We start from the raw sequence: 120,000 nt of genomic DNA on the forward strand, positions 1-120,000 counted from the left end.
CTTGCAGCGTTTGAGAGAAGAGGACAGCATACTTATCCAGGATCATTTCCCATTTTATTTTATATCACAGCAGATACGATTCTACATCAAAGATACGATTCTATATCGAAGGCTGGATGATTCCAGTGGAACACTCAGAGCTGTTTTAACGTAACGCTTGGTACTAAAATTGCAGACTGAGATCAAGCCCACCTTTATCGAACATCTCACAGCAGCAGGCAACCTCAGTACAGCTGCACCAGTGTTTATGTAATCACAATTAGTACCATGTGAAAGGCAAGAGCTGTTCCAGGATGAGCGGTGTTACTGTGGGACGCTGAAAACATATGAGCTGGGCTCCACCAGGACAGAGTGAGAAGTCCTGGTGTTTGGAGTGCATGGGGGCATGGTTTGTCTTGGAGGGATGCTTTTCTGTAGGCGTTTGTCTACACATTCAACCTGGCTGCTTATGCGCACATCTCTCTATATCTGCTGCAGAGACTTTTTAATTTCCAAATGTTTGTACAGTGCTTTGAATGTAAATAAGGCTGTTTGTGTATTTGTAGTATTTGTGTATTGGGGTGGGCTTTATGATGCTGCCTTTATTGATTGTGTGTGTGTGTGTGTGTGTGTGTGTGTGTGTGCGTGTGTGTGTGTGTGTGTGTGTGTGTGTGTGTGTGTGTGTGTGTGTGTGTGTGTGTGTGTGTGTGTGCAGCATGGGAGCCTGAAACTGTGTGCAACGGAGAGGCAGTGAGTCCATTTGTGTGTGTGCATTGCTTGTGCATAGTGTGTGGGTGTGTGCAATGTGTGCAGTGTACAGTGTGTGCAGTGTGCAGTGTGTGTTCGGGGACTTGTTCTCTTCACTCACACATTGCTGTTATGGACAGAAGATGAAGGCCATGAGTTGCTAAGCAACAGTCAACGTGATGAAAAACAGAACAGTATCAAGAGTGAAGCGTTCATCGTTTCTATCGAGAGTGCTTGGCCTTAGGCTGCAGATTTCACATGGTTTTACATTTCTCTCAGTAAAAAATCAGCACAGGTACAAGAGCCTGTCATACATGGAGACTTTGTCATGTTCATGCTACATACTGCAGACCAATTTAACATATTTGACATAATTCTCAGTGTATAAGGAAAGTTATAAAAGCACAAACTTGTAATATTTCTTTATATAAAATGAAAGTCTTCGTGATCATAAAAAGTTCTATTTAAATCTAATTTCTCTGTGTTATTTTACCAGTACAAACAGTTATTTTTACTTTATTTGAAGTGTTAGGATGTATTTTTCTAATGGTTATGCCTGAACTATCTCCATGCACCTGTATTTCTGTAAAAAGAACCAGGTCCCACATTTGGAGAGTTATATAAATGTAATGTTTATATAACAGGCCCACCTGTGTAATCATCTTTTTCTAGGAGATTTATTACATTTTGTATTGTGTGTCTCCTTTTTCAAAGGTCTAAGGTTTCAAACCAAAGGAAAACATAACTTCTAAGGATTTCTATCTTCACAATATTGTGTTTTTCCCCTGCTGTGAGTTTTCATCTACTGAAATTATTCCGTTTTCTCTGTGCAGGTCTCAGAATAACAGAAGGAGTGTTTGGGTAAGTTCACCAAAAGGTTGCTGAATTCATGTCATATAATTTTTGCTTGTGTTGTACAATTCTATTTTAGGTACCACACACATGTGCGCATATGCACACACACGCACACCTCTGTTTTCCCAAATGATGATTGTTCTCGAGGTTCATACATGTAGGTGTTTTATTGCTAGTGAATAATTGCTATAGTCATATCTCTATGCACCATTATTACAGTGTAACAGCCAAGACATTAAACAAATATTAGTGACTCATCCTGCTTGTATTTTCATCCTGGTTGAATAATCATCCTGGTTGAATTTTCTGAGTTAAATCAATATCTACAATGAGCTTAAAGCCTTGGGCAAGAACCACTACACAAGAACCACAAATGTCTGGCTGACTTTTTTTGGTACCGCAAGGACACAAGATAGTAAACAAAATTACAAGGCCTTCACAAGTAATGAACATGTCTGGTATTTCCTTTTAGCATTTTACAGCTAGTCTGGGGGTTGTAACCTGGGGGGTGTAAGGGCAGTGTGTGCCAGTGTCTCTGCAGACAGAGGAGGAGGGTTGTCTGGGTGGTGCCAGCATGAGCAATGGCTAGCAGGGAGGACATCAGAGCAGCACAAAAGCGGGGAAAGGCTTTGCTCATTCACGCTGCATAATGAATGAATAGCAAACACTAACCAGCACAGACGTGACAAACACAGGGGAGGGCAGGTGTGAGCGCCCCCTGCTGTTCCTCACCAAGAGTGTTAACTGTTTATGCACATACACACATGCGTTCCACCACCCATCCCTCTCGCTCACTCACAGACATACACACACATACATACATAAACAGAGGTGAAAGAAATGCTACATTTTAACCTTGTATCACTAGCAAAACAATCTAGAGTGAATGTTTTAAATATAACAAATATAAATATAAAATAAATTATGAATTACAAAAATACACTTTAAACCAACTGTGCAATGCAAAACATTTCATACATTTGCAAATCCTTTAATATTTGGGATAGAATAGGAAGCTTTATTGAGTGAGTGCTGCAGTTTTTGGCATTAAAACAATCATGGAAAGTTGCCATTAAATTGCTGATAAAGACTGTTTAAAAATAGTTGGTTTAAACCTACTCCCTTAAAAAACAATGAAAGAATAATACAACACACACACACACACACACACACACACACACACACACACACACACACACACACACACACACACACACAAAACCATTATATAACACGAGGGCTGTATACAACGCTGCCGAATTCTCACGCGGTTGCCGTTGCCGCGCCTGTACTTTTTATATTCGCTCCTCCCATCGCCGACCTGCTGCGCGCTCTCAAAAGAGCAAAAGAAACACGCACTTCTTCATTTAGGAGACGGATTGCGCATCGAGCCACAGGAAAGGACTAAGATTAATGTACTGTGTTGCTAATTCAATACCGCGATTATTGTGGATCAAAGCACTCGGAAAAGGACTAACTGGTCGCTTTGCGCTCATTGGCATTGGATATATCGTTGCTGGCTCGGAAACAATCAACAGGTTAGTGAGCTTTGGCTACGTAATCTGTAGGGAGACTGCGTAATATGTGTTTTGATATTATGAACGATTACAGCGCAAAGCTTCTATACGTACACTGTGTTATTCTTGAAGCAATATAAAAATCCCCCAACATCACAGACTATTTGAAATTGTTGCATTCAAATAATAGGATGGCGGCAGTTTAGGTAAATCAAAACATTGGGATGAGATACCTACAACGTACAATCTAACTGATTTTTACAACTTAATTTTAGAAATGCATAATGTAATTGATGCTTTGATCGGGATGTGTGTGGTTAACATTTTGGTGGTCGCTGATCTAATTTCGGGGGACCGCCCGCCTAGTGACGACTGGGCATGAGTCATTTCTGAGACCCAGTGAAATTGTGAGAAATACCCGAATTCTTTCCCAATTAAAAACCGAAATATAAAATACTGGTGACAAAGATTAACAAAGATTTGACAGTTTAAGAAACAAAAAAAAAGATAATCATCTTATTATTATTTAAGACCTTTCTTTGGCACACCTTATTTTAGTTTAAAGTTCACTCTTTTAAAATGTGACATCAGGGATTCGAATCTGATTTTCAGATTGTTATCGGACATGTTCTTGATTCATTCCCAGATTCCAATGTGCGACCTCAGCATGGACCAGGTGATCCCCTTGTCTTCGGGCTATCGCTGCTTGAAGGTAAGGGCTGAGCCCATTCCTGTATCAAAACATGTAAACAGGAACAGTTTTAGCCCCGGTTTAGCCTTATACGTTGGACCTAACAGATACATGTTTTCTGCATGAACACCTCACTGACACTTCAAGACGAGTTTAGAAAAATCAGGTGTGAAACTGAACCCCAAGCCACGACTTTCTCCCTTAAACTTTGCTCCACGGCTAATTTATGATACAGTGATGGCTGCGTTTTAATTCTTGCTATTTTAACATAAGAATTAGCGACTAATCTAAGTACAGAGAATCCGGTGTGGTAAGTGTAAATTTGAAATTATTCTTCAGCTGCCATAACACCTATCAGTTAATGGACGTATCCTACAGAAAATCTAGCTTGTCGTAGGTAATATTTGGCTTTGTATTTATCTGTGCCCTCGCACAGGTTTAATGATATTATACATCTTACATGCAACCTGTATTTAAATATCTGTGTCGGAGCTCATCTAACCTCATAAGATTGAACCTGATTTGAAGAGCGTATAATTGCTGCTCTCCGATTGGAAGAGAACTCGATTCATGTAGCGCGGCCGACTCCCACGCGCAGCATTGCTAAATCGGAACAGGAAGGTCCAAATATGGTCATGTGCCGGAGTTGGCTGAAGGTTCACGTTGGTATCCAGAGTTTGAACAATGCAGTCAGTTCTGAGAGAAGGCGTGCCCTCTGGGTTTTACCCGCTGCTGTATATTACCAGTACGAGTCTCAATAGCCAGGTTGAAGTTTAATGATTCATTGTCTGGGTTTTATTAGCTTAATTACTGTACTTATCAATTAGATCTTAGTGAACAATACATTCTTAATGTCTTCTTTCCTCTAGTTAGATATAAAATGGCTTTTTCATGTGTTCTTCACAATAATTAGAATATTTTTTTTACTTACCTATTATAATTAAAATACTTATTTACTTTTATTTTACAGAGGCAGGCAGCTTTTGAACTGTTTGAAGACCCTATGTCTCTGTTCTCTGGGATTTATCCATCAGTGGAGGAGGAGCAGGCAGCTCAAGAGGTCCCATCAGGTCTGGAGTGTGTTTCACAAGGTGAGACCTTAGTATAAACCAAGAGAAACAACTATGTCTTAATTTTTTATTAGAATTTCAACCCCACTAAGAAGTTATAAAGAACAGGAAGAACCACGACAAAGCAAAAGATAATGCGGTTTTAACAGAAACACTGACCCCATTAACAATAACCTCAACAATGCATTTCAGACCAATGCAAAAGAATTACTGAGTTACTCATTCAGCAGTGTTGTGGTGTGTGTGTGTGTGTGTGTGTGTGTGTGTGTGTGTGTGTGTGTGTCTCAGAACTGGGACCATGCTCCGTGCCTCTGCTCACTCCTTGCAGCAAAGCAGTAATGAGCCAAGCTCTGAAGGACAGCTTTAATGGCTTCTCGAAAGTTCAGCGTATCTGTGGCATCTCCAATAGTGAGTTTCCGTCAGCCTACTGAAATGCTGCATTCGTAATGTATATGTGAAGCATTTATACTGGATTTAATTGAATTTTAATAGGTGGTGATGGTAACATTACATTCAAACATTGGTTCTCCAGACCCACGGAAGTGGAGTAAGCAGCATGTCCAGCAGTGGCTGCACTGGGCCTCCAGTGAGTTCAGCCTCACCAACGTAAACTTCTTCAAGTTCGACATGAGTGGGCAGGAACTGTGTGACCTGGGGAAGGAGGGCTTCCTAGACCTGGCCCCAGATTTTGTGGGCGATATCCTCTGGGAGCACCTGGAGCAGATGATGAGAGGTTAGAAGCGTCTTTCCCTGCCGCCCAGCAGTTTTGAGAAGTTCCCCTGGCAACCTTGTCACTTTTGTCTTCTCACAGCCTGTCAGGAGAGCAGTGAGGTCACAGCATCCTCCCGCCCAGCTCCAACTGCCTCAACCTGGATGAGCAACAACTCTGTCGGTAGGACTTCTTTCAAATAACTTCTGTAAAGCAGTATAAATGCAGTGAGTTTTACCAATGATAAATTGACTTCCATACTCTGGGAGTCATTTTGTACACACCTCTGAACACTGGTGGTTATTTTAGAAGATGAATACTTTTCAGGTATGTGTGGAGAAGTCATAGCATAAGTGTGTGTGTGTTTGTCCCAAAGGTTTCGGCTTGGAGGACACGCAGTGTGCGCTCCGGGTGTCTGAGGGCAGCGCTAGTCTTCTGAGGGAATTGTTTGCGACTCCAGAGGAACCCACCCACATGCTCTCTGACCGAGACTTCTCAGTGTTCCCTAAACCTCAGCTGAGTACAGTGAATGTCGGTTACATCAGCCAGGAGTACTCGGAAAGCAAAGCAGCTCCACGCCTCACCGCACCCTGTGAGTACCTCTGTCTTCAGTTTTGCCTCAAGCCAATGTTTGCTTAGTAAAAATGTAATTTCCTCAGGTGTCCTGCCAGTCCAACAATTATGATAATGACAATGACTGTATCATACTATAAACCTACCAGATTATTACAATCAACGCATATATAAATAATAAGCATCATCCCCGCTCTGATTTTAAATAAACTAATGTCTGGTTGTTTTGTGCTGTAGTCTCATCTCATGAGCAGGCCTCTGTGGAGAGTGTGGACAGTGCCGAAGGTGCTGGTGTCCTACGCTCCTGGGGCAGTCAGTCGTCTCTTGCCGACGCCCAACGCGTGCCATCACACGACAGCTTCGATGATGAGTACAGTACGGCAACACTGGGCCTGGGCAAGCAGGGGGTCTCCTTCAAGGACTACGTCCAGGAGCAGAGCGAACCGCTGGAGCAGGGCATGCCTGTCATCCCTGCGGCAGTGCTTGCTGGATTCACAGGTGGGTGAAAAAAAACATCAGAGACTTTCTCTAACGTCAACAGGCTTTTTCACTGCTGGCACACTGAAAAAGTGCCTGAGCGCAGGGGAGGTTAGACAGCGCCAGTCAGAGCAGAGGGTAACGAAATGTCTGCCTGCCATCCAGGGAGTGGCCCCATCCAGTTGTGGCAGTTCCTCCTAGAGCTCCTGACCGACACTAGCTGCCAGAGTATCATCAGCTGGACTGGTGACGGCTGGGAGTTCAAACTTTTCGACCCTGATGAGGTAAGAGGGCTGGGGTGGAAAACGACAAATACCAACAAAGACGAATCAAAAGCATCGATGCAGCAGCTCACGAGCCTGCCACGAGATCTCAAACGTGGCTCCATGTCGCTCCGCAGGTGGCACGGCGTTGGGGCCGACGCAAGAACAAGCCCAAGATGAACTACGAGAAGCTGAGCCGTGGCCTGCGCTACTACTACGACAAGAACATCATCCACAAGACTATGGGCAAGCGCTACGTGTACCGGTTCGTCTGCGACCTGCAGAATCTGCTGGGCTACGCTGCCGAGGAGTTGCACGGCATGTTGGGAGTGCAGCCCGACACAGAGGACTGAGGGCGGTGCGTTGCCTGTGTGAGGGGGAGCACACACCACGGAGAGGGGGGGGCAGCCCACTGTCACCGTACAGGCCTTTCTCAAAGGACTGCGGCCATGTCTGCGGTTGCACTTGAAGACTCCGCTCTGGCTCACGGAGCAGAGCCTCACTTCTCTTTTTCCAGAGCCAGAAAATCGCACCTCCGGCCATTTCCCGCAACTGTGCTTTGGCGAGACGGACGTGCCGAAAACTCCTGAGTGTCCAGGATGAGCTGAAATCAACTGTCAATCAATCTTTAAGCTACACCGATTCTGAATACGTTTCATGTGCTATCTTTGGGAATGATCTTTCTAAACATGTATTATCATTATTGTCGCTTAAATAATCAGAACTGGGCATAAAAAGGTAGGGCAGGAGTATGTTTACACCCAAAGTTACCTCTACTGAGTGCTTCTTTGTAAGGAGTTTTTTTATATGCTGGTAGAGATAGCTCAGAGAGTGCCTGTGTAAGACGGTGTATTGAGACCACTATTTAATGCCAAGTGCTGTTGCCTTTGTTAAGTGCTTTAAACTCAGTGCTGATGTGCCAGGCATGCTACCAGGGACAGCCAGCACTGTGCCACATATGGTCACATGACCATAGCTTTTACTGCCGGTCCCGCTTGTGGGCTTGTCAGCTTGTTTGCCATCTGACTCTGAGCTGCATTCTCTTGGATTGTAAATAAAATGTATAATTGATCAGATCAATGTTATGGTCATAGCTGCTGTGCTGAGACATGCTTGATGCCTGCGTCATTGACTGGAGGACAACACGAACCTTCCAATTTCAGTATTTTATTACAGAGGATAGTTTTTGTGTGCATTGATTCTGCATTAGTTAACTGCATCTCATTAGAATATAAGATGCGCTTATAAGATTGGTATTAGATTTTGAAACAACAGCAAAGATTTGCCTCAGTTTTAAAGAGTTAATGTTTAAACTGCAGTGTCAATTTTATTTATCTTTTTACATGTCTCAATTTATTTAGCTCTATTTATATAAATTAAAAGCCATACAGGCCCTCAGAGGATGCTACAGATATTTGATAGCTGGAATAGAAACGCTTTATTTTCTACTTTGTGTGGCTGGTTATGCGTACAGGGCATTTTGATAACTAGACTTGTGTTTGTTACACCAACTTGCTGCTCTTAGCACTAAGCAGCATCTCAGTTATTGAAGATGATGAAGATACTATATACTGTCTACTCTGCAAGTGAGTAAAATATGTAAATTAAAACAAATTATGAATTTGATGTAATTCATAAAAATGAAAAAGATGTTATTGACATGTTATAAAAGGGAGCCTAGTCCCAACAAATTGTGTGATCTGTAAAATTCATATGAATGCTATGTAGTGAAAAGCAAAACAAGGTTATGTTACAGCTGTAACAAGCATTGTGAAACTGCTTAGATCTGTGTTTAATGTTAAACTCATTCTTGTTCCATGTGTTTATAAAAACTATTTTTCTACTTTAATTACTTTTCTTGTGTTGTTATCATCTGTAATTGTATTGCAATCACTGGTGGATTGTTTTTGAAACTTTTTTTTGTACAAATTCACTACTGAACACTGCCTTTTTAAAAATATAATGAGGGCCAGAAAGAAGCAGCATAACTGTGACCCCCAAAACAGCTCCTTAAAGGCTGCTTAAGAGAAAGACTCACCAAATTATATTTGTGTGTGCAAATGTCAGAGAATGTGTGTCTCACAGGTGAGTTATGGCTCACTAATGAGGCAGGTCCATGGTGGTTTCACTGTGGTGTCAGAAATAATGGAAACAGCACTTCAGAACTACGTGGGAATGTTTGAGTGACCAAACTGTGCTGCAGTTTCCATCTGTCAAGTTTTTGTGTGGTTACTATGGAAACACACTACTTGACAATTTTCCACAACATGTCTGTTCTTTGCTCATCGTTGTTTACACATTAGTATTTTTGTACATGTTGCTTGTTGTACATATTAGTGACAATTTCGCCACTCAAAACTGGTCATGCGTCAAGTATGACATCTTTGTATCTGTGGTGAAATAAATCTCTTTTCCCCTAAATGTGTGTCTGGTCTTCAGCTGCAAACCTACCAACTCCAGTCAGAACCGCTTTAATCTAGCTGGAGTAGATCTGCCTTGTCTACTGAGATGCTTCTCCTATGCAGAATACATATGGGGGATTCTGTGACAAAGACGTTCAGAGCGACGTTTGGCGGCCAGTGCCCAAACCGCTTGCAGAGAATTTGACACCACCTCCCCCACACATACACATGCACACAGCACGCAAAGGCAGCCAAGCACCCTGGTGGGGAGGGAAGAAAAACTGGAAGACGTCAACACTGCACCGGCACGTGACCGGTGGGGTAAGAGAGTGGCAGAGGTATGTGCCGTGCTCAGTGTTTGAAATGTCTGACTTTATCCTCGTGCTATACTAGTACAGCAAATCCCATAACACACAAAAACATGTTCCGTAAATGACACACCTCACATTAAACAGTGGAGGAAATGTTTTCAGAGCGTAACAAAATCATAGTCGTTGCTGAAAATGAAAGCAATAAAATGTCTGCTACTCTGTTCTGTCACTGTTATCTCTACTGCAAAAGTATGAATTGTATAGGCCATGCTTAGGTGAGTATTACTCATGTAACTAGATTAAAGCACTTTGGTGTTAGAGTAGCTTTATAAGGCGTAGGCTGGTAGTGTATGTTGTAATCACTTTTTGCTTAAGTCATGTTAAACGCGAAGCAGATGCATATAACTATGCTGTGCAGACACTGAAGACCTTTCAACATCCTCCTTTCAGTGGGGGAGAGTAACTAAGTACATGTAATTCATTATTGTATTTGACAACCTTTATCAGTTACCCATGCTGTATTGAAGTTAAAAACAAATATCTCCACTACATTTTAAAGTTTAAAATATTCATAAGAATATGAAACACTTCATATGCTATGTACCTTTTACTGTGCTTTTGTTGTTTGTCTTAATAATACAGTATATTCACAACAGTTTTAATTTTAATTTACACAGGGTTTGGGTTTTGGACACAAAAGCAACTGCTTTTGTACTTTAACTCAATCAGAATCACCAAGGATGTGTATACTTTCACTCAAGGATTCATATTTACCTTGTCGCTGCTTTTTAACTGGTATATTGTCCATGGACCACACAAAGAGTGTATACAGGACTCACCTGAATGGTAATGTTTAAAACAAATACACAAATAGATTCACATAAATAAAAAGTTCATTCTTTATTTCTCTCTCTCTCTGACACACGCACAACCCTCCTCACTATTCTCCTCAAGCATAATTATGTATGTAAGAAAATAAGGGTTGAATAAAGTCCAAGTCTGTTCAGGTGAAGAACAAAACCAGGAAAACACGTTACATTGGATGTGCTGTTGCCTGTGAGCGGTGCTAAACCTGTTTTTGTTTTTGTTTTCTGCCCTCACCACCACTACACATAACCTTTATAGTCCACGAAAGACAACATCTTATGGTTCTTCAAAAAAGTTCAAGCGGTAAGCTTGCCTAAACAAATGAATTTGAATAGGATGAAAGCGCAGTGAAACAACATGCTAATGGATGATTGAAAAAGCCCACCTATCTGGGAATTCTAGGCTTTCCTGTAGTCCTCATAAAGTGTCCGAATGTTAGGTGTGATCTTTATTCAGCACACACCAGCAACTGTACTGTATTGACACTGTGAATTGCTTTTAGCTGTCATGAGTCCAATGGGTCACAGAATGTATCACATATGTATGCATATACAAAACAAAAGAAAAAAACACAAGCAGGATCTAGCAGGCAACTGCTCATGGTCTCTTCATCAGGTTGTCTATATCAAAATGCAAAATAGCACCAGGGTGTTTCTGGTAATATTTCTCACATATAAAATGTTCATATCAGCTGCTGAGTGCCATCAAACCTACATCACTCATACACTTTAAACTCATACTGACTGAGCTACATAAAGGTAATACCTTCTTAATATGATACATCTTAATCCTGCTACATTCTGACCCTTAGAAAAAATTACACAGTACAGTAATAATTTGATGATTCGTGCAGGCAGTAACAAACAAACCTGACATTTCTGAAATTTTTTAAAAGTGGCCTCAAAGGCATTGTTTATTTATTTATTTTTTTAATTTATATTTGATAAACTGGTCAAGAAGTAAGTGCTCTCATTGCAACAGAGAACCTGATACTGCCAAGGAGTTCTGTGTGCGTGTGTGTGTGTGTGTGTGTGTGTGTGTGTCTGTGTGTTACAACAAGATCACCCAGGCCATCTGAATCACAGGAACGCCCTCAGAGCAGTCTCATGGTGTAAGGCACAAGATATCACACATTAACACTACCCCCCCCCCCCCCCCAACACAAATGCACATGCACACACACACAGACACAGACTCTCTCTCTCTCTCTCTCTTTCTATCTATCTCACTCCATCTCCTCTTCTCTCCTCTCTCTCTCTCTCTCTCTCTCTCTCTCTATCTCTCTCTCTCTCACACACACACACACACACGCACACAAACACACACACACACACACCAGAGAATGTGTAAAAGGCTTCTAATGAGTCAGCGGGAACATTTGCTTGGCGTATTCAAGAATACAAAAGCACTTCGGGTCTCAAGTGTATCAAGCAATGTTAAACACTACTTTGAATCTTTTTTTTTTTTGGAGCGCAGTGCTCGCATAAAAGATGACTAGTGTTACAGTAACTCATACAGACTTTAAACTATCTGGTTTAACTTAATTAGACTAGATTAAACTAAACTCTAGGTGCTCATTTTCAGTACATGGATTATTGGCCTAATTTGCAATGTTAGTAATGATTGTTTTTCCTTGTCAAGGAACAAGCTTTAAGAGTAAACGTCTGATACATTTCTTTGTTGCGAATAATTTAACATTTTAATTTATTGGGTATTAATTTTAAGATTGGGTATTGTTTATAAAATGGCTTCATCTTCTTTAATAAAATGCCAATTTTTGTTTCAGAAATCAGTTTTCCATAAAATCTCTCTTTAATGCTGTTACAGACACAGCTGACACAGAACAGCAATCTCTGAAACAACAATTACTTATATGACTCATAAAGCCATACAAAACAAGCTAAGAAATGAACCAACGCTCACAAGAATGCAATAAAGGTAGAATGGAAAAGTTGGTTCAGTGCCGGTCAGTGGCTGGCTCAGTTCACTGGTATTTATCTAGTGTGCTACACAATAAACAGTATCATGGCTATCTCTGCATCATACTGTTTTATTAAACTGTGACCAACGTTTTTCGTAAACACGCAAAATGATAATGGCTCTCCTGGGTCATTTAATGTGGCTCAGGCAAAGGTTAGTAGTTTAAGCATAATAAGACAAGGGTAAAATGTTTTGATATAATTCTATTATATTCTACTGCATAATTCTATAGGGCAGAGTAGAAACATTTTGTAGGTATACAATTAGATATATGTAGGTGAGTTAGCTAGCTTGTTCCCATTTACAGTTGGTCTCAGTGCTTATCGGTTACTGAGACCGCAGGACCAACGTAGCAAATTACCATCAACCCAGCTGAGACATTAACATATAAATTAAAGGAACAAGTGGCCATGTGCTTACAACCTGACAGTGACAAATGGGGCAGAGGATACCAACAGATAGGACTAATAGTGTGGTCAGGGAGTGTGTGTACTAGATAAGAGAGGGAGTGTGTGTACTAGGTAAGAGAGGGAGTGTGTGTACTAGGTAAGAAGGAGTGTGTGTACTAGGTAAGAGAGGGAGTGTGTGTACTAGGTAAGAAGGAGTGTGTGTACTAGGTAAGATAGGGAGTGTGTGTACTAGGTAAGAGAGGGAGTATGTGTACTAGGCAAGAGAAGGAGTGTGTGTACTAGGTAAGAGAGGGAGTGTGTGTACTAGATAAGAAGGAGTGTATGTACTAGGTAAGAGAGGGCGTGTATGTACTAGATAAGAAGGAGTGTATGTACTAGATAAGAAGGAGTGTATGCACTGCATAAAAGAGGCAGTGTATGTACTAGGCAAGAGAGAGAATGACTGTACAAGGTAGGAGAGAGTGTATATACTAGGAAATAGTGTAGTTACTAGGTTATAGTGATTGTAATTACTAGGTAAGAGGGAGTATATGTACTAGGTAAGAGTTCCTAATAAAGTGGCAGTGAGTGTGAATCGGAATACTTCAAAATGTTCAAAATTACAATTACAAAATCATCTAGAATAAATGAATGTAAAAAAGGTCAAATCTTGGAGCATGGTTGTGAATGTTCTTACATTTCATTTCTCTTACGTTTGTACTGCAGAGCCCCACAGACCTTACAGCTCCAAGAAAACGATTGAGAGCCTTTGTTATCTGGTTTCCTGCATGAATGTTCCTAAAATGTTATCTGAGCCACATGTTGATCTTGAAGTCATTGTAATGGATAAAAACCGACTGATTTAACACACTCTGTGATTTCCATTGCCATGCTGCTATGTCCACCTCTCCTCCACTCCTCTTGTTTAATGGTAGTGTTCTCTTCTGTTGTGCAGGATGTCACAGTCCTGTCCATCTACACCTGTGCTTCCATTATCTGACCAGTCACATGATATGGGGGATGGAGTTGGCCGATGAGATCTTCCAACACGATGCTCGTCCAACTTACTCTGACTGGGAATTGCTTGATTTGTGATTCCTTGTGATTTTTTGGTAAATGGCTTGGATTACAATTCACTTGGACTAAGACTGCCCTTTGGATGTTGATGTCTACACTTATTATAGCATATTTGTAAATAGCCACCTATGATACAGCATTCATTTTATATGTATGTTTAAACTGGTAGCAGCCCAGTGGGTCCATTTCTGTTGGGTTGGGATTATTTGTTATGGGCTTGAGCTAGCGAAGGAGTTAGATTAGTGGCTTGTCATTTTTGTTTTGTCTTTGTTTTAGGTTAGATGGGTCTGCGTAAGCTAGTTTTGTTGATTATTTTTGGCTTGAGTCAGACCTGAAGTTAAGTTACTATGGAGATTCAGACTGTTTCAGGCACCCTTATTTTTAAATAGATGTTTCATTCACTGCACCACTACGTTTGTTTGCTTATACTTTCTTACTGTTACAGCTTTGCCCTGTATGAGGTCATAAGCTTTTAATAGAGATTTCACTGTAATTCTCAAGGGTTCAACCCTTTTCTCAAAAATTTCTCTGTTGTGTAAACCGTATACCTCAGCCCACCGTGCTTAGCTCCTCAGGGATTCGATGGGCCATGCATTCCATCTGCAAGCTGTTACCTGTGTGCGAGCCAGCAGTGCAGTCATGCACGTCACTGCAGTGGTTCCTCCCCCTGACTAAGCCAGAGAGTATGCAGGGCTGGCCTGTGAACAGAGTCAGTGCAGCTCACTCTCTTGGTCACAAACACCACTGGGCATGGGAGGCCTGACAATGCAAAAAAAACCACATAGAAACTACAAAAAAAACAAAACAAGCTACTCTCTTTCTGTCATATTAGAAGAATTTCTTTAATGAATGAATACCAAATGAGGAGTTGCCCAGAGTCATGTCTATCGAAAGATAAACTCTTTTTAATGTAGCACATTTTGGTTAAAAGTACAAAGTGGCGTAATGACACCTCTGCATGTTTCCATACTGGAATAATGATGCTTCAGACTTCAAAAAGAGGAGCTGAAAAGTACTTCTACACTATTTGAAAACAATTTCTAACTCTATTGGAAGACAGATACTCTGGCTTTACGAGCTCTGTAAACCATGCTACATACCATGCTACTTATCTTCTGTATTTAAAAATGTGTGTGATAATGTCGACAAGAGTTCATTGTGAGAATCTGTACTTAGACAATCTCAGAACATTTTTTGAGGTTTCTTGAGTTGTTGTTTTTTTAATCTCCAAGCGGACAACAATTCTTCTTCCTCAAAAGAGAAAATAAAGCAACTCTGTCAGACAGCATTCTTTAATGTAAATCTGGTCCTGACATTAACCTAGTCTGTAGCAACAGGATGTCATGGAAACCATTTGAGGTTTTCAATAAGGTGGCAGCCTGTGAGCTGTGAGAAAATCTGTGTGACTAGGTAAAACATCTTGAACCACAGGAGGTAGTAGTACACATACGGACCGTCATGGCTGAGAAAAAAAAAAGAAAAAGAAAAGAAAAGGTTTTTGAGATTTGAAGCATCAGGACTCACTACCTACAAGCAAACTCCCACACACATCTGTAGGTACTTTACTTCACTGTACGTATCATTTCACAGGAGCACAGAAAGAGCTCCTTGATTACGTCTACAGCCAAAAAAACATCTGCGATGAAGGATGGAAAAGTGTAACAGCATGTGCTGAAACAAAGCCAGCCAGGGGCTGGCCTGTACAGGTTCTCCCTGAAGGCCTGGCCTCGGTATGGCGCCTGAAGCTGGCAACAGAGTGGTGCTGCCCCCATGCCAGCTTCACCCACGCAAGTGTGGACTTGTGGGAGGGTCATTATCACACGTCTGATCAAAGCAGATTTGTTTAATGTGGCAACTGCCCTTAGGGCAGAGGTGCAAAAAGACTGCAAGACAAAGAGGCAAATGTTTAACCCAGCCAAACAGTCTATTTCCGCGAAAGTGTTCCGCCCATCCTCCCTTTACCGTAAGACAGCCCGCCTTTCTTAGGCGTGGGAGGAAACACATTGCTCCCAGCAGGTAAACAGGTATCAAGGTGTTGAGGACCATATATATAGGGATTTCTCAGCTAAAAGGACGTTTGTGATTCAGCTCCCTCCTCTGACAAATTCACAGAGATAAGGGTGGGTTTCCTGTCTATGTCTATGTAACTGGATGTATTATATTACATAGAAACACACAGTAGAGTCATTCAAATGGTAATATGATCCTAACACACTCTTAAGTGTTATCATCTCTTAATACCCGATGTTGACTCAATTACTCTTCTCTGCATGATCTTCCTTTAGAGAAAAATATTTTCAAACTATAAACAATATCAAATTAGCTCAGTAGAGCAGCTTCAATGCTAAAGTGTGTCTCCAGAGATGATCTTTATTTTTTAGAAAAAGAAAAAAGAAAATAAACAACAACAACAAAAATATTACTTCAATGGTAGCCAAGAGATGCATCAGACATCTTTCATATCTGATAAACATTATTTTGCCATTATCTTATTTCACCATGAAGAAGGGCCTTATGTTAGGCATTTACTTTCTATGCCTCATATCCATTGATAATTAGTGGATATCACTGCACTTGTATTTGGTCACATTGGCTTACAAACCTTGAGGACGTTTTGCAGGATAGAGTTATAAAATGAGTTATTTCCGATTCCTGTATGACGTAAAGAAGCCAAGAGAGTAGAACTAAGGTTCTCCAATATCACTTAACTTATAGTACAGCCTTTGAGGGTCAGCAGTCATGGTTGTACTGTAATCTATGAAGAAAAACCTGCACTTAAGATGGAGTGTCCAGACACCAGCAAATATGAAAGCACCTGAATGGATGCACAATCAGACTGCTACCTTGACAGATGTCCTGGGGCTGTAAGTGAATTGCCTAGTAGAACGCTACACATGTGTTGCTGGCAAGCCACTCGCTTTTACAACCACCAATGTAAACAACGGCTTGTATTCAACCACATTACATTTGATTTCTTGGCCTATGGTACAACAATCAATTTAAGCACACAGACACATCAGACAGCTGGAGAGACATGTTAGAACATCAGGAAAGATGGCCTGTAACATGACATGAATTTATACTAGTGACAAAGGTATCACCTGGTCCCATAGTCTACCATGCTTGGAACCAATGTACCTCATTTTTATATCCACCAGATGCATGCAGATTTATGCAGACATGTATACCCTGGCCTTGCTGGCAGAAAATGCTGCTGTTAAAGTGGTCTGCTCATAGCTAAGGCCAACCAGACGTCACGTTTCACTATCAGGACATCAACACCAACCGAAGGTCGAGCAAGTCTCCTTGGAACTTGTGCTAAATATCACAACCGAGCTAAAAGTCACTACCAGAAGACCATTGTGTTAGGCACTTCCTCAGTCAAAGCATGACAGCAAAAAAAAGTAGATGCACTGCAAACCACAAACTATGACCACTCAACATTTATGCAATCTCAGACATACGTTTCTCCCTTAAGATCTGGGGAGATCTACCATTGCAATGCAGCTCCTGTACAGCGTGTTCTGTATGTTCAGTATGCTTATGACTTACAGATGCCCAATGACGCACATACAGCCTTTCACTGAGTCAATTTGAACCCAAGCCATAAATAAATCATAGACCTCTGTGCATTCTCCATATGAATACTGACTGACTGAATACACAAAGTGGATGTGTGGGTTAATATTTGATGTATGAGATAAAGCGATGTTAATGAGTTTCAGGGATAGTATTCTACAACATTAAACCCATACTTGACGCACCTGTCTTTATGGTTTACATTGTAATCTAGTCCTTTAACTGCCAGACAGACCATAAAAGATTACTCCACGCTTATGGGCTGTTCACACACATCGAAACTGGTATAGTTAACTACAAATGTTATCATTAATAATGCTCAAAACATTGAGTCTTTTAGTTCATCCACGCCTATAGATCTAAATATGGCCCTGTTTTTCCCACCAACTAAAGCAACATGAGCCAATAATCCTTACCACACTCAAGATTAGGCTTGCCCTGTGATTACCAGAGCACTTCATCTTACCCAACAATTTTTATTACGAGGTGATAACCAAAACCGCTTAAAGAAATAGCCCTTCTAAAGTGCTTTGCATAATTCCTGGAAGCCATAGTGTGAAGGACGGCAGAAGTCCTGAGTTAGCAGAAACATCACTGATGCATGAAGCTTTTACCAATTAAGGGAAGAAAAACAGACCTAAGGGGCAGGGTTTGGCTGAGAGACTGTGCCTGTTCTGATTGCATCACAGCAGGGACTTTCCCGCACACACATCATCTCATTGCAAATGTTTACATTTACATTGTCAGTTGAAACCAGTTATTTAATACTCTATGTGCTGAACATGTCTAAAGACTAAAAACTTGGATTATATCTTTTTCTATTCTCATCCATATCACTTTTACATGCAGTCTTGCCTGAAATCAATACAAATAAGAAAGACAAACATCAACATTGGAGTTTTCCCTAATCCAACCCTAAAAGCAAGTCTATTCAAAATATCACTATCACTGTAAACACTGTACTTAGTTTAAATTACCTTAGCATGGAAGTTTGCAACACAAAGTGTTCTTTTCACGAATTTTCATCATTTCATGATGAACAGGATTGCATTAATTTAAGGGGATTGGTTGCCCGAGAAGTGCAATAAGCACATTCCTCTTCCTGAACTGAGGACTGGCTAGAAGCGCATTCTCTCTTCTGATTAGAGGCTGTGGGAGTTTTGCAATCATCAGCATTAACACACAAACTAAAAGAACAGTGTGAATACACACTGTTCCGGACAAGCTTTTATGTGAAGAATCACATTGAATTTTCAATCAGATTTCATTCAGCAGGACCAGCTGAGGCCTTTATTTGCGGACAGCTTCCAGTGGGAGACCTAATAGCGCTCCATAGCACTTTAAACATTAGCAGATTGATTATGAACTATAACAGCTTTTTTTTTTTTCTGTGTAGATCTTTGAACATATAATTTGAAAACTTGTATGGTTAATCCAGTGAATTGAAATAAATACCTGGATTCATCATCATAGGTGTAGCTGGTTCAAAGCCAGCAGTGTACCTCTAATAGGAAAATATTATTTTTACCAGTGGGAATTTGTACCGGCTCCCAACAGAGCTACAAATGGCAGACCATTAGGGCCAAGCCCCTGCATGAATAAAGCTTTAAACCTTCCAAACACACCATGTCAATTCAGAAGCCTCAAAAGGCCCATAAAGGCAAAGACACATTCCACAGATTTGCATTTTAGTATATATGCGAATCCACGTCAAAAACAAACAAATAAAATAATTTTGAGATTTCTCAATTTTATTTTAGTTTTGTGATGCTTCTGTTGATGTGTCTTAAGATATTATACTCATCTTTTCCCTTATTATACCAATATAGTATATAACACTCATAAGATATTATACACTAAATGTTAAGTATTCTGTCGAGTAAACGCACACCATTAAAGAAGCCCTTCTTAATAGGTTCAATCATAAGATCAATCTCATCAAACTAGAACTTCTATGGTTTTAATTTTAAAGAGTTTGTTTACACACAGCCTCATTAAGCCATTACCTCTCATTACAGTCTTACTAGGATACCATAAAAGCTTTATTAATCAAGCCTCTGTGTCTGTAATTAGGAGTCATCCTCAGTAAACTGTAAAAACAAACAAACAAAATAACCACAACAACAAACAAACAAACAAAAAAACCCCACAATATTTAAAGATATTAAATTATTCCTGGGCACATTACAGGATCCTGAATAAATGTAACATTAAAGCTTGTTTATCATATGCTTTAAATCCAGAAAACCCGTCCGAAGAACCACAGCCATAAAATGATCTAGAACTGAACAGTCAGCGGTAACAAGGCTACATGCACATGGCTGCATGTTGGAAAACTGCTATATAACAGCTTTCCATGCAGGGTACTGGGAAAATGGAAAGAGTGAGGCTCAAAAAGGCCCGTAATTCAAAATAGAAGCAAAAAGCAAAAGCCTAATAGCGCCACCTGCTGTCCAGAAATAAACTTTCACCAAGTCTTAAAAACAATTGTCACATAGGACAGCACATCTTTATTAGCCATAAAAATATTTTACAATGCAAATGGACAAAAAACGATATACAATTCATTTCCCCTGAGGTCTTTTCACTATGTGTAGATGTTGCTTTGAGAGTCATTAATCCTGGTTAATCTCTGCAGTATTTCTGTACTGGGAGAAGCTTCCAGCTGAGACATGAGGGAGAGAAAGATTAATCCTCATCATTACTCTAATAAAACTCAAGAACAAAGTGAATAACCCACATTCATTAAACATATTAAAAAACAAACCTTCACCGAAGCACTGAGAGACGAGAGGATGGGTTTATAGGTTTCCATGGTCACCGAGTCCGGGTGAATGACATCAGTGAAGCACTGGAAGAGCACAGCTGGGATGCGATGCACCTGACAGTGACTCAGCACTAGGGGTCCCCCCCCCCAAGACAAACACAGGAGCCTTGGTCAGCCTCAGAGGTTTGTGTACAAATGAACTGGGAAAACTCTGGGCTTGTCTGTCCAATAGAACATAAGATCTCACTTCCACTACCTCGTTTGCCTCGGCAAAGCCCCAAGGCAGGGGCATACAAATTATTTTTCGTGACTTCCTGCAACCATAACTACACATCAGATGTAAACTGCAAGGTTTTATATGTTGGCAAAAGAAACTGGTACTTGCTAGAAGTAAAAACTCTGCACCACTACAGAACAGATTATGTCAAGTGGACGTTGGGGGGAGAGCAAGGACTTACTAGTTAAAATTGAGGCAGAAGCCTCCAAGTCTGACACGCTGTATGGAACATCAGTGTTTTATATTCCTTCTGTTGGGCACTGTAATTATCGCAGGGGGGGGGGGGGGGGGCAGTACCTGCTGCAGGCAAGCCAGTGATGATATTAGGCAGCTCCAGCAGGGGGCAGGGCAGGGTGCCCACGTGCATGCTGGTCTTCAGCGCACGCAGGAACGGTGCGCCACTACTCGTCATGTAGTCGGGAGATTTATACTCAGCCAGGGGGCAGTCGGAGAGCACAGTCACGCTCAGACCTCGCTTCTGCACGCTGCCCAACACCTGCAGCAGAGGGGCCACCGTCAGGTGTTGAATGGTCACACATAATCTGGATTATGATGCAAGATCACAAACACCAATAAATGTCAGTTTGCCGTGTGTACAGTAATATGACCTACCCATTCTGGTGATGGATACAGTTTGACATTTTGGGTTATGGAACCACATTTGTTTTATACATTTGCATACATAGATTACATATTTGCATATAACTACTAATTAACAACCTAAGTACATATCATTTTAGAGAGAGCGAGAGCGAGAGAGAGGGATTCAAAATTGTAGAGACGTGCACAAGGTTTCCAGAGAAACAGGATCCTTCAGACAGAGGTCCTCCATTTGCTGATTCTCCCTAACTGAAATGGGGAAGATGCAAACTGATGCAATTGAGTGCAAATTTAGCAATGAGACTGGGAAAAAAAAGACCATCACTCATGCTTACTCAACACTATTTATCCCTTACTCCTGAGTAAAAATGACTATGGCTTCTTTTTTTAAATTTTTTTTATTCTGTGTCTCTCACCCTTTCAGCCCACTGGAACAGCTGGTCTTCGGCAACATAACCTGTACACTGGCAGATAAGAACCTGTGGCAAGCAGAATACAGGTTTCAGTCTGATTCTCTACCTGGGGAGAATCCCTGTAGCCAAGGGTTAGACATATTTAGACCGTCATGTATAACGACACTATCCAGCATGTGAACCCCGGGTCAAGTATGAGTGCAGGGCAGTCACTCACTGAGGGACAGCTGTCCTGCTGGTAGAGAACACAGCCTGGCTCCCCAGGCAGAGGGGCTGTGTCTGGCCGTTTGGAGCCATGGCTCCTTTCGTTCCACAGCGCCACCCACCCCACCTGAGCCCAGTCCGCAGCACTCAGCACATGTGCTGAAATAAAACCTAACCCAGGAGATACAGAGACACAACAATCGCCTCACTACAACCGACAAGACAGAACAAGGACTTCTTGGAGTGCACTGTTAGTACTGTAAGGTCTTATTCGTTATCTGCTGAAAAAAAGTGAGTGAGCATGTACCTCAATGTTAAAGACAGTTCAAAGTCTGTCCGGGACACCTAAATGTGAGTAGGGATTTACCTGCAGCATTGTGTCCCACTGCTATGATCAAATGAATACGGTTCAGATTTTCAGAGCTCTCTAATGCTTTTGAAACCACTTGGCACCACCTGACATGAACCTCCCTGTTAAACAGAAACAGAGTTGTCTCCCAAAATTCAACAAACTAGATACATATATACACACACACACACACACACACACATATATACATACATATATACATACATATATATATATATATATATATATACATACATATATACATACATATATATATATATATATATATATATATACATACATATATATATATATATATATATATATATATATATACACATACATATATACATATATATACATACATATATACATACATATATACATACATATACATATATATATATATATATATATATATATGTGTGTGTGTGTGTGTGCGCGCAACTTGGAACACCAACAGCATAATTTAATCATGTGGCATGTGTAGTTCAAGTGATCAAAAAGATCAGCCGTTCCATCTGCTTAGGTTTTTTTTTCCTTGTACTCAGACGGCCTTCTCTAGTTGAATATAATCTCATGTAATTCTGCTTGTATGTAACATTATCCGACACTTAATCTTGATGAGAAACCAAAGGATCTCAATTAAAGGCACAATGTTCTCAACTGTCGTCTCGTTTTAGGTTTCTGTTCGATTAAAGACCATGTATACGCACACAGGAGAAAGTAAGAAAAGTTATTTCTGACCAAACGGGCACCGGGATGAAGAAGAGAACAGGAATTGCTTAAATGAAACAGAAAGCAACACATAAGTGTGCATCGTCATTGAATGGTGGTAGGTAGCAGCAGCAGGGTTCACCGAGTCCTGAGAACATGGCTAGCAGCGTAGCTAACTAGCCAAGCCGAAATTTATGCACAAACAACTTGACTAACATTAGCATGCACTATTTGTTACGCTGTGTGACTTATATAAACAAACAAACTGAAATTTACACTGCTACCATGTTAGACAGCTAGGTTATGTTACGTTAGCTATCTTAGCTAACTACGTGTGGATAGCACCTGAAAAGACAGCTAGCTAAGCTAACGCTAGCTATCTTACCGCTTCTCTTCTATTTCTCGCCGAATTTGTACATCGTCTTCGTTCTCTTCCTCCGTGTTGTCATAATCATCTTCTTCTACTGCTCTGGAATACACTGATATAACCTCTCCAAAGAACGTTGCCATAGTTGCACAGCCACACTCGTCCAAATGTGTTCGGACGTAGCTAACGGAGGGTAAATGACAACGAGTCACATGGGTTTCGCGAGAGCCTAGGGCCCCTCGTACTTTTATGCAGACAAAAAGGAAGTTCACAGCTCACATCAGTGTAAAATTCTATGCGTTTCATGAAATATGCGAAATCGTGATCGTTTTCATTTTTGGTGATTAGACTTGTAATTTTTATTAGTATGTTGTTGTAACTAATTTGAGTTTAAAATAGGTATTTTCTGATTAACCGCTTGTTGATGGACATACTGAACCAGTATTGCAGAACTCTTCGGCAGTTAATGAGCTGAAAGGTAATCCAAAAGTAATGGAATGGAATCGGGTTACTCTTAGTAATTATTTGAATTAGATTCGAGATATTTTTTAGGTAATCGGTAATCTTAGATGTTTTCTCTGCATAATGCATGCCAATAAATTGACCCTTCTGAAACAGATTATCAACTTTTCCAGGACCACAGGATGTTTTTTGACATGGTTGTTTAACAAATGAGAAGCTACTCACTGCATCAGTTAGGGTTAAATAACTTGTTGCTAGCTGAAACATAATCACCCATGCAGTAATTATCCAATGGGAGGCTCTTGCCTGTTTGCTGTAGTTAAATCCATGTGATGACCCTTTTTTTTTGGCCAGGCAGTGTATGTTTGTTAGCCAGTTTGCATACTGTCACAACCACTCCATTGACCATGCAGTTGCACATCTGCTTCACATCACAATGACCCACCAGGACAAAGGGAGGGGTAATTATGTTAAAATGCTGTTTGTTGACTACAGTTCAGCATTTAACACTATTATCCCCTCCAGACTCACCACCAAGTTGGAAGATTTGGGACTGCATCCATACCTGTGTGTATAGATCTCCAACTTCCTAACGGGTAGACCACAATCAGTACAGGTGGGCAACTGTGTCTCATCCAACCTCACCCACAGCAGTGGAGCCCCGCAGGGTTGTGTCCTAAGGCCCCTGCTCTACTCACTGTACACCTACGACTGCCCAGCCACTTCCAGCTCTACCACCATCGTCGAGTATGCTGATGATACCGTCGTCATGGGCCTGATCATGGACAATGACAAGAGGGCCTACCTGGAGGGGATTTAAACACCTGGAGAACTGGTGCCAGGAAAATAATCTCCTCCTAAACATCAGCAAGACAAAGAAGCTGATTGTGGACTGCAGCAAGATCCAGGAGCGGCACTATCAACCTGTTAAGATCAACAGAACCATGGTGGAAAGAGTAGACAATTTCAGGTACCTTAGGTTTCACATCTCGCAGGACCTGTCCTGGTCCCGCCACACCAACTACCTGGCAAAGAAGGCTCGTCAGTGTCTTTACCACCTCAAACACCTAAGAGATTTCAGTCTGCCCTCCAAGGTGCTACAGAACTTCTACACCTGCACTATTGAGAGTGTCCTCGTGGGGAACATCACATGCTGGTTTGGGAACAGCACCAAGCAGGATAGACAAGCTCTCCAGAGGGTGGTGTGTTCAGCAGAATGCATCACCCATATGGAACTTCCTGACCTGCAGACCATCTATTACAAGTGGTGCTGGACCAAGGCCAGGATGATTGTGAAGGACCCCTCCCATCCAAACAATAGGCTTTTCTCTCTGTTGAGGTCAGGGAAGTGTTTTCGTTCCCTGAAGACTAACAGAGAGAGGTTGAGGAGGAGCTTCTTCTCACAGGCCATTCAGGCTCTGAACCAGGGCAACTGATGGGAGTACTCTTCATTCACATTCACTGGATTCCCCCACTGGACTGGACCATTGTTCACTATAACATCATACACATTCTTACCCATATTTTGCTATTTGCGCTGTGCCATATTGCATACCTTTCACCCTGAGCTGGATAATTGTATAATTGTACACTTGTATATATTCATGTTTATTCATTCCCTTTAGATTCATTTATTTATCTGGACATATTTATTCATCTACATTCACATTTATCTATTTTTTTCCCCCATACAAATTATTTTTAGATCTTAGACTTTATTTTTCTTCCTTTACACGTACACTGTAGAATCTATTTCAGTCTAACCTTACATTTCTCTTATCTATATATTTTTTCTGTATCTCTCCTCGGTTTACGGGCAGAGCAGTTATCAAAGGCATTTCACTGCCAGTTATACTGTGTATGACTATGTATGACAAATAACCTTTGATTTGATTTGATTTTGATTTGAGATATACTATATATAGCCAAAATACGTGGATGTCCCTCCTAATTACTGAATTTCAGTTGTTTCATACTGCTTGCAAACAGGTGTTTAAAATCAAGCACATGTACATGCAGTCTTCATAGACAAACATAATGTCAGTCTGTGAAATTTATGCCCTACTAGGTCGCACCCCCCCCCCCCCCAACAGTACATTCTATCACTGTGAAACTGAAGTATCTAGAAGCAAAAAAAGCCCATCCAAGAAGGGCTATACCATGTAAATTCAGAGAGGGGGCTGCAGAGAGCTGAAGCATGGAGTATATGAAAACTGTCTATCCTCTGTTCTCATGGCTCCCTGTCCCTGAACGCATTCAGTTTAAAATCCTCCACCTTACATTCAAAGCTCTGCACGGTCTTCACACCTCCCACCTACCTGAACTCCTACACTCTTAGTGTCCCACCCATACATTTCGGTCCTCTGATGCAGGTCTCCTTTCCATCCCCAAGTATAGATTTGTCTCTGTAGGAGGCAGATCCTTTAGTGTCATGGCCCCAAAATTATGGAACACTTTACCTCAATCTCTCTATCTCTGCTCTTCTTGTTCTTCTTTCAAATCGCAACTTAAAACATACCTCTTTTCTCAACCTTTTTCATAAATTCTCTTCCTATTTGTATTTGTTAATTAATTGTGTATTGATTGTGGCAATTATTGTCATTTTTTCTCTACATCTTTGTCGTGGTAAAGCGACCTTTGAGTTTGTGAAAGGCGCTATATAAGTAAACATTATTATTATTATTATTATTATTATTATTATTATTATGACAGAGTTCCAAGCGGCCTCTGGAACCACCAACAGCACAAGAAACTATGACCAGGACCTTCATGAAATGGGTTTCCATGGTTGTCCAGCCACACACAAACTTATGATTACTATGCACGTTGCTAGGCATCGGCTGGCATATTATAAAACACACTGCTACTGAGCTCTGGAGCAGTGGAAACAGGTCTCACACATCAGTATATGGTAGTCTGGTGGACAGACCTGGATTTGGTAGATGCTAGGAGAATGCTACCTACTGGAATTCATAATGCCAACAGTAAAGTTTGTTGGGAGAAGAAACTTTAGCCTGCACAAAGCTAGGGGGTTGGGTGGGTGGTCTGGTGAGAGTCATTCCATGTTACTCACATGTTTTTGGAATGGTATATTCAACAAGCTCATGGGTACGATGTTCGGATCCCAGTAGATATTCTGTTATATTTGTGCATCACAGTTAGAATGATTTTGTGGTGAATTGGTCAGATATCTTTTATTATTGCAAAAAATATATATGCTCTGTATATAATGTGTTGGAGAACTTATTTCCAAAATCCCTAATTCCCCATTTAGGAAGGACACACCGTGCTTGACTGAACAAAGGTTATTTATTAAAGCATTTGTATTGGGGAGCCGAGCTGTGAGATCACACAACAAACAGTTCTTCTCTGCAGCACACACATTGCACACTTTATTTAGTCTTTCTCATACTGATGTCACCAGATTTTAGTTCCCCTTTTCCCTCAGACAGTTACAGTTTTCAAGAAATCAGGTCACATCCATTCTAGTGCTATTCACTCACAGACCCTATCAATTTTTTATATCTTGATGGTACTATTCTAATACACTAGCCATGTCATATTAATTTTATTTCTTGTTATGCAGTCAAGTAAATTATACATGTGAACTCTGTATGAACCTGTTAACGATGTGAAGCTAAGATAGCAATCAATAAAATTAAAAGTTTTATGACAAATGTGAGATGTGATGCCTATTTTATTTTTTTTTACTAAATTTTAAAGGCTAATAGGGCAACACAGCTTGTCAGCTTTTAAGAATGGCATACCTCTTTATTAAACATTATTCATCACTACATTATATTACAATGTAGTAGCTCATCGTCTACGGTTGAAACTCGTGTTGTCTTTCATGCCTCCCCCTGGTGTGAAGAAACACGGCCGCTCACTTCGTAGGCTACACTCAAGCGGAGATCTCTTGAGTGTACAGACAGACGTTCCGGTTAGGTGTTGTAAACACAGGACTTGTAAAGGGCTTTTCTATTTATGTTCTCAAAAGGATGGAGCCGAGACTCTTCGATACTGCCTGTCACAGTGTTTTATTTCGCTGCCTCGTGTTATGTGTCGTCGTTGGTGAGTTAAATGTGTAAGACCTAACTAACGAAAAGATTACACCCTCGATAACTCCACGCTAACTAACCAGATAGCAGCTCGAAATGGGGCTCGTTGAGCGATGCTAATCAGCCAAAGTGCTAGCCAGTTAGTGCCTCGTTTCGGAGTGCGGTGTTGGATAGCCAACGTTAGCCAGCTAGCTTGCATGTTGGATAATGATTGTTTGGTCTAGATGGTTAAGTTACGTGGCGATGTAATACTATTAACCTTTGATTTGCATAATATAAATGTAATTAATTGTCCAAATAAGTGAGAAAGATTAAAGCTAAAAGCCAGCCAGCTTGCTAATGATCTAACCTAGCTATATTTTAACCACCTGCGTTGGCTATGTGTAAGTTAATTAGCTAGAATAGCTATGTTGTCTAGGTAGTTATCTAGTTTCTTTCACCATTTACTGGTTCTATATTGCTTTAGTGTGAAAAGAAACCAAAACCGTCACCCAGAAATTAGATGAGCATGATATTGGCTATTAGCACTAGCTAGTTCATAAAACGTTAGCTATCTTAGCTAACGCTGACTATCTCTCCGAAGGTACTTAACATAGTTATTTAATGAGACTCATTTCTCATTGTATTGCTAATTGTTCAGTTAGCATTGACTTTCGTGTTGAATAAAAGATGCTTGGCTGAACAACAAGAACGAATATTAATGTTTATTTGGCGACGGCAGATAACTTGTTAGCCTCTTGTTTGACAATCTCCCCATAAGTCTGAGTTTCCGTTTGGGTGTAGCCTGATGATTAGCTATGTAGCTAGGGTTAGCACGCTAATATCCTTATAATATCTTTTAGCTAGCTGTCCGAGTTTGTCTTAAACTTTGTAATTGTAATTACTTTGAGAGGTCGATAACCGAATGATATGATTGTTATTTTGTACAAATTACTCGAATAGTTACTTGTGAACCAAAGAACATATCCTCTATTCTGTAGTACTCCTGATCGCTAAGCGATTAGCAATGCGTCCGTGACATCTATATTGTGTAACAGCCCGTGAACAAGGATTAATCTTCAGCTATGTAACATATAGTTACTTCATTACGTTTCTTCTACAGGTATGTACCCAGCTGCTACTATAGAAGTGTATACCAAGCCAGAAGTGTTTGTAGAAAATGGAACGACTGGGACACTTAAGTGTACTTTCAAATCCACTGAGGTGATCAGTAGTCAAGCATCGGTGTCCTGGTCCTTCATCCCAGAGGGGTCCCCAGAATCTACTGGTGTAGCTGTAAGGTTTATCTTTATTTCCACCATCAGCCACGAATTTGTATGATGTTGATATAAGAATTGTAAATGGGGAGATATAGGATGAAATTGTGAAGTGTCAAGCTGTTAGAAACTGGCTCCAAATCGCAGTTAACCCAAATAAATTGTGTTGTTGTTTTTGTGTAATTTCCTTGTAGCACTTGTAGTATATATGTTATATAAACAAACACCATATAATTTAGAAACACCACATGGTGTATGTTTAGCCCCTTTGTTGCCTTGCACGATTTGTGTTCTCCATCCTCTGGCACGTCATAAATGGCCAAGTTCTGACCATAGCATTGCTTTCGCCTGGATATTTGGATGGTGGCCCACTTTCATACCTACAGTGACACTGGCAGATAAAAAAAAAAAAAACCCTGGTCACTGCTGTGTCTGAAAAACAGGTCAATATCCACAACCATGCCACTACCAGAGCATGGGTTAATGCTGTAGTAAATGCTGTTAGGAATGGTCAGGTTAGAGTTAAAGCTGTGCTGAGCCACCCATGGTTTGCCACTCATATAATAGTCGTCCTGTGTTCAGAAACTGACCAATGCTGTTTGGGAGAGTGGCTGATGAATTGTGAATGGCAACCGATGGGTACAGTCTGTAACTGCACCTATAAAAAAGGGGCCACTGATGTTTTGTGTGTGTGCATAGATATATAGCATTACAACCCTTTTTTGTACACAGTGCTCTTAATTTAGGGTCTCACATGTATTTTCCTTCAAAAGCTTACGTTAATTTGTCCATTTAGATTTGGTTCACCCTGAAGAAAGAGGATTAGAAAATGCTGTCTTTGCAGAAATTAACTATAGAAGTTATGCTAGTAATGTTATCGCCATTGAAGTGTATAGCCACTCGAAATGAAAAGCCATTCATGCTGATGCGTTGAAGGTGCTGAACAAAGCAATCACTAGTCTTCATTTTGTTTCTCCAATTTAAAGCTGTTGCTGGAAATGCAATAGATAGCTTGTGATGGCTGATGTACGTATGGCCTGTAGTTTAGTAGTGGCATTAATAAGCTTTCACATGCCACGTCTTGAGCAGTTACATGCAGCAGCATTGTGGTAGCAGAATTAATTTTTTATTTATTTTTCTTCATGACGGGCGTGTAATAGGGAGCGGCTGTCTACATGCTTGTTCCTGTGAGTTGGTCAGTGCAGCATTTGTTTTGCAGATCTTCTACTACTCGGGTGGGAAAGCTTTCCCAGACAACCCTCAGTTCAAGGCCCGTGTAGAATGGGCAGGGGACCTGAACCACAAGGATGGCTCTATCCGGGTCACTCGAATGAATTTCATGGACAATGGAACGTACTCCTGTGATGTGAAGAACCCTCCCGATATAAGTGGCAAACCTTCACTGACTAAACTCAGGGTTGTAATGAAAGGTAAGCAAAGTAGGTGATCAGCTAGACAAGCCTGCTGCAGTAGGGTTGAAGATGAGCAGAGAGACAGTCTCCTGCCGCACTGCACATGAGCTGGCAGATCTTGTGGGTTATACAAATGTAGCATTTCTTTGAAGAACTAAAATTGCATTTTGCATGTGAGCATCATGTCTACTCACAGTAAATTAATTTTAAGAGCCCGCGTTGTGTATTAACTGCAGTTTGTGGGCACATGTTTTTCATCTGAAATTCTGGCTGAGGTGGCTAAGCTCTGTCAGCGATCGGTCTGCACAGTGCCGCGGTAAGGCGAACAAATGTATTGAAAGGTTCTCCTGTGGTTCTCAGTTGCCGGCTTTTCACGTTGAAGATGTTGGTATTGTTCTCTGCAGAAGCTCTCCCTCCGACGAGCCCAGCAGTGATTGTGGGCGCAGTCATCGGTGCCATCATTGGAGTCGTCATCATCGCTGTTGTTGCGTACCTTTTACTAAGATTAATGCAGCCCCCCCGTGACTACGAAGGGTAAGCTATACAAAGTTCACTTCCTCTGGTTTTAAACAGCTTGCGTTTATTGCAAGTTAATAAGTAGGCATCATTTGAGAGGGAGTTTCAGGTTCCATACTGTTATATTTTAACAGACGCGAGACATGTTTGGGTGAAGCGCACTATGCACAGACACACAACTTCCTTTACAATAATGATTTGTGAATTTGGACAGTCCTGTGAAACATCTGTGTTACTTAAACACATAACATGTACCTCTGGACTAATTCTCCCTGATGTCACACTGACATGACTAACTCTTGCACTTAGTAGCAGGGTGTGAAGCATGGATTACTGCACCAGATGGCACTACTGTGCTAACTCTCCCAAAAAACAACCTAACTTGTTGAATTTTTGTTGTTGTTTTTGTTTTCAGTAAAACCAGTGTCCAGTGTTGTCTTCAGTAAAATTTTTCTCAATACATTTGCATGTTTTTCGGTGTCTTAAGTTCACTTTGCCTCTTTTGTTTAAAATTCATGCTTTTAAAAGCAAGACATGGCAATACACTAGTCCTCATGTATTTCCATGTGGATAACTGCTTTAATAAACCTTGCTACGCTGCCCTGGCAGTACTCAGTAAACCAAGGGCATGTTTTGATCTGGAAATTGACTTCTGTTCTATGCCTTATGGAAGTCTATGAGAAGTCATTTTTGAGACATTTTAACACTGCATCATGCAAAATATATTTTTTTGAGAAAAATGCACAAATCTTTCTTTAATATCCAAAGAACAAACAGGTGTGACTAACAGTTTCCTGAACTTACCACAAATGTACTAAACTAGTTTGATCACGTGGGATCAGATTTGGTGTCTTTTTAATTTGTGATGTTTGTGCCTGTTGCATTTAGTATACCACTCACGGTGTTAATGCCCCTTCCTAATAAAATGTTATTTCATAGCTGACTAGTCTTTAGAGTAATATAACATCTGCTCATACACTCAGTATGAGGAGTTTCATCCTCTCAGGCTGAATGTGAGCTGTCTTCATGCTTTTGTCCAACATCTTGCAGTGTGTAGCATCTCTCTCTCTCTGCTCACTATTCACTAACAACTCATCTTCACGCTGTCTGATGAGCGCCAAGTTCTCTTCTTTCACTCCTTGCATCCAAATACATGCACTAACAATTGTGTGAGCATAACATAACAGTGAGTAGTTGAGAAACAGAAGTACAGCTGTGCTTAGCGTGCCACACACTGCTGCAGCTGGCAGACCAGGTTAGGTGCTGCACCAGAGCATTTAGAAAAGCAGTAGGCTTTCAGGCTGTCCCTAGTAAAACTGAATAATGATTGTTAGTCTTAACACCATGTCATCGGTTTGTTATTGGACAAATAGTTGAAGTAAGCAAATGAAAAAGTAGAAAACTTTCAGTACCTACAAGCACTTCAGTACTTAAGAATGTTCTGATCATGCTGAATTGCTGGAAGCTTCTGCCTAATGCTTTCTGTTAATGGTTTGTTCCTCATTCATATTTGTCATCAGCGAAAAGTCCATATTGCTCTTTGTCATGTTTTTTTCATCACATTTGTCCCTGTCCCCATCTTTCTCTTTTCATTGGGGTATGTGTATGTTTGTCTGCACGGGCCCTTGTCTATACATCATCGTTGCCTGGTTGTCACGCACACACGAAAATGACTCTGGCTGAAACCTGGCTGCCGCAGCTGCACCTCCCTAGAGAGTGTAAGCACGCGAGCGGCTCGGCCGGGGAAGAAAGCCGAGTCCAGCACGGAGGGCTCACGCTGTAGCAGCCCCTCTGCCCCGGTACAGGTATGAGCGAGAGTGGTCTAGCAGAGGAGGGTGTGAGCATGTGTGGGTGTCTTGGTGTGGGACTGGGTTTGTGAGCGGGTGGACCTGGGTGTGGCTGTGTCGTCATGTGTGAGTGAAACTGTATGGGTTGGGGTGTTTATCAATATCAAAGCGTATTACAGAACCCTGCCACAGGAGCCATTAACACACAGGCGCAAATAATAACTATCATTTGTCACAAGCATGTAGCTCTGTCTGCAATATAAACAAACTATTCTGAATATATTGGCTGTGTTTCACATCACAAAATATTCTATTAGATTTTGTTTATTTTGGTGCAGTCCACGTGTTTGTGTATGTGAGTTCATGTGCACGGCTCTCACAGTACCCTGTGTGCCGTGTATGTGCCCTAGTTTGACAGAGGTCTTCCATTTTGTTGTCCGTCATAGTTTTGTTTTCGCTTACAGAGACTGGTTGCGACTTGTCAATGGTGAGGTCTAATAACATTCTTATGTTGTCAGAGTAGCAGGAGCAAAGCAACTCAAGCTTTCATACGTCTTGTAGTCTTCCAGAATTCTGTAGTATCAGATTTATTGTGATGCACTGTACATTTAAAGTATTCTTCCATACATCTCTTACACGTGTATGTTATAAACCCCATATATATTTAGCAGTTTGTACTTCCTAAATCAGTGTGGCATAATTGACAGACAACCGACTGACTACTTACTAGAGAACGTTTTTGTTGTTCTGCTGATCAACCTTCTTCTTTACTGCCTGTTCCTCAGGGCCCGGTGATATATGCCCAGCTGGATCATTCTGGCAGCAAGAATCTGAACTCCTTTCACAAGATGGAGCCTGTGGTGTACGCTGACATCCGAAAGAACTAGAGCGAGCACAGAAAGTGTAGCGCCCCATTTTCTGCTCCAAAACTCTGTTTTGAAATGGTTTTTATAGGTCTTTATGAATGAGCAACAGTGTCACATGTTAACCGCATCACATATATGCAGAGGCTTCAAAATAACTTCGCATAGCATAACTGCAAACTAATACCAGAGAATGGATTATTTATATATATATATATATATATATATATATATATATATATATATATATATATATATATATAAATAAAAACACACCCCTAAATGTACAGTTACTGGTTCTATACCCCTTGCTATTAGCTTCCCACATGTCTGCATAAGTGTATGTAGCTGACCATGCTGGCTACCTCCTCCCCTACCAGATCCCAGAAATGAGGGTACCAAAAATTCTGGGACTTTGTTCCATTTCCCGCCACTGTGCTTTAACCCACTGAACAAAAAAAACAAAAACCCTAAAGCTGCCACATTGTGACATGGCTAAATGTATGTGTTGTAAATGTCTTTTCTGATTGAGTAGTTTACTGACTGAATGCTGAGAGTGGTCACCCTAGACTAGTCTGTATGATACTGGCTTCAGTAGATAACATCTCAGACCACAGTAGAAATCAAAACGAAATGATCTTGTGTCTAAATTATGTGTAAATTGTACAGATAAATGTCTTTGTGCTGCATGGATTTTAAATAATCTACAACTACAAATGGCAACTTCATGTATTTTTTCACTTGTTTTGAGTTTGTTAGATAGCATTATGAGCCAGTTTTCTACACCCAGATTAAGCTTAGTCTTAAATTGATAGGTATTTGAAATGGGAGGGGGACTCTGTCTACATTGTAATGGTGTCTTAAGACTTCTGGCCCTAAGTGTATCTTGACTCAACAGCCTTACTGTACTATAAAAATGGAAAACTTTTGAGTATGTTGATTTTGCAAGTACTAGTCCAATGTATTGTGTGTATGTCTGAATTTGCAAATAATGTCAGGGTGTTTTTTTTTTTGTTTTGTTTTTTTTTTTTTAAACACTAGTGATATTCCAAGGCTATTACTTAGGAATAGTCTTAAACATTCCTTGGATCTGTTTTTCCTATTCTAGTTAAGTCTTAATTGTTGCCTTTTGCACATTATTGGGTCATACTGAAATGTTGAGACATTCTTTCTTTTCATGTTTCTTTTTAGGAAGACCAGACAAAATTTAAATTAATGGTGAGCGAACCAAAATCTGTGATGAATGATCACTTGCATTCCTAACATTGATGATGCTGGACTTTTGATGCATTTTTGTGTTTGTAGTAGCATGTGGCTAGGTTTTTCCATGTTTTAAAAGTCTCTTGTTTCCTGTTAAAACTCAAACACTCCAATTTGAAATATACTCGTGAGTACAGTTTACATCAGCATTGCATTGTTAAAATGTGCCTTTTTTGGGGTACTCCTTTGTACTTTTTTTGTACTTTGTACAAAAGAAATTCCATTATGATTTAAAAGCACTGTTCTCTATATATTTCCCATTGAATACAATTGTTGGTGTAGGAAGAGATTAATTTTGAGAACTGGAATGTTGTGAATCATTGTCTTTAACATTTCATTGCCACATGCTTTACATATGTTCTGCCCACTTTTATTTTGTATATGAAACCACTGTATCTATTTTTTTATATGTGTATGTGTGTGTGTGTGTGTGTGTGTGTGTGTAAATATATTAAAATCAGATTCATTTGATTCAGTATTTTGGTCTCATGTGAATGAACTGTTTAACAGTACTTTTAAACAGTGTGGTTACAGTATAAAGCAATGCAACAAAAATGTTTTGGATTATTTTTTTTTGTCTGTAGCTGGTGTATTGGGCATGTAATTTCAGACTGCTTTTTTTTCCTCAGGTTGAAGTACAAACATTCCCTCTAATTTCTGCGATCCAAGATATGTAATGATTACTCTTCTACAGAAGCTTTGTTGGACAGGTTATGACTGCATGTGTAGTGGTTATGTTGCAGTGCTTTTGTCTTGTCTTCTCTGGAAACTAGAATTTCTTTGGAAAACTGAAAAGGATGTTCGTTTCTACAAGATGTCAGATGTCACTGGAATCAGATTACACAAAACTGGATAATGATTTTTGGGCTTGTTTACTCGTCTTGAAAAATCCTAGATTTTTGTGTATTGTTTTTGTTTTTCGCTGAAATGTTCTTTGAAATGATAAAAATGTTTTGCCTCACACAATTATCTCGCCACATTCCGAGACCACTGTGGAAAGGCAAGCAGTTTTAGTAGAACAAATTAAGTGTACATCTAAATAATTTAATGTTATGTGATTTTTAACTTGGGTGCTATTAGTTACTGCTTGCCAATAGTAAAGCCAAAATCTTTGATTTCATTTTAGGCATTTAGCTGACGCTTTTATCCAAAGCGACTTAGTTATGACTGAGTACAACTTGAGGGTTAAGGGCCTTGCTCAGGGGCCCAGCAGTGGGGCTTAAACCAGCAACCCTTGGATTACAAGTCAAGCACCTTCACCACTGAGCTACCACAGCTGGGGTTTACACAACCAAATGGAAAACATGAAGAGATAAAGCACAAATAAGGTAAACAAGGCATGGTTTGTGTCTTCACGTGAATATATTCAAGATGTCAAATTCTGCCAATAATTTGGACTCCCCTTTTATTGGACCTGTTTCTTTTTGCAAGACCAGAATGCACACATTAAGATACCTCTACTTACCTATACACTATTAGAAAATATTCTATTATGGTGGACTGGTGATGATCATTTATGTTGATAAATTTGAAATTCTCTTCATATACATTAATGAAGGTGCATTAGTGGAATATCTGATCACATACATTTAACAATTCATCCTCATCAAATCACAAATGTCTTTGTCCCAAGACAATTTCAGAGTATTTTAAAAAGATGAGATGTAACCATATTTGAAAAGATTAAATATACCCTCTAAGAATTACAAAAGATGTAAATTCTTTTTCTGTAATTATATATATATATATATATATATATATATATATATATATATATATATATATATATATATATATATATGATGGATAAATACCATGTTAGACATGACAGTTTATTATTGGCTACAAATTAAGATATTTCAATAATAATACACAAATGTAATACCACCAGTATTCACTAAAATATACACAGATGCATGATTTAAAAATGGCATAGAATATTTTGAAACCCTTCACAAGTTTCTAATGAAGTGGGTGCTGAATGTGTATATATACACACACAGCCTTGAAAAAGTATTCATACCCCTTGAACTTTTCCACATTTTTTCATGTTACACCTACAAACTTAAATGTATTTTATTGGGATTTTATGTGATAAACCAACACAAAGTAGCAAGTAATTGTGAAGTGAAAAATTATACTTGGTTTTCAAATTTCTTAAATAAAAATCTGGAAAGTGTAGCATGCATTTGTATTCAGCCACCCCTGACTCAATACTTTGTGGGACCACCTTTTGCTGCAATTACAGCTACAGGACACCAAACAATATGATCATGCAGATGTTTCAATCAGATGAGATGAAATGAGATAAGATACCAAGTTGCTTTTTGTGTACCAGTTTCATTGACAGCTCTGCCACTTTGCTCCAAGTATCATTCCTTGGAGTATAACAGTACAATTTGTCGAGCAAGCCTCCAGCTGTGTAGACGGTGCTACTGAGTGACACTGCATCTATGCATTTCTGAGAGAATGGACAGGATGACACATGGGTCAAAGCACTGCACCTAAAAGACAATTGCATTCCTGATTCCAACACAGCTTGTAGAATTAAACCCATACACACACCTGTCATTGTAAAGGGTTTCTGAAACAATCACTCACTCAACAGTTCATTGCACTGAACCAAAAACAAATGTCAGCCAGGCAGATAAAACGTAAAACATTCAATAATGTTTATATGCGTTTCTCTTGGTAATGGCAAAATGTTACACCCCCACATTAAACCAATCAACTTATTTGGCAAAAAAGGTCAACCTCATGCATGCTAACCTGTTCTTGTTTAGTGGTACTGTTTTCAAAACATACCCATTCAGTTGCAGTCATCCCTAACTTGCTTACTGTCTCAATGAGTTGCAATTGTTTTTCTAGTCTTGCAAACAGTACAACAGGTGGTGTTATACCAGGTGGACTACATGGAAATACTTCGTCACATCTACAAATTCCATAAAAAATTCAAAAGCTGAATATAAAAGTATTCAGCATCAGGACTATAAAAAGTCCATCTGAGTCTTTAATCTTAGGAGAGAGAAATGCAATGGATGTGATAATAGGCCAGAGCCACAGCTAAGCACAGCTCATTTTGATTTCTGCTGTAACTTACTTTAAACCTTTGACCGGCGGAGACTATGCACATGCTCCTGTCAAAGTCTTACCTTGTTGGTGTTGCTGTCGTTGTTCACAGCTCCACCAATGATGGAAAGCTTGCCCGAACACCTGGCGAGCGCAGAAGAGCTGACTGTAAGGAGCGGCGGTGCCACAGTCTTCCACGCATTCTCAAACACGCTGTAACACTCCATGCTGCTCAGCCGCTGGTACCCATTGTAAATGCCCAGAGCATACAGCTGCGGTCGCAAGCACGCAAACAGGACACGGGCCATCAGTAACTTACTTGATGACAGCTAGGGGATTTGGTGGAACAGATAAGACACGACGGGCATCTAATCTTTCCACGCAGGCAGGTCTTCTTGTGTTGCTGCCTGCCCACGCGCACCCACTGGGCCAGCTGGGGCATGAGGCACCACACGTCTGAGCTATTCAGCTGCCCACCTGCCAACGCACGCATGCCAAGATATGCATGCCAGGCACACCGTTAAAAAAAATGCGGATACAAGGGCATGTCTTACACTAGTGCTGTTGGCATTCATGCAGTGGAAGAGGCTTTGAAGAAAGATAAACACTTGACATTGGGCTACATGCAAGCATAGACAACCGTTTCAGTGGAATCGAAGAGTGATAGACATCTCCCATTCTCCCTGCATGTACTCACTTCTTCTGTGTGATGTAAGTCAAAAGCTATTACATCTCTGGCTTCTGCATGTAGGCTACATTATTGTTTTTTATTGTGCACTTTACATTTTTTTACACACTGTACAGGCAGGGACTTGGGAGTTAGCATTTAAATCTTAATATACTTAGCAACAGAAATAACATATAGCACTTTCCACATTAACCACACTTGTAGGATTCTGTGCTCTGACAAAGACTCATCCAACATACCTGATAAGTAGATGTGGCTCTGCAGTTCACACACAGCAAACTCACATTTGCCATAGCCTGGCACTGTGGCTGATGGAAACCATTTCCCTGAGGCTGGATCCAGTTTCTCCGTTAATGACGTCCAAGAAATGTCGCTTCTGTTATGACCGATCACCACAATCATCTCAGCCCAGCCAGACTGCCTGTACACGTACACACACACACACACACACACACACAGAGGTCAGCAAACCAGATACCACCTAAATTGCAAAGAAGCTATATTTGGTTTTTCAGATCAGTTTGTAAACTGAAAATATAGTTTTTCATGAGGCAAAGGTCTGGCATAAACATGTAGTTCAATAAACAGCTGTATTATTTTAGTAGTCATTAGTTTTCATGTCCTTGTTTCTGATGCACCAACCCATAGACTGTGGCCACTGTGCTTAATCTAACACTCTGAATGTATCACTCTTGGTGCGATAATGAATTGAATTCCTGCTGTCTGGCCATGGTGGACTGACTGACCTCCTGGGTCTGGTTCGCTCAGAGCTGATCTCTCTGCCGTAAACGTGGTACAGTCTGGCCTCCTGCAGGAGGGCCCAGCAGTCGTTGCATTGCTGCACGAGCTTGTCTGCCTCCAGAACGTCGGTGAAGAACACGGAGTCCACCAGGGGCAAGCAGAGCCTCCCCAGCAGACGAGCGAGGTGTACCATCCTCTGACCGCGCTGTTACCGAGCCCAGTGCAGCATGGTCTCCACCAGCTCCTCCTCTGACGCCTGCAGCTTCTCAGAGTCCAGCAGCTCCAGCACCCTCTCTGCGGGCAGGTCCGGGAACTCCTCCTGCCTGGACACAGTGGTGAAGTCCCGCCACAGTAGGCCCTGACAGCGCTCCAGCACTGATTGCAGCGAGTACAGCTTGGCAAAGTCCATCAGGCTCAGGCATGCCTCACACGTGCCTTCAGGAACTCGGTGCACATCCGGGACAGCTTGCGCACATTCAGCATTTCAGGTCGGCGGCCTGAAAGACCCCTGCCACGCTCTCTTCACGGAGCCGTACCCTCGCCACGTAGATGAACTCCAGCAGGTGCTCCATGGAGGAGGCCGAGACCTCCTCCAGCAACACCACCCGCCGGTGCCTCTCCCGCATGCGGCCCACGAACATGGTGTGGAAGTAGGGGCTGGCAGCATACAGCACGGCCCGACGGCAGGGGAACTCTCAGCCCTCCACCTTCAGCACCACATCGGTGAAGGTGGCGCTCTGCCTAAAAGTGTTCAGCGTCTGCAGTATGTGCTCTGTGTGGCACAAGCCCAAGCAGGAGCTGTCATCCGAGCCGCTCTCAGAGCATGAGTCACAATCGCTGCCAAAACCCATGGATGGAGGCGGAAGAAGTGCTTTAGGAAGAAAGAAAGGCATTTCATGACATTTGTTTCATTTTATGCATTGCTTTCCGACTGAACTTCAGAAATGTGACTGTAAATGTGAAGTAGGGCAGCGCGATAGCCATTGCATTGTTGCTTTTATCATCATGTGTGTTTTATCACATGTACAGTAAAGCATGGCATTTCCTACTTTATTCACCATTTTTTAAGACACCGTGTTCAAACTTTCACAAAAATAAAGGATTTATATCCATCAAATTATTTATATGTAGGAGCCAAATATCTGATTTCCTCAGCCTCTGTGACAACGCGCTTAGGCAAAGTGAAAAGCTAGCCAAAGACTGCAACGGGCACTTATTTTTACCAAGACTACATAATACACATCAATGTTTCTGACCCATAATGTCACGGAATACTGAAACGTTTAATCGGAAGCCGTGGCTTCTTTGATTCAGTATTATATCACAGGAAATCTGAGTTATACAAAAAAAGTTTTCTGTGTCAATTAGCCTAGTATAAGAGCAAAAACAACAACAAAAACAAAAATAACAACAACAACAAAAAACCTCACCTTAAAGTTCAAAAAGCTTGACTGAAATGTTGATTGTTGAAGGTGTCAGTTTATTTGATATCCAGTGTGCAGGTTCGGCAGGTTCGTCTGTCAGTGTATGTTCTCCGCACTACGGACACGGGAGTATAAATGTGCGGTCCACCCGGTCCAGGGGCGCTCGGAGGGAAGGGATCTTGGGGGCATCGTTTTGGATGGATATGAGGCAACATTTCATTAACAATACAGCGCCACCGTTCGTTCGCATGGTACTTTCAAGCTGTAAAATGTACCTTCACAGTAAGGTTCATTCCTGGGAGGGCAAGCTTATAAAAGCAGAGACCACACAGCCCCGTTTCTAGACTACTTTGGTAAAACCTAATGGGTGGTGATGTATTTAGTCATAGTTTGAAAGCCAGAACTATATTCAGCGCTTGATTTGAGGACGGATGCGATGAGATCCACCAGTCAGAAAAAATATGACAACCACCCCCTTGTAAAACGTATCATCTACCTTTCCACCTCTTTTGGATTAATGTGGTATCATTTAAGATGTCTTCATTAATTTAAGTCTAACCATTTGTGCGATTTCCACATCAAGTTTCCCTGGGCATCAGGAATTATTCATGTCAACGCTTCCCTTGTCATCGTTAACTCGGTGGAACCTTTGGTGCAGCATGCACCTGCCTTGAATACGGCAGGATCTGTGGACTTGCTTCAAAAAGAAAAACCTAACCAGTGACAGATGTTTGAAGTTACTAAAATTGAAAATCTGCTCCTTTAATTCTAGGGGTTTATCCTAATATTCATTTAAATAAACGTTTTTTTAAAAGGCAAATATAAAACGTTACCACATCGGCTACATGGTCAAGACGAGAAGTGCTAAGCTTAGTGAGATATTACTGCTAGCAGTGTGGCTAACGTTTTAACATATAAACCACACAAAGGCTCAGATAGAGGGCTTGCAGCTGACCCTAAATTATTACAGCTGAGCTAACGAGGGCTTAAATCTAAATATGGTAAAGAAATGTAAAAAAAATGACAAATCCGCATGTGTTTTCAAATGCATACACTTAAGACTTGTACACTTTCGAAAAGCTTTCACACCTGTCCGCGACGGTTAGGACTCGTTCAAGTCGACGCACCATAAGTTATTCTCACCGACATAGGTTTACTGAACGTAAAATGCACAAAATAACTAAAAATATGCGGAAAGATTTTTTACTTGGTCAGAAGGTAGTCATTTATGGCGCTTTTATACAAAGCAACTTACAATCATGACTGAATGCAACTTCAGCAACTGAAGGTTAAGGGCCTTGCACAGGGGTGGTAACTTGGCAGTGGTGGAGCTAACTGACAGAGTACCTTTATATAGATAGAAAATAGTTTTATGAATTATCTTGCTCCGTTTTGTCTGCACATGTTTTTGGTCCCACACAGCGTCATCCCAGTTTGTTGTCATTAACAAATTAGTTTCCACCAAATGTACCATGTATTCTAATGTCCTGCTGGAATTCAGCTCACTGATTAGGCATATAGCAATGCTGCATAGCAAAGTAGTTTCAGTAATAGCAACAATGGATAGGAATAGCAATGGATTAAAGACTAAACAAATTGTGTAAATGATGATGTAAGATTATTGTTCACAGCAACAATAAAAAACAAACAAGCAACAATAATAATTAGTAGTAGTATTAATGTACGTAATTATTAACAGCGCTGTTGTTATTATTATTTTAATAATTATAATCTGAATACCGATAATCCATTTTTTCCACTATACCCCAATATACGTAGATCAGAGAAGACAAGGGAGTAGCACAGCCACTAGAGGGAGGTGTCTACTCTTCTATGAATCTGTCTTCATTTCATTACGTATACGGTACTTTTATCACAACACCAATAAAATAAATCAAGCATAACAACAACAACAACAACAACAACATATTTACAATACACCTAAAACAAGGATTGAAAGCAATAGCCATCTATTTACAATGTCTGAAAGAAAAAACAAAAGGAAAAAGTACTGTAAGCCCATATAAGGTCTACTAAAGAACAGGAATCCCTGGTCACAGGTTAAATTTGGATACAGACCGGCAATTTTACATGTACTTTCCATCACTGTGTGTCTTTAGTTTAAATTAGACAAGGTGAGCCTGGTGTGAATTGCTACAATGAAGACAAGACATTCACAGACAAGACTTCCATAGACAAGACTTCCATAGACAAGACTTCCATGATGAGACACGCAGGACTCATAAGTATGTCTTATCTTCACTTGTGTTATTTTCCCCTACATGTAATTGATTACTTTATCTTACTTATAATTTGAGTTGATTGTGGAATGTAGTATTCCGAAACACCCCACATATTAAATTCACTGAGGCCAGCTGCACTTTTTCATATTCACTCAGGCTATTGTGAGAGGGAGAGAAAGAGAAAGAGAGAGAGAGAGAGAGAGAGAGAGAGAGAGAGAGAGAGAGAGAGAGAGAGAGAGAGAGAGAGAGAGAACTCCTCCATCCCTTATAAGGTATAGCCAAAGAGGGAAGGGGGGTTGGGGCAAAATAATACAGGATGTTCTCACAGGATGTCCACCATGGAGAGAGAGAGAGAGAGAGAGAGAGAGAGAGAGAGAGAGAGAGAGAGAGAGAGCGCGAGAGAGAGAGAGAGATGGAGAGGTAGGGAGGGAGAGAGAGGGGAGGGGGGAAAGAAGAGGGAAGGATGGTCCAGCTACTAAACTAAGAAGCAACAGGCAGCATGACCGATTCTCCCTGCGCAGGACAGTAGCGTTGTCACATTCTCTATAAAGGTAAGACTACTCTCTCACTAAAGAAGGAAAGCTTTACGCTTTCTTTTTGTCTGGGCAAAGAGCGCTGTGGTAACTGACAGTTCAGAGAAAAAAACTGGAGCCAGGATGAGGTGGGCACAAAATTAGAAGACTGTCCACTCACACTAGTCACTGTCCGTGCTGAGCAGACTAACTTTGATTTGATTGGGTTGAGATTTTCACTTGATCATTTGCATGGTAGGTTGTTAATGTGCTGCAATAAGTGGGTAAAATGGTACTCTTAGCTGGGCTATTGAAGGATGAGCCTGTTTCAATTTCATTTACAACTCAGACTGACAGGGACCTTTGCGCCCATGACCCCCGCCCTCCAATTGCCCCTGGAGATGACTAAGCTTTCAGATTTCTGTCTTTGTCTGATATGTAGGTGTTTCCTCTTATGTGAAGAATACATTTATACTACATGGGAACCAAAACAACATGGCATTTTACCATCTCGTGAGGTCACATATGTCACTGGAAACAAAACATTATAAGTGTTCCATTTTAATCATGAAAGATGTCTGACAGTGCGAACTGTAAACAGCGTATGTGTGTGCATGTGTGTGTGTGTCTGTGTGTATGTGTGTAATAAGAGCCAGGCATGATGTCTTTGCAGAAAAAAACCACTCCAAATTACGTCAGGTACACACTTCCCTTCTGAGAGGTTATAGCATGAGCTGAGTTCAGTCTTTCACACCGGCTTTCTCTCCCTCCTTCTCTTCGCATGCGTCTGTCCTGGCAGCACCATGGGGGCCCGAGTGTGGTTACTCCTCTTCCTTGTGAATGGATTTGCAGCCGTTCTGCACCCACAGCTGCTCTCCTCCTGCCATGTGGTAAGTGACCTACTCCACATTGTCAAAGTCCAGTTTGGGTGTCTGCCACTTAGAAATGCAATGGTGCACTCTTTTAAGCCTTTTATCCATCCATGACTAAATTATGATTTAATATTATGATGCACATTTTGATTTTATTATTTTAAACCTGTTTATGATTTATACTATGCTAGTCATGTTCATGTTCAAAATATTATGTAATGTTAATAGTTATGTTATCTTCGTTATCTTCAAAATCATCTCATAATCAAAACACCCATGAGCATGAGGAAGAAAAATTTAAAAAAGACTCATTCTGTATCTAATGTTTTTGTTAATGTATGCATGGTATTTTAATTAAAATCTTTTGAATAATTTTCTTCTACTTAGTAATTACAAATCAAATTATTATATATTATTATCCATTGGTCATCTCAGGCTCTGTATAACACAAACAGAGTTTTTTCTAAAACCTAACAATACTTACATAAAAACACCCTACCGAAACCACACATGCTATCTTCTGAAATATCATTTTTAAAGACACTTTAAACCTGCTGTAAGGTTTAAATGATTGAGTTTAGCTGAGCACAAAAAACGTTTATCACAAAAACGAGTTTAACTGACCACAACAATGTTTATTAATGCTAATCTCACAGGTGAAGGCGTATGGCCTTTTTTCAGTTCATATAAACAGGACAGGTTTTACCTTTAGGAAATCACCTTCAGTTACCTGAGCCAGTAATCCCCAGGGTATATGAGCCAGCATACGGCTGGCGGAGAGGAAACGGTGTAGGTGCTTGCACTACCACGCCACTCGTTGTGCTCTCATTGCTCATACATCACTCAGCTTTGCAGGAAAGGGAGGGTTACTCAGTGGAATGGGCTTGGCGGAAAAAAATATTATATTTTTGACCTTGGATGTTCCACAGCCATAAATGGCATGTGTCCAAATAAGTGTGTGTCTGCATGTCTGTCTTTGCAGAGAGAGAAAACCTTTTGTGAGCTTACCATTGTAATAAGGTATAGTAATGAATGATTGAGTCATAAGCCTTGTTCTTGCCAGTGGAGCATCAGAAGTGACATATGATGTTAGTCATGATGTGTTGCCATTATGCTACAAATCATCTGGTCTCAGACATTGCAAGATTACTATGACTAACTAATTCCTCTGTAAGCTTAGGAAACTGGGAACTAACATACCTCTGTCAGGAAAAGCAATGAATTAGCAAGGAGTTATTTCTCTGTTATTCTCCACAGCTCAAGCGGGTTGCAAATTGCACCAATTTGAACCTGACAAGTATCCCACACTGGCTGCCTCCTGACATCCACAAGGTAGACCTGTCACACAACTTCCTCCAAAACCTCACAGACATCCTGCCTTTCTATCCAGCCATCCACCAGTTCAGTCTACACTCCAACAGGATCCAGTTCATCCAGCCAGGTCTCTTCAGAACCATGAGCCACCTACAGGTTCTGGACCTCTCACGGAACCAGCTGGACCTTTATGCAGCTCTGAAAATACCCATAGGGCCACTCACCTCTGTCCAGGAACTGGACCTGTCTGGGAACGGTCTCTACACAGATATGAGTGACTACTTTCTGGGAGATGCCCCTGCTCTCACTAACCTCTCTTTAAATGGAAACAGCATCACCAAAATAGGCAAAAGCACTTTTATAGGCTCCCCAGCACTGAGAAACATAGACTTACACAACAATGTCATTTTAGAAATTGAAGAGGGCACATTTGACTCCCTGCAGCATCTTGTCGAGCTCGATTTATCGATGAACTCAATCTCATGTATCACCAACTTTAATCTCTACCATCTGAATTCACTGAACTTGAGCAAGAACAGCATGATGTCCTTCCAGAGCGTCATCACGGATCAGGACTTCCAGCTGCTCTACCTGGACCTGAGGGAGAACAAGATCCACTATTTCCCCATGCTGCCAAGCAAGAACAAACTCATCTACCTGGACCTGTCGCGGAATCAGTTGCACAGTGTGAACAGCACCGATGCAGACGAGGAGCTGCAGTGCCAGAAACACAGGGACGAGCTAATGTGCGAACACCGCCAGAACTGCAAATTCCCCCCAGAGCTTTGCAAGCTCCTCTACTTGGACCTAAGCTACAACCAGCTCAAGTCCATTCCCCCAGACTTCTTTGGCAGCATGGTGGCTCTGGAGTTGCTGAACATCAGCAACAACTGTCTCGAGAGTTTTATGGTGGACCAGGGGAGCCCATTGAACAAGCTGAAGACTCTCGACCTGAGCTTCAACAACCTGCAGAACCTGTCATTCGGAAATTGTACGCTGAGGAAGCTGGAGGCACTCTACCTGCAGGGCAACTCGCTCAGCACTCTCCATCCTGGGATTTTCCAAGTTCTTCCTAGTATCAAAACCCTACACTTGCAACAAAACCAGCTGAGTGTCTGTGGCCTAGAGAAACATCTCAGCTGGAGCTGTGTCTATCTCTCATATATCCCTACACTCCAATACCTCTACCTCTCTGAAAATGTCCTTCTTTCCTTGCCAGCACATGCCTTCCAGTGCAGCCAGTTGCTCATCCTGGACCTGTCCCTAAACCCTGGAGTAGAGATAAATGCACATGCTTTCTCAGGCTTGGAGAGCTCCCTTACCCAACTATCACTGAGAGGGAACCAACTCCAGACACTTAGCACTGACCTTTCACTCCTGCGCTACCTAAAAGTGGTGGATTTGTCCAGCAATCGGCTCACCAGCCTGCTGCTGGGCAGTAGAGACACTGCCATCGAGAGCCTGAACCTGCAGAACAACAGTGTGGTAACCTTGGAAGCACACACCCTGGAGACCCTAGAGAGCACGCTCAGAAGCCTCTACATGGGCTCGAATCCCCTCAGCTGCTGCCGAAACATGCACCTCATCGAACTGGTGCAGCAGAACAGCGTACAGATCCCTGACATTGCTTTGGTTACATGCAAGTACAGAAAGGACACTGAGTATGTGGAGATTAACCTTAGGAATGTACAAAGTGAGCACTGTGAAACTCTGAATAGCAAAGTGCTTGTGATTAGCATGATCACTGTGCTAGCTTTAGGGCTAATGGTGGTTTTGCTGGTTGCCATAAGGTTGTGCCACTCGAAAGGTCACAGATTCAACCACAGCTACAAGGCCTAAAAAACTTCTGAAGGAAAACCAAGAAAGGAAACTGAAGGTTCTACATCTCACACAGATGCAGTGACAGTCACATGAGTTCAGCAACAAGCCCTTTTGCAGAGCTACACTGAACTCCACTATGTAGGAAATGGTTCAGATAACAAAAGGTTAAAACACTAGGACCAGTCAATGTCCATCTATGTCAGGCTATGGCTCAGAATGTCAGCATCAGCATGAGTTAAACAAGAGATCTGTCCTCTTGAAGATGTTGGATACATATGGTCTCATGAGAATCCTGACTTAATGAGACAGTGGTAATCATTGAAAAAATGACAAATGAAGGATAATAATTGCTGTGTGCAATTGCATATACAAACTTTTTGAAGGACTTTTGCTTTCATGGCAATACTGTGTTTTTATATGATCACTACATTCCCACAGGGCTGGTCTTGGCTTGCTGGCTCACTCTTTTGCACTTTAAGGACTGTAATATGTGAATATAAAAGCTATGTAAAATGTAATGTGTTTGTACTGTACTTAAATGTAACTAAAACCCATCAAACACTATAGTCAATGCACATGCTATATTTTGACGGATTTTAAGAAAGATCTGGGGGATGTAGATTACAGCCGTATTCATGGATTAATGAGATGACTAAGGCTTTGTCTTAAGTTAGCCTTTAAAGTAAGTTAGCTAGGCCAGTAGCATTCACATGTGAGTGGGATAACCTATGAACTTGACTTAACGTAGCTTTGAGTTATCTAGCTTACAAAGGGTTTCAGCTGTTTTATATGCCCCTTGGTGCATTGTGGTTCAATCTAAAGGCCAGTGGCGTGGTAGTCATGGGACCAGATGAAGATGCAGATCGTGGAGTGTGTGTGGGGGGTGCGTGATATGATTTAGCCACGCCAGGGCAGAGGAAGTACTGCTGTCTGGACACCTGCAGTAAAAACGCAGCATGTTTTCACAGCTTTAGGGTCACTGCAGATAGCTTTCCTGTTATTGATTCACTCTCTCCAACTCTCCCTGAACAAGACATGTGTTGATGCAGGACAAAAATGCAATTCACTGCAAGAATATTATAATCGATTTACATCTTCAAATAGTGAATGTATTTCATATCACATGTCACATTTGGCCTCACACTTTCCGTATTTACTCAAGCTGTGACTGATGCATTATACCTCCCACTTATTTATTAATAGAGAACTGTGGAGGAAGCAGATTGGATCTACTGTCCATATGTGGAGCGGGCATGACTGAAATAGACAAGAGGAAATCCCTGTGTGTTTGCATGTGTCATCTGCTCGCGTATAAATAGGAACTAATTTCACAGCCTGTTGAGTCGATAACGAGAGAGCTGTTTCCTCATGGTCACTACCACTTCTTGCATCCTCCTACGCAATCTGCAAATACCGAAACCAGCAGTTATCACACACACACACACACACACACACACCCACACACCCAAAACCACTCGGTTCTGCAGAGATCGTCTCTGTATGTTCTCAGTCTCCTGCTTCATTTCAGTAAATGTTTGTGCTTTTTGAAGGAGTTATAATAAATCTGTATAAAGAATGTAAATTAATTAGATATATAATTGTAGCAGAGATATATTTATAAAGTTCTGTATTTTCCTAAATAAATGACCTGTCCTACATTAGTGTGAACTTCTGTGTTGTTTAGCTGTTAACCCCCAGTCTGATTGTTACTGTGGCTATGCCCCTAATAAGTTTGTAAACTATATTTTATGGCAGATGCAGAAGGCCTGTGTGTGTCTGTATGTGTGCAAGTGTATATGTGTGTACCTGTGTTTGAGGGACAGAATTAGCTTCTGTGTGAGGGGAGCCTAAAATGTGTTTGTGTTAACATGACGTTGGCTGGCAAAGAGACAGCAGGACAATATCCATCAGGCTCTCCAAACAGGAAGCAGCTTGAGAGGAAAAAGCACAGCACACATAAATAGAGGAGATTGTGTTCACGCCCTGGTCCTGTTACACACTGCTGGCCTGATCCCAGCATGCCACTGGAGGACGGGACTCTGCATGGCTTATCACCTTTTCACACGCTTATTTGTAAAATGCGCATATATATATATATATATATATGATTACTGAGGACAGATTACTGACACATGCTCTTGTACCAGTGGGATTTGCCATTCCTCTCCAGTTCACACAAGCTCAGCAAGCTCCAAAGTAGCGTGTGACTATCATTATTACATGAGGACATAATTACCAGAAACAAGAAGAGAGCTGCAAAACACCCCAATGTCTCACTGGAATCTTTAAAACAATACATGCATTCATATATGTTAAAGACACAAGCCTCCACTCCACTCCAGTCCACTTCAGCCACTGTGTGTGTGTGTATGTGTGTGTGTGTATGTGTGTGTGTGTGTGTGTGTCTGTGTGTTCTTTTTGCTCCATCATCTCTTCTCCCAATTCAGAGCCCAGAGAGAGGGTATGGTAGAGCGAGAATGTGTGTGCACATTCACGAGGACATGCATTAAAAACTCTGAACTATATCTTACTATGACATCTGAACTAAATCAGATTATTTACAAAGGCCCCTGAAATCTTGCAGAAATTGGGTCCCATAGCTCTGCCTGTGGTGTGCCCAGCATTGCCAAACATGGAAAAATATAAAGACCTTTCTGTTATTATCAAGGCACTCGAGACAAAATAGCTAAAATTCACTTACTGAGACTTGGCTGACATCCCCCACTCCCAGTGTTTAAGAGAGCAAAGGAGAGTCTGAGAGAGTTCCAAGGGTCCAGACAGTGTTAATCTAAGGGCCTTAACTGCTCCCTCCTCTTCCCTTGGCTTGTTTGTGTCCCAGAAATTTGGGAGACCGGTGTTCCCCCACCCACTGTACCAATTTTTATTCCCTCTGCTGCATGCGTCTTCCACTCTCCTTCACACACACACACACACACACACACACACACACACACACACACACACACACACACACACACTCAATATCAGAATCATCTCATTCTCCACCGATACAAGCCATTTATAATGTAAGTTTAACCATGAAACGAGAGGGAAAGCAGGATGAGAGAGAGAAAGAGCATCACATTCTGACGAGAATGATGAGTTCTGTAACATCCCCTTGGTCCTGCATGGTGCATGACTGCTGACCTACGAAATCTTAGTCAGTCATATTTTTGTCTTTCTGAATGTCATGTGGATGGGCCAAGGGACTAGCCAGTGAATCAGCAGGAACTTTAGCAATGTATACAGCCTGAGACAGAGCTTGAAGTTGAAAGCTCTTGTAGCTCACCTGGAAACACCAAGGTCATGGGTTCAGCTTCCAGGAAGCACATGCACTGTCATACTGATAAACATGTAAGTCACTCTCGATAAATGCCACAATATCTGCCAGTGTGCTGCTAAATGAAAGCTGCTTCTCACTTCCTCCGAGCAATGAACTTTATCTTGTCTGAATTCATCAGAACCTGCCGACTACCTTATGGGCTTGGAGAAGAACCCTACACAAAGAAGGTTATTTGAGCCTGATAATTAAAAGGCCGATGGAGAGGATTGAATAGAACAAGAGTGAAGAAAGCCTTTCATAACTGCTTCTCTTGGAAGTGTCCCAGGGGCAAAAGAACCTCCTGCATCCATAAACACATCGGCTCCAGGTTTTACAGCAGCAGCCGGAGGATTTGTTTCTTGCTCCTCTATCCCAAGGCCCTGAAACTGAAATTCAGTAAATCTTCACAGATGCTGAGAGACCATACAAAGGACAAGGGAGGCCACTGGCTTTTCTACCAGGCTCAAAGAAACAAACCTGTTTTTCACTTATTTGCTTAGCCAGTGACACGCTCACGTAACTCGATAACTTCTCATGGGACTAGAAAGGAGCAGAGGTATAACGTATGCATGACCTGGGCCCCAGGAGCTGCTCCCATTTCTAAAGTCACTCAACTGCCAGTAGACAAAACACTCTGAAACAAGAGGTGATGTATGTGTGTGTGTGTGTGTGTGTGTGTGTGTGTGTGTGTGTGTGTGTTGAGACGGTAGAGTGCCCACTGACTAGACTGTTGCCTGCTGGCATGAAGTGGCATGACATGACCTTGGATCTGTAGGCTGGAGAAGAGCTTTCTTAGAATTCTGCCTTTCACTGTGAGTAGAATTTCATCAAAACAACACAATGTCACAATGATGGGCATCACAGTGGAGACAGTTACCTTCATTTTCTACTTTCTGCTGTCTCCTCACTCCTTTCTGTAGGAAAGAAACATATATTTGTAAATATTCACTATGAAGGCTCTGTGACAAAGGCTGTTAGGTACTCACCATTACCCCACTCTAAGAACATACTGCCAAACTAATTCTTTATTTGAACAAAGGAAAGGTACTGCATCTTCTGTCCCAGGCTGCACTAAGTTCTGCTTTGTGCTGCTCTGCACAGCCTTTTCACTCTATTTGGCTTCTTTGCCCTATTTCATACTTGTCTTGTCTTTCAGGATGCTGTACTGTACTGGTAATGAAGTAAGCACTGAGTGCTGAAGCCCATGTGGGAGGTAAATTTACATTCCAAAGCTTCACTTACAGAACAGCAGAGAACCAGATCCACAGCTGGGAAGTGGGACAAAACCCAGGAGGATGTTGCATTTAATGGTTTAATCTGCTCCATTGGTTCATTTTCAAATGTAGTTGCAGTAAGCAACTACATTAAGTGATTGCATATTACATATTGGGAATATGTGCAAAATCACATAGTGATGCAGATTGTGAGTTGGGTAAATAGACCATTCCTGAACTACATTTACATTTACTGCATTTAGCTGACTTACAATTATGAATGAGTACAACTTAAGTAATTGAGGCTTAAGGGCCTTGCTCAGGGGCTCAACAGTGGCAACTTGGTGGTGGTGGGACTTGAAATGGAAACATTCTGATTACTAGTCTATCACTGAGCAACCACTGCTACCACTATATATGAAATACATGAACTATATATTAAACATTTACAACATGTATCAGATGCTCGTGTCCAGAACAGCTTCTGAAAATGCCTTGCTGTCTCAGTGGAACCTGATGTCCCTAGGTTATTGTAACTAGTCCTGAATCTATGTATACCACTGAGCTAAAGGCAGGAGAATACATACAAAGTACAATGGTTTTGTGTAATACATGAAGTGCAAGACTGTGTGCAAGACCTTATTATTAAAATTCCAAAATTAAAGTCCAATGGCAAGATTATACATTTTTCAAGTTCCTTCTGAAGAGGTGGATCTTCAGTCTGTATTTGAAGATAGCAAGGGCAGTGATGACAGGCAGTGGAGAAAAGTCTTGAAGGTTGCGATTCAAATTGAGCTGTACTGGAGAAATGAAAGGTGTGTGTTGAATAATGCAGGCTGTGACCAGTGCTTTCCTGTCTTTGGGGGCTGGTGCTTGTTTGGCTGTGTAGGTATGCATTAGATTCAGAAAACTGGAAGCCAGTGAAGGGGACAGAACAGTAGAGTGTCCAGTTCTGGTCATTTGTCAAACATCTGACCAGCATTGAGTCAGTAGGAAAATAAAACAAAACAAAAACTCCACACTATTACTCATTGTGCTTTAATTTAATCTTTATTGCTAGTTCTTCCCTGCCCCCATTTACACCTCCATATACTTAAATACTCCGCAGAAGACTCTCATTTTGAGTTTCTGAGAGAAGACAAAACCACATCTCGGATCTCAATATGCCTCACACTTATCTATGACGCCAATGGATCCTTTTCATGTGAACTCTATTGTGGTAAATACAATGGAACTCCCTTTGACTTCTCGGTGGAACAGAACTGAATATACACAAAAATTTATTTTTATATCAGCATCACAATCTAAAAAAACATTTCTCATTTTCACTTGCATTGGATCATTGTGGTATTCACAACTCCAGTGGCATCAGCTTCTGGTTGAGGAGAGTCCATGCTAGTTATGCAGTTCCTTACCGGCCCACACAGCCTATAAGTCTGTGCCAGCACCTGGGCCCTTTCCTTGTTCTCGGGCTCATTAGGAGACATGTACAGTTCTCAAATTGGTTCAGCAGGCTATTTTGAGATCTCTTGAATACTAGATTTCAAGTTCCATGTTTGTCCTTGTTTCTTAGCTGCTGGGGTTTCCTTGTAGTGATCACTGTTGTGTTCTTTATCATGGCACAGTTGGCCTGTAAACTGTTTACTTGCTTTGCATGTTCTTGCTAAGATTCCTGGAAACACCCTAATAAATTTGCTCAGCACTTTCATCCTTGCGCCAAACAGTCCTGCTCAGTTGGATTCTAGATCTTCAGGGCCTCCTGTGAGGTGAACTGTTCAAATCATATAGAAGAAAGATTAAGTGCTCCCAGTGATCCATGTCCCATTGGTTCTGATCTGACAACTGAGGCAGAAACTTTGTAATGCATGTCTCATTCAGCTCTAAATATAAATACTACTTTATCAGAGCAGGCTATTTCATCTGCTATCTGAGAGTGAGAGTGCTTTGCTGTTTGCAGATGAGGTGATGCATCAAGATCTTGTAGGTCTCCTCATGCAGAGTGAGTTTACAAGCACAACTGGTATCAGTTAGGATACCATTCCACTGGAACACATTTGTTTTTCTTCTGTGACATGCACTCAGTGGTGTGGTAGCCAGACAAGCCGACGATAGCAGAGACTTTCTTCTGCTCTTGTGCAGTCAAGACCCCCTCTGTTTAGACAGGCGACCTACTCCAAAAACAACACTTAACACCCAGTCTCCATTTAAATTCACTACTGAAATTTAGTTCCATAAAGGGGGATATTAATTAATCCAAAAAGAGCTTGGAATGTCAGCATGGTCCATAGTGCCTTGCTCCTCAAAGGGTTAGGGAGGAAATCAAACTAACAGAATGTAATAATTTTACATATTAGTGTATTAGAACAAAATTATTTAATGTCATAACTATGTTCTCTTAGTTTCCTTTTTAATGTCCCTTTGCCTGCTTGCTGCCTTTTTGTGGGATGTAAAATGGAGATCCCAGTCAATATAAAAATAACCAACAAACACTAGAGTGCATGTTCAATTATATGAAAATGTCATCAAACTATCAAAGCCTCTCTCTAGGTTTGCCAAGTAAAATATTTCCCACAACCCAAGATTGCTGCAATGTAGTCCCTTTGGAGGTCTGAATCACATTTATGGGTTATACAGAGAGGCAGAGAGAGAGAGAGAGGAAGAGAAAGAGAGACAGAAAGAAAAGGGCAGAGAGAGAGAGAGAGAGAGAGAGAGAGAGAGAGAGAGAGAGAGAGAGAGAGAGAGAGAGAGAGCCCGATCTTTTATTTAACTATGCAGGGCAGTAGAGACCTGTTAGTACAGATATGCATAATGTGCATACTTTTCCCCTTATTTTCTGAACCAAAGATCAAAGTGTGTACACACTTCAAACCAGCCACATATCTCCTGCCCCCAACTGAACCAGCATTCAGCACTTCTGAAACTCACTCTCTTCACACTGTCTTGGTTTTGTGGTTGCTGTCTGGGTGAGCTTATGAGCGCATGACATAGAAAGGGTTTCATATCTTTCAGTTCACCTGGTATGGTAGAACCTTCCCTAGATTTCAGCTCACTCCACTATCCTCCCTATGTAACTTGGGGAGCAGTTTTATAGGCGGATTAATTGATTAGTAGTTTATCATGCGTAAGGTCCTACGTGTTCAGCAGCAAATCTCCTGTAAATCACCTAAAGTCTATTGCTACAGTCCTACAAGACATCCCAAGAGTTGTAGCTATAACATCCTCTGTGAGTGTAGATGTAACACTTGAAGCCAAAAACAAACAGACATGTCTAATGATTAAATGAGCTAAACCCCCAAAGCTCATTAGAGTGACTTACACTCATTTTTACTAGTAAGGGAGGAAACACAGATTCATTACCTACATGCTGAGAACTTCAGAAAACAAGTGGTCCCGACTCTCAATAAAAGGCAGATGTGGAGCATGTTCTTCAAGGCCAACCCTTTCAGTCTGACATCCTGTGTCCTGTGATGCTGGCAGTTGATAAGGGAGGGCTGTCCAGCTTCATGTGGTCCACAGAGTGTAAACAGATTTCACTCACTTACTTTATGATGCACTAATGAGTCAGAAGAGACTGGACTTCTCTGAGTCAAGGAGTAAAGGCAACCTTTAGCATCCTGTCTTTTTTCATAGGGAATGGGGAGATGATCAAGTAGGCTATGCTTTAGTAAGCTATGTTTTTGCTCAAAATTCAGTGAAGTTTTTATGTGTGTGGGTAGATGCACAATCTTTGGTTTGTTTAGTCTGGGTTTTGGAGTGGTCATTGAGTTAATTTTCATCTTCAGATTGTTTTTTTTTGTCACTGTAGTGTTGCCAAACTGGTGTGTTAGATCAGCTCTAAAGAACTGCTTGCAGCCCTAGCCCTGTTCTGTGGCCAGCCTGGGAATCTGGGTTTTCTTGCTGGTAGTTATGCTGAATACACAACTAAACACACAACTACAAAAAATATTTTAGTCAATCCTTTTCCTCCCTTTTCACAAAGCAGATTTTACACAGTTGACATGTCCGTTCATCTGTCTATTTTTCAGACTGCTGAAGTATGATAACTGAAAAGGTTCCATCTTCCGGAAGGTTTTATTTCCCCATCTGAGCATCTCAAGTAGGTCCTTCTTCCTAAACAAGGAGAGGGATAAAGTTAAAGATTACTATGAACCTCTGTAGGACAAGATACAAAAGTGCTTCAGAGTGCCAAAGCCTTGGAACAAGAAGCTGCACGTAATGGGACGATTTCCTGTACAGACCACACCCAGTCTCACAGCAATTTTCTGTTAGAGATTCCCCACCAAGATGGGGTTTTTTTGGCCATTATACATTGAAAACAACACAGGTGACACTAACAGAAATATTGTGACAGTATAAATTCCTTGATCAGAACTTAAGAGTGAATGTTGGGACTGTCTACCGATTACTCACAACACCACTAGTCATCAGTTTGGGTCATGGATTTTCTCTGTGTACTTCCAACAATTGGCCTGGTGTGCATGATGACTGATGGGCCTACTGGGCATACTGGATTCAACCCTTGACTTTGCCAGATGGGCATACTAGATTCAACCCCATAGCTACACCTGATGCCTGGGTTAAACGTAGTAGAATTAATGGGAGGTGAACAACTACCTTAAAATGGACAAGACAGCTAAATATGGAACCCAGCATCCCTAGTGAAGATTTATACAAATCATCAGTGTGATGAATCTGTCTGCATATTGTAGCTGTTGAGGCACTGATTTATTTGATAGTGATGGTAATGAGTAAGAATCGCAAACAGCGTTCAGACATTCCAGACTGCCTCCTTTGAAGCACATGGTCTGGAGACCAGATTCAAAGTTTTGACCCCATGTTCCAGATGCACTTAATTGTTCCATCACAAACATTTATTTCTAGAGAGCTGCCTACCACATGATAAGTTCTAAATCACTTTACATTGTGGTTTTAAATGACATCACGCTCAAGCACAGTTTATCATATGTAACATATAGTCAATGAATATAATCAAATCAAATATGCCTAAACCTTCTAGAGAATAATTCCTGAAAACAGACTCAGCGAGACATGATACAAATACAAATTCCTCTAATAGTACTAAATGCCCTATTAACACCAATCCAGCAAAGCTATTCCTGTTTTCTGCATTTCTCTACCACTACAGCAGCATACTGACCAAAAAGCATAGTGTCTGAGTCCAGCCTTTGAAAAGCCTAGGCTATGAGTGTGTGGAGAGGCGAGGTCCAGATAAGCAGGACCTGGATTCGGGGGAGCGTGTCTTCAACCTAGCAACAACTCTCTCTGTGCACTTATGCATGTTTCTCCTCGTAGTCAGATGACGGCAGGAGCATGAGACAGAATAAGTCCAAAGCCAGGCACCACCAGGACTGCCCTCATAATGGGACACGCATGCATGATGAGAAGATCCAGTCAGATCCAGCGCAATACTCAGAGGTCAAGTAATGCTCTGTCATGCTAGATGCTTAAACACACACACACACACACACACACACATATGCATTTTGGCTAGTCTGTCTCCCTGATTAAATCCAGATGTGCAGGTGTGGCCGGAGGAGGCTTGTTAAAACTCCAACAGCACAAAGACTCATTATGTTACTCAGGGGAAAAGAATGTATTTATTTATGTAAACACTGAAGACGTCTAAGCTTTCAGCCCATTTTTCGTCCTAGGACAAAAATAGAATCCACTCTATGGATTCTTAAATTTCTACCATTGTACAACACTGGAATAGAAGCTTTAAGCTTCAGATAATGCCCTTTCAATCTCATCCTTCTAACTAAAATGTGATTTAGTGCTGACCCATATAGCAAACTGTGTTGAAACTGCATAACCACATAATTAACATTCGGATCATTTCATGTTGTGAATAGATAATTCTCAACATTCAGATTGGTATCAGTCATATAAGGAAATTATTAACATTGAAACTCATTTGTATGTTAAGATTCTACAACACATGGCTGGTGTTTATAATGTTTAACTAGTCTGAGGACTATGCAGTGGCATTTTTTCTAAAGATGTTTTCAGCAAACTGTGAGGTGAAAACCCCACATCAGTTTCTGAAGAATTCTAATTGTGTGTGTATTTACCACTGTCCGGAGTAATTAATCATCAGTGCCAGACAAAAACATCATCATTACATTAGTGAAACTCCCACCCTCGGAGAGCTCTTAAAGGGTGTTACGCAACAACCCGGCGGCGTAACTAAAAGGGCATGAAACCATTTCCTTTCAGAATGAGCCTATTTCCTGTGAATACAGAACGAAGACCTTAGTCAGTTCTTCAAAGATGGTATTAAACACAAGGGAAATGGAAATGACTTCTGCTGAGTCAATTCTCTCTGCTGTTTGAGAGCACTGTACAAAGTGTATAAACTAAATTATGAGAGCAGAATGCGCTTGTTGAGGAATAAGGATGAAAGTCAGGGGAGCCGGAGCCATTTTGTGCTATATGATTCATGGACCCCTTTCCGACCTGGATGAGGTGGAACCTTTTAAAGTGATGCGGTGATAGGTGGGGGGCCTAATACCAAATCAATTCATTTGGACCGATTAGTTTTCCAATGCAACTGGCAGTACATCTTAAAGTGGGAGGAAAATGACTAATTTAAGAAAAGGAGTGAGGAAATGGTGGTTAGACATTCTCGTGGTAATTATAAGCTTAGCGACCTTCAAAAAATTATTTCGTGGCTTCAATAGAACACTACGGCACTCATCTGCTTAATGCTGTAAATATTATAAGGTAGCTAACTGACCAAGCTATCTTATCCATTTGTTAACTCAACTGGCCTTGTTTTCACTGACAAATGTGTATTTCTATATCCTTGTACCATTTGGCTTCATTTTTTGTTTTTTTTAAAAGTCCAAAATATATTTCACGACCATCTTATCTAGATGAAGCATGATTTGTTTCAGGCCTAGATGTCTTCATGAACAGCTGAGAAAGCAGTGTAGATTATACCTGTGATATAAGTGTAAGTAGCTTTTTTATATCTAGCAGAGCAAACATAGCCCCAGCTGGCTAATGTCAGCTCAAATCGGCACAAATGAAATGAAACTGATCTCCATGTAGGTGGGTTGGAAGGGACGCTCCGGTGAAATGCTAGTACGTCGAGCAGTGTGTAGGTCACAATACTCCAGATTTATCGCCTGGCTTCCCTGCTGGGATTCCTCAGAAACCTCTCCCAGGACTGCTGAGTCAGACGTACTTCCCTCACAGCAAAGTCGCTTTACCTTACCTCTGCCTTTTGTACCAAAAGTATTATTTACATTCAATAAGTATATGTCCCAGCGGCAAGCATACTCTGTTGCATTTTTCTGTGAAAATAAATATACATGATGGGCACACAGTTTCTGTTAAGCTCTGCAAATGGTTGAGCTACAAAATAATGAAATCGCCACATGGGCTCTAAATCATGTGAAAGCAGCATTAAGTTCAGACTGATACTATTCTAAATTTACAGGCACCGAGTCCGTCCTCCGAAATGTGCGCGCAGACACTTGACATGTCAATACCCTGGCCCATAAATCCTGGTTTGTGCATGGGAGCACAGACACATTTAGTGTGCTTCTTTCAAGAGACGTATACAAGTCACCCAGGATTTCCAGTGACCACTGGACACAATTCCCTGTTGTCTTCATACCCTTCTACAAGACCTACGGTACATCAGTGGTGTCTGACATGTGTCAAACCCATGGCTACAAGAGCAACAGTGTCTTTGGCATCACTAACCACAATGACCCAAATCAGTAAATTTAGATTATATCATCAACTCGATTTGTATATCTCCTTTAAACAACATGCACTGTTCCAAAACAGCTTCACTGAAACTCCAGGCTTTGGACCCTAATGAGTAAAGTGAATGCTCCTGTTGACAGAAAAACCAACCAGAGATGGCATGAGGAGGAAATCTTGCGAGGAACCAGAGTAAAGTGGGAACCCATCCTCCCCTGGGCCACATGGGACATCATGTTTTGATATGAAAGTCTGAAAACCACAAAACCCCAGTTTCGCAACATTTCTTTCAGCATTGTTGGACCCTGGTTATGAATCTTCCTTAGCCTCTGTCAGACTTCAGCCTGCTGTCAAACCCTGACCCAGTAAGTCTGCTGGCTGTGTAACGGAGCTTTTCTCCATGGAGACACAGACGGCAGTAAGAGCGAAGCCAGGGGAAGGGAGGCCAGTGGGCGTCCAGCTTAGATATTAAATACCACAGCCCATAACTCAGGCATGCTTCCATGAGTCATATTCTTAAAGCAGTAACAGGTAGGTTTAGGTGTCAGGATGAAGCCAGTGAGTTTAAAACATCTCAAGACCTTTCCTGTCTGTTGGGGAAACTGGCGGTGCATAGCTTTTAGTTTGTGATGTTTTACACTTGAATGTGCCCCTGGGGCCCCACAAGGTATAGGAGCCTAGAAAATGTTTGTCCAGTCAGTAAAATCTGATTTTAGTGTGCACACCAGATATAAGTGAAGTCTGAACACATGGAATCAGTTTTGGTCTGGCTAACAGTAAGTCTTTTCACAAAGTTTTCCAAGGTGTAGAATAAATAAAAAACAAACCCAAAACCAGAGTAAATGGTAAATAAATAAAAAATAAATAAGAACAAATCTAACTAGAGCACCACAGCTTGTGACCTAAAGAGTAAGCAGCAGTCTTTTTTTGTGGAGATTTTTTTTTGTGGAAACCTAGAACTTAACAGCTTGGAGGCAAATCTAAATGGAGGCCATCCTAATCCATTTTATTTACACGTCGCACTGTGTTTCCAACTGACACAAAAATATTTTAGGCTTTAGGCTAATTTACATGTCATTAAGAACAAAATCCCCCAGTGAGTTCAGAAGTAAAACATGTAGATAAAGAGTTATGTAGTGTGAATTCAAAAGGGCTAGTCAGTCCAGAACTGGGACAAAACAATGAGACCATAGCTGGGCTTTACATATACAGGATTCTGGCCCCCCGAAAAACAAGGCTGATAATAGCCCCTTTATGGAAGTGTTATGACAAAGGTTATGTAGTCTAGCACCTCAAAGATCCTATAACAACATCTAGCAAATAATGCAGTGTACTGTTACCAAGGGATTCCCCCCCACACATACCTACTAACTGAAACTGAAAGTGTAACTATAGCCATCTGATTATCTGAGAAAGGTGTTATACCAGTTCCTCATGAAAAAGACATTATTCCCCACCTGTAACCCCACACAACTACTATCCTCAGAAACATGTGTAAACCTTCAGTGGTAGCCAGGGAGATGAGCCCCCTGAACTAAAGGTTGAGACAGGGGCTCTGGTCTTCTCAGAGGAGGATACCTGCAGCTCCCGGTGGACCGGGAACCGGGGCGGAAAGTCCCAGCTACCAAACAAGGGGTGGGGGGGGGGGGGGGGGGGGAATGGAAATATGGCTCTATGGGTATCAAGGGTGGGGGAGGCACAGGGAGAGAGAAAAACAGGAGGAGGAGAGAGAAAGAGAGCAGAAACATAACATAGGTGTGTGTGTGTGTGTGTGTGTGTGTGTGTGCAAATAAGGCATACAGCATCATTAAAAACCCCTTTCTAAGTTTCTCTTGCACCAAAAGCTCCAGGGTTATAAATGCACACAATAAAACATGGAAAGCTTCCCTGCTACCTAACCGCTAAAGGTGCTGGAATCCACCGAGAAGCACACTCGACCATTAATTATATACATCACTCATTCACACACACCTGGCATTGGGACTTTCCACATTTGAATAATCCCCAGCAGAGGCACACCTAATCTTGACAAATAAGTAAGCTGCTATGATGATCACATCAGCATCATGAAAACATCCACCTGTCTGATGGAATACAGGCACACCACAAAATAAGGGGGAGAACATGATGAGGAATTTGGCTTGGAAAATTAAATTTACAAGTGAAATGCAGTACAACACACTACTAGAAGCAGTTGCAGCATGCGGTTTGTCATTTCAGGATTTAAGATTGACCCATCATCAACCAATCTGGTCACATTAAAAACCTTAACATGCACAGGGAAAAGGACTAAGGCACTTGCTTTTTTGACTTCTTTGTTGGAACTGAACATGTCGGTGATTTTTTAATTAATTTTATTTCTTTTTTACATTTGTGTCTATTCTTTCATCAATCAGCAGCTAGCTGGTCATAGCTTTAGAACAGAAACTGAAAGCGCATGATCCTGATTGGTTAACTTTGTTTTGAACCATAACAGCTGTTAGACAATGAAACAAACGTAAGTAAGGAAAGTATGCAGCTTTATGAGCATATCTATAGCCCAACTACTGTGCAAAACAATTTCATTTTACACATATAGTATCAGCTGTACTGCATCTGCGTTTTGTAAATCCCCCCTGTTATTTGGGACTGTCAAAAATATTTCTGGTGGGATTGAAAGCCAAAATCCCCCAGCTACACCAGTGAGGTACACACACACACACACACACACACACACACACACACACACACACACACACACACACACACACACACACACACACACACACACACACACACACACACACACACACACTCCCCCAAGTAAATAAAACAAATCAGAGGAGAAAAAAAAACTAACCTGAAGTAAAAATAAGACCAGACAAAATGTTTCTGTGAGCATCTTGTAGTAAAGTTTATACAAATAAAATGCTAACCTTTATGTCAAGAAAGACAATAAATCAGAACACACTGGATTAAGGGGTGTGGACGTGTTTGCTTTAGCAAATTGGGTAAAACATCACTTTGCAAGTGCATTGTCAGGATGGGAATCTTCTAGAACTATCAGCGTAACCATGATAACATTATTTACATTATCCTGTACACAACTGAGACCCACTTCCAGGAGAAACAGCATAAAATGATGTGCTAACCAAAGAAACAGAATGCCACAATCAAGATTCTAATTCTGTGGTTTGCTTGTAAACCACGAACCTAGGCTTTTCTACACAGGACATCCCCACAAGCTAAGGGGCACCCCAACGTACTCCTGCCGCCGACACCCTGGTAGAACATTGTGTAAATCTAACCAAACCAAACTGTTTTTGGAATTTCAGAAAACAAAAACATCCTCATTTCGGAGCATGGCCTTGTCCTGTTGTGAGGAAAACCAAGACAGCGAAATGTGCTGAGGAGAGGAGGTTGAGAGCAGACACCATGTCTGCGTCAGCTGTAAAATACCGAAGTGTCCCCCACGCTTCTACTTTTCAGTACTGCTACAACACAGGGGGCCGCCACCCACAGTTCCTGGGTCCACCCTCCATGCGCACTCCCACAGACAGATGTCTCCAGTTGCCGTTTAGGAAGCTCCCACCGCCTCCTCAGGGTCAACGTACTGCACACTCCTGCGGTAGGCCTGGAAGCATCAGCTGCGACCCTTGTGCTCACTGCGATTGGTCGGCGCAGGCCTCCGCCGGGCTGGCTGCCACCCCCTCATCGTTGCTGCTGTCCACATCCTGGTCCATGGCGGCTTCCTCGTCCAGCCGCTGGCTGGTGTAGTCTGTGATCTCCAGGAAGCCACTGGGCTCGACCACCACGTTTGACTGGCTGGAGTCGGGCATAATGGAGTACTGGGGGATTACCTGCAGGGTGAGGGGTAGAAAGAGTGAGCGAGAGCAGGAAAGTACGGTTCAGTTAAGAGTGATGTTCCAACAAAAACTGCAGAACATTCCGGAACATACACACGAGGGGAAAACAATTAAATTTTCTACCCAGCTACTAGATCTACTATGGGTCTGAATACATGTGAACACTTGTATTCATTCCTGTGTCCAATCTGATGTCTTTCCAGCTGGTTGTCCATAGCAATCAGCATGCTCAGGGATCAATAAAGTATTTCAGTCTGCCTGTTCGTCTGTGTCTACCTGTTCATCTATCGGCCATCCATGCACCCATTACCACGCAGGCCCGCTTACCTGTATCACGTCCAGGTCTTTACCCTTCTGGATTCGGCTGTAGGTGCTGTGTTTGGAGCTGCTGATGTGGGGCGAGGTGGAGGCCGACTTGCTGAAGGAACCGCGGTCGCTGGATGAGTCCACCACCATGGCTTCGGCACCCGGGTCGATCTCCGCCTCCATCATGGAGATCTTGAGGATGTCGGAGACAGGTTTCTCAGACACGCCCAGCCCCGAGCTGGACTCCGCCTGCAGCTTGGCTGCAGCTTCCCCGCTGCTGGACGTGGGCGGGCACTGGTGGCCACCGAACGTGATCTTGGTCACGGTGGCGCCCTGTGTGATAATCGGCTGTTGCACCTGTGTGTGTTGGTGTGTGTTGGGGGGGAAGAAAGAGAGAGTGGGAGGGGGAAAGAGAGAGATTTTCTTTTGCATCACCTCTCAAACCCAACACATTACCAGAATCAGTGTTGCTGTTGTGAGCCTCTGTGGAATTGTATGTACTTGCATTTGTACTTGAGTTCTTTACTTTATGCCAAAAACTGCTCACTAATAGTTAATCAAATGCTGGTTTGAAAAAAAAGAAAAGAAAAGAAAAAAACACCACAAAACACATTCACTGTGTGCGTACATGTGTGTGCACTCGAACCTGGCTGCTGCTGCTGGCCGTCTTGTCGGAGCCCACGGGATGGTGGGCCTGCAGTGGTGGTGGTTGGGAGAGCTGTGTGTGCGTGTTGGGCCGGTGATGGGAGCTTGGAGCCTGCTGTAGTTTGGGCAGCTGTGGGGTGTGTGGAGGCTTGGCGGCGACGGCTTGCAGAGCTGGCTGAGCTACAGCTCCTGCCGAGGCCGAGGGAGAGGGCGACGGCTTGTCTGCCCTCCCCGAGGCCGCCGGAGCTGGGGGCCTGGGGTGGGGCTGTTCTACTTTCTTGGAGGCCGGCAGTGCTTCAGACTGGCTGGGGGTGGGCTTAGTGGGCGTGGCTGGGACAGAAGCTTTGCCAAGTGTATTTGGAGGGGTGCGGTGTTGTTGGAGAGAGGGAGGGGCAGGCTGCGGCGTGGCCTGAGCGGACCTGTAGAAGAGTCCCGTCTGAGGGTCCAATGTGTCTCCCTCCAAATCACCCTCTTCCACTACCACCTGCTCCTCCAGAGGCCTGCCCTGCTCAAGAGACACATCGGCCTGCAACACACACACACCCTGTCTAGGATCCATCTGTATCACACACATATTTGACAGTCATAACCACACTCCTTCTCCCTCACACACACACACACACACACACACACACACACACACACACACACACACACACACACACACACACACACACACACACACACACACACACACACACACACACACACACACACACACAGCATTACCGGTGTGCTCAGGGTGGTTGTGCATGTGGAGGGTGTGGCACAGCTGGAGCTTTTCACTGTGGAGGAGAGAGGAGATGACTGACTGCAGGACACGGATGTCTCACCTCCTGCTACAGCCTTCACGGGTTTACCTGCACACACACACACACACACACACACACACACACACACACACACACACACACACACACACACAATTTCACACATGGGCCAATGCTTTTCTCATTTAGTACACAGACACTATTTCACAGGAAATCTCTAAATCGAATTAGTAGCCATATTGAAAACCCGAGTATTGAAACTTGAAATCATAGTGGCTGTTAATGGGACACTGCACGCTTCGCCCTCATTTTATTCCTGAACTCTGGGGGTACTGGTCAATAGCCAGGAAAACATTGGACTCTTTATTTTTGTTCTACTCATGTTCTTAATTTTGTTTACTTGGTCAAAACCACTTGTTTTCCCAACCATTATCAATCTGCATTCTGAGCCATCCAATCTGCTATCCATTAACGATCTGGTTTCTGAAATGTTTGGGCTGCAAAGGGTCCATGTTTCGTTAGGGATGTGAGGGAGGACAACCATACCGACAGTGGTGCTCTCGGCCGGGGCATCAGGTTGGCCTGCTGCCTGGCCCGAGGGCTCGGGAGACTGCCTCCTCTCTGGAGGCATCTGGAGGGGCACTGCCATCTGGCTGAGGTCGATGGTGTGTTGCCGGGGCTTGGTCTCACCCTTCTCCTTAGCTGCACCAAAACAGGCAAAATGCAAAGACACATTATAACCAACTCCGAAGAGGGAGAGATGGGGTAGGGGCAGGTAACACACACACGCACGCACAGACACACACCTGTGGTCTGCTGCAGCTCCAGCAGCGCTTTTATGGTGGATGTGGCAGACTGGGCCTCTCCGCCCACGTCCTGGTAGATGATGGTGGGATTCGTTTCCACGGCGACCTCTTGCTCGGCCCAATCCTGACCCCTGGAGGTTATGACATGCACTACAGCCTGGGTGTCTGGAGATCAGGGAGACACCTGAGCTTAGTAACACTCAGACCTTGAAACCAACACAAAGCATTCCGCTCTGGTTAATCACAGAAGAAAGACTTTCAAGCATTTGCTAATTTCTCATGGAGAGGGATCATTAGGGATAAATGAGGTATAAGAGGCAACGCTTACATAGCTAGTCATATTTGTTTTATAATTCCCCAAATACCCTTCTGATCTTTTTATTTCATAAAGACATACACAAAATAATTGCCACTGATGCAAAGTACTACCCCTACAAAATGTCCATACTTGAGTGCTAATAGCTCCCACTTGTGGAGAATCTCCAGCCAGCTGCACTGCCAGCACTCACCATGTGTACTGTCTGAAGACACTGGGCTGCTTTCCATGTATGAGGGTGAATCGTCCTTCAGCATCCTCTCCTGGCCACAGCCTGCCATTACGCCAGCATCAGCAGCGCGGGACACCTGCTGTAGCGTCTCACTGACCAGCTGCCTCGCCTGCTCACTCACCACGGCTGCCTGGAAGGCCATTGGCTTTGGTTTGATCAGCACCTGCAAGGGAAGATGACCAGTCACATGACACTATGCTACTACAGTCCGACTGTATGGCAAACCTTGTTGGCAAACCTTAAAAAAACTACTGTAATACACATCATGTATCAGGAAAGGTGCAACAAACACCATGATGAAACGTTTTTGATGTATTGTCAAGCCCTAGGTCCAGGTCAGATGTGTGCCAGCTCTACGAGCTGTGCACTAAGTGGATGTGCCCCACCTGGGTTTTGCCCTGCTGCCCATAGACGATCTTTGTGGGGATGATCTTGGTGGTGCTGGAGGCCTGCACTGCTGCGCCCAGCCCCTTTGGCTGAGTCACGATCATCTTGGTGATGGGTCGTGATGCTGCAATGATGGCGGGTTTGGCTCCCGGTACTCCCTGCAGAGCCTTCTCTCCCTGAATCACACATACACCTTTAATAATCAAATCGATGCTTTGACATCAAGCCAGCTCAGGTTACACAAAATATTTATGAGAAAAATTATGCCGATTATTGCTCTGTAACGTGACCCTACCCCAGCGTTCAACAGCGTGGTGACCACATTCTTCCCAGGCAGGCCCTGGATAGTGGCCCCTTTCCCCGTGGTTTTCTGCACCACGATGACATTGGGTTTGGAAGTCATGGGAATGGTGGTGATCTTTGTGGTGGTGCCTGTTTGTTAAAGAGTGTAGATGAGACCACACTAGAAACTGTTCGCGCCTGCGCCACTTACAATCCCCCCCCGCCTTCCCTCCATCCTTGCCTGCCTTTCCCTTCTGAACGCTTCTATCCATCTTCTCTCCCTTCGTTTCTTGCTCGGCCTTCCGTTCCCACCCGCTTACCAGAGACGATGTTGGTGATCTTGCCCCCAAGCGTGGCCAAAGACTTCGGCACCACCGTGATGATGCTGCCGCTGGTTGTTTTGACGTAAGTCGCCCCGGCAGGTGACGTGGCCACCCGTGCTCCGATGGTGGGGCTGACCGAGGGCCGGGTGTAGGTGGCCGGGGTCCCTGCACGCACACAAGTACACACTGCATCTGTAAAAACATCACATGAGCTCCAGAACAGAAGCCCCTGCCTCACCACGGGGTTGTTAAGAGTGGGGAGATTCATAGTCCAGGTCCGGATCCGGTGCGCTTCAGTGGGGACGGGGTATGGGTGAATTTAGAGATCAGGCTTGGCTTTCAAGGTTTCAGCTAGAGGGCAACGGAGAGTTGGCGACCGAATTAAAATATTCGATACCTGTAGGGGCGGAGACTAGTTTAGTGGTCATAATGGCCCCGTTGCTGCTGACCACCATGATGGGGGCAGAGCTGCTGCTGGGGACAGCTGCACTGGAGGGCTTTGGCAAGATCTTACTGGGCTGCATTTGCTGTGTGATGATCTTCACTCCTACACGCAAACACACAATTAAGTATAACTGACAAATATGAATAAGACATTTTAAGGTATACAAAACGAACAGGGATCATTTTATATGTTCTCTGAGCTGAGGGTCCTGACCTGACTCCTGCTTGATCTGGATGGTGGGTTTGGAACCTGAGGGTGTGGCGGTGCTCTGGGGTGAGGAGGAGAGAGACGAGCCCTGCAGCCCTTTGGGTGACTGTTGCTGCTGCTGTTTGGGGAACTGCAGGATCTGGGAGGGAGAGCCGACCAGAGCCTTGGGAGAGGGCAGCCTTGCTGTGGCCACCTTCACCGCTGCAGAGGATCCAGCTGAGGATCCAGCTGAACACACACAAACACATGATCCAAAAGAAAATCCATCCATGAAATCAATGGATACACAGGATAGAAGGACTATGAACACACACACACACACACACACACACACACACACACTTACTTTGAGCCATTGTGGACATCACCACAGCAGGGGTGGAGGACACTACAGTGGTCACAGCCACAGGGCTGGGTCCCGGGGCAGCGCTAGCACCGGCCGAAATCACCATGGTCTGCTTCTGGCTAGATGACGTCAGCGCTGAGCTGGACACCAGCTTCGACATGGCTGCATAGTTGTGCGACTTTGAGAGAATGTTCGGCACAAAGTTGGAGCTTGGCGACGTCGTGACAATAATCACCTGGAGGGGTAGCGGGGGGACGGGGGTGTACCCAAGTGAGTCGAACCATACCAGGGCCCTGGTAACACAGGCAGACTAGCGGAGAATTGGGGCGAAACACACCACCGCTCACTAACCTTCTGGGTGGTGGTGTTGGTGGTCTGCGTGGTGGGCTTGGTGAAGGTGATCTTCACCGGGGACATGTGGGCGGGCAGGGAGTTGGCGATGCTCTGCATCAGGTTGCTCATCTTCGGGCTGCCGCTCACCGGCACCGTGATCGTCTTAGATACAGGCGGCGCCACTTTAGGCACCTCCTTCAGCAGCACAGGGGAGGAGCCAGAGGAGTTCGTGCGCCGGCGCTTACGAGGCTTTTCGTCCTCGTCGGAACAACTCACGCCTGAGAGATGGAGAGAAAAATGACAAGAATATTAAATATCCACATTATTCGGTGAGCAATTTGCAAGCCAAATCATCTTTAAAATGACACACACTAACACACCTTTCAGAGAGAGAGAGAACAAAAGTTTCAACCTGTGTGTTTCTGAGGTCACTGACTTACTCTTAACATAGACAGTACTCCCACTGGGCAGCACCACCACGTTGGAGGCGGGGCTTGCAGGCCGGGGTGATTTGACGGCAGCTGCCATGCTGCCGCTGGGAGCAGAGACACTGGGGGGCGTGGCAGTAGTGCTGGTGTATGAGTAACACACCACCACTACACACACACACACACACAAAAAAATACCATCAAAAATCAGTGGAATGTAAAACATTCCCAAAATGATCTTTGATTAAAAAATAGCAAGAAAAACAAAACAAAAACCCATATTACACAGAGGAAAATATGTCTATCCAAGTATATCCACCCAAGAATATTTTACCTTCCTTGTTGCCGGTCTCTGTGGGCAGCAGCAGCGAGGCATTCTGGTGGGCTGTGGTGTTGGCCACAGCATTGGCAGTCACAGTGAATGCCGTCTGAGGCACCAGCCTGGGCATCAGAGGGACCAGCCTACGCCCCTCGATAGACCACTCAGAGGAGCTGTTTGGCCCCGACATGCTATTAAATATAAAACAGGAATGCAAAAAGGAAACCAATAAATAATAAGCAACAGTGAATATAAAGTTTACTTGATGTTAAGTTGCAGGTGTGTCCAGCCGCATGGATGTGCAGCGCAGGGATGGCCTTGCTGTCTTACTGGTACGCAATGGTAGTCAGACGCTCATCATTGACCGCCCGCCGCACCTCTGCCCGATGACGCTCAGTTGAGATGCTGGCAGAAACACATCAGGTCCACAAACAATGTTTTGTATGTGCTGTTCCAGGATCAGGCTTTCCACTAAACTGTGAGCACCACTGGGCAGCATTCAGTGATGCTGTTTGAACATGACTCCTATCTATACCCGGAAAGGCACTGAAAGCCTACACAAAAAGGTCACCGAGTTTGATCCATCTCACTGTGGCCAGCACAGTTCAGCATTATACAGTGATTCTTCTCCTCAAACACCATTCAGCTCAATAGTTAACTACCAAGTCTAGCATGTGCGACTTTGACCAGTGCCAAACTGTGCTCGGCTCTGACACTTGATCTAACTGGTTTTCAATAACTTTTGTATCGGTCTATCAGAACCTACCTGAGTACTTTGGTAAGCTCCCCAAGGAGATCTTTCTTGTCCTTGGTCAGATCGCCCTGGGCACGAAGGGCACTGATCACACCCGCGTACGCCTCCAGCTCTGCGCGCACGCACACGCACGCACGCACACAATAACCAATCTTATAAACTCATCATTAACACCAATACATTTCTTTATTTCTCTGCTTTACAGGCCTTGCAGAGACATATCTGGGTACAGGGACCAACAGTGTGCAGTCCTCACAACATATGTCCTCACTGATGACTCTGAAACCCAAATTAGTCCTGGCTGCATTCAGCTCTCCAGCTTTTAGCACTGCGATAACTTTACATTTAAAAAGCTGACACTTATCCAAAGTGAAATACAATTATGACTGAATTGTTAAGGGCCTTGCTCAGTTAAGGACAGTGCTTAAGCTACCCGACTTATAATCAGAAGGTTGCTAGTTCAAAGCCCCACTGCCACCAATTTTCCACTGTTGGGCCCCTGAGCAAGGCCCTTAACCCTCAATTGTACAAATTGTACTCAGTCATAATTGTAAGTTGCTTTTGATAAATGCTTCAGCTAAATGCCTTGCTCAGGGGCCCAGCAATGGTGGGGCTTGAATTGGCAACCTTCTGATTACTAGTCAAGTACTTTTAACCACTGAAATACCATTGTGATACCCCTTGTGATGAACTTGTGTCGTATGATCATAGGTTATGTTGAAGTCAGTCTGACTGTGGGCGATCACTATGGACACTGGAAAAATGCTTGACTGACAGCAAAGGATCCCACCCCTCACACCTGTAGGTACATGTTCTGGAAACATGCTCCCACTCTGGGGCAGCAAGTTCTGCTGCGGGCTTTAACTACAACCACAACTACAACTACAACACAATCAGACAGTCAAATGCAGCAAAGGAACCTGGAAAATAAAGGTCTCTCACCGAGCTTGCGTAGGATTCTTTTACATTCGTCTCTGCTGAGGTCAAGAAGAGTAGGCCACACGACCGGCATGGTGCCAGCCACCTGTGGCTTCTCCTGCTGAATCATCCACTTCTCAGACACACAGGTATATAATCAAAACCAAATCAAACCTTTGACCGAAGGCTGCTTGACTGCCAAACCTTCTGAACTATCAGAATCGTAACTCAAGCAAACAAAACAATGCACAGACAAATAAAATAATAAATTAAAAAAGCTTGTTTTTTTTTTAAAAACATATTACTCGTTTTGTTTTACATATTACTTATTTTGTATTACTCATTTGTCTAAGTCACAGCAATAAACAAATATCAACTCACCGTTTGAGAGACAGTGACCTTTGCCTGAAATGTTTGTTCTCTAATGTACAATAATCTTCCAGAGAACCATACCCTTCAAGAAAACCATAATGGGAACAATTATAATAGCAAATGTTTTGGATTCCATTAATCGACCAACAGCTGGTCACTGTGCATCTGCTCTCCAGGAACAGTGTTCTGAGATGCTGCTTTATAAAGGGTTTATAAAAAGTTACTCTCAGATTCCACTTCTTATATGATTAAAAATTAAAATGACTCGGGACGTTATAGTAATTAATGCAAATACCGATTTTGTGAAAGCTGTCGTCATTCAAGGTTTAATGTTAGACATTAAGGTATTTCACAAGATATTACATTTATTGTACAACAGTTTGTTTCTAGACCTAAAAAGAGGCAAACCGATGTGTTGTTGCTTGACGAAAATTAACGACATTATGCCAAAGATGACGCAAACACACACGGAAAAATAAAATTTCAATAACAATTTCCGGTAGCCTACATAAAGCTAGCTAGATAACGTTAGGGATGCACAGCTAGTTAACCTTCCGAAAATGTGTACTACCTAAACACACCAGTTATTGTTTGCTATTTTTCGTCTGAAATCAGTAGCTATCCGTTCCTTAAAGAACATTACGTGGGTTACAGTGTTTTACGTGCAAAATGTGAATCATAAGCGAGGCAAACAGAAAGTGAGCTACGTGAAGGCTCAAGTTTGCACCAAACTAGACCAGTGGCTAAGCTAACATAGCTAGCTAAGAGCAGCCAGCAAGTCCGTTTAGCTGCGGTACAACCCAACTAGCTAGCTATAATGAAGAACGAGGGGAAAGAAAAGACAGCAAAGTAAGTATTTAGAATTACAAAGTATTAATAAATAGCGGCCCTCGTCATCTACCTAGGATAGATAGAGATAGAGAGAGACAGCTAACTAGGACTGCAGACATATCTTTTATTTCAAAACTAGCTAGCTAGCCACTGTTGCATAAATAAAAAAACAAATGAAACGGATACGTGCTCTGTTAATGATTATGGCACCATAAAATTAATCCGATCGTCTTATGTTACATCTGCTATTACAAAATATAGACTAATGCATAAGCGAAGATGCAAACACAAACACCAACCTTTGCTAGATAACATTCCTCCCAGTCCTTCATCTCCGCCATGGCTAGTCGACGCCAAAACACTCGGGCCGCGGTTAAAGCTGCCCGTAGAAAAAGCCTTAATGAATTTTAAATGTGCTTTAAAGTGAAATAAAAGTGGTGTCAATTGCTACAACACAAATGGTTCTATACCTTCCTATACTATTATCTTGGTATTCATATTAATGACAGCAGATGTTAAGGTTGCTCATCAATCATTTATTATCGCAGCAGGCAGATTTTTCTGTAATTCCAATCAGGACCCACGTAGCTACTGTTTTGTCGTGAATTTTATTTTTTTTATTTTTAATTTTTTTTTAAAGAAAGCACATAGCTAAATCCGAGTTGTAAGGTGGATTTTTACCACATATTAATATATCACTTATAATTGTTTAGCATGAAAAATGCAGCCATTCTGTGCCGAGAATAAAAACGACATGGCCGAGACAGAATACCTTGCAAGACATTGTTTACACGTGTAAAATAAATGAGCAACATCTAACCGCGTAGACTAGAGAAAGTAACTCTAAAACTGTCAGTGTTAAAATATACAGTGCAATATAGTAAAGTAGTCATCGAATGTTCTCACCTTTTAAAATGCATTTTACAGCAGTTCTGGATAAATGCTACTTGTATTGCTAATTGTACTTGCTTTTCACCTGTCACGCACACATCTCTATGTGCTGTGAGCATCTTTGGGTCAACTACAGGCAATTAAATAGATCTAGGAAATGACATCTTATTCCCCATTTTATTTCGCTTTCGTTCCAACCTGACAAAGTTGGCAATGTTTACATTTTATGACACTGGGCAAAACAATCCGAATACGTAATATTGTATTTAGACACTTGCCATAACATGGACAGCAAAAATATTTTATGATTGAAATGATACAGCTTTACTTTTTGTTCTTCATATTATTAAAACATGGTGAAAACAGTAATAGTCATACAAATAACAATTAGCTAGACATTGAAATGTGAATACCAATAACCTCAAAACATCTGATGTGGCATCTGACGACTACAGGTGGACTTTCATCATAAACAAGTCACTCGGCAGTTTTTAGGAACACAATGGAGTAGGAACATAATCACAATAGTACCAGACTGTCCTAAAAATGCATCGCTGTAATTCTAAATACAGCTGCCAGGGCTTATTGTGATCAAGATCACTTTGCTGTTTTGTTCCCCCCCCTCCTCATTCTTGATTATCGCTGGGTTGTACTGAAGCTAACTTTGCTAGTTAGCTGAATGGTCTGAGATATTACAGGTGGGAGGATACAAGTTAATAAGTAAGGCTGGCATGCTCAGTGGATTCCTATTATCTTACAAACAAACAAAATCAATTAAAAACACCCATAGAGAAGGCATCCACATATGCTGACCACTGAAATTTGGCACTTTAACATTCATTTTTAGCATCATAAAGTTACATTATTACATAATAGCACATAGAGACAACACCTATTAGAATAACAATAAAAAGGCAACCACCTATGGTCAAGAGTACATAATTCACATAATATACAATTGAGTGTAAAAATTAAGTTCCCATCTTCTGACTTTAAAACACATTTGATGTCAGAAACAGCATATTTTACTTTCAGCCTAATGGGCAGCTTATATTGCACATATACATCTGAGAGCAGCGTTCTGATTACAGTTTGCACTGCTTAGCATTTTCACATCAAAATGGACATATGGAAATGTAAGTACAGACGTCCTTACTCAAGTAAAAACCTTTCGGTTTAACCCAAAAATATTTTATACATTTATACTGCTTTGAAAAGTTAATGGCAACAATGTTGTGTGAGATGTCTAAATCATTGTGTCTTACTAAAAATTCCCACCTAGAATAGCTCATAATTATAAGATTCTAACCAGTGATAGTCATATATTTAGAGGAAGTTTCCCAGTGTAAAGGGGGTGAACTTTTGAGCCTGCTGTGCCCCAATCTCTGCCACATAAAGCGCACCGTTCCTCTGGTCCAGGTCCACCAGGTGCGGCTTGATGTCTTCGGCCAGCTGAATGGAGCTCACCACCCGACACTGCCCGATGATACCCACGGGCGGAGCATCCAGCAAGGAGACCTGATTAGTGTTTAGCTGCACAACCACCAGGTACTTCTGGTCTGGTGTGAGCCTGCAGGGTGAAAATAACAGCAATGGAAGAAAATGGATGTCGGCGTTTGCCTCTCTAAGCAAAGCAAAAGGACCAAAACTCCTGAATATGTGAGTGCGGAGGATATGAGAATATTACGACAGTTTCTTATGACAGTATTCAATGCCTAAATTACACCAAAGAATGTCTAAAGGCATAGTCTGACAAATGGTGTAGAATGTCTTTTCAAATATGACCACATACTGAACACGTTCATATTAAGTTTGGAAAAGAAGTTCATGATGAACTCCCCCCCCACCCCTTACCTGACAGAATAAGGTGCATCCTCCATAAAGCAACTTCCCCATGATCCCAGCCAGTCACCCGTCACTGAGTTGAACACCTGGATCCGCTTATTACGTCTGTCTGCAACCCACACCTGATCGACCACACAAGCACATGCACCTCCGATGCACTATTACGGTAGCTTTTCCTAGTATTTTTAAGAGTTTAAGAACAAGAAAACTCATTTGGATGTAAAGGGGGAACAATAGTAAAAGAAAAAAAAAAGAGACATAAGGCCAGAGGCTGTATTCTGCTGGGGCTTTTCCAAACGCACCCTCTGTGAGTTATCCACGGCCACGCTGTGGGGGATGTCAAACTGCGCCAGTCCCTGCCCTTTCTCCCCATGCATCCACAGCATCTGCAAGTCTACACACACCCACCCACCCACACACACACACACACACACACACACACACACACACACACACACACACACACACACACACACACACACCACCTACTTTGAGCGTGCCCGTCCAATAGAAACCTCAGTATGGTCTATTTTCCCATTTTCCTTATTGAGAAATATTAAATATAACATATTTGTCTGTTCAGAGAGGTCGTTCATAGTGCAAATGCAGAAATTCAGAAAAGGTGACAAGGGATGAGCTGAAGAGTACCTCGAGACAACTTGATCAGGCGATTGTTCATGCCTCCATCGCCGTCCACAATGTAGATCTCTCCAGTAGGGTCGTGAACAAAAATCTCAGAAGGCTGGTCAAACTGCAGTGGGCTGAGGCCAGAGCCAGCCTTTCCTGGCGAGCCCAACACCTGCAGCAGCTTCCCTGAAGGAGAGTACTGCTTTATAGTGTGACCATATGGCCCTGAAAACATAAGAACATGTCCACCCGTCAGTGTATGAACACGGGGCATATAACCAGTGCCAGTAATAAACAAAGTTATGAATGGACCTTGTACTCCTGGCTGTCAATGGTTTCATAAAGGAAGATATGACGTAAACAAGATCATATGAAAGGTGTATATTTACTCACATCACTGGCCAAAACTCATGTTCTTGTTTCATTAGTAATTATGCCTGTGCTCTTCTAAGTACGGTAACTAGCATATTAGGCTGGATGGGTCCCTGCAGTTAGTCTCAACATTGCTAACGTTCTTTGCACTTTGAGATATCTGTTACATACCCAACAGTCTATATGAACTCACCATTTCCCACATCAGTTACCCACACTGTGGGATCACTGGAAGCGTTGGCCAGGAAAATTCCATGTGGCATTTCCAATGTAGTGGTGTTCCAAGCTTGCATGAAGTCTCCATCTGTGGTGAACACCAATACTTTTGGCACATCGTCCCCTCTCTGCATGAACAGAATATTAAAGATTTGTCACATTTATGCTGTATATTAATAGCCATATGTGCGTGTTAGTGGTGGGGGATCTTGAAGCCCACCTGTGCAACGTACACCAGGCCTGCGAGATGATTGACAGCCACCCCGAATACGTCTCCAGTGAAATACTCTGAAGATTTGGGCCAGGAGGCATCCAGTTTGTAGAGGGGTCTTCCCAAAATATGAAAATCCTTTCTACGTTCTGACGCTGCTGACTTTTCAAAAGTGATGACAGGGAAATGAAAAAAAGCTCAAAATGTAGGTGAAATAGCATGCTTACTAAACGCATGATCGACTGTATCTGCCGAAAACACAGATATGCAGGGCACATCCATACCGGATCAGTTATTATTTTAGATACCTCGACTGTTTGAAGTTATTCATTCATGAACATGGCTGGCTTTAAGGTCAAAAGGTCGCTAGCTAGCCATCTACCCTGACTAAGCCTAAACCTTGCCGTTTCTTCTGTGCGCTCTTGAAAAACCTCATCGCTCTGCAGACCTGGCTAGAGTAGCAAACCTAGCTAACGCTAGCTGTCTAGCGGATGTTAAATATGAAATTTAAAAAAAAACTTACGTGCGCAGTCATGGTGCTATACATCACGAACATTAGGAGGAAAATGACAGCCATTGTTATAGTAAGGAAACACAAATAACTCTTCCTTCTCATATAGGAAATGTACACAGTACAGACGGGCGAAATTATAAGACGAATGGGCGAGATTGCGCTTCCTATTTTGATCACATGACAAAACACACTGGGTGGGACTGCATTTGGAGTACGTACGAAACAGCACAAGCAGAGAATATTTCAGGCTGCATTAGAAAATATTCTGTATCATAAAACTGACCCCCTTCCCTAGACTTTTAGAATTAAGTCCCCTGATTAATCAAACGCAGAGGGATAAGCAAGGACAAACCACTTTATTTTTTATCTTCCTTTCGTAAACGTCTGATGAATAAAATATAAACAGCCCAAATCTCCAAAATAAGACAAACATAAGACCCCACAGTTTATTTAAAAAATATCAGAAACCGAAAACATATGACCTTTCCTCGTTAGAGGAAAAAGTATCTATCTATCTTTCTCCATGGTATAATTTTGCGCTAGAGAGTTCAATTTAAAAAATTGCAATGCATTTAAAATCATTGTTTGGAACATTATATTTTCTTCTCTCTGGCTCTTATTACAGATTGACAAGCTGGCAACAGACTCCAGTAAAAGCAAGGAAAGCATAGTTTATAGATGCAGTGTTAGCAAAAGGCTATAGTAGAGCATTCATGGGTTGTCGCATTCCCTCCCCCCACCATGTTCAAAACATACACGTATACAGTATACAACGGCTTAGGACATTACATTTTAGCACATACCACAGCCAGTGTACATTAGGGGACATGAGCATGTTAGTGGAACAGTAAGAAGTAGCTGTTAGCAGGGCATAAACCATACTTCTATAGCAGAGTTACAGAGCACAAGTTCATCTCCTCCAATGGGACATTTGCAGCAAGAAAACGCCTCTTTCAACCGCATCCAGGGGAATAACCACTACCTGAAATCCATAGAAACCCCAACACTGATGTAAATGTGGTGATTCTATAATAAAAGTTTAACAAGATGCTGAGGGCACTTCACCATTTGGCAACTAGTTGCACAATAGGGCATACAACATATTAGCTATTCCATTTTGTCTTTTAGCATACAAGAAACCTAACATACATAGGTTTGGACAAAACCATTTCACATCCACAGCTGTTAATATCCTGGATGACCGCTAAAAGCAGAGAGAAAGGCCAGCACGGCAGCTTTGATCAGTGACTGTTAATATTCATTGCATGTATAATTCTCTCTTTTACAGTTACTACAGGAGCAGTCCATTTGCAGCTTAAGCTCAGGAAACATTCAAGATCACAAAGCTTTCAAACCCCCACAATTTAAATAGTTTGAGTTACAGACAAGACGAGCACAGGCGATCCTAGTGAACTATGGCTCCGTGTAAGGCATATGATGACGACGAACAATGAAATGGACGGACTAGTGGTTGGGTGTCGGACTTTGGAGGCTACAGTACATTCACCGTGTCACATGCTCATCAGCACCAGCACACACTGATTAATGGCTGTAGACAGGCATTGATATAACTTGGGCATCGAAACCCCTTTACCTTGAGCAAAAACACAGGCTGACAGACACACTAACTCACATGCACACACACATACACAGAATCATTCACTAATTGCATAATCATAAAGCACAGTACAAGATAAGTTGGGAGGATAAGGTTAAAACTGTCCAATGATGTATGAAGTATAATGGCTTTCTCATGGCTGAAAGGTTACAGCGGCACACAGCACTTTGGTGAAGGCCGAGTTTAAGGCAATACTGGTGAGCTTAGTATTTGTGGAGCGTGTTGTGGTGGTGGGGCTGGGAGTTTAGGATGAGCAGGGGAGGTGTGGGAGTGGGGGTGTGGGTGGGGCGGTGGGGATGGGGGGGGCTGGAAGGGCTGTTTATTTGTCCTGCATCTTCTCCAGGATGGGCACGATCATGTCAAATTTGGGCCTCTTAGCAGGATCCTCATTCATGCAGATTCTCATAAGTTTGCAGATGTGGGGCGAGATACCAGGTGGGATGGTTGGACGCAAACCTTCTAGTGCCACCTAGTGCAGAGGAAAACAAACAAACAATAAAGACCATGTCATGTCTAGGACAGAAAAATAAACATGCCTTTAAAGAACACCTGAGTAGGTTACACATGGCAGCTGTACCTTCATGCCAATCTCCATGTTGGAGAGATCAGCAAACGGCACCTCTCTGGTGACAAGTTCCCAGAGCAGAACGGCAAAGCTCCACATATCTGCAGAGCGCCTGTTTATCTCCTCAGGCTTCTTTTGCAGGGCTAGAGAGGGAGCGAGAGAGAGAGAGAGAGAGGGTCAAAAGGGGACACCAGATTGTAAAAGAAGTGTCCCAGTGAAAGGGAGGTACCTTCAGGGGCCATCCATGCTGGAGAGTACATCCTGCCAGGGCACTGGAAAGAGAACTTGACGTCCGCCATGCTTATCCTGGCTGTCATGTCTTCATCAATCTAGCCACCGTATCAAGTACAAAAAGGGCCTTAGGAAATATTTAATACAGGGATGCAAGAAGTATTAAGACAATACTAAATTTAGAGAGGAAATAAGAGGTGTTGGCAATACAAACAAAATAAGTGTGGAATTGTGGGATTGTTTGTGATGTTTGATAGGCTAGTATATATGCTATATATGGCATGTTTCAGCTGTACACATTTCCTTCTTTGTGATTTTACAGACATCAGTTCTAATGAATATACTGGCACTTTTAAGATCAGGAAATCATTTAGGAAGTTGTGCAGCCTCTGCGACTCCTACCATAATGCTCCTGCTGTTGAGATAGTGACGTGGGATCATGGGTTCCAGTGTGTGCAGGAAGGCCATACCACACGCAATATCCAGTGCAAACTTCACGGCCTGCATCTGATCCACCACAAAGTCTAAACAAAGTGAGTGTGTGTGTGGGAGAGTGAAAGGTTTGAAGTTGCAACCATTTATTTATATCAACAGTACAAAAAAAATCTTCAAAGAAAAACAACAGCAGAAAGGTTGACAGTAAATAGAAAAGTGTCATAAAAAAAACCCCAAAACAAAAAAAAACAGGACAGCCTTAATGAAAACAGAAAATGGGACACGGTGGTTTTTATATGGGCTTGTGTGGAGCTGTGCCTGTCTGAGCACCCGTGTTTGTAGCGTTACTCACTGGTGCCCTCGTGGAGCACGTTGTACAGGGAGCCATAGGGCATCCAGTGTGTGATGATAACAGGGTGGGGAGCAGGGGGTGCCTGGCATGCCCCCAACATGGGCAACACGTTTGGGTGGGAGAAGATTCTGCAACATGGTATAAAAAAAACCAAAACCAAAAAACCATACACGCGCACACACACACACACGCACGAGAAAGCTTCAGGGCAAGTGTCTAAAAAGCTTTTTAAAGTCTAGACTTCACTTTTTGGTTCAAGAGCCACCTGTGGCAAACTGGCCCAGAGCACAAGGCACAAAACTATAATAAAGGGTGCTTTAATCCACTAATGATACTTGTTAACCATTACGTGATTTTGAAGTTTTCCCTCTTCAGGAGCTTTCTGCCTTGTGTGAAGTCCCACACACTTGAACTTGTTTTGTGCATTTTCTGCTTTATCTTCACTCTCCAGCATTTAGGTTACACCACAACCCCTTTATCAAATTCAGGTGGTCCAGCCCTACCTATTCTACTATAAGAATATTTCTGAGTACATTGTCCAAACCCAAGATCTGAGGTCCATGTGCGCGCATACCTCAGTTTGGGGTATTCCTCATTAAAGTCCCGGCTCTTTCTCGTGGTCCAATCCCGGATGTGGAACACCTTCACCACGATCTCCGTGCCTTGCCAACGGCCTTTCCACAGCTGCCACCGCGGGGAGAGAGCGAGGCACGTTAAGGGAAACACACAGAAGCTGTCGCTACTAAGGTTTCAGCCTGACGAACATGGAGCTCACCTCTCCTGAGTGGTTCTCGTTGATCTTGGCCATAAATGATAGCTGCTTGTAGTCTATGCCAGCGTGCTTGTTTAGTGTGCCATTGCCTATGTTCCATAACACCGAAAGGACACAGACAAATTAAAATATGGCGTGCATTTTTTCCCCCTATAATAGAAATAAATCAGTGGACAGGAAGAAACCTTGAATCAAGATTACAATGTCTTACTCTTTTTCATAAATGTTTTAAGCCCTTATACAAGCACAGAAAAAGAACACTTACCACAAAAACGTTGCACATGTACACTACATTCCACACAAGTACAGACTGCAAGTGCTTACGTGGTCGTGTCCGGGTCGTGCCCTTCCAGAAGGTGTCCTTAAAGGGCACTTTGGTCAGACTCTGGCCCAGCTTCTCAGCTAATTCTACACAAACAACCAAACACACAAACATGTTTATGCAATAAATAGCACAGGCAACTAGACAGCAGTTATTTGACTACTAGAGTCACTGATATTTCAATGCTTTCAGTGTCTGTTCCACGCAGGTCATATTTTGATCGGTCACCTTTTAGGTGGTCACGCAGGTGGGGCTTGGCCTTGTCCAGTGGCATTTCTCCATATTTGTTGCAGATGCTCACCTGAGCGCCATTACTGACCAGGTCCTGGAGGGGAGAACAGGGGTGGGAAGTTGGCTTTTGGAGTGAAAACCTTAAAATATTTTCAATTTAGGAGCAACAAAATACATAAATAAAACTCCTAAATGAATATATATTAATAACAAACCATAAATTCCATTAAAACAAGCCATAAAATTGAACTTTTGAAAATGAGCAATATTTTGCTGAAAGGCACGAGCCCTTCCAGTTGCTAAATTACTGCAGTAGTAACTTTTGGACAGCAGAGGGAGTGTGAAGCTCACCTCAGCTACCAGGTCGTGGCCCCAGAAGCAGGCGTAATGGAGCGGCGTGTTGCCGTGCTCGTTAGCTGCATTGGTGTCGGCTTTGCACTGGATCAGCTGGACAAGGCAAGTGTTGGCACATATGTTGAAGAAAGATATGGTAATGGATTTGGATTACATCATTAGCTCTTCTGTGAAATACATGCTTCTAAGATGCGATACAGATTTAACACACACCCCCACAACCTCCTTTGGGAATAAAATTAAAATAAAATTGCTTTTGTAAACAACCTAATATATAGCACAAAGGCTGAAATACAATATTATCCAACATGTGGGCTATTATGGGCATTCTATGGTAAAACCTCATGATTCGTAAAATCACCAAATAGGTGCAGTGTACCTTTAAGTCCAATCCTAATAAATACCTCTTAAATCACTTTTTGCTGTCAAAAAGAACAACATGGGGAACTACACCTAGTACAACCGGTTCTAACAGTTATCAGGCGAAGGAGCAACTCATTTTATGATACATTTTGTCTGCGATTATATCAAACAGTATCTTATAATTCACCCAGTAACCTGAGGATATGGTGTTGAGCTGTCTTTTTCATGCTTGCGGTTACATAAAGCTAGTATGAGCATGAAACTGGATGCAGCTCCTGTGGGTGCATTTTGTAGTAAAGAAATCTATGAACATGTTTAAAAACGTTTTTTCCTCCCATTACAATGTCCCTTGTGTGGGTTTCTACCTTGCTGAGACCATGGTGGCCAACAGGTGCCTGGCTGCTTGTTCACACTCCAGCCAGAATTTCAGGCTAGCAGCTTCAAGTGTTTGTGTGTGAGAGAACCCTCTTTGCACCTTGCCCAGAATGTCGCGGTGTCCGTGGCTGGCGGCCAGGTGCAGGGGCGTGTCATCTCCGCGGTTCATCACGTTGATGCGTGCTCCTCTCATAATGAGCATGTCCACCACGTTGGAGCGGCCCTCCCGACATGCCCAGTGTAGTGGACTGAAACCATGGTCATCTCTGAGACACACACACACACACACCATGGAATTAAGCAAGATCCCTAATGAAACTTAATGCTGTAAAAGTCAACTGAGATGTTTTAAACCTCCACCCCCCCCACACTTATATTGAGGTCCAAAAAGTATCCTTCAGTCCCTCTGATTCAACTATTTTGGTTTGAACAAAGACATCTCACTTGCAGCTGTCTACAGGCAGTGTGTTATCTACCACTGTCAGTGCTAACCTGAGTTTGACTTATGCTACCATGTACTGTTATGGCAATGTTTTACACATTGTGAAAAGTTAGGTAAATGTCCAATTTGATTATCCTCACTTTTGTTAAATGTTAAGTTTGTTAATCTTAAGAAAAAAAAAAAAAAAGTCCAACAAGAGGCAGTGGCATGAGGAGTTCAGCGACACACCCGACATCTATGGAGAGTTCTTGCCTCTCGCCACACACAGACTGCAGCCTCAGCTGTCTGTATCTAAGGCTCTCCTTGACAGGTTAAATATAAACAGCAGTTAACCGGCCATTCTGTCCACAGCGCATCCCCCTCCATTTGTGTGAGCGTGCGCGTACGTGCGTACGTGCGTGCGTGTAAAAGACACGTTCCCTCACGTGGCACCAGGCTTTATTTATACTTGAGTAGAGGATTCTTTTGCCAGCCACCCGTTTCCTTTTTACAGTCACTAATGACACACAGTCGCTAGGGCTGGTGCGGCAGCAGACGCCAGTACCTCAGCCAACAAGATGCAATCTATACAGCTACATTTAAGCATAACGAATAAAGCCAACTCCAAACATCAGAGAGAGACTTCAGAAACTGCTACTTTCATGAAAGATGAGCACCTGGTCCTATTTTTGCCATTTGTAGAGACCCAGGATATTTCCTCCAACACTGTCATTCCATTATTATAGGTGGGGCATCATAATGAAAGCAATTAATGAAAGTAAACCTAAATAATGAAAATACAGGAGCTTGCAAGTTCATCCTACTTAGCGTCCTCACTGTTGGAACCCTGTCTATAAATGCAGATAACGTCAAGGCAGCTGCTACTACTTTTCACACTGCACTCTCACATGACCACAACTGACCAGACCACACACAGAGAAAGACAGACAGAAAGAGAGACATGCGGGTTTGGCTATAGTTAGCGAAGTTTAAGTTCTCTGAATACAATGCTACCATATGAGATGTCAAACACATTTGCCACAGTTCAACTTACTTCCTTTGTCACAAAAGAAATAAACAGGATATAGATTAAAACAAAAAGAAGAAAAACTGTAAAATGATGGAAAAAACCCCCCAAAAAACATCCCAGTGGGAATTTGAGAATGCCATTTATTTATGGTTTTCCAAATGGCTATATTTGTTCATATACTCAGAACAACAAAGTTTTGGAGTATGTGCTTTCTGGCATCTCTACTTCATATCGAAGAGTAAGAAAGAAAAATAAAAAGGGAGATGAAAAGCAGTGAAGGGTTTTTTCCAGTTGCTCTCCTACAAGCTGAACATGAATTATCAGAAAGGAAAATGAACGGTTATTATGCAGTTATCTGAAGTTCTGCAAAAGAGAACAGAGTGACACTGTCAGTGTGCGCAGGGAACAGACTGGGGAAACAAGAGCGGGAAAAGAGGAAATGATATTCCCCTCCCTCTCTCTCTCCCTCGCTCTCTCTCCCTCCCTCACACACACACACACACACACACACACACACACACACACACACACACACACACACACACACACACACACACACCTCCCCTTGCCTTCTGAGTACTTGTGGGCGTTGTGGTCTGTTCGAAGAACGAGTTTCTCTTGTCCATCTAAGGATGTGGAGTCCAAAGGCCCACATCATTTACACCCATACCAAACTGCGCAAAAGCACACCAACTGACATGATGCACAAATATTAGTTTGAGAGACATAAAGCAGGCCAATCAAAGTTAATGCACACTTGTCTGTTTAAACTAAAAAAAAAGAAGGAAATTTTTTTTTAAAAAGGAGACATAAAAAAAAGGAGACATCTTTAGAAACATCTTTTTTGTCTTGTTTTCCATAGTATCCATTTCTGGAATTGTTTTTCATCTAGTTGGTTCTGTAACTATTTCTATATGAGGATTCACTGAAAAACACAGCTCTGTTTATAAATAGACATATACAAGAGTATGAACAATCAAAAAACACATTTTAAGAAGAATAAAACAGGTTTATGGTCCCTCTAACAGGCTGGAGTAGGAAAGTGAGTTATAGATAAGTTTATACGTGATGCAGCACATATGGAGCGATACAGAAAACCCCCAAAACAAACCACCTTGAATGCTTCTTGAATGCCCATCCAGTGACTATGAACTGAACTCTTGAGTTGAATGTTAGCGGGTTCAAAGACAAACATGCACAATTAAATAAATAAAACAAAAAATAGGTAAGTCTAATTTTAATGTCTTTAATTAACTTTCTTATTTTATGAAATAAACCACCTCCTCAGCCTCAGCATGTTATGAGTTCTAAACATTAAAGTTCTCTCACAGGACCATTCAAAAGAAAGGATCTTGTTCCCATCGCTTCCACCAAGAGCAAAACTAAGTGCACTTTGACACAGCCAAAGCTACCTACATGGACAGCAGGTGGCAGATGCTATCTGAACCAGAGGACTCGCGAACGCAATCTGAACCGGAGTACTCACGAACGCGTCCTGAATAAGCAATAAAAGGGTCCTTAATACAAGAAAGGCATCCTAAATCACAGCAAACATGTGGCAGGCTCCAAGTCAATGTCATTGGCTATAACTGCATCTACAAATGCATAAGCCTCTAACATGCTTGTAATATAAACTGTTAACAGAGTTGGGAGTCGCTAGGATCCTATTTGGGGGCAGATAAAAATTATTCAAACATGTTTACTGCCTGAATTGTTGTACTAGCTAAGAAATAAGTCACTGTAGCCCCGATTATAAAGCAAGAAAGTAAAAGTGAAACAGACGTGGCACTAAATGCAACCCAGAAGCTTATGACAGCTGCCGCAGCCACGCCCGACCTACCCTGAAAGGAGACAGGAGGCGAAGCCACACTACTCGCAGTCACTGCAGACAAACCCAAACAGCATCTCTGCTTAAGATCCAGTCATTCCGTTGTTTACAGGTCGTTACTGACAGAGCTGCTCTGAGCAAGTGTACATAAGTCCTATACAAATCAAGGTCCTATACAAAACAAGCTGCTTTACTGCTTCATGGTAGAACAACAAACAGATGACAATTAAAAATGTATTTATTTTTTTGGGGGTGGGGAAAGCCATGCGCCAATCACCGGAATGCTAATTACAGCACGAATGATTGTAATTAGTTTCAGAGTTTCAGGTTTTTCACTTGAGAACCATTTAAGTAGTGCAGGCCCAAAGATAAGACCAGTCTATAGATTAGATATGTCCAGTCAAGTTGTCTTGAAGTCTCATAGCAGCTATGGCTATAAACACAGTCTGTTATGGCCATTTCCTGTTCCCTCCCACAACAACTTGGGGTCATGACATCTAGATGCCTGCTAAAGCCCAGCATGCTACAGAAGGAAAAATTCACATTTAGGACCATTTTCTGTGAACCCGTCTAACACAGCAGAATGTAATGTATCATTATGCCTGACCAAAGCCTTTGGCTGAAATTTCATAAAGAGAGAGAAAGAGAACTCACACAAGACGTGTGAAAAGATTGAGAGAATGTGTGAAAGAAACAAAGAAATAAATGAGAGCGGGGCAGAGAAACAGACAAAGAGGCAGAGAAAAAGAAATGACAGAAAGCCTGGTACAGCTCAAGTCAGCGCGTGCTGGTTAGTGAGCTCATAGTATGGAAACTATTTGTCCCTGCCATTCCTACACAGTTCAGCTTCTCCTCTCTCTCGCGCGCGCGCTCTCAGCTCTGACTCAGTACAGCGCAAAGCGACACATCCCTTACATTATTCACACTAAAACACACAGCTGGATTCTTGAGAGCATAGCTGCCATGTTTCGACCCGAGAGGTTTCTGGTATGCCACTAGAGCTAGCTCGACAATTTAATAACTCAGTGACTTCTGACCATTTATAGTCTACGGGAAATGTCTAGATAAAATCGACATTGTGACGTTTCCCTAAACCCATGTGGTTGTGGTCTTACTCAACCCCTGCCCCCAAACATTTACGTTGCCTGCTACGGATGTTGCCTATGATTCACCGATCAGATGGTGAATATGCTCCAGCATGTTAACATTCCCAGTGGGGAGTGTGCTAATGACACATTTCTTTCCTGCAATAAAGAGCCTAATTAAAAGCAGAAGAAACATTTGGGTGAGACCACAAACACCACCACCAATAATAATCTAGCTTCGATTCAGTTTTGCAATGCTGAAATCAGAATAACGTTGTTAAAGCATGAACCTTTGTCAGTTTCGTATAAGTGACAGAAGGGATTCCACTACCTATTTCAATGGAACTACAGTTGTTCTCCTACAGCTGTCTGGAATACATTACTAGCATGCAGAAGTCTGAAGGCCAAGGATGCTATGAGCAACAGTCTGGCAGAGGGGAGGCATTTCAGGAGAAAGTCATTGATCAACACTGCAACTCTGTACCAAATAGGGACGCATTTTCAATTCTCTTCTGTAGATACACATACAGACATTTTCCATTATGTCACCTTTTGAAATGCTACCAGTTATGATCTCTCGGTGGTTTGCAGCTCAACTACAAATTATTTGAAGAACCCCACTGCGTGGTTTTCACTTGCTGACAGTAAACTTCATCATGGATGGTTGTAAATAAAAGTGGACAGAACTGGCAGCCATAGCACACTGTGTTATCCAGCCATTTGTAGTTTTGTAATTTATGTCGTGTGTGCTTACGTTAATATACATCACTAGAACTCACATCAAACAAGGCTTGAAAAACCTTTGTGGTAAGTGACAGCATACCTACCAAATTAAAGCTATACTGTCAATCTGTTGAGTTAAAACCAAGTGGCATAAGCTTCAAAATGTGAAATGCACAAAGAACTAGTATGAATAAGACTTAAAGAAAACAGTGAAGATAAAATCATATTAAAAACCACAACAACAAGATCATTTGGTGGATGCTCTTATCCAGAACGACTTACAAAAGACTTAACATCAACAAAACTGCCTGTACAGGATGTCAAGCCACAAAACATGAAAAAAATCTCTGCGAGAACAGAACTGCTCTTAGACAAGTGTAGTGATCTTGCAGGACATAAGAATCAATTGATTGGTCAATTGGTTGTAATTGTAACCGCTGGTGCACTCACCCCTGGTTTAGGTCATTCTCTGTGTTGTCCAACCAAAGGCGGACGGCTACAGCATTGCCCTCTCTGCACTGGGTGAAGATGTCATCCATCACGGCACCCCGTCTCTCCTTGGACTGGTCAAACCCTTCGTCCCCTACCAGGATCGCCCTGGGAGAGGGGTATGATGCAGCGGTACCTGAATGCCATAAGTGAGGTCAGGGGGGCATTTCGTAAGGGACTGACAGGCATGGGGGACAGCGTCACTTGTTTAAGAGGTCTACAGTGTCAGGAAACATACAGCTCCTCTGTAGGCGTACCACCAGAAATTAAATGTTAAAGGAAGCAATAACAGTTGAACAACCAACATTTTACTGTCTTGACACTTCTTTAGGGTCATGACCACCCTCCTCAAAAAAAAACCCCACAACAAAATAGCCAACAGAAAAAAACCTAACAAGACAAAACAAAACTGACTTAAAAGCCTTAAAAGGCATTTGTGATCTAAACTTCTATCCTGTGGAAGTGAAAAGGGTCCAAATGGCAACTGAGAACATTTTTCAGAACTTTCCTCATTAAAGCAGCCTCCAGAAGTCACAGGCCTCATCCTGCCACTACACATATATCTATCGCTTAGAGCCCCAAATATTGCAGCCTTGGCAAACTCTCACTTAACACACACACCCTGGCAGCGGTCCATCACACATACCTATGTTCCAAAAGATTGTGCTAAGACCTGCCAGTGCATATGCTGTTATAGCCACGAACGCAAATTATTGCACAAAAAGCAAAGCGATTTTCTGATAACAGCATTTTTACTTTTAGCGGCATTAAACTGGACAATCAATACATTTGAATAAAGCACCGACACGTCACCTCACAATTCAGAGACACATTTCTTCACATTAAAAAAAAAAAAAAAATTCTAAAAGTATAGATGAGATGTTTTTTTCTACCTTTGCGGTTTTATTTAAAGAGGGGAAACGTCACTGGATCTACAGTCAGGAATGTGAGTCAGGACTAGTGGAGACGTGAGATATTGGTTAAAGAGAGGGGTAAGAGGGCCGTGCTAAGCTGTTGCTGTAATATACAGAATACTTTGTAAATCGTTATAAAAACAAACCGCTGCATCGTTAACGTATAGTTCTCAATGAAAAGTGCATATTCTAAGTTTTTATTACGCAACTGCGAGGTAGCGTTTTTTTCTCTGGGTTAGCCAGTTAGCCTACAACGCTAGTTAGCCAGCTAGCTATCTGACACCGTATCTAAGCAGGAACAGCAACTGGCTACACCTTACTACGCGAAAAGTTGCGAATGATACTTATTTCAGTCAAGCATTAAAATAGTAATCATGCATATTACCTGTTGAACTGGCAACTTAAGCTGAAGCGAGCAAACGGTGATGGTAAGGTCAGTCTGACGGACACTACCGATGTCCACACCCAAGTCGGAGGTTCTGCGGCTAGGACCAACCTTTCCGTGTGGTGGCCAGGATTTATCATTAAAAAAAACGTAACAGCAACGCCCTCTGTTGGAAATCTAAAAACCTTGCCCTCTGAACATGCATTTCAGGCAATTTTGTTAGCTGCATTTGCAGATCTTAGGAAAAACGGCTCTATTTTGTTTTTAAAAAAAAGCAGTTGTCGATTAGGATAATTAGAAATATTTAGCAATGATGTTACTGGAATATGAAATGCACATAGTCAGCAGTCATAAAACCTATTATCTGTTCAACCTTTCATTACCACAGTACAGTCTGTAACATGAATTTAATTTATTTTCCTTCTGATTAGAAATTAAAAATAGAACAGAATTCAATATAAGAAGTACTTTATAAATTAATCCCCAATGGGAAATGGAGTCTCTGCATTCATGGTAGTGAACACACACACACCCTGGAGGCTGTGAGCACACATGCCCAGAGCAGTTGGCAGCTACCACTCTCGGCACTTGGGGGTACAGTTGCTGGTTGAGTACCTTGCTCAGGGGTACTTCAGCTGTAAATGTTGAAGGAGGTGAGGGGCTCCTTCACTTCACCCACACCCAATTTTCCCTTCCATTCCAGGGGGGTCAGGACGGTGACCTTCTGCTCCCAAGCCTGCTTCTCTAACATTTGAGCCACAGCTTCCCTATAAGATTTATATAAAGTTTATATTTCAGTGCATTCACAATACTGGCTTTTAGCATGGTCAACATCAAGCCTAAAGAAACAAGGTCAAGACCTTAGAATTGGGATATTGTGGCAAGACTACTTTGAAATTCATCATCATTTTTAAAATTTAGATGATAACTTGTTTATTACCAAACAAAATAAAATGCCAAAGTGTGAGGTCACAGAAAATAAGAATCAAAACATCAATATATGGTTTTCATTTTAATTCTGTATTCAAGTTAAGGTAAGAAACAGCTTTTACCCATGTAGACATAATGATACAATGCTTAAGGAAAAGACACTCAGTATTAACACTATAGTTGACCACAATCCCCTCTTGACAGCTATTTCAAAGGCTACCAAGCCCCCTTCACTCCCATCTCTGGACAGGACAAGCAGACATTGAAAATGCATTGTAGTAACCTATAACTTCTGTTATCTTTGCAGATCAAAGCATACATCTTCTAAATGCATTTTGTAATGGAATACTACCTTTTTACTTTTTGCTTGTCCTTCCAGACACATGTAATGTCCATCAAGTCAACAACTGTCAAAAGGGTTTTCCCTGACACCATGTCCTACTATTAGTCAGCAATCATTTTTCGATATCTATGGATTACCTTTTCTCAATGCATTGGTACATGGTACTAGGAAAATACAAACCTTTCAGCAGTTTCAGATTCATTTTTAAGCAGTGAGGTTCAATTTGTCCAATAATAAATGACATCATCAAGATGGCAGCTTGTTTCAACTTGCACCTTCAATGGATTGAGGTTCTCGGAGCCCTGTGCTACTTCAGTCTATACTGGCCTGTTTAAGAGCAAGTGGTTCTATTGGGATGGCTGCCACCATGTTTGAGAGGGATGGCTATTTTAGGTCCATTTTAAAAGTGGAAGTGTCACATTTGTATATCCCTGGGTAGATGGTGCAACTGTTGGTATTTCTACAGGTGTGTGTACACATTCTGTCTGGACAGGTGCTTTGTTTACATTTAGGAGTAGTATGAATGAAATGGCTGCATCTTGTGCTGCTGCGGCACTGGAAGCCTGCGCTGCGACAGATGCCAGGCCACTTGGCACAGAATGCACATGCAGTGTCAACACCCAGTGGTGGAAACGCCACTAACCCAGCAGGCACTTCAATCGTCACCGCACCGGAGAACCTGCTGACGGTGCGGCAGGAGCTGCTGAAGACGACATTACTGGGGGTGACTCTGTTGTAATTGCGGAGGGGCCCTCCGATGTAGCTAATGTTCCAGCCAGAGGCTGCACTGGGGCTGCTGCCTCAGCTGTTTCCGCTGCCTTGCTCTCCATCTCTTCCATGCGCCGCTTCACTATCCCTGGCATTAGCTTCACGTACGTGCCCATGAGGCGGTGGTTGGAACGGATCAGTTTGCCCGCGCAGCTGTCCACGCATCGCTCCTGGAGAGATCGAGAAATCACAGCAACGAGTCGTCGCTAGCTAGTAGTCCTTGTCAGTTTTCCGATTACTTGCATGTTTCATCGGAGTCCAAACAATATTTTAACGACGAAACTATTGTAAGCATTAGCTTCTTATCACGTATTAAGATATACACTGACTAAACATACCTACAAGAAAACGGAGTACATCTCTACAAATGAGCTACTGGACGATAGCATGTAGCGGTCTAATATTATCCATCTAGCTTACCAGGTTAGCTACCTAAGGTTATCATGCTAGCTAGCTCTAACGCGTGGTAAAACGCCGAGCTGGCGTCAACTTACTTCATCCATGGTAAGACTCCTGTAGTTGAAATTACTCGTGCATCGCTGAAAACAGATCTCCGTCATTCGGTTGTAAACCAGGAGGAAATCGCGCAGCTAGGAAGCACAAATGCAGCGAAAAAAAAATAGTGATATATTTCAGAGCTTCAGATTCGGTGCTAATTTGGCTAACAATGGTCAGCTGGCACACATTCGCGTCCACTTACATTTCGTAGTTGTCCGTCGGTGTCCATGGCAATATTGACTATACGATCTGTAAAATCAAATATAGGGAATGGCAGCTACTGTTTCCCACAGATTCACTGGCTATAACTACATTCATACACTCTGAATCTTAATGCTGACACCTGTAGCATGACTTTCACAAGCGCGAAGCCATATTGATATCAGGTGACTAGAGTTCGCGTCATACTCGCGTCCACTCCACTGCGGAAGTCGTCTTGCAGAGAGAGAAACGCATTCAAATCACGTTTGAATGTTTTCTTCTTTACCACAAAACTATCCACTCTGATTTGTACTCGTCTGCAAGCGCGACCCCAAGGTGGGGCTGTTGCCACACTACTAAAATTACTGCCGCCTGCACAACAGTCAGTGTTTCCAACATCTTGAGAATTTATTGGTGGTAATATTAAACATAAACATAGCTATAGTTTATTGGTGAATTTGTGTGCTTGGTAAGTCACATTAACCTCCTTTTTGTTTAAATTAGCATTTAGAAGTGAATTACCCTGTCTAACAGCTTAATGGGTGCCACGTACCAATGGCCAACTATGCAGAGAGGCCTCCAGAAAATTTGCAAAACCATAATTTATAGTTTTACATTTAAGAAATAAGTTATAAACAATTTCTAGCCATTTGCATTCCTAATTTTGCTTTTTAAAAGTAAAAACAGCCTCAAACGTGCTGCTTTCAAAGATTCCACCGCTTTGCTAAGGCTTAAGGCATCCGTAGAATCAGGCAGTGGATTTTCAAGAGTCAATCAAAATGTCTGATACATTAAACTCATCCAACTACTATTTGTTGTCGCATTAAACACATTTTGGTTGACAAAATTTAATGAATACATTAATGTTTATATACTCACGTTGTTGCATTTCACAAAGTAGTGACAATTTGTACTACATTATTTCTCAGATATTTAGTTAGTGTAGCTTTATGGAATTTTTGTAGGCTGCACCCAGGCCATTTTGCTTGCACCCATATACTGAAAATCCGTGCCCTGCTCCTGTTAGTAATGTTATACTTGCCAAGTTATAGACGATCCTTGTAAATAATATATGCTGGACATAAATGAAAGCTTTGATTTCAGTTAATCATTAATATTTATGTTTAAAGAACCTACACCCTTGATTTTTTGGTGATGATGAATTGAAATCGGAATGTGAAATTAATTACTTAGCATAATCTGATATTCACATGAGCTCATCTAAGGAATTAAACACAACAGGGTAACAGCTGTGGCGTATAATGGGTGCTTGTAAGCCCATTTGATCGGCAACATAAGAAAAGGTTACAGCCTTTGGCGTCGCAGTCCTTACATGCACGCGCGTTTGCGGAGTGTGGGACCAGGGTTTGGGACCATGTTCTGGCTGTAGTTTTATTTGTACAGAAGAATTGGGAAACGGATGAGGTGCCACTGAAAATGCAACACTCACTGTGTATCAGGGTTTTTTTTTTTTGTTTGGTTTTTTTTTTTTTTTGCTGTCATTATTAAGTTAAAAGCTTCACATTTTGGCCCACACACAACTAAACATTTGTGCAGACTTGGCTACATACAACCAAAATACCCATTTGTGTCCTTATTACATTAATTTCACCAGCAAATACTGTATTTAGTATAAGCAAGCGTCGAAGCTTTTGTAGGCTTTGCTTAGTGCAATTCTCCTGCGTCAAAATCGAAATCAACGAGGTTACATAAATGTCAAGAAGCCCGATTCCATGGTCACGTGTCGATGTCGGTCTACGTACCTTTTATTAATTGATTTTCCGTTTCTAATCTTTTAACTTTGATTCATATCCTGAATCAAGAAACGGCTCACTTTTTTTTCTTTTATGCACAAGAAAGCAAAAACAAGGATTTTGTCAAATTTTCGTTAAGGCGTTTACGTCTACAAAACCAATGCACGGTTCATTTTCTGATTGGGAAATGTGGGCCTAAAGCGCTGGTTGTATGCCATTGGCCAGCCTGACTAAAATAAGAGTCCCTCACTTAGCGCTGTCTCCAGGTATGAAGGAACGTTAGCATTGATTATCAACACTAGAAAAAATCGTACATATTATGAAAATGGTAAGTAATTTGTGTCCTGTGAAATGCTAGTGTGTACATATGCAGTTATCACTATGTCTGTAAGTGCAAAAAATTAAACAAAATCATCATCATCGTTTCCTATATTATGTGCAGCACACGCAACAAATAATCAATATTAGCAGTCACCCGCACCTTTCATTTAGGATAGGCGGGACAGTTATTAATTTAAAAATGCTTAATGTACATTAAATCGCACAGTTGCACCGGGGGAAGCAAATCCAGCTATTGCTTCAGATGTTGACGGGAGTGTAAAATATTAAACTGTGCTTAAGTAAAGTCATATGGGTAGCCTATTGTAGTATATCTCAAGTCTACATATTTAAGTAACATATTTAAAAGAAGAAAGAAAACATTTTTAATAAATACATTCTTTAGCGAACTAGCAGTGTTTTTTCTATGCCAATAATGGCCAATAGTCTTGTTCCTGGATATTTCCCTTCCTGCTGCAAGGAAGAAGGAAGGCTTATCTCTGAAGGAAAGAACCATATTCTAAAGAGGCATAGCTTTTCTTGGCCCTTTTTAGTCAAAACTGACTCATCTTGTTTTAACAGCATGTTTGGACAGTTGGAAGACAGATTATCATTGGTTTGCATTTTTAATAATTAACCTTTTCAGTACAAACTAGCTAAATATTTGAAAGGCTGTGACATTTTTTTTTCTTTCTCTCATGCCAATCATTTGACTTCTCATCCACTGTAATTTGTTTTATTCTTATTAAAACACCCAGCCAAATTAATATCAGTGAGAAATTAAACTGCCATTTATGTAGTTTTATTATTTTATACAGAACAGTAATCCTAGCTACCATTCGTCACCACATCACACACCCCAAAAAGAAAAGTTTAAATTTAATACAGTGTTTGCCTTTTACTTATAATGCTTACATTTTATATTTAAATACTATGTAAAAATCGGATAGAGTTAAAGTGGAGAGATAAAATTAACTCAAATAGTTTCCTTTTACGTTTTACATTCCTGTCAGTATCTGACTATCTGAGCAATTGTCTCAGACGAACAATAGCTCGATAAGCTTCCCCTCTTTGATGCTACTGTTTGATCAATGTATTAAAACCACTCAAAATCAACAAATGCCCCGTCTACCCTGAAAGAAAGATGCAGGTGATTATGAATTTTTCTTACGCTACTTGGCACTTTTGCAGCAACTAGTTCAAGAAACGATGGGTGTTCCTCATTGACAGGTTTGATGTCAGTCCCCTATACTTGGGGATCCTGAACTTGACTGAGTTTACCAATGGTACTTTATATTTGTCCTTCTACCTCAGACGTATGTGTGCAAATCGATGACGGTAATATCAAACGTTTTTGTTTTTAAAAAAAAAAATAATTTTATGACATGACTAGGATCGGTCGAATGCGGCAGACATTTGGGTTATTTGTTTATGGCAATTACATTTTTATTAGCAGATATAGGCATATTGATAATTGCATATGAACACATTAGAGTTCCAGATATAATGACGTAAATATCTTGCAGCTTGTATATGATTTCTTCTTGCTAAGAAATGCTAGATTATATCTACACAGCACAAGTTGAAGGACTCTTATTTTGGATGGCGGGCTTTGTGGGAAAATAAGTGGACCTCGTAATTGCGTTTCACACTTAAAACAGTTCGTTTTGTAGATATAATGGAAATTCGGACGAAGTCTTGTTTCTGCTTTTTTGAGCACAAAAGGAAACAATGAATCAACAGTGCATGAATCAAAGATAAAGGTTCGTTTTTTTGTTTACCTACTTTAGGATTATTAATGGAAAACCAATTAACGAAAGGTACACGGACCTCTACGCCAGTTTTAGTACATTTAACCACGCAAAGCTTGTTTCTTTTATAACGTTAATATTAAGGGGGGAAATAAGCTTAACGTAAATATTACTTATTTATTCTTAGGTTAGAGGTAAATGTTTTGGTAGTAGCGTACTCATGACGTCATTGTTTTAGTACGTAAACCCACGTTAAAGGTTTTAGAACCGTCCTCCTTACGGATAATTATTTTTGCTTCCTATAATAAGAACATAAAAGGCATAGTCATACATTGTGATTAAAAACTCTTATCAATTTTTGTCTAATCAGGGGCGGCGCCAGAGATTTTCTTTTGCTAGTGTTATAGGGTCGACTTGACTTTTCAGCGATGGTGCTCTGTGATTGAGATTTTCCCATTCATGTGCCGGTCGCACTCGCCACAGTTGGCAACGCCCCTGGCTCATCTTACCCTACTCTCCACTACTACGTTGTGCGTATGAATTAGTTTAACATACTGAAGTCTGTGGGCATGTTTTCTGGCCACGAGAAATATAGCTCACCAACTGGCAAATGAAGCGCACCAATTTACTTTTTTCATGAAGTCATTCTTTGTGGGCTATTTTGCGTACTCGAATCAAATTGTGCCCACGTTCTGGTTCATTTTATCACATCACACAACAGGTGAACGCCGCTGGGTTATTGGATTTTTATTTATTTTTTTGTTAGGGAAATCACCAAACCTTGGGCTCTCATCCTCCAGGAGTTGGTCAACCTTACTGGTCCAACTCAAGTACCTTGGTGGTACATCCCTGACCTAGGCCATATTTTGCACTCAGATGACTGAGCCAATTTTGTTCTCATGGAATTCTGAAAACAGACCATATTTTGCCGATGATAGTTCTAAAGCTTAGGCAACCTGTAGCCATAATTGATTATTTATATACTAGAAAAAAAAATTTGGGTCACAGCTTGTAAAACACATAGACAAAAAGAAACGATACAAACTAATTTCATTTGAGGTAAACTTTAACATTTATTTTTAAATATAACAAACATATGAATTTCAAATATGCATTAGAATGACATGATTGAAAACTATGTAGTAAATTAAATATAAAAGTAGACTATTTCAAACTTAATCTGTACTCTGCACTGTCTTGAACCCATTCACAAATTCTCTTTTAACATCAGACTTTACCAGTTCCACCAGCACGTGTTCAAATATAGCCTTGGAATGATGTATATATTTTCATAGGCCCACTCACAAACATGTCAATACACTTTGTTCATTTAATAATGACTGTGTGCAACCCTTATTATTACAGGGACCAATTTGTTTATGGAAAATATGCATTTCAAGGTGATTTCCACGGTATAATCAAGGCGGACAACAAGCTTATGCAATATCCTCTTATTGCCATTTAGTGCATAATATTGTGCAAGCTCTTTTTCGAGATCACAAAAAGCTGATGGCAGAGACACAAAGGAGCTGCAGAAACCCATTCACTTAATTTATATATGAATTGTATGCTGTGCTATTTGTATTTACTTGTTTCGATCACTTTAAATGTTTAAATAATAAAAGAAATTAATGGCTTATTCAAATTATTTTTGCATAATATTTTCACTCACCTCCGACATCCAAAAATAGGACAGATTTTCACTTTTACGCTTATTTTTGTCTTTAGCTGTCTTGTTCATGGCTTGGATCCGATTGGCCAAAGCCAAGCTCAAAGTCGTAAGGCAAATTCATTGCCTCCATCCCTCTCACGCGATTGTGTTTTCTTTCTCTCATTCGTTCCCTCTGTCGTTCTCGATCTTCTGTTTCCAGGGCTACCTGATGGCTGTTGAGGTAGATGCTGTGGCGGGATGCCATTAGGCTGGCCGTGCGTGAAGGGAGGGTTGCCTCGGTGTCCGTGCCCATCTCCAGGCTGCTTTGCTGGGCTATGGGTTGAGAATGTGTCTGGGCCTGATGTGTTAAGTTCTGTTTCTGCGGGTACTTCCTCTTTTTCTTCTGCTTCTGATTGACACTTAAGTCCAGAGAGGCATATGAGATGTCTGTTAGCTCAGCCTGGGAGAAATAGACAGTGGACATGAGAATAGATAAAACATTATTATTTGCATTAATATTATACTTTAGCATTATTACAATAATTAACACTCTGGATTCATCTTTGCTATAATTATTATGCAGTTTTCTGTATATAGTTGACTATTATATATTTTATTTTAATTACTATAGTATTGCAACATGCTTTTTCATTGTTACCAATGACTTGATAGAGCTCAGAGGTCTTTATTAACTGCTGTGGTAAAAGTAGATGTGTTATCTGATAAAATAGGTAATGATTGTGGTACATAAAGTGGAGTGACAATACAATTCTATCTGACTTCTGTTTGAGAAAAATAGCTTAATGAAAAATGAGGAAAGTGATATTTTTTCCCCACTCAGAGTATGTTATTGCCTTACTATTGACAGGTTTCTCATGTAGAGAACAGAGAACACAATCTTTATTTTACAGTTTGGAGGCAAATTTTAATCTTGACTAAAGTTTTTTTCTGAACTCTCAAGCATTGCATGAAATTGTTTACAGAGATTCAGATGTCAGTAAAATATAAACTCAGATGTATTCCAATATCATATGAGCATATTTCCAGCATCTAAAACAAATAAACAACTATTTGTCTGAGTTTTAAATGTTTATTATTATTATTATTATTATTATTTTTATTATTATTATTAATAATAATAATAATAATTAATAATAATAATAATAATAATAATAATTAATAATAATAATAATAATAATAATAATAATAATAATAATAAATGTCAACCAAGTAAAATGTATATTACTTTTTGATACGGTTTTTATAAAGGTTGAAATAAAAACACAGGACTTAAACTTCTGGAACTTACTTTATAGTATTTAAATGTACTATTCCTACAGGTATAACTACTAGTACTACAAGTACTTTTTAAAGCTTCAAAACACTATCATTACAAAGCGTCACTCATAAACTGAATACAAACACTATGATAGATGCTTTGTGTAATTGATCAGAGACCTGATAAACAGCTCTATGTATCTACAGAGCTGTTTCACATAGAAACACAGTATTGTAACCTTTAGCTTTGATGGCCTCGTGCATGGTGTTTATAGCCTTTCTTTTTGTTGCACGGTGGTCTACGATCAATACCACAGCAATGGTGTGAAATCGAAGAGCTATGGTATTTCTGTGCATGTGGCTGCCTGCTCAAAATAGTCATGCTACATTTGTGACAACAAAGAACACTAAAAGAGTGCATAAGACCTGAATAGCTCTAATATAACAAAACTGCGGGGCACTTGGTCTCAGTGTGAAAATAAGCAAAAGAGGAAATTATTGAGCCATTTGTTTTCATGAACAACAGGAGTCTGACAGAGTGTGCACCCAAACCTATCAGTTCTATCAACGTACCAATATAGATGACAAAGTGTGAGAGCATTATGTTACAGTAGTTATGTATTTTTAATAATAAAGAATTTGCTATAAGTGTTCATGATTGTTCTACGGGATTAGTTATTAGAGCATATTATTTGAGAGTGTGTACCTTCTCATCTTGTCTCATGCATTGCTTTGTCATACGTTCATAGCAGACATCTGCAACCATCCTCAAAGGTCCTGTAGCAAAGAAAAAAGATCACCATTCTGCCCATTGTACAGGCTTTTAAATGATGGATTTTGTTAAGATATGGATTCTGAATTTTGCAATATTTGATTGTCCTTTACATATTTTACTGCATAGCATAGTTATTTGCGAACAACTTATCTGAATATGGAGTGATATATAGATTTTCTGAAAACCATTTAGTCACCACTAAATCTGGATACTATAGTAGCAAAATATTTAATAAAACGTTTTTGTTGTTATTGTTTTCATAATTTGCATGGTTGTGTTGTGGAATGCACAAGGTCACAAATGGCCGTGCAAATTTTATTTCATCCCAAGTGTCAACATGTTTCAGTTGTTGGGGGGGACTGCAAAAAGAATAGCAATTATAAGAAGCTACTTGTATATGTCAAACCAAATTCACCTGCTCCATCTACATGGATGTTCCCATAAATAGGATTGTCTTGATTTAACTCTTCTTCCTCATTCTCATACCTGTGGAACAGTTGAGAATTATTCCGCATTTTATATTATGTATGGTTGTATATTTTATTCTTCTTTTAACTTCAGCATGAGTCATGAGGCATGTTTCACATCAACACCAAGATTATAAGATATATATAAGATATATATCTTTTATATATATATATATATATATATATATATATATATATATATATATATATATATATATATATATATATATATATTATATATATAAGATTATATATATCTTTTTTATATATATATATATATATATATATATATATATATATATATATATATATATATATATAAAATGTTACATGGATAACCCCACCTGTCACTTAGACAGAAATCTTGGAAAACTGGCTCTTCCACAGCTGTAAAGAAAGAAAGATAAATAACATTTATAAGGATTCATCTAATTTGGTCTGTAAACTTTATATAATAATTGACGTTGATTTAATTTAAGAATGAGCTCAATTAAACAGATTAAAATTAGTTTCCAGACTGCTGTGTGTTATCAAATTCGTCTCCATTACACTATTCATAGGCCTATTAAAAAGTCCAGGTTCTAAGAAACATCACAGTATAACAGACATTGTTACACCCTGGAGAAAACCTGTGTTCAATGTATTTGTCTTTGACATAACAATGCTGCAATGCTTTCTGGGAAATTTAATCATGATTACTGCTTTGAGGAAAAAACAAAAACAAACCTGACATTTAAAATACCTTTGTTTTGTCTCTCTCTTCTTCTCAGCAAATACAGAAGGATATTTAAACACATAGATATAAGCAATGCTAGCGATGTCAGTGACAATCCTATGAATGGGCCGTGGCAATCTAGAGATAAAGCAAAAATTCGATTTCTCATGTTACAAAAAGTAAATTCCACCCACTTCATTAACTTAAATAAGTACCAATGTCAACTAAAAATATCGGAAATATGCCAGGGGGATGGACACCTTTACTAATGTTTTAATGAGCCATGCTTTCTCATTCAGACGGTTTTCACTTATAAAACTGATTTTCACTTATATGTATAAATTGTATCTTTCTTCCAAATTATTTTTCTTTCATAAAAAAATAAAACAATGAAAAACCCTCTGGAATGTGCCCCTGCAATGCAACTAGCATTACCACTGATATGTTGTGATACTGTAGTTCCGTCCATATTAGAAATGAGTTGATTTATGATTTTGTCTCAGGCTAAAAGAAATTACCACCTATCCATTTTTTTCAAAAAAAGAATCATTTACTTACGTTCTACCATTGCTGATGGTCTGCTGCTAACCTGGCCGTTTGTGAGGAAGCTTTAGTTGTGTCTGTGTGCATTCTCCATGGGGTGCACCATATCTGCATCTATTTTTACTGTCTTGTATCTTTTTCAGTTACAAACAGGAAATGTGGCAAATACTTAATCCACTGCAAGTGTTCACATCACCTTAACGCAGAGAACAGTGAACGTCACTTAGTGTGATGAGCCACAATACGTTTAGAATCTATACATTTAGAATCTATAGCTTTCTTCATTTACTGCAAAATAAATATACCCTGGCTTTCTCATTTTTAAGACCTTAATTTTCCTGATGGGGTATCCAGATATATGTTTTACATTTTCTTTGCTCAGTTTATTTAATTTAAAGCCTGAAACTAAGAAACTACAATCTCAATTGACAAAAAAAACCCATTTAAGTAGATTTATGCTTAATGGGCTTTTTACACTGATAGCTGTTTTTTTTTCTTTTTTATCTGCAAGATTCACAAATCACATTAAAAAAAGAAAGACACTATAGGAAATAGCTGTAGACTGAAAAACACTATATACGTGGACCTGTGCTCTGTGGTAATTAGGTTTGGTTTAATCAAATTTGCAAAGGTCTCCCACAGCTGTCCACAATGTACAACATAACTCATAAGGTTACCGAGTGCAAGCCTTGTTACATGAGGTGAAGACTCTCTAGCCTAATAGTCTACATTTCCATATCCAGCTCTCATATAAGTGCATTCCATATAACAGCTCTATCAGCCCAACAGAGAATTCCGATCATGCAAAGTTACATTTTCATATGGAGTATCCAGGCTGTTGGATGTTAAATGTTTGCAGAGTGTATGTACTGTCTGGAGTTTTTTGAGTATATTTTTTTTCTTTGTTTCTTACTTTTTTTTCCATTTCCGACCACAAGGGTTAGGGCAGGAAACGTCCTTCTTGTTAAACTTCTGTCTCCTCTTTTAGTTCTGAGCCACAAGGTACAAGTTCTCACATTTTCTAACAATACAGGCTAGTAGAGATGCACGCACACTAACTTTCACTCACACACACTCACTCTCGCTATTTCAAACGCAGCCGCTTACATGCGCTTCATTATGTATTTATTCCTACACCTAAAGCTAACCCTAACTGCAACCTGAGTAACCAAATGGCACTGAGTTGGTTCTTTTAGTCTTTTCGTCATGCATAGAGAATATTCTCTGTCATCCAAACTTCCACTGGCTGTCCAGACAACTGAGTCCCTCGCAGTCCTCAAACACAAACTGAAGTGGAATATTTCAGTGACCACTGATCCTGCACCTATGTTGAAAAACTCAAACTCTGGTACTTATTGTTTGGTGTTGTTTGTTATTGTACTTATCATTGCCTGATATAGCGCTTATGCTTATTTTGCACTTCTTCTATCACCACTGATTAATATATTTCAGCAGTATCTTGAACTCTAACCTACTGTAATGACTAGGATACAATCTATGATTAGAGGACAAAGCACTTTTGTAAGTTGCTCTGGATACGATCGTCTGCTAAATGCCAAAAATGTAAATGTTTTAGTGTTTTAAATGATTTGTGTAAAAACAGTCCTCAAGGTAAATGACCATGCATTGTCAATAGCATTGTCCGTGTTCGTGCTTCTCACTAAATCTCCATTATTGTCATCAGGATCATTGAAACACTTGGCCTGATCAACATGAGTTTCAGTACTGGTCAGCTTCAGTACTTGTCAGTGAAAATGCTAGTATTCAGTACTGGGAAATGTCAGATCAGAAGGATAGGAAAGTGTTTTGTATCATTCTTTGATGGTTAAGTACAGGGACCTGAATAATGTGCAGCTGACCTGTTGTGTGAAGAAAGGAAACCTGTATCTGTGGGTCACTAGGTTTGGTGTGGTTTACATGGTTGGTTTTTTTTTAGACAATGACTTTCTGAGGTGAGGCCTGAGGTTTTAATGTTGACATCTGTGACAGATCCTGGCCGTGCAAGGACACTTCAAGTTCTCCATTTGTGTGACGGGCACACCCATTACATACACATTGTTACATGTGTTTCTCACATTTTGGTTGGGTTCTGATTTCTTCCTGAAAGATTTCTCAAATCACCCTGCATTGTCCAGGTTTTTGCCATATTACTTTCAAGATTACCAGATGCTGTACATGGTTACCAGATGCTGTAAGATATGGCTGTTTTAGTCCAGCTTAAGTATATGTTATCACACTTTACAATATAAGTGGCAAGATCTGTGCCCATTATCTCTAACCTAACTTTAATATGATGGGCTACTCTGGTTACTCAGTCAGCATGTTGGTGAAGTGCCTCCAATTTTTTTTTTGCCCTATAACTGTGACTAAGTGGTAAAGGTAATAAATCTTCAGAACATCTCCAGTTCTGGCTTCTCTCGAACACTGGAACATATCTGCAATATGTAACAGCTTTCTGGTTTGCGCAGTGTACTGTAAGCACACACTTATTGCAGTGTGCATTTATATTGTGAAGTTGCTGGTTTTGCTGTATGAAATCTTTCTAAAAACTCATGTCTGCTGTTTATCAAATTACTACATAGTACAATGCCTACAATGTTTTTCTTTCACTCTGCTGAGGTAAAAGCGCCTTTCTCCTAATTTTTCTTCTAAAGACAATATATTTCCTTGTTGTTTACTCATTGACTTTTCATACATAAACCCAGACAGAGTGTGGGAGTGCCCAGCTGTCAGAAAAGGAAATGGTATTAATAGAAATATAATAATTAAAAAGCATTTAATAAAACAACAAAATGACATCAAAATTATATATATATATATATATATATATATATATATATATATATATATATATATATATATATATATATATATATATATATATATATATATATAGTCAAAATGTACAGGATATCAAAGCAATTTTTATCAAAGAGATATGTACACATGGAAAAAAAAAATCACACCAGAGTAGGAAGGCTCTGTTTTGATGCATGGAGCCATCACACTAATATATCAGTCATACGTAGGTTATGATCTCTTACTGACGTATATTTCACTGGTGGTGGAGGAGGCTTGAATGGGGGTGGCTTATCCATTCTGAGAGAGAGAGAGAAATGCAGAAAGAGTTTAACAGACCGAGAGAAGGCAGACGAAGCGCGGTGGCTTTGATGTGTGTTTCACCTTTTTTGGATGATGTATCTCCTGTACAGAAACCCGATCAGTACCAACAAAAGAAAGAGAGGTATAAGAATATAAACCTCATGTGTCTGCTTCAGTTCTGTAACAAACACACATGACAGGTTAGTAAGGAGCTAAAAGGTCTAATGGGAAAATAATAATAATAAAATTATAACTATATATTCGTTCATATTGACAAAACGTTTCTGTTACCACTTAAGGCCCTGGGTGCCAAAGCAGAAACAGAAACTTTATCTAACAAAACCCAAACTACATAAAAACGTAACGTTAAATCACAATGGTAAATAGGATCGACTAATTGCATCCACCTACTTTTGGTGCCTTCCGATGTGAAAATAATCTTGCTCACGGAAGCGGATGTGACTGTACTGGTGTTAAAGTGTGCACTGCGGGGAGACACTGGGCTGGATGTAGCGTTCTGCCATTTACAGCATCCCTCTCTTGAAACGTCTGCAGAGGTTGTGGCTGTGTTTGTCAAATCCGAGCCCAGTGTTGTGACGTGTGCCTGTAGCGTGGTGATGTTTCCAGCAGGGGGAGAAGTGGTCTTGATAGAAGCGCCTTTCATCGTGGAGGTGCTGTAGGAAGGGCTGCTGACGTGACCTGACTGTGATGTCATGATCGTAGTTCCTGCTGTTGTCAAAGTTGTGCGACTGGTCTGTGATGTTTCCATGTGCGCTTTGGTTTGATGGACAGACAAACCACATTGTATGTGAACATTTAAGGAGTTTTAAACATATGATAAAGTTAGACACTCAAGCTAACTAAGATTTATTTACAGATTGAGAGTATATCTCTAAAACACATCAATTGTTCCATTTGTAGTGAACACATGGTGCAGGGAGTGATTCGAGTATTGATGTTTTGTCACAGGCCATGTGCAAAACTGAAATTGTGCACCTATCTATCCCTGTCAATTAGGAGGCTTCAAAGAGATGAGCAGTATTCAGCCGAGATGTGTCACAGCTCAGATAGGGACACCGAGTGCAGGAAATATATGGTTGGTAAACACTGCTGTCAGCATGGCATGATAGCATGCATGGATGTTAAGGACCTTGAACACAGCAGACCGCCCATGAGATGAATGTCAAGCCTCTGTTTTTTTGTTTGTTTTTTTGTTTGTTTGTTTTTTAAGTTATGCAAATATGAATATCAACCAATATATGAATAATAAGTGATGGAGCTTAATTTGATTGGATGCTCCTTTCCACCTAACAGCTCATTCACACTTTGCTTACTCACCTGTGTGAGTCCTGTTGAGCACAGTGACAGTAAAATTCCTCTGCCTGTAGAGGCGACTATGGTTTTCTGCATTAACGGTCAGAGTGTATATCCCTGAGCAGCTAATGTTTACTGACCACAGTCTTAGAGTGACATCAGAGGACACTATCAAATTACCCTGTAAGGAAAAAAAACCCCAATATACATTAAGAAGGATTTTTAGATAACAAACAAAACTGTTTATATAATTTTTGCAACAGTAAGTCTTTAGCATAGTTACAGTCACAGCAATTGGCAGATACTCTTACACAGAGTGGGTTACATTGTAATTAATATGGCAGCACACGGGCTCCCTTGGAAATTGAACCCACAACCTTGGTGTTGCTTAATTACCTTCTTCCAGACGTATTGTAGGGACTTGGAGGACATTGCCTCACAAGTTATTATCAGATTTGTCCCAGTCTCAACCTGTATCTGGCTGCTGGAATTGCACTCAATGCTGTCAAGGACTGTTTGTAAGAAGAAGAAGAAAAAAAAAGATTTATTTATTTGTGTGATTTTCCCAAATTAAAAGGCATAAAGACTCATGTTTTGTTACTTTCACTCCCTTGGCACCTGACCTCGATTGACTATGACTGTGAAGCATGTACAGGCAAACGTTACTGATGGAGACTCTGTGTGGGTGTAGGACACTCACAGTCCACGGTCAGTTGCTTGGATGACCGCAGGCCTTGTAAGTGTGGATTTGATGAGTTCCAGAGGGGCTGACACATTAGGTCATCGCTGTGACGAGTAATGTTTTGTATTGTGAAATCTCCATTCTGGCTTTTCAGTGACAAATTACTCTGCAGTGAGGGAAGGGAACCAAAGGGTATGCTGGAATGATCTCATGGTTGAGGTCACACAGATGATGGCGGCCCGGTAAAGAAGCTCATAGTGCATGACCTCACTGCTGCCGTTCCCTTCGCTCACCTGCGAGTGCCATAACGTGTAACTGTCGGCTGGGGGATTGCTACCACATGTTATGTTCACCATGTCCCCCTCTATCAGAATACCAGTTGATGGCATGACCTCCATGAAGACCTTTGGATCTGGGAGGCAAGTAAACGTTCAGGTGAAGACATCGACTTCAGCATCAGCAACTTTATTTTCTCCCCTTCTTTGCTTTTTTTTGTCCAAAGTATGAAAACATAAAACATTTTAAAAAATTCAACGCATCGTGACTTACCCATGACTTGAACGGATATTATTCTTTTGATGGAGCCATTGGGAAAGGTGGTGATATCGCAGACATAGTCTCCAGTATCATTCTTCTTAACATTATTCAGAATCAAGACGGAACCTTGTAGTTTAGCTGTGTCTGTCCTGTTTATTAGCCGCAATGTGACATTTGCGTCATAGTGAATTGGGTAGGCAGGATTAAACACCACCAGTTTTTGGTTTGCTCTACTCCATTCCAGCTGGTTGATGTTTATTTCATGCTCCTCTGATGTGATGCAGCGCAGTGTGAGGTTCTGTCCCACTGCCGCTTTCAATATCTTCTCATGTTCTTTGAAGACATTCTGGGTTCCTGTTTATTCATTAAAAAAAAAAAATACTAATCAGGGTTTTTCTCTCATGTTTCTACACACATCTCAACATTTTTCAAATGTTTAAAATGTATTTCACACCTGAAATAAATACAGTATCTAACAAGTTTATAGGCAATGTATAATTTATAATAGAGCACTGTACTAAACTATGCGAATATTAAACTAATTTATCCTCCTTGTTAATGTCTAATGAGAACCATTATGTGTTTGAAAAAAAATACATATAAGAATGTAATCCAAAATACTAATGACATACTTTATAGAGAAGTAATAGAACTCTCTGAAGGACAAAAGTCTCGTAAATGTTATTAAGCCACTGGCCACTTTAAACCATTGACCATTGATTGATTTTTTAATCAATCAATAAAGAAGCGAAAGTTGTAAATGTAGTTATTGAAACTTTGGGGGAAATAAGCATAAAGTTTTGCTTACCTTGCTTACCTTGAATGATGCATATAAAAAAGAGAAGCTTGGTAGTTATCGCAGTCATGATGGAAGACATATCTGTACGCACACCAGTTACTTTGGCAGGAAGAACTGAAAATGACTAGCACAGGAAGTGGGCTCTACTGCTGAAACAGAAACAAGAATGTCTTCACAAATCTTGCTTCTCTCACAGATTATACCTCATATTAAGACTGACATCTGCATATATAATACAATTAAAAAATTTTTTTGTTTTTGTTTAAATCAATGTCAAGTACTGCATAAAATACTCAAATTTAGAAGGTAAAAAATTTTTTTTTTCCAATCAGCCTTTGCCTTTTAGTTGTATTACTGAGATGTCCTGTGGTCTTTATGTAGAATTCTGTGGTTTTTTTTATAGTAAATTTTCTCTCTAAGTGTTTTTAGCAGGAATTTAGATGTTTTAAATCAGATGCTGTTCTGAGGCACTGCTCAGGATCACACACTAGTATGACCTACTGCTAACTTCCTTCTGTGGTACTCTGCGTGCAAGAAAATGAAACCACATAGGCAAGCAGACACAAGCACAATCTAAACACACACACACACACACACACACACACACACACACACACACACACACACACACACACACACACACACACACACACACACATAAATAAATCTATTTGGTTATTGGAGCACTATTTATGTCCATTGACTGACTATTCTTTTATTGGGACTGTAATAAATGTTTTAAACCCCTACAGGCAATAACAATCTGGTTTCATGCGTTATATGTACCTCTGACCACTTTTTTGCACGGCCAGAAATATTTACCGTCGAGTACACTTTGACACAGTTTTGAGAAACAAAAGTCTGGCTAGAGGTACATATAATCCATGGGACCAGGTTGGGTGCAAAAATATTTTAGTTAGGAATATAAAATAAGCAATATTAAATTCTATACACTTTAGGACACTGTCCCAGCTGACTGTGGATCAGCTGCTGAGAGGTTTAGTGTGGCAAAGACTAACTGTTTAGAACTCCTGATGAGACTGAAGCTGATAGATGCTTCTTAAGAGTAGCATCACAGCGAACTTTGAACAGGGCTCTTTGCAGCTCTGAGGATTCATGATGAGCTTCCTTCTGAATGAAAGTGGCTCGACATGGTGCCTTAATTGTATTTGCTTGTGCCATTCCAATGCTGTGTGGCCTATGCACGCCTGAAGCACCTACAGTCCTTATATGTAATCTAGGAGAAGTTCAGTTTCCTCTGATGTCTTATCAGTTGCCTGTGAGCTGCTCTAATTTACTTAAACATCTTAAATATAAATTACACAAATAAATATCAAGGAAATCAGAGGACTGTGTAATCTCATTCCCCACATCACTGGTGTAGACTGAGTTTACATTTTGCTTTGTGGTAAAATAAGTTTAGAATCAGGTAATATCCAAAACAAAGCAAACAACAACAACAACAAAATGCATATAGTCCTGTTTGATACGATTTCATTTAGCATAATTTTTTTTTTTTTTTGCTTTTCAGAGTTGACCTAGGCTTAAATTTGCTCTTTGGTGTGCTTGGGGCAAATTGGTATGTATGAGGTGGTCAGCTCAAGGGCCCAGCTTCTGTAGCAGGGTATTGTCTGTGTCACGTTTGTCCCTCACTGGTGTCATGTTTCCCACAGCTACCCTACCATGTTTTGTTTACTTCCTGGTTTTGGTTTCCACGTGGTTTCTTGTTTTGGTTTCTCTTGGTCCCACTCCCTAACTAGTTAATTGCCTACCCGATTGTACCCACCTGTATCGTATTAGTTTTTGGATTTAAACCACAGGTGCCTTCACCCTCCACATCTTTTCTAGCTCCTCCTTCTTCTTCCTCTTCCTCTTCCTACCTTTTGCTTTCATTCCGGGTGTGGTTGACTAGCAGGTGCAGTCAAATTAAATTAGGAAAGGTTCTAAAACTAAGGTCCAAATAACCACAAGGTTATAACAGCATGTTGGGCTACATATGATCCATTCTGCCATTTGAATCACAGTCAATATGCAGAAAGTATCAAGACCATAATGAAACATGTGAATAAAAGAGTGCAAGGAAAGGAGTATCAGATCAGTAGTTCAACTTGGTTACTGTCTTTCATTTCACTCCTGAGCACAAATGTCACGACTTTCCTTTTCATTGACTTTTTATTTTAAACACAGCACTTCTAATGGTGCCTATTACCTGTGTTAATTATCTTGGTACTCGAGTCTACACTATGATCCCCAATCTGTTCACCACGCCCTTCTTCTCATTGTATCATTTACCGCACCTCCTGGCACCTGCTCATTACTGACCTGAGCCACCTGCTCTCCCTGTGCATCACCAACCCCATCCAATCAGTCAGACGGGTCCATGGACTGTTCAAAGTAATGTTGGAGTTTATAACTACCCGTTGTTTGGAGAAAACAAATGTTTAGGAGGATGGATGTTTTCTTTCCCATATGTCAAAGATGATTATCATACTTCAAAATGCGTTTATAACAGGATAGAGTTCAGAGTAAACACTTGATAAGTGTGGCTGACAACACTCAGTTATTGGGTTTAAGCCTTTCTTAATTTGTTAACCTATATTTTAGATGAGTAGTTGTTTCAGCTGAAAAATATAGTTGGGAGCATGTCCATAGGTGGAGGAACCATGATGGAATTGTTCTTGTAGTCGGGTTGTTATTATTGGAGACACACTTTGTATCGCCATAAGGAGCAGAGCATAGTTTGTGTGGTTTGGTGAAGAAAAATGTAAGTTAATCTAAAGCTTGAAGATTTGTAGAGCCTGCGGTTTCCCTTCTTTTCCCCTTTTTAGTTAATGCGACCAATGAGGTAGGGAAGTTTATATGTTTTATGTTATACTTATTACATATGCTAGTGAGCTGGCTAATAACTAATATGTTGGCTGAAGTTTTGGTGAACATTCAAGATAATTGTCGGTTAACAGCCTGCTGTAATCTGTATGTTGTCTTGTGTGATCTGATTTCCTAATTATTCTCTGAGAGGATGTGTTTGTAATGCATTAAATCACTATGATTTATTCATTATATTTACATAGATCTCACGGCATGTTTGAAGTGCAAAATAAACGCCTGTAATCAAGAACGCCTTGTGTTCATGACTTAACTGGAGGGGATCTAGAGGAAGCTACAATAAGGAAGGTTTTTCCCATATGCCAAAGATGTTTAGCATACTTCAAAGTGCGTTTAACAGGGTAACAGGAGAAAAACAAAGAAAGTTTTATGCAAGTTAGAAACTGATTAACGCATCAAAGATATGATACCCCTAAAAGCTTGACAACGTGTATGGACTTGTACAAACCTTTCTTACGACCCCCCTAATAAAGAACAGGTGTCTGGCTATGGTGAGTGGGGTCTTGTGGGCACAGGCGCAATAAAACTGTCAAAACATTTTTTTTAATGGGGAGCCCATTAGTCTTTCTCTCATAGCAGACATCCAATGAGTTGAATGTGATGCCTGTGGGTTTTTTTTGTTTGTTTGTTTTTTTTTGGGGGGGGGGGGGGTTGGTTATGAATATCAACAAAGGGATAAGTGATGGATCTTAATTTGATTGGATGCTCCTTTCCACCTAACAGCTCATTCACACTTTGCTTACTCACCTGTGTGAGTCCTGTTGAGCACAGTGACAGTAAAATTCCTCTGCCTGTAGAGGCGACTATGGTTTTCTGCATTAACGGTCAGAGTGTATATCCCTGAGCAGCTAATGTTTACTGACCACAGTCTTAGAGTGACATCAAATTTTATATCAAATTACCATGTAGGAAAAAACACAATATACATTAAGAAAGATTTTTAGATAACATACATAAACCTCTAACATCTCATTTTTTGCCAAAGTTAGTCTTTAACATAGTTACATTCAGAGCAATTGGCGGATACTCCATTACAATTATATTACAATTAATATGGCATGACACGGGCTCTTGGGAATTGAACCCATTACCTTCTACCAGACATACTGTAGGGACTTGGAGGACATTGCCTCACAAGTTATTGTCAGATTTGTCCCAGTCTCAACCTGTATCTGGCTGCTGGAATTGCACTCAATGCTGTCAAGGACTGTTTGTAAGAAGAAGAAAAAACATATTTATTTATTTGTGTGATTTTCCCAAATTAAAGGCATAAAGACTCATGTTTTGTTACTTTCACTTCCTTGGCATCTGACCTCGATTGACTATGACTGTGAAGCATGTACAGGCAAATGTTACTGATGGAGACTCTGTGTGGGTGTAGGACACTCACAATCCACGGTCAGTTGCTTGGTTGCAGGCCTTGTAAGTGTTGATTTGATTATTTCCAGAGGGGCTGACAGATTTGGTCACCACTGTGTTGAGTAATCTTTTTGTATTGTGAAATCTCCATCTTGGCTTTTCAGAGACAAATTACTCTGTGGTGAGAAAAGGGTACCAAAGAGTACGTTGGAATGATCTCAAAGTTGATATCACACAGATGATGGAGGACAGCACCATGCATGCCACAGTAAGCTTGAGTAGAAGGTCCTGGAAGGTAGTGTAAAATTCAAACTGGGATATACAGTACAATGAAAAAAACAACACAACACAATCCATAATCGTACAATCAATCAACAAACTAACAACCAAACATTCTGAATGCAAAATCATATAGAATCATAAAGTAAACACAACAAACAATCAACTGATCATAGTGTAAGGGCTTTGAAAAGTAGGATCCAGTGTAGAATGTGGTATGATTGTTGGGAAGTATTGATAAGGTATGCATCAGCATGGGTATTTCTAGGTAAGATCATCTGTGAAGCGGTTCAAGAATGTATCCTATATGAAGTGAACTGCATTAAGAAATAAGTCATTTCCTCACTTAAATAAGTACTCACTCTGTATGGCCTGGTCATCTGATAGTACACAAGCCTGTTCTTGTAAGATGGTTCCAAAGTTTGGAATTTCTTTCACAAGTATAGCCTCTTCATCCATCAATCTCTCCAACTGCATCACCTTATCTAAAACATTCTTCTTAATGCCTAAAAAAGTGTCAAGTTCTAGAAAAACAAATGATCAATTAAATTGACCACCCTATTATAATGCTTAATACCTTTGGGAATAAAAGCAGATAGTGGTGCAGCTGTCTGTCTGGACAACACAGGCAACAAGTGACTGATGCTGCATCTACAGAGTTGGGGCAGAAGCGGGAGAACCATCTTCACGCAATAATCAGAGGAGTCAGGCATGCAGTCATTTCCTCTGGAGATGGTCACTCTGTGGGGCTGATAGCACAGTTTCATACATATGGGTGGTAAAAAGGGGGTAAAAAATATATTGCCTTCATGGACAAAATCTGAACATTTCTGTGGTTTGAAACAAATGAAAAGCACACAGGCCATTTTCCTTTGAAAAGATTCACTAAAATGATCCACTAAAATAAGAAGTTAGTGAAATACTTCATGTTGCAGAATTTGTGGTACAATAGTTATTTTTATACAAAATACTGTGTATCATGTCTATATTGCTTAGTAGAGTGATACCCCATAAATTGTTTAGTTGAATTAGGAAATTAACTCTGCTAAACATGGTTCCCCTGTGTTTAAATTACTTCTGTTTCTTTGAACACACCCATGTTAACTTCAGCTGAAGTTAGGTATGCATACAATAGTGTTCTCTCTATATGAAATTTCAAGGACATTTATGGAAAGTCACAAAACAGTATACTAGAGCAAAATTTCGTTCCATCAAATATGAAACTGACTTATTTTTGCTGTGCTATAATAAATGTCCAGGGTACCCGGACACACTGTCATTTGCAATGTATTTCTATTTATTTCTCTCTCTCTCTCTCTCTCTCTCTCTCTCTCTCTCTCTCTCTCTCTCTCTCTCTCTCTCTCTCTCTCTCTCTCTCTCTCTCTCTCTCTCTCTCTCTCTCTCTCTCTCTCTCTCTCTCTCTCTCTCTCTCTCTCTCTCTCACTCTGTCTTGCAATAACTCTTCCCCGGATCCCATCCGTCTTCTTACTGGTGTTTCAGATAGGCTGGCCTCTAAGGGGTGCTAGCACCTCTGTATATAACTGTGAAGATCCCCACCGCTCTTAGAGCAGCATGCCAGTTTTCATGCCTCCTTGCACACAGTATTGAATCATAGCTGCTCCAGTATTGGCCATCCTCATAAGGTCACTGTCCATGTCTTTTCTGCTCAAGCCAAACCTTCCTTGTTAGACAAAACATTGATGATGTGCTGCTGCAAGGTGTCCAATACATTTCTTGTTTCTGTTAAGGTACTTTGGTGGCTCTGTTTTTGTTTCTTGCCAAAGTCTAAAAAATGAAGTTGTTACTTTTGAATAACTGCAAGGATTCTTGTTTGAATATTAGCTGTTCATATCGCTGTGTTATATTTCACACATTGAAGAAGGTGGTGCTGTACTTCCTCTTGCTTTGCAGGAAAACATAGTTTGGGCACTAAACTTATAACCTGGACCACAGGCTACAGCACTCCTTGATAAACCACATGCTTAGCATTTTGGCAATCTCCACCTTGACAGCGTAACAGCAGGGCTCCGGGCCCCTTTTAGATTTGCCACGGAGCTAGGAACTTGTTGGTGGCTGACACTCTCATACACTCTATGACTGAGTGGTGTAAGCTGCTGTTCAACAGTCTCCTAGGCGATATCAGAAAGGACCTCGGTTCTCCTGCCATACCCCAGCTCAAATGGGTTGAACCCGGTGGATGCCTGAGGTACCTCTCTGATCCTTGGCCACTACCTTAGAGCACACACTTTAATCTCTGATTAAATATTTATATTAAATCATTTGTTTGAGGGGAATATACTGTATGAATGCATATGAAATATGAATGCATTGTCAGAGTTCAGAGTTCCATCATGAGTTCAGTGACAAAAGGATTTCTTTAGTCTAATTTTAATGTTTGGAATGTCTTTATGAACACTTTTCATGCTTTTCACTTCTACCAACGCCCAATGGAATTGGTCTACAATCTTGACTAACACGTTGCCTGGCAGTGCCTGAGAGGATCTGTGTGTGCCAGGTGCATGACGATGTTGATCAGTGTGTGTGCTGGGTGCTTGACGGTGTTTATCAGTGTGTGTGTGCTGGGTGCATGACGATGTTGATCAGTGTGCGTGCTGGGTGCATGAAGGTGTTGATCAGTGTGTCTGCTGGGTGCATGACGGTGTTGATTAGTGTGCGTGCTGGGTGCATGACGGTGTTGATTAGTGTGCGTGCTGGGTGCTTGACGGTGTTGATCAGTGGGTGTGCGGGGTGCTTGACGGTGTTGATCAGTGTGTGTGTGCTGGGTGCATGACGGTGTTGATCAATGTTTGTGCCGGGTGCATGACGGTGTTGATCAGTGTGTATGCTCGGTGCATGATGGTGTTGATCAGTGTGTGTGCCGGGTGCATGACGGTGTTGATCAGTGTGTGTGTATGCCGGGTGCATGAAGGTATTGATCAGCCATCAGCACCTTGCGCATCAGCACATCAGAATGTCACCACAGTGTATAGAAGTCAGCCCTGCACTGAATGCACAATACTCTGCGGGCCAGCATGCAATTGTTCAGGATTTCCTGTCATCTATGAGGATCTTCTATGAGAAATGTTTGAACCAGTCATCTCTGTGATGCTTGTAAGCAAAGCTCCTCTACTTCTAAACCTACTAGAACATGCAAGAGATGGCTATTATCAGAAATAGGTTCACCTACAAGCTTTGAGTCCTTGCTGTTTTCTTCCTTCTGGGCCAGGAGCACTGGAAGGAGGACCCAGGCTGGGCCAGAGCCAACTCCTCCTTTTCCTAATGCCAAGGCCCAGTTTAATGGGTGACTTCCTTTTTGGCAGATGGTTGTACAGGAGGTCTAGGAGGTGCTGAATGATTGGGCCCATTGCCCTGGAAACAGGCACTAACAACAGTGAGTGAGACTCCTCGCTGAGCAGCCTTACAATGTTATGCATCCTGTCCATGATGTCCACCAGTATGGCAATTTACACCAGTGAAGGCCTGAATACAAAATCACAATTTGAATGGTAAGACCCTGGAGAGAGCTGTTTATTTGATCGAAAAAGGGTGGCAAAACCGTTGGTTTAGAGGAAGACAAGCAAGAGTAGCAGGTCTGTTGCGTCTGCCATGTGAGCAGGCTGGTGCAGCTTTGCATGAAGCGTGGCTTGTATGTACTATCTGGCAGCAGGATCTGGTGGCAGTTTAATTCTCCTCTTTTGAGTGTGTGTGGAAGTAGAGAGAGATGAAGATGCTCATGAACAGGTGTACTCTACATCACTAACCTCCTGTACCTCACCATAGGATGTTGAACTTATGGCTGAAGAGAGTCTTGGTGAGTGCAGCTGCTGAGGTAATGATGTCACATTCAAGCTAAAGGTGTCACATTCAAACAACTCTTTAAAAAATCTTAAATCACAAAAAAATTATATATATAATCATAAATAAATATTTCGAGGTGCACAACAGAGCAAAATAATCCTAAATAATTCCCATATTTTGATGCTTTCTTCAATTATACCAATAAATTTCAATCTAATTGAGCTGTTAAATAATAATTACTAGGTAATTATTTTGAGTCATTTCAGTTTTCCCCTCATAATCCCTCTCCGATGATGTGCACTCCACACTACTTAATATCAACACCAAAATGCTTTCATGTGCATGGATAAAAGAGTGCGCGAATGCACAGAATGAGGGCAGTTAGAGTCCTTGTCTCTCACCAGGTGTAGCTGGGTGGTAATGAGATGTTGCCAAAGGCATGCAGGAGGCTGGTCTTTAGGGTTATTATGTCCTGTTAAAGCCTTTATAATTGGTCTGGTGTAGAGAGGATTCAAGGCTGTTTAACACCTGACAGCAGTGCCCAGGGGAGGATCAGAGAAAACTGTTCCTCTTACCCCATACATCCTTAACTACACACACACACACATACACACACACACACACACACACACACACACACACACACACACACACACACACACACACACACACACACACACACACACACACACACACACACACACACACACACACACACACTTACTTATACACTTGCCCAGCTTAAGACATAAAATGCTGAATGGTCAATATACAAACACTTACTGTGCACACAGTACGTTCACAACAGATTTACACATGTAGAAACTTGTAATCATAAATTACTTCTCAGTTTAGGACAACAAGAATGCAAGATGTTGATACAGCTTAAAAAACTGGTGCAAGCAGTATTTTTGGGTCTTCTTGTCAAACTATAATCTGTAATTACTCTTTTCAAAGTAACAGCCACCACCAAAAATGTACCACCAGAATGAACTTCAAGGGCCTCCTGCATGCGCAGGACTCTGATTCTTCACTCATGGACCTTCATACCTTTTCCATTATTTTCAGTGTAATTACTGAATAAGTCACAGCAGTTACTTCATAATGTGCTGTTCAAATAATAACCGAATAAAAAAATCTGTATTTAAGAGATGAAATAGAAAGTATCATGATTTACTTAAGGATTAAAATTAAAGGTAAAACCAATACCTACAGTATAAATGTACAGAATATACAGTAATATACAGCATGTATGTTTTCTCAAGTAACCAGCTGAACTAGTCTAATGTATTGTAATCAAAAGTAGGACTCATTTATTTAATTGTGGTGCAACAAAAGCCCAGATTCCAAAAGTCCAGGTCATATATTTTGAAATGGTTCTTTAGTACAGCAGTGGAGTATTCGTACTGTGTTACTAGCCAAAGGTAGTTAAGTTAAATGTTTGTACTCATGTCAATGCAGCTGAATGACTCTTTCTCTTTGCCTGTACCGTAATTATTCGTATTGTGTCTTTGATTATAATTGTTGTTTCACAAACACTATTGATAATTCATTTGTTCAAATCCTGCCACTCTTTTTTCTCCTGTCCTTCTACACTGTTAATTCAAACTGGGAAATGTTTAGCCAAATTACCCATATTCTACTGATTCTTTTTCACTCTTATACGAACTATTCAGTATGGGCCCTTTTGATCCTGTATTTCAGGTGTGCAACTTTGTCACATGGTTTTGATGTTTTTAATTATACTAGACTGAGTTTCCACATTTTTGTATTTTATTATTCGCATGATGAACCACTTTTCATACTTGGTTCGTTTCTATATACACTGTAATTATGGGATTGTATTCATTTGAGAAAAACTTTGAAATACATTTGTATTCCTAATTGGAGTCAGTCTGTACTTCTTCCTTGCTCTGGAGATTGAATTGACCCCCAAAATGTGGACTACTCTCTTTGAACAATTCCAGTTTTGCTCCACACATACCAGCTCTAATTGGCAGTTAACACAGGGGCTTGTGACAGGCGTACAGTCGCTGCCTCTTTTAAAACACACCCTTGATTTCGGCAGACAGAGTTTGAACTCAGTAATGGCTGGTGAGTCTTAGCAGCCCTGGGCATATTTTGCATAGAGGATCCACTGTCCAGACTGGAGCCACACAAGGGAGTCTGCTTTGAGATACATCATGTTTACATGAATCATTGATTTGTTTCAAAAACTTTTCTTCTTTTCTCTTCTGGAGGGTCATATTTCTCCCCCATACATACTTCCTTTGAATGGCCAAGGTGAAACTATTGGTTAGTTACAATAAGTGTGACCCAAAAACCACTTTCTGAGCATTTATTTGGTTGTACCTTTGTGTCAGTGAGTGTAAGTTTCATAACAACTGAACTTTAGTTACTGGAAACTTTCACAGTTGTTTGGTAGAAAACTATTGGCAAGAGAGCTTTGCTATGGATCATAAATCAAAAAAGGCATGAGCTTCACCACAACCCATCTGTCAATATCTTCCAAGTAGTATTGTATCCTTGGGCAAAACATTTAAATTCAAGCCCCTCTAGGAGGGCACTTGAACCAAAACCTAAGAGTTGTGACACTAGGGGTGAATAGAGTGAGAAGTGGGACACTAAGAGGGTGAACAGGTGAGAGGTGGGACCCTAGGGGGGTGATCGGGTGAGAGGTGGGACACTAAAAGGATGAACAGGTGAGAGGTGGGACACTTAGTGGGTGACCAGGTGGGAGGTGGTACCCTAGGGGGGGTGACCAGGTGAAAGGTGGGACACTAAAGGGGTGAACAGGTGGGAGGTGGGACCCTAGGGGGGTGAACAGGGTATGACAGGTGTAGCAGCATCTTCGTTTTAAATGAGTGGTCGCTTGGGTCACTTATTAATTTATCTTGTGACTGATTCTGTGGCCATTAAATGTTGGGAGGTTGTGGCAGAATACATAAGCAGTGACATACATAAGCAGACAAGGCAAGCCTCTTCTTAAATAAATATGGGCATACAGTTAGGAGGATCCCACTCAACAAAACTATTGCTTTTTTTAAAAATTTTTTAAGAATTGTACAAAGCAGGCAGTCAGGCAGACAAAAGTCACAATATCAAACCCCGAAACTATTTATGTGAGTATAACTTGAATGCATGTGTTCTATGTAGTATCTATGTGCTCTTTGACAACCTTACACAATCCCTGGCATTTTAAAATTGAGACTTATCATATATCCATGTGATCAATAATCCATCTAATCCATCTATCAATGAGCTGACAATTAATCTGTTATTGAGTTAGGTTTAGGTCACAGTTATTTAGACTCAGAAATTCTTCTACTTTTCTTGATGTATGTTATGCTCCATATTTAATTTTTAATTATTTCAATGTAATTTTTAGAATCATAATTAACATTAATCGTTCTTTTTAGTCATATTTGTAAAGAACCTTTAATTTGTTGTCTGTATACTAAAAACAT

At 41.2% G+C, this 120,000-nt stretch overlaps 12 protein-coding genes across 17 annotated transcripts; 4 read left to right on the top strand and 8 right to left on the bottom strand.

The window, feature by feature from the left end:
• Window positions 1–2,885: 2,885 nt before the first annotated feature.
• ets2 (ETS proto-oncogene 2, transcription factor) lies at window positions 2,886–9,302 on the top strand. Its single transcript, XM_027017010.3, has 10 exons — window positions 2,886–3,119; window positions 3,745–3,810; window positions 4,760–4,880; window positions 5,148–5,267; window positions 5,392–5,592; window positions 5,671–5,751; window positions 5,945–6,160; window positions 6,379–6,639; window positions 6,784–6,902; window positions 7,019–9,302. The coding sequence occupies exons 2-10, from the start codon at window positions 3,751–3,753 to the stop codon at window positions 7,232–7,234; spliced, it is 1,395 nt and encodes a 464-aa protein (XP_026872811.2). The 5' UTR covers window positions 2,886–3,119; window positions 3,745–3,750; the 3' UTR covers window positions 7,235–9,302.
• Window positions 9,303–19,963: 10,661 nt separating this feature from the next.
• On the bottom strand, window positions 19,964–23,332 carry psmg1 (proteasome (prosome, macropain) assembly chaperone 1). The gene is made up of 7 exons (XM_027017014.3): window positions 23,199–23,332; window positions 22,115–22,218; window positions 21,761–21,918; window positions 21,547–21,609; window positions 20,828–21,026; window positions 20,254–20,384; window positions 19,964–20,151 (listed from the first exon to the last, which is right to left on the bottom strand). The coding sequence occupies exons 1-7, from the start codon at window positions 23,321–23,323 to the stop codon at window positions 20,074–20,076; spliced, it is 858 nt and encodes a 285-aa protein (XP_026872815.2). The 5' UTR covers window positions 23,324–23,332; the 3' UTR covers window positions 19,964–20,073.
• Window positions 23,333–23,533: 201 nt separating this feature from the next.
• LOC145652411 (uncharacterized) lies at window positions 23,534–27,283 on the top strand. Its single transcript, XM_081702625.1, has 2 exons — window positions 23,534–23,658; window positions 24,168–27,283. The coding sequence occupies exon 2, from the start codon at window positions 24,431–24,433 to the stop codon at window positions 25,076–25,078; it is 648 nt and encodes a 215-aa protein (XP_081558751.1). The 5' UTR covers window positions 23,534–23,658; window positions 24,168–24,430; the 3' UTR covers window positions 25,079–27,283.
• Window positions 27,284–27,516: 233 nt separating this feature from the next.
• Window positions 27,517–35,272, top strand: mpzl1l (myelin protein zero-like 1 like). Its single transcript, XM_027016997.3, has 6 exons — window positions 27,517–27,713; window positions 28,803–28,975; window positions 30,176–30,386; window positions 30,773–30,902; window positions 32,584–32,689; window positions 33,457–35,272. Exons 1-6 carry the CDS (start codon window positions 27,641–27,643, stop codon window positions 33,556–33,558), a joined length of 795 nt encoding a protein of 264 aa, XP_026872798.2. The 5' UTR covers window positions 27,517–27,640; the 3' UTR covers window positions 33,559–35,272.
• Window positions 35,273–36,677: 1,405 nt separating this feature from the next.
• klhl35 (kelch-like family member 35) lies at window positions 36,678–40,239 on the bottom strand. The gene is given in 8 exon segments (XM_081702552.1): window positions 36,678–37,280; window positions 37,282–37,298; window positions 37,947–38,137; window positions 38,239–38,340; window positions 38,791–38,972; window positions 39,298–39,718; window positions 39,721–39,772; window positions 39,775–40,239. Coding segments are annotated over 8 exon segments (1,578 nt in total). The 5' UTR covers window positions 40,186–40,239; the 3' UTR covers window positions 36,678–37,078.
• Window positions 40,240–43,387: 3,148 nt separating this feature from the next.
• On the top strand, window positions 43,388–49,136 carry lrrc32 (leucine rich repeat containing 32). The gene is made up of 3 exons (XM_027017013.3): window positions 43,388–43,510; window positions 44,271–44,361; window positions 45,601–49,136. Exons 2-3 carry the CDS (start codon window positions 44,275–44,277, stop codon window positions 47,494–47,496), a joined length of 1,983 nt encoding a protein of 660 aa, XP_026872814.1. The 5' UTR covers window positions 43,388–43,510; window positions 44,271–44,274; the 3' UTR covers window positions 47,497–49,136.
• A 12,750-nt stretch (window positions 49,137–61,886) lies between these two features.
• On the bottom strand, window positions 61,887–73,539 carry emsy (EMSY transcriptional repressor, BRCA2 interacting). 3 transcript variants are annotated; one of them, XM_035535826.2, is made up of 22 exons: window positions 73,523–73,539; window positions 72,916–72,995; window positions 71,795–71,867; window positions 71,438–71,546; window positions 70,508–70,607; window positions 70,072–70,146; window positions 69,757–69,932; window positions 69,435–69,590; window positions 69,013–69,272; window positions 68,662–68,896; window positions 68,322–68,543; window positions 68,061–68,210; window positions 67,661–67,828; window positions 67,354–67,490; window positions 67,058–67,234; window positions 66,633–66,834; window positions 66,124–66,288; window positions 65,864–66,019; window positions 65,277–65,407; window positions 64,549–65,073; window positions 63,924–64,259; window positions 61,887–63,590 (listed from the first exon to the last, which is right to left on the bottom strand). In XM_035535826.2, the coding sequence occupies exons 4-22, from the start codon at window positions 71,541–71,543 to the stop codon at window positions 63,393–63,395; spliced, it is 3,675 nt and encodes a 1,224-aa protein (XP_035391719.1). In that variant the 5' UTR covers window positions 71,544–71,546; window positions 71,795–71,867; window positions 72,916–72,995; window positions 73,523–73,539; the 3' UTR covers window positions 61,887–63,392. The 3 variants fall into 3 exon arrangements, with proteins under 3 accessions (XP_035391719.1, XP_081558021.1, XP_081558022.1); XM_081701895.1 differs by having other exon boundaries at window positions 64,549–65,106; XM_081701896.1 differs by lacking the exon at window positions 70,072–70,146 and having other exon boundaries at window positions 64,549–65,106.
• Window positions 73,540–73,670: 131 nt separating this feature from the next.
• LOC113581673 (NHL repeat-containing protein 3) lies at window positions 73,671–77,538 on the bottom strand. Its single transcript, XM_027016987.3, has 7 exons — window positions 77,302–77,538; window positions 76,788–76,940; window positions 76,545–76,695; window positions 76,001–76,204; window positions 75,655–75,746; window positions 75,362–75,474; window positions 73,671–75,077 (listed from the first exon to the last, which is right to left on the bottom strand). Exons 1-7 carry the CDS (start codon window positions 77,392–77,394, stop codon window positions 74,834–74,836), a joined length of 1,050 nt encoding a protein of 349 aa, XP_026872788.1. The 5' UTR covers window positions 77,395–77,538; the 3' UTR covers window positions 73,671–74,833.
• Window positions 77,539–77,629: 91 nt separating this feature from the next.
• Window positions 77,630–89,912, bottom strand: ilk (integrin-linked kinase). Its single transcript, XM_027016986.3, has 13 exons — window positions 89,786–89,912; window positions 88,448–88,622; window positions 83,011–83,176; window positions 82,170–82,265; window positions 81,816–81,912; window positions 81,590–81,673; window positions 81,269–81,354; window positions 81,068–81,177; window positions 80,494–80,621; window positions 80,109–80,230; window positions 79,705–79,804; window positions 79,488–79,618; window positions 77,630–79,379 (listed from the first exon to the last, which is right to left on the bottom strand). The coding sequence occupies exons 2-13, from the start codon at window positions 88,534–88,536 to the stop codon at window positions 79,230–79,232; spliced, it is 1,359 nt and encodes a 452-aa protein (XP_026872787.1). The 5' UTR covers window positions 88,537–88,622; window positions 89,786–89,912; the 3' UTR covers window positions 77,630–79,229.
• An 872-nt stretch (window positions 89,913–90,784) lies between these two features.
• On the bottom strand, window positions 90,785–92,719 carry timm10b (translocase of inner mitochondrial membrane 10 homolog B (yeast)). The gene is made up of 3 exons (XM_027016988.2): window positions 92,527–92,719; window positions 92,321–92,416; window positions 90,785–91,996 (listed from the first exon to the last, which is right to left on the bottom strand). The coding sequence occupies exons 1-3, from the start codon at window positions 92,551–92,553 to the stop codon at window positions 91,721–91,723; spliced, it is 399 nt and encodes a 132-aa protein (XP_026872789.2). The 5' UTR covers window positions 92,554–92,719; the 3' UTR covers window positions 90,785–91,720.
• A 4,688-nt stretch (window positions 92,720–97,407) lies between these two features.
• Window positions 97,408–103,877, bottom strand: LOC113581685 (uncharacterized). 2 transcript variants are annotated; one of them, XM_081702927.1, is made up of 7 exons: window positions 102,691–103,877; window positions 101,793–101,973; window positions 101,262–101,372; window positions 100,864–100,906; window positions 100,468–100,538; window positions 99,984–100,054; window positions 97,408–98,459 (listed from the first exon to the last, which is right to left on the bottom strand). In XM_081702927.1, exons 2-7 carry the CDS (start codon window positions 101,800–101,802, stop codon window positions 98,073–98,075), a joined length of 693 nt encoding a protein of 230 aa, XP_081559053.1. In that variant the 5' UTR covers window positions 101,803–101,973; window positions 102,691–103,877; the 3' UTR covers window positions 97,408–98,072. The 2 variants fall into 2 exon arrangements, with proteins under 2 accessions (XP_081559053.1, XP_026872801.1); XM_027017000.3 differs by having other exon boundaries at window positions 101,793–103,877.
• Window positions 103,878–104,678: 801 nt separating this feature from the next.
• Window positions 104,679–108,661, bottom strand: si:ch1073-15f19.2 (uncharacterized). Of its 3 annotated transcripts, none has more exons than XM_035535720.2 (9): window positions 108,230–108,661; window positions 107,425–107,766; window positions 107,169–107,287; window positions 106,894–107,041; window positions 106,590–106,705; window positions 106,218–106,374; window positions 105,291–105,653; window positions 104,961–105,057; window positions 104,679–104,876 (listed from the first exon to the last, which is right to left on the bottom strand). In XM_035535720.2, the coding sequence occupies exons 1-9, from the start codon at window positions 108,288–108,290 to the stop codon at window positions 104,780–104,782; spliced, it is 1,500 nt and encodes a 499-aa protein (XP_035391613.1). In that variant the 5' UTR covers window positions 108,291–108,661; the 3' UTR covers window positions 104,679–104,779. The 3 variants fall into 3 exon arrangements, with proteins under 3 accessions (XP_035391613.1, XP_035391612.1, XP_081557888.1); XM_035535719.2 differs by having other exon boundaries at window positions 108,221–108,661; XM_081701762.1 differs by lacking the exons at window positions 106,894–107,041; window positions 107,169–107,287 and having other exon boundaries at window positions 108,221–108,661.
• Between the last annotated feature and the right edge of the window lie 11,339 nt (window positions 108,662–120,000).

The sequence above is a fragment of the Electrophorus electricus genome, chromosome 19 (genome assembly GCF_041902795.1).
Source record: "Electrophorus electricus isolate QZ-2024a chromosome 19, ASM4190279v1, whole genome shotgun sequence".
In the NCBI taxonomy this organism is placed as follows: Eukaryota; Metazoa; Chordata; class Actinopteri; order Gymnotiformes; family Gymnotidae; genus Electrophorus; species Electrophorus electricus.

Excerpts from the sequence above, each read along its gene's own strand:
- ets2 (XM_027017010.3), top strand. The coding sequence starts at position 3,751 with ATGTGCGACCTCAGCATGGACCAGGTGATCCCCTTGTCTTCGGGCTAT. Across the intron at positions 5,268-5,391 it reads TATCTGTGGCATCTCCAATA|ACCCACGGAAGTGGAGTAAG; the intron begins GTGAGTTTCCGT and ends TTGGTTCTCCAG. Across the intron at positions 6,161-6,378 it reads TCCACGCCTCACCGCACCCT|TCTCATCTCATGAGCAGGCC; the intron begins GTGAGTACCTCT and ends TTTGTGCTGTAG.
- psmg1 (XM_027017014.3), bottom strand. The coding sequence starts at position 23,323 with ATGGCAACGTTCTTTGGAGAGGTTATATCAGTGTATTCCAGAGCAGTA. Across the intron at positions 20,385-20,827 it reads CACTGGCTTGCCTGCAGCAG|TGCTGAGTCACTGTCAGGTG; the intron begins GTACTGCCCCCC and ends GGGGACCCCTAG. Across the intron at positions 20,152-20,253 it reads CTCTCAGTGCTTCGGTGAAG|CTGGAAGCTTCTCCCAGTAC; the intron begins GTTTGTTTTTTA and ends CTCATGTCTCAG.
- LOC145652411 (XM_081702625.1), top strand. The coding sequence starts at position 24,431 with ATGACAAGAGGGCCTACCTGGAGGGGATTTAAACACCTGGAGAACTGG.
- mpzl1l (XM_027016997.3), top strand. The coding sequence starts at position 27,641 with ATGGAGCCGAGACTCTTCGATACTGCCTGTCACAGTGTTTTATTTCGC. Across the intron at positions 30,387-30,772 it reads ACTCAGGGTTGTAATGAAAG|AAGCTCTCCCTCCGACGAGC; the intron begins GTAAGCAAAGTA and ends TGTTCTCTGCAG. Across the intron at positions 30,903-32,583 it reads CCCCCCCGTGACTACGAAGG|CTGCACCTCCCTAGAGAGTG; the intron begins GTAAGCTATACA and ends TGGCTGCCGCAG.
- lrrc32 (XM_027017013.3), top strand. The coding sequence starts at position 44,275 with ATGGGGGCCCGAGTGTGGTTACTCCTCTTCCTTGTGAATGGATTTGCA. Across the intron at positions 44,362-45,600 it reads TGCTCTCCTCCTGCCATGTG|CTCAAGCGGGTTGCAAATTG; the intron begins GTAAGTGACCTA and ends TATTCTCCACAG.
- emsy (XM_081701895.1), bottom strand. The coding sequence starts at position 71,543 with ATGATTCAGCAGGAGAAGCCACAGGTGGCTGGCACCATGCCGGTCGTG. Across the intron at positions 70,147-70,507 it reads GAGCTTACCAAAGTACTCAG|CATCTCAACTGAGCGTCATC; the intron begins GTAGGTTCTGAT and ends TGTTTCTGCCAG. Across the intron at positions 68,544-68,661 it reads GATGTCCACAATGGCTCAAA|CTGGATCCTCAGCTGGATCC; the intron begins GTAAGTGTGTGT and ends GTGTGTGTTCAG.
- LOC113581673 (XM_027016987.3), bottom strand. The coding sequence starts at position 77,394 with ATGAGAAGGAAGAGTTATTTGTGTTTCCTTACTATAACAATGGCTGTC. Across the intron at positions 76,941-77,301 it reads ATAGCACCATGACTGCGCAC|TCAGCAGCGTCAGAACGTAG; the intron begins GTAAGTTTTTTT and ends ACTTTTGAAAAG. Across the intron at positions 75,475-75,654 it reads CCGTGGATAACTCACAGAGG|GTGTGGGTTGCAGACAGACG; the intron begins GTGCGTTTGGAA and ends GTGGTCGATCAG.
- ilk (XM_027016986.3), bottom strand. The coding sequence starts at position 88,536 with ATGGATGACATCTTCACCCAGTGCAGAGAGGGCAATGCTGTAGCCGTC. Across the intron at positions 83,177-88,447 it reads GAGAATGACCTAAACCAGGG|AGATGACCATGGTTTCAGTC; the intron begins GTGAGTGCACCA and ends TGTGTGTCTCAG. Across the intron at positions 80,622-81,067 it reads GAGGAATACCCCAAACTGAG|AATCTTCTCCCACCCAAACG; the intron begins GTATGCGCGCAC and ends ACCATGTTGCAG.
- timm10b (XM_027016988.2), bottom strand. The coding sequence starts at position 92,553 with ATGGACACCGACGGACAACTACGAAAT. Across the intron at positions 92,417-92,526 it reads CCGACGGACAACTACGAAAT|CTGCGCGATTTCCTCCTGGT; the intron begins GTAAGTGGACGC and ends TGTGCTTCCTAG. Across the intron at positions 91,997-92,320 it reads GGAGTCTTACCATGGATGAA|GAGCGATGCGTGGACAGCTG; the intron begins GTAAGTTGACGC and ends CGATCTCTCCAG.
- LOC113581685 (XM_081702927.1), bottom strand. Across the intron at positions 100,907-101,261 it reads AAGAGAGAGACAAAACAAAG|CTGTGGAAGAGCCAGTTTTC; the intron begins GTATTTTAAATG and ends CTTTCTTTACAG. Across the intron at positions 100,539-100,863 it reads GATTTCTGTCTAAGTGACAG|GTATGAGAATGAGGAAGAAG; the intron begins GTGGGGTTATCC and ends ACTGTTCCACAG.
- si:ch1073-15f19.2 (XM_035535719.2), bottom strand. The coding sequence starts at position 108,290 with ATGTCTTCCATCATGACTGCGATAACTACCAAGCTTCTCTTTTTTATA. Across the intron at positions 107,767-108,220 it reads CATCATTCAAGGTAAGCAAG|GAACCCAGAATGTCTTCAAA; the intron begins GTAAGCAAAACT and ends ATGAATAAACAG. Across the intron at positions 105,654-106,217 it reads GCTCAACAGGACTCACACAG|CGCACATGGAAACATCACAG; the intron begins GTGAGTAAGCAA and ends ATCAAACCAAAG.